The 136,164-nt window shown below is 44.9% G+C and overlaps 1 protein-coding gene across 1 annotated transcript; it reads left to right on the top strand.

Moving 5' to 3' along the window:
- The first annotated feature begins 1,032 nt into the window (after nt 1–1,032).
- CRACDL (CRACD like) lies at nt 1,033–91,314 on the top strand. The gene is made up of 12 exons (XM_058534497.1): nt 1,033–1,110; nt 38,275–38,334; nt 39,892–39,971; nt 48,679–48,847; nt 55,456–55,591; nt 55,946–56,114; nt 56,160–56,175; nt 61,992–62,166; nt 64,984–66,628; nt 88,272–88,459; nt 89,483–89,627; nt 90,470–91,314. The coding sequence occupies exons 3-12, from the start codon at nt 39,902–39,904 to the stop codon at nt 90,607–90,609; spliced, it is 2,853 nt and encodes a 950-aa protein (XP_058390480.1). The 5' UTR covers nt 1,033–1,110; nt 38,275–38,334; nt 39,892–39,901; the 3' UTR covers nt 90,610–91,314.
- Nucleotides 91,315–136,164: the final 44,850 nt, after the last annotated feature.

Here is a 136,164-nt window from a genome sequence, read left to right on the forward strand (position 1 = left end):
GAGTTAAAAATGACCAGAAAAATTATGACAGACAAAACCTTCAGGGCTTTAGTGTTTTACTAATCTATTTCAGCAAAAGTCACTGATTTTCTGTTTAGTCCATATTATGAGTTTGGTTTGCTGCTCTCAGGGCACCTGAGACAGAGACAGTTTCTTTGGGACCCATGAGAGAGAAAACATAGGTGATGAGAGGAGCAAAGCAAATATACCTTTGCAACGCTGTCAGTGCTTTTGTGTTTAATACCAGAAGGGTAAGAGGAACAAACTATTGACACACACAAAAGCTTGGATGAATCTCAAAAGCATCATGCTTAGTGGAAGAAGCCAGTCTCAAAATGTTATGTACTGTTCAGTTCCATTTTTGTGACATTCTCGAAAAGACAGGACACAGTGATGGAGAACAGATCAGCGGTTGCCAGGGGTTGGAGGAGGGGGCTGTGTGACTCTAAGGGAGCAGCACGGGGGAGGTGTTTTGAGGGTGATGGAACTGCTCTGTATCCTGGCTGTGGTGGTGGTGCAGGAATCTGTACATGTGTCAGAACTCATGGAACTTTGCACCAAAAACAAGTCAGATTTACTGTATAATAATTTAAAAATAAAATAATCCCAGAAGGGTAAGCAGTGTCTCAATTGTCTAGTCATTGACAACGGGTTCAGGTACCTCTCCTCTCCCGGAAGTAACTGCCTCTGTGCTGAGAGGTTTAGAAAGATCCCAACCCGGGGCTCACTTCCATGTCATGAGTGTCACACGGCTGACAGTTGTCAGGATGTTTCAGGTTTATGATCTGGTTTTTTCTGTTGTATAAAAGATTGTGGAGTTTGCACCCCTGCTCCAGGCTTGCTTCTTAGGATGTGTGTAGGGTGCAGGTTTCGGTGAATTTTTTTGACCACTCAGGATTTATTTATTTTTTCTATGAGGAAGATTGTCCCTGAGCTAACATCTGTGCCAGTCCTACTCTATTTTGTATGTGGGATGCCTCCACAGCATGGCTTGATGAGCGGTGTGTGGGTCCGCGACTGGGATCTGAACCCACGAACCCTGGGCTGCTGAAGCAGAGTGGGCGAACTTCACCACTACAGTACGGGGCCGGCCCTTCAGGATTTGTTTTTGTAAGTATTTACATGAATGTTTATATGAATGTAAGTGTTTATATGAAATTGATAAATTTAGAACAATTATTCCTTTTCAGCTGTTAATTTATGCCTCTGAAATATTTTCTTCTCTAAAAAGGTGCGTGTCCAGAACTGTGAATGCATCTTCATTTCTCTCCCCAGCAAAGCCAAGTCCCCTGACTTGGGGAGTGACTCCACCATCCACCTGCTTGCCTGCATTTGAACCCCAGTGTCGATCCTTGTGTCTCTTCCCAGCCCTCCTTTAGGCACCATGTCCTCTACATTCTGTCTCCTAAAAAGCCCTCAAATTGGTCCCTTCCTCTTATCCCATGCCACCACTCCAGCCCTCTCCCACCCCCGGCTCTGCCCTTTCAACCAAGGGGATCTTTCTGACACTCAGATTTGATCATCTCATCCTCCTGCTGAAGACCTTGTCACTCTCTCATTACCTTTAGAATAGAGTCCAGACACCTTAACATGGCCTAGTATTCCTAATATTCCTAGCTTTCCTCTGCTCACTTCTCTAGCTTAGAAGTTATCCACCCCTAATCCAACACTTACACTTCTTGAACAGTTTCTGTTCATTCCTGTCTCAGGCCTTTGCAGAATGCTGTTCCCCCTTCCTGGAATCATGCTCCCCACCCCCGACCACGCACAGTATTTGTCTGGCAGATTTTCTGTTCATCTCTGCATCCTCAGCCTAGACCTCACATCTTCTGGGCTGAGCATCCCTCCTTCCTGGCCTCTGAGTCGCCTGCCCTTCTATCCTGGCACCTGCCACACTGTGTCATAATTGCCCCCAGATCTTTGTGGGCAGAGTCCTCCCTGTGGTGTCATTATTGTGTCCTGGGCACTTAGCACAGTGCCTAGAGCTAGAAGATGCTGAGGACAGATTTTATGATGAATGGACAGACTCATCTGTGAAATCCTGAGCCAGTGACCGACAGGAATTTACTGACCTCAAGGCACTGGCACCTGCCTTCTGAATTGCTTACGGTCTGGTCGGAGAAGTAATAACTGCTGAAATACTTGAATAATAATTGTGTTAAACCACGTGATGTGGACTCCAGATGCCACTGAGGGAGAGCACAGGAGCTGAAGGAATTGAGGCTGTTGAGAAGGTTTCACGGAACTCCTTTCCCCAAATCATTTCTCTGCCTATTTTCTCATATTATGTAGATTTACCTCCCTTCTCATGCTATACAGATTGCTGCCCACTCACCAAAGCTGAGCAAGAGGGCCCGCCCCACTCCCCTCTGTGGGTGGCTTCAGGTAGCCCCAAGGTTTTTCTGTCACATTTCAGGGGAAGTCACATATGCTGCTGCTTTATGTGGCCACTCTGCCCAGCGTCTCTCTCTCCTTCATGCGACTTGCATGTGGTGCGGTTGTGTTATTGCTTCTCTGCTCTAATTAACGTTGAAACGCTGCCCAATTTGGCCTCTCATGAGCTGTCCCTCTCCTGCAGAGTGCAGCCAGATCATTTATAGAGATTGGCGGGGACGGGTGAGGGGGTGATTCTCTCCCACTCTCTTTACTCCCTCTACACCTAAAAAGATGGCTTTCCACTTGGAGAACACAGTGTCTTGAATCAAAGTTTGAGCAGAATATTACTGATTGGAACCTATGATGAAAGAAGCCCCTGTCTCGTGGTTTGTCCAGAGCTGTTGCTGGAAGTGCCTGTGTCCAGCTCCGTTTCTTGGGGATTTGTGCTGTGGGGTCGGGTCTCCAGCTTATGTGCTCAGGCCCGAGACCCAGGTGGTTGCGGGGAGCTAGGCTGGGTGAGTGCCCTGTTCAGACAGGTCCCTGCTGGAGCCCTGGGCAGAGGAGGGGTGTGCCTCGTGCACAGGGCTGGACTCGGCCATCCCTGAGGTTGTGTCCAGTGCTAAGCTGAGCCAGCCCAGCTGCCTGGTCTTAGGGTGGCTTCAGGGAAGTTTGGCCTTGCATCTCACAGCCGCCAAGATTGCCACCCCCACCCTGGGGGAAGTGCTAAAACGTGGACGAGCTCTGCTGGCTTCACAGTCCTGGCAGGGCCAAGGGCGCCTACCTATTCTTGTTTGAAGCCTTGTCAGATTTCCTGATTAAAAATAAACTCCAGGCTCTGGAAAGTCTGATGGTCTTGGCTTATGGGCACTGCTGGTGGGGCAGGGCCCTTGATCTGTCCTGGCTTCCCAGTGACCAGCCAAGATGGCACATGTACAAGTCACTGACTTTTCTTGGTCTCCATTTCCTCATCTGTCAAATGAGAGGTTTGGATGAGGTGATCACTGTGATTCTCTCCAGAAGTTTGGTTTGATCAAGTTATTGTCCTGGGAGTTAGAGTTCGTGGTGGTGTACTAGGCACACTTTCCTCCCTCTCGGGGTCCCCAGGAAATGATAAACAATGAGGTAAAAAGAAGTGAAGTCATAACACCCTCAGCGGCCCAGAAATGCAGAGGAATCCCTAGAAGGTAAAAACAATTTGGGTTGACAAGGAGACCAGAGCAGAGGACACTACTGTCCAAGACCCTAGAGAGACCCGTGAGTCTTTCGTGAGAGCCCTGGGGGAGCTCCGAGCTCCATGTGGTTAAACACAAAGAATTCGAAGCTTCCCCCACAGGCACATACTGCACATACACATTGCCTCTGGAATAAAATCCCGAGAGCATTCCCTGAGGAGAGTGGGCAGTCTGCCTGGGCAGGCTCCTTGTGGTGGTGTTGGGGTCTGAGAGAGGATCATGGTACAGCCTGAGGTAACTTCAGACCTCTGAACAGATGCAGAGGAGAGCAAAAGAAGGTGAGGCTGTCCAGGAGTAAAAGACGTCACGTGCTTTGCTTGCAGAATAAAGCTGTCTTATTTTGGGCAGTCGTGAGAGAGTCCCAGGCTGCCAGCCTGTCAGCGTGTCCCACCTACCCAGCCAGAGCCACGGCCAGCCTCCCATTCAAAGGAGAGGCCTGGGGGAAATACATCGTAGCAAAACTTCAGAATTGTAAGGGTAAGGAAAATAGTGTTAAAACTTCTAGAGAGAAGAAGCAGGTTGCCGAAAAGAAACAGAATCCAAGTGGCAGCAGACTTCTCATCGGCACCACTTGAAGCTATGGTGGTTCGACGTGTGCTGAGTTCTGGCGGTGGTTTCTGAGCGAGAGTGCTATTTCCTGCTAGATTGTTAATCAAGCATGAGGACAAGTAAAGATATTTTCAAGCCCAGAGGGGCTCAGAAATCACCTTTACATCCTATATCGGGAGCGGGGGAACAGAAATCACTCAAAGAGACCCTCCAGATAAAGCAAAAAACCAAGGATTCTATGGTGTATAAGAAACAGTGGCAGCTGATGATCCTGCAGAAGAAAGCTGGAGAAAAATGGAAATGCTTTAGTAGACCCTGACTCTTGAGAGGTTCTCAGGTCCAGTTGAAAGGGTTTCCTTGCCAGTGGGCTGGCCGCACTGTTTGGTGTCCAGTGAATGATACTGCAGCGTAATGTCAGCCCTCCCACTCCTGGCCGTGGCCTCCCATGTCATCCTCTCCTCCCCTAATGCTGCTGCTTCTAGCTTTGCAGTGTCTTTCCAGGTCTACTGGGTGAGGAGGGGGGTGGTGTTGACACAAGTAGGGGAGTTGAGGGTGGGCGTGGGGGTAGCTGGGAGTGGTTTGGGCACTGTTGAAAGGAGCAAGCCCATTGCTGCTTAACCCTGGCTGCACATAGGGGTCACCTGGGGAGTTTCAACACAGCCTGATGCCCAAGCCCCTTCCCAGCTCATTACATCCGAGTCTTGAGATGGCGCCCACCTGACTGTTCTGTGTGGCCCGTGGGAGTTCAGGTGCAGTCAGGTGGACGTGAAGATTCATCCTTGCCTAGGCTCCTGCTGAAGGGTCGTCTTCCTCAGTAAAAGACAATCTGTTCAGGTCAGTCTGACCAAGAAGGTCAGAAAGAGACTCAGAAGACTTTTTTCTTTTTAATTATCTTTTAATTACATGAGTAATTGAAAAAAAAAATCAAATCCTACAGAAGCATGTAGAGTAAAAGCTATAATCCCTTCCCCAGAGATAAGCCATTGTGTATCCTTCCAGATCTTTTCTATACTTTTACACAACAGGATGTGAAAATAGAACTCCTTTTGCAGTCTTGACTGAGGACAGTTTTGAGGTGCTGCACGGCCCGTTTCTACAGTGTGGTGAAGGCAGGGGGCACATTGGTGCCAGCCACCTCCAGCCTGCCGAGGAGCTGGAATCTTAGGTGGAGAGAATTTCTTTGGCGACGTTATCAGCGAGCCCATTTCCTTCCCTGCAGCCCTCACTAATGGGGGGAAGGTGCCTCCCCGACTCCGCATGCCTGGAGGTTGTGGGAAGGGCCTCTCTGGACCGATGGCACTGCTGCCAGGGGTGTGGCCAGGGCGAGGGCTCCCCAGGAGGGACCTGGCCAAAGGGGTTCCTAGAGAGTTAGTGAGCTGGCCTTGGGGAGGTGGGCCCAGGTCAAGGGTGATGCGGCTACGGGGAGGCAAGAGTAGGGTGGAGAGAGGGAGCTCAGACTGCCGGGAGGGCCCTCTCCCCATTGGACTGGGCCTGTCTTTGAGGGCCCTTTGTCCAGGTCCAAGCCAGGTGGGGAGCCGGCCAGGGAGATGTCCACACAGCTTCCCCCGTGGACCTCCGGGCCTCTGTCAGCCAGGGAGTGGAGACACTTTCTTGTGGAAAGGGCTCTGCCAGTGCCCTGGACTGGACTGGGCTACTCATCTTCTATTTCAGAGAGCCCGGGAAGCTGTGGCTGAGATGCGTGGGGTGGCAGGAACAGGTCCAGAGTCACTTTAGTAAGAGCATGAAGAGGGATGCCGTTGCTTTCTGCTTCCCTCTAAGGAATCCAGCTTGGTCTATAACTGGTAACATTTACACACACACACACACACACACACACACACACACACACAGGCACACATGCATTTCGGAGTTTACATTCTTTGCAAAAATTAAATCATACTATGTTTGCATATTTTTCTGTAGATCTTTATTTAAACTTCATAATATATTTTATACTTCCGTGTCAGTAAATAGATCTACCTCATTTCTTTTAACTACTTTTTAGTATTCTAAATAATTTAGTTAACCATTCCCATGCCAAGGAGTATTTATGATATGTTTAAATGTTTAGTACCAATCTGGCTGCAGGGAATTTATTTTCTCATCTATCTGTATGTGCTCCTGAGTATTTCTATGGAATAAATTCCCAGAAGTGGAATTGCTGTGTCATAAATTCCCAGAAGTGGAATTGCTGTGTCATAGGATGAGTGCCTTTAAGATTTTGATAGAAACTGTCAAATGGCTGTCCAAAAAAGGTGTATCATTTTTTAACTCCCACCAGCAACATCTGGGAGTGCCTAGTTCTCACACTCGGCCAATGATGAATAGTATCTACCTTTTAAATTTTCCAGCAGTCTGATTGTTGCATTTGGTTATTATTGGGGTTGACCATTTCTTATGTGCTTACTGGCTATTCCCTTTCACGTGAGTTATTTTTACATATTTTTGCCCACTTTTCAATTGAATTATTTGCATTTTTCATGTTGCTGTATAAGAGCTTTTTATAAATCAAGGATATATATTTCCTTTCTTGTATGTATTGTATACATTTCCTTCTAATGTCTTTCAACTTTATTGACAGCTTTCACAGTGTAGAAAAGATGAAATAGAAAGTCACCTACTTTTAGGATGTAAAAAAAAAAAAAAGGAAAGGGCTTATGATTCACATACAACCTTTCAGATAATGTTCAACTTTACCAAATAAGAAAAAAAAAATCTAGGTATTACGTTGTTATAACTGTACTAGATTGCTTTTGTTTTTCTCTCTACTTTTTAAATAATTGAGATATAATTTACATATCCCAAAACGAGTTTGTGAACCATCACCACAATCTAATTCCAGAACGTTTTCATCACTCCAAAAAGAAACTACATATCCTCCATTAGTGGTCTTCTTTAAACATTTGGTAGAAGTCACCAGTGAAGCCATCTGGGCTTGGGCTTTTCTTTGTGGAAGGTTTCAAAATTCCTAATTCAATCTCTTTAGTTGTAGTAGGTCAATTCATAATTTCTTCTGGAGTTACTTTTGGTAGTTTATGTCTTTCTAGGAATATGTCCATTTAATCTAGGTTATCTAGTTTGTTGACATACAGTTGTTCATAGTTTTCCCTTATAACTGTTTTTATTTCTGTAAGGTCATTAGTGATGGCCCCTCTTTCATTCTTGATTTTAGTACTTTGAGTCTTTTCTTGGTGAGTCTAGCTAAAGGTTTGTCGATTTTGTTGATCTTTTCAAAGAACCAACTTTTAGTTTAGTTGATTTTCTCTATTGTTTTTCTATTCTCAATTTCACCTCTAATCTTTATTATTTTTTTTCTTTCTGCTTGCTTTCAGTTTAGTTTGCTCTTTTTCTGATTTCTTAAGGTGGACTGTTAGGCTACTGATTTGAGATCTGTCTTCTTTCTTAATGTAAGCATTTACAGCTATAAATTTCTTATAAGCTCTGCCTTACCTGCATTCCATAAGTTTTTTTAATTAATCTCCAGGTATTTTCTAATGTCTCTTGTGATTTCTTCTTTGACCCATTGGTTACTTAGGAGTATGTTATTTAATTTCCACGTATTGGAGCCAGCCCCGTGGCTTAGCGGTTAAGTGCGTGCGCTCCGCTGCTGGCGGCCCAGGTTCAGATCCTGGGGGCGCACCGACACACCGCTTCTCTGGCCATGCTGAGGCCGCGTCCCACATACAGCAACTGGAAGGATGTGCAACTGTGACATACAACTATCTACTGGGGCTTTGGGGGAAAAATAAATAAATAAAATTAAAAAAAAATTTTTTTCCACGTATTTGTGAATTCCCCAAATTTCCTTCTGTTATTGTTTTCTAATTCAATTCTGTTGTGGTTGGAGAACATACTTTCTATTATTTTAATTTTTTTTAATGTATTGAGACTTGTTTTATGGCCTAACAAATGGTCTATCCTGGAGAATGTTCCATGTGCCCTTGAGAAGAATGTGTATTCTACTGGTATTGGATGAGTGTTCTGTAGATGTATGTTAAGTCTAGTTGATTTATCACATTGTTCAAGTCTTCTCTTTCCTTGTTGATCTTGTGTCTAGTTGTTATATAATTATTGAAATGAGGCATTGAAGGCTACAACTATTACTGCCTAATTGTCTGTTTGTTTCTTCAGTTCTGTCAGTTTTGCTTCATATAATTTGGGTTCTGTTATTAGGTGCATATATGTGTATAATTGTTAAATCTTGATTGATTGACCCTATTATCATTATGTAATTTCCCACTTTAGTCATTTTGTCTTGAACTGTATTTTGTCTGATGTTAGGATAGCCCCTCCAGCTCTGTTTTGGTTACTGTTTGCAAGGTATATCATTTTTCCATTTTTTACTTTCAACCTATTTGTGTATTTGAATTTAAAGTGTGTCTCTTGTAGACAGCATATAGTTGGATCATTTTTTTTGCATTCTGTCAGTCTCTGTCTTTTACTTGGAGTGTTTAATCCACTTTCATTTAATGTAGTTACTAATAAGGTAGGATTTACATCCACCATTTTGCTCTTCGGTTTCTCTACGTCTTATGCCTTTTTGGGTCCTCTGTTCCTCCATTGCTGCCTCCTTTTGTGTTAAATAGATATTTTCTAGTGTGCCATTTTAATTTCCTTGTCATTTCTTTACCTTTTTTTTTTGAGTTATTTTCTTAGTAGTTGCCCTTAGGGGTTACAACTTACATCTTAATTTATAACAATATAGTTTGGATTAATGTCAACTTAATTTCAATAGTATATAAAAATTTTGCTCTTATATAACTCTATTCCCTTTCCCCTTTTCTATGCTGTTATTGTCATACAAATTATATCTTCATACACTGTGTACTCTTTAACACAGATTTGTAGTTATTGCTTTGTGCAACTGTTTTTTAAATTAGATAGAAGGAAAAAAGAGTTACAAACAATAATACATTTCTACTGTCTTTTATATTTACCTATGTAATTACCTTTACTGGTACTCTATTTTCTCATGTGGATTTGAGTTACTGTGTAGTTTCCATTAGTATTTCTTGTAGGGCAGGTTTGCTAGTGACAGTTTCTCTCAGTTTTTGTTTATCTGGGAGTATCTTAATTTGTCTTATTTTTTCCTTAATTTTTAAAACTTAAGGTGAAATTTATATAACATAAAATTAGCCGTTTTAAAGTGAACAATTCAGTGGCATTTAGTACATTCATGATGTTGTGCAACCACCACCTCTAACTAGTTCCAAGACATTATTTTCACCCCAAAAGGAAACTCAGTACCTGTTAAGCAGTGGTTCCCCATTCTTTCATGGTTGAAGGATGCTGGATCTAGTGTTCTTAGTAACAGTCTTTTCCTTTCAGCACTTTGAATGTCTCTATGGTTTCCAATGAGAAATCAGCTGTTAATCTTATTGAAGATCACTTGTAGGTGATACGTTGCTTCCCTCTTGCTACTTTCAAGATTTTTTCTTTGTCTTTGTCTTTGACAGTTTGATTATGATGTGTCTAGGTGTGGATCTCTGAGTTTTTCCTACTTGGAGTTCATTGAGCTTCTTGGATGTATAGATTAATGTTTTCCTCAAATTTTGGAAGTATTCAGCTGTTAGTTCTTTGAATATTTCTTCTGCACCATTCTCTTCTCTTCTTTTGAGACTCTAAATATGCATATGTATGCTAAGTGGTGTCCCACAGGTCTTAGAGGTTCTGTTCTTTTTCCTTGATTGTATTTCTTTCTGTTTCTCAGACTGGTTAATCTCTTTTTTTCTTTTTCTTTCTTTCTTTTTTTTTGGTGAGGAAGATTGGCCCTGAGCTAACATCTGTTGCCAGTCTTCATCTATTTTTTGTATGTAGGACACCACCACAGCATGGCCTGACAAGCGGTGTGTAAGTCTGCACCCGGGATCTGAACCCGTGAACCCCGGGCCACCAAAGCGGAGCACACAAACTTAACCACTACACCACTGGGCCAGCCCCTCAGGCTGGTTAATCTCAATTGACATGTCTTCAAGTTCATCAAATCTTTCTTCTGTCAGTTCAGATCTGCTATTGGGCCCCTCTAGTGATTTTTCTTTTTTATTTTTGGTTATTGTACTTTTTAACCAGAATTTCTATTTGGTTCTCTTTTATAACTCCTGTCTCTTTATTCATATTCTGTATTTGGTGAGACATCATTCTCATAGTTTCATTTATACATGGTTTCTTGGTTCTTTGAACATATTTAAAATAGCTATTTAAGTTCTTTGTCTAGCTGCTCCTCTTTTTTTCTTTGTCTAGTAAGTTCAACGTCTGGGCTTCCTGTGTATGGATCATACTTTTTGTTTCTTTATATGTCTTGTAATTTTTTGTTGAACATTTAAAAAATATAATGTGGCAACTTAGGATATCAGATCCTCCCCTACTTCCCAGTGTTTGTTGTTGTTGTTGTTTGTTTATTGACTTTCCTGAACTAATTCTATGAAGTCTGTATTTTTGTCATGTGTGGCCACTGATGTCTCTGCTTGGTTAGCTTAGTAAGCAGCTAATGATTGGACAGAGACTTTCTTAAACACTGATGGCCAGTAATCCTCTCAGTTTTTGCTGAGAGACTCTGTGTTGGGGGCACTCCTTTAACACTCAGCCAGGCAGTTGACAAACCCTCACTTCTTACTTGCACAGAGCCTCAAGGTCAGCCAGAGGTGAGAGTTTAGGGACTTCTCAGGTCTTTCCTGAGTATGTGCACAGCCCTGCATTTCCAAAGCCCTACCTGGGCTTTGCCTTTTAAGCATTTTAGTTAGTCTGTTGTTGGCCCCAACTGTTATCCACTGCCTCAGTGAAGTTAGGTATTTGCCTTTCATTGTTTTCAACAAGCACTTCAGTGGGAGGAAAGGGCTTTTCACACTGGGTGAGCTCTGACTCAGGTCAGAGTAGGGTTTTTCCCTTTGCAATTGGGGTTTTCCAGGGAACCACCAGACGGGTCAAATAATGACAGTTCTCTGGGAATGGAGCTTTGAAGAAGTTCCAGCCCAGTTCTTTCCTCTCTTGTGGCTGCCAGGCTGCTGATTTACACAGTAATTGTGAAGCTGTTGGTTTTTCAAGGCTGCTATGGAGCTGGAGAGCAGGGGATTGGAATAAGGCAAGTTAAAATGCCACAAAGCTCACCGTTCTTACTGAGATTCAGCCATTTGTCTTGAATAAATCTCCATGTAGTGCTGCAAGTCTTTGCTTAATTTCCAGAGTTCTGACAAAGTTGATTCTTTTTTTTTTTTTTTGCCAGTTGTCTCGTTGCTTTTATGGAGGAGAGATTTTGGGGGGGGTCCTTATTCCACAATTTTTGCTGATGTCACTTGCTTTTGGTTTTATTATTAAAAGCGTTTTGAATCACATTGTGTGTTCGGCGTCATCATATTTGGTTAGCTAAGAGAGCTCAGTTTTGCCACTAATTCACTGTGTCCCAGGGCAACTTACAGAACCTGTCAGCCTCAGTTCTGTTGCTTGAAAAATGGTTGCTTTCCAAGTGAGAGCTCCAGTGTTTACCAGCTCTGAAATTCTGAGCTTCTAAAGGCCATGTTTTCATCTGCATTTTCCATTCTTCCTTATGCAGTTTTACTGAGTTAATTTGTAAAAAATTCTTACCACACCCTATCAATCGTATTTCTGTGATAATTATTTCATTCTGAATTGTAAACATTCTTCCAATAGCATCACTGTGTCTCTTGGCTGTTATTTATTCCTGCTGAGAAACTTTAAAAATACAGTTGCTATGTATTTTACCATAATAAAAAAAATGGGGTTGCTCTTCCCACAGATGTCCCCCTGTTGTTTTAGCAGCTCGTTAGCATGAAGTTGAAGGAGAGGGCTTTAAAGTGGCCCTAGTACAGGTAATGGTCTCCAAGGCTGGAGGTGAAATGCCATGTTACCCGAGCCACACGTCTCATGCCCTGTTTTACAGGTGCTGAAGAATTGACCCCAGCCGCAGATTTCAGTCACTGTCATGACTGTGTCATCTCTGTAAACTGCAGCCCCTGTACTTGGGCTTCAGCATCCTTCTGATCATCCTGTAGGACAGACGCCTAATTGCCATGGACACGTATACCCTCCCCCACACGCCTGTGCCTTTCCGTGCCAGGCCTCCTCTCACTACCCTCCTTGGGGGGTCACTTGTTTCTAGGGTTTGAGAAAGGGGCACAGAGTCTGGCAACACTCTCTGGAAGGCCTAGGTTCATCCTCCCATTTTTCAGGTGACTGCAGGTGGGGATCAGATCATAATCCTGGCTTTCCTCCTTCCATTGAAGTGGGGCTGGGTGGCAGGGATGGCAGGGAGGTGCTGGGGGCGAGACCAGGCAGGCTGGCTTTCAGTCACTGTGGGAGAGGGTGTCCAGCCTCGCCATCCTAACCCCTTTGTCACCTGCGTCCAGCCCCGCATGTTTCTTCTCTGAAGGCCTGTGAATGAGGTTGTGATCAGTCACTGGCTGCATCTGGCCAAGGCCGTGCCCTGTCCCTCTGTGCTGAGCCCTCCCTTCTGGCTCTGTGACCCATGCAGGCCTCTGAGTCCTTCGGCTGGTGCAGGGAATTTGCTGCTGATCCAGGCTCTCTCTCAGACTCGGTGCTGCTCATCCCTGGCAGGAAGGGGCAGGTGTCTGCCATGTGCTTCCAGGGCCTCCTTAGCGCCAGGTTCTAAGCCACGGTTCCCCTCACGCCCTCTGCTGGCCTGTGTCAGGTGGATCGAGCACTTAGGGTCTGCTGCCCCTACCTCCCAGCACAGGCTGCTCCCAGGCACAGATCTTCTCCTGTGGGCGGCACTATTTCCACATCCCAGTGAGTTAGAGATGGGACAGCCAGAGCAGGCCTTGTGTGGAGGTGGTGTGGGTGCGTGCCCATGTGCTGCATTCTGAGAGATGCCAAAAATAACGGTGAGCAATGATCCCTCCCATCAGCTCCATATTTCCTTTATGTATTACATCATCTCATTCGGTCCTTCACAGCAGCCTGTACGACAGGTCTTGTGATAGGTAAGAAACTGAGCCCTGGCTGGTAAGTGACAACCAGGACTCGAGTGCAGACAGGATTAGGAGATCTTCCTGTTGTACTCAGGTCCAGGTTTGTCTCTCTATTTGGATGTAGAATTTCATCACTTCTGGTTCATCGTGCAGGTTGCACTTTGTGTTAGCATTGTGCAAACACGCTTTTCCCAAGGTGGTACGGGGCCAGCGGGGCAGCGTGCTGCTGCCTTTCATTGAGCGCCTGCTGTGAGCCGAGCCCCAGGCTGGGCTCCCCGGGTTCAGGTCTCAGGCCATCAGTGTAGGTGCCTGAGAAGCAGCTTGGTTTTCCTACAACTCAGCTTCATTTCTGCTTTGAGCCCCCAGTGATGCATGGTCACCAGTCTTAATCTCAGCCAGTGTGGTGTTTCTTCCAGCCCTCAGCACCCAGTGGGGAGCCCCTAGGTTCTGGGAGGTAGACTGTGGTGCTTGGTGTCTGCATGGGAGAAATGCTGCCAGCCCTTGGTGCCATCTCTGTGGTCTATCAAGACCTCCATCCTCCCACCTCTGCACCAGGCCCTCTGAGTTGGCCTTGAGTATGCTCTCGTGGTCCCTTTCAGTTTGCTGAACTGGGGCACCCCAGGCCACCCCGAAAGCATAGGAGTCATTCTGCTGCTCCACTCCTATTGGGGCTCAGGACACCACGTGAGACGTCTGAGGCTGGCTTTCCTAAACACCCCTCACAGCTCTTTCCACCCGAGGATCTTGCTGCCACTCCCTGGCTCCACCTGGGTCTGTCTCACTCTAAGCGCTTTGCCCTTCGTTCTTTGCCAGATTGTTTCCCATCTAATGCAGGAAGCAAGGCCATCAGTACACTCTGGGCACAGGAAGGGAATGGTCAGAGGTTGGAGTTTGCTTATTCTACTGGTTACTGAGCTGTTCAGAGGTGACTCGGATACAAAGAGATCATTCCTCTGCCCTGTGCAAATCTACAATGAACAGACTCTTCCTTTTCTGATACCTGCCTTATTTGCCACCTGTTCTGGATGCAGCTGTCCTGAAAGTGTACCCAACCCCTTTGTCCTATAGGTTTAAAAACAGAACCAAAGAAAGCTTGTCTGGGCGGCTCCAGAGGGTTCAAATGGTTTGACATCACTCATCCAGCCCATTTGCTCAGGGAATTAGTTGGGACTCTTTCTTTTGCAAATAAGGCTTGCAGAGGCTTGTTTGGCTTTTTTAAAAAAAGCAGAGAGACAGACTTTGTGGCTCAGATAACTGGAAAGTGACAGATAGCTGACTTCAGGAACAGCTGGATCCAGGACTCTAAACAGAGTCCCCAGGTGCATATGCTTTTTTCTCTTCGTCTCTTGGCGCTTCTTTCCTCTCTAGACTCGCATCGTTCCGGGCCCAACAGAAAAGAGATGTTCTCTTTCAACAATTCCATAAAAGCCCTGACCCCCAAGGAGATTTCTTGGGTCTCCTTGGTCTGAAATGAGTCACGTGCCTGTCCTGAAACAACCAGGCTGGAAGGGGCTGGAACTGTATTGAGCAGCTTAGGCCTGGGCCATGTCTGTAGCTCCTGTCTTGGGCCATAGCATGTGTTAAGAGTCAGGCCTTAACAGGTTCTTAGGAGTCTGTGGGGGTCTGGGCCTGGGTGAACACAGTTTCCATCCCTGCTGGAAGGGTGGCCCCCTCTGCTCAGTAGTGCCCGGGAATGGAGTTGCTGCCTCTGCCGCGAATTCCAAGTGGCATGGAGCCTAAATGGTCTTGCACCTGTCCCTGCTGGATGGGTTCCCCTCCCTGGGAGGCTGCAGGCCCTCAGTTCTTCCTTGTTTGACTTTCAGTGACTCAAAGGAAAGCCTTTTGTTTTGGAGACTGTAGCATATGCTCCCCACCCCACCCCCATTTTGTGCTTTAGATCCATCCACCCCTTCTCTTCCCAGACGCCCCGTGGGGGCTGGAAAGCGTCCCACCCCTTCCCCGGGAAAGCTTTTCTGAGTGCGCCTCGCCATGATTAGAGGGTGGAGCTTTCTGGGCTACCCTGAGCCTGTATTGTAGGAGGGACCTCTCAGAAGGGGACTGGATCAATGTGAAGAGCCCCCTCTCCCCAGCCATCGATGCTGTGTGCCAGCTCCCACCACCAGGTCACGGACCAGGCCGCGGCAGAGGCCGTGAACGCTTCCATTGCCTGGACGGTGCAGGCACCAAGCTCACGGCAGCTCCTTGCCTTGTGGGTGAGCATCGTGTGCTCACACGTGGAGAGTGTTCCTGCAGGTGCCCCAGCTGACGGCTCACCTAATGGTGTGAGGGCCACGCTCAGAGGTCTTGACGCACCTCCGAAACGGTGATTCCTACCCTGGCTGCAGTCTGAAATCACCTGCGGGCTTTAAGAATACTAACACCTGGGTCCCGCTGCCAGCAGTTGGGCTGTGGCATGACCTGAGTTACCAGGAGTTTTAAGAGCTCCCCAGGTGATCCTGATGTGCAGCCAGGGTTGAGAACAACCGATCTGAAGTGATGGTTCTCAGCTTGAACATGCAGAGAAATCACCTGGGGACCTTGTTCCCCTGCACATTCTGAGTCCGTAGGTGTGAGTGGAGCCTGCGAGTCTGCACCTCTAACCGGCTCAGGGGTTGGTGCCGAGGCTGCGGTCCCCTGGCTGCACTCTGAGTGGCAGGGGAACTGGCGTTCTGTCCATGAGGCCTCTGAACGTCCCCCGGCAGGTGGGCACGTCACACTGGGCTGATGCTGGCCATCATGGACTCCATTCCTCTGGGCTGCCTCCGGTAGAGAGCAGAGCGGCAGCCTCCTGACACACTGCCACGAAGCCGTTAGGATCCCCGAAACAGCACTGACAGCCAGCCTGAGGGTGGGCTTGCGGGGAGGTGAGACCCATCTTCTCCAGGCTGGTCTCCCTCTGAGCGCCTCAAGCTATCAAACAGAGCACGCTGCATGGTTTCCTCTCCCAGGGGCAGGCAGCACTGTAGGCAGTTTCCTCCCTCGCCCCGCGGTGGTTGTGTCAGACTTGGCCACTCGGTTAGGTGGCACAGCTGCCAGAGAGACCTCGGGCTGGCCCTCCAGCACCTCTGTCTGCCCCCAGAGCCCAGCGCGAGTGTCTGTCACACACAGTGTCTGTCATGCCCTCGGGGCTGCCCTGCTGGGTCACCGCTCGCTGCCGCGCGCTTGCCCTCGGAGGGAAATTCAACCAGAGGGAGATGGAAGAGAGCCGCCTGGCTATGGGCCCCCCGACCTCGCTGCCAGAGAACTGGAGATCCTGTTACCTCAGGAGCAGGCAGCCAGCAGACACGCTCAGAAACGGGAGTCACGGTCCCCGGGCTCACGGCTGCCAGGAGACCTCAGGGCTCCACCCTCCACCCCACGCCGGTGCTGGAGCTTCGTGCTGGTGCCAGCTGCCACCTGGTGACTTCCTTTAATCAACCACTCAGAGTTGCCTGGCTTGGATGGTATGCTCGTAATATTCAATTCAGCTAACATTTAAAGAGTAAATGTATATGAAATATTTACAGCAGGCCCTGGCACGTGGTAAGCTGCCGTCATCACCGTGCTTTGGCTTACTAGAAGGTGACGTCTGAGAAATCCCCCGTGTCCTCACTTGTTCAGGGATCTTGCCTGATTGACACAGCCTGCCTTCCTCTGCTCCCTTTCCTGTGCATCAGTCGCTTACGGAATTCGTGTGATGCTCCCTTAACGACTCCAGTGCCGTGCCCTGCGCTGCGTCTGCAAATGACCCTGGCCAATAGGAGGAGGACCTGGTTTATATCTTGCACTGTATTAATCGCTGTGCGTTCATTAAGCACCTACTGCACACTGGACACTTTGGGATGTACAGAAATAATCACATTTATTGGTATTGTTCTCAAAGAGATTGCAGTCTAGTTGAGGAGATCAGCTGTGATCCGTGAGACAATGCAAAAGTTATTAAATGCTAAATGGTGTGGGGCGTCTATATACTACACCCACCCCCGTGGAAATATTTAAGAAAATGGGGACTTTGCTGCCTTTTTAAGGCTTTAAAATACAGAGAGGCTGGCATAATTTGGAATATTAGATGTCTTCACATACCCAGCCAAATGTATGTTCATATTGCTCCATGTCCTTACGCTCCAAATGTGATGTCTCCGAATCACGAAATAGGAAGATATTTATGTCCAACCCAGCCAGCCCCCGCATCTGAATCACACAGGAGCACTTTGTCAGAGAATCTTACCAAATGGCTCAAATAAAATCAACTATTTCAGAATATTTTTTTTTTGGATGTTCTGAAGAAAGTTAATAAAGTGAAAGACTTTCTTAAAGTGATTATGGGTTTGTGATCTAATGAATGCTGCCCTTGGATTTTATCGGCATAAATGATGAGGCTCAGTCATTCATAAAATATTTACCAGGCACCTACTGTGTGTAGGTATTAGGGCTACAAAGATGAAAAGAACTTGTGTCTGCCCTCAAGAAGCTCCAAGTCCAGGAGGAGAGATGTGTAAGAAATAATGTGGTGAGTGGGCAGGGGCTCAGAGGAAGGGTGCAGGGTGCCCAGAAGGTGCAAAGATTTCTCAGGGCCCGGGCGGTGGTAGACGTTGCTGATGTGTGTGGAAGAGGCGATGAGCAGGACTTCCCTGCAGGTGTGCAGAGCGTCAGGTGTGGCTGCGTGTGGGCCGGGGGGTGGGGGGGGTGGCGGGAGGTAGTGGGGTGGGGCCAGACCGCAGGGGCTTCCTGTGTATCAGCACTGCCGCTTCATTTTTGTGCATCACAAACAAGGAGTACGTTGAGAACTAGATTTTGAAAATGTATGTTCAATATATGTTGTTTTCAGCTCAGACATGTTTCATGTGTTGGCTGACTAAAACGTCTTCACAGAAAAAGAATTTTGTGCCAGTTTTACAGAGCTTTATTCTTCAGAAGTAATCTAATAGACTATTAGATATCAGTCCAAACCACTCATATCACAATTGAGACTGAGGCCCAGAGAGGGAAATGGTTTGTCCCAAGTCCCTCAGCTGGTTAGTAGCTAGTTAGTGGTAGAACTGGCTAGAATCCAGTTCTCTAGATTTATTGCTCTTTCTGCCAATGGTGTTGACAGGCTTCTGGGCAAGTGCTGCTCCAAGCAACCGGCAGTAGCTGCCAGGACTACTGCCTGGTGAGCAATTCTGAGAATCATGCTGTGGTTGATTATTGATGTCTGCCAAGGGCCAGTGATGGGAGAGTGGAACGAGTGTGCCCGGTGTTGCCGTTCTGCCTTATCTTTCCTCGTGGTGATAAAAATGAAGCATCAGAAAAAGCAGAAACTGTGGTTAGTGATAACTTTGAAAATTGGATTTCCAATACATTTATTGAATTCAGTAACCATTTATTGGGGTCTAACAGGTGCCCTCCGTGCTGTGAACACAAAGCCTGGCCCTTACTACGCTCACTGTCTCAGGGCAAAAGCCATGTTCAGTAAGGAATGTCAGCAGCTTGTAACAGAATGGGGAAAATGTGAAAAGTAATTTAACAGTAGATTTAGGCTCTGTGGTGCATTTGTTCTATTGTCTAAATAAACTATTTTTAAGTTAACTTAAAGCAAAAACTAAGTTAATACCTTTTTAGTTGCTAAACGAGCAAGGTGATTTTAGACCTAGAAAGGCATTAAAATAATATTACCTATATTTTTACTCAATTAAAAAAAAGGAAGGCAAACAAGTTCAGACAGAATTTGTTTTCAATAATTTTACAATTTCCTCAGATCTTCACATGTAACTCCAGACCTGAATATTCTCCTGGGTCGGGGAGATCGCTAGAGAACGCTGGCTTTTGCTCCTAAGTACAGGAAGCCAGGGCTCGAGACTTAACCCGGGGTCAGGCTGGCTCATGGAAAACCTGGGAGTGGACCAGAGGCAAGGGAACAGGCAGGCAGCCACATTTACGTGGTGACAGGCGGTGTTGTGTGTGCCCACGAGGGCAAACTCTTGGCAGCCACTATGTAATCAGATCTCCACAGTGCCAGCCTACCAGGGGTGAATGTGTGATTTCCTTAGCTGCCTGGTTCCTGTCATGTTTATTTTTTTTAATAAATGCAGATACTTGCTGTGTGGGGCACCTCTCTATTTCTGTCCACAGTGCCAAAGCCCATTTCTTGAGTCTCTTGCAGTGTGTGATTTCCCAGTGATTCTTGATGCTCTGCATTGAATCATTTGTGTCTGTGTCTCACTCCTTAGGCTGCGTGGTCCTTGAGTGCAGTTCTGCCCAGTGCCTGCCAGCTGGTAGCATGAACAGTGGGATAAGAGCTCACTCTCCCGGGCCTGCTCCGTTCTCTCTGCTGTCTGCCTGTTAGCTGGGACCTTCCCCTCTTCCGTCTGTCAGAGAGAGCAGGGCCCTGCGTCAACACACCTGTAGTAGTAGTTGACAGACATCACTGTGTCATCTGAGGAGCGTGGTGTCTGAGGTGGTAAAGCCAGGAGTGGTTAATTTGCTGGGCTGCATAGAGGGACCGTGTCTTGTGTGAAGAAGACCAGAGAACCAGGAGTTTGGAGGCCAAGCGTCTAGTTGTGCCTTTGCCACTAACTGACCATGAACCTGAGTGAGCAGCCGAGTCTGTCTCTGACTGTGTGTCTGCATTGCTGAGTGCAGGACTGGACCACACTCTCTGCTGAGACTTGTGTTGTAAGTGGCCTGGGGGCCATGCCCGCCCCTGACACCCTGACAGTGAGGTGCTTCACTTAGGCAGCTGTGTAGAGCGGAAGGCACTTTGGGAAATGATGTTGCTCGCATTCCTGCATAAGGTGCTTATCATGCAAACTGTGTTTGCCTTATAGCACACGGGCCCCAGGTGGGAGTGAAATGAAGAACAAAGTGTCTAGCCATGCCTGGGGGGTCAGAGTGGAGCTGTTTGGGGGAAGATGCCTTGCCATCCTCTGAGGTAGTCTAAGGGACAGTTGCCTTAATGAGCAGAGGGTCTGAGTCAGTGACCCCAGTTGGAAGCAGCACTGAAGAGTAGAGAGGATGAGCCTTTCTTTGTGGAAAACACCTGCATCTCTGCCACCTCTAAGGGCAGGGTGATGGGGTGACCCCAGCCCAGAAAAGAAGGCACCACCGCTGAGTCAGCCCTTGCCCAGGGATCTTCCAGGGAGCCTGGCACTCATTCATTTCCACAGTGTGCGTCTCCGGAGGGCCTTGGAGGAGGCAGAACGCTGGTCCCATCTTTAAGAACAAGTTCTCAATTGATTTTCTTTGCATCCCTGGGAGTTGGGCAGGTGGGCCAGGTGAGGGTGACCAGCCCCGTGTGGCCTGAGGTGGAGTGACTTCTGCCCAGCAGTGTGTGCAGAGCTGCCCTGACTCCCAGCTAGGGTGCTGCCCCCGGTGTCACTGTAGTGCTCAACTGGAAGGAACTGGGAAAAACTGTCAGTGTGGCGCCGTGACCTATGGCTGCTCTTTCTGTTCCTTTAGTTTGGGTTAAATATCCCTGTAATTCATGATGGCCTTTGGGTTCTTTATGATGTCCCTTTGGGATATTAAGCAAGAAAAGGACACATACATGGCAGGTACCGCTTGCAAGCCTTAACTCTGAACAACACACAGCAAAGGGAAGATTTTGAAGTTATCTAACTCATTTCTGACCCTTGTAAATGGCCACTCCAAGTAATTTAGGGGCTCACTTGGGCTTGGGGGCCATAATTGTTGGGTTTGACTGCCTTTGCAGCCGAAAAGAATTTATCGATAGTGAACCCATCTCTTCTATTGGTGTTCAAAATATTACATAAGAAAAGCACATTGAGATGTTTTTAAAATCCCAGGAGTGAAGGAGGGTTACTCTTCGATGATTGCTGGCAGGCCCACAGAGACCCCAGTTCTGCATCCCTGTCCTAGGCCAGTTCAGCTCAGGGACCGTTCCCACCCAGGGCCAGAGCACAGCCGCTGTGGTCCCTGTGTGTGGAGTGTGTGAGAGGGACATTAGAGGTAGTGGAGCCCCGAGAGGAAGCTGCATCCTAGGAACAGAAGCTCCCTGTAGGCTTCTGACAGCCTTGCAACCCTGGGCAAGTGGTTGCCGTCCTCACGATTCAATGCTCTTTAAGCTCTACAGTGATAGTTTCTCCTCCAGCTGTCACAGAAATGTGACAAATGTGAAACTACCTTGGACATATGACAGAAACTACTTCTCAGACACGAGCTCTTTGTTTCCAGCGGTGGAGGGGGCAGGCCTGACATGGGTGAGATCTGCTGTATGCCAGGCACCGGGTGGAAACTTGCACACAGGATCTGCTCTGGTTCTTGCAACCACCCCTCAGGTTTTCCAAGTTAGGAAAGAGACTCAGAGAGGAAAGGTAGCTTAACTCCAAATCCCATGTCCAAAGTCCCAGTTTATTTACAGCACACTGCCTTGTCTTTAAAAGAAACTACTGGAGCTTCTCCTATAGTTATGAGTGAAGTACATGTTCAATCAGAAAAACTGCAAAATCTAGAAAAGCACAAAGAGAAAGTTTAAAATACGCATAATTTCATGACCCAGAAATAATTTGGTTTACATCTTTTTGTGGTCTTTCCTGTATTCCTTTTATGCATAAAGAGACTTTTTGAAAGATAAAAGTGGTTTTACTGCACACACTATTTTATAGCACGATGCTCGTCATGGGAGGGTCCATGGGCAGCATCGTTGGTATCACCCACGAACTTGTTAGAAATACGAGAATCTCGGGCCCCACCCCAGACTCACTGAAGCAGAATGTGTGTTTAGCAAGCTCTTCAGATGATGAGTGTGGATATTCACTTTTAGGAGCAATATTGTAGCTTGCTTTCTTTCCCCTTGCAGTTGTTGTGGGCACTCCCCCGTCAATCAATATTTTAGTGACTGCATAACATTCCCTCATGTGGCAGTGTCCCAGCACCAAACCAGTCTCCTGTTCATGGCTCCTACTGATGAGTTTTAGGATGTTTCCAGGGTGCTGTTATAAGGGGGTGCTTGATGGTCTCCTGAAGACAGATTCCCAGAAGTGCAGTTACTGGATCAGCAGCTCTGCGGGTTTTGAAGGCTTTTGATACATGCTGCTAGATTGCCAGCCCAGAGAGGATGTAACTTGACCGGTCACTTGAACCCTTGGCCCAGGCTTCTTAGGAGGCAGCTGCCATCATGTGTGTCACCAAGTGTGGGTGAGGCACAGACCTTGATTTGAGCGTCAGATTTTCCACTTGCTGGCTCAGTGATCCTGGACCGGTTGCTTAACTTCTCTGATCCTCTGTTTTCTCACCTGCAGAGAGGAGATGTGCCATTGAATGCACAGGTGGTTGTGAGCATTAAATGAGGGAGAATACAAACCATCTGGGACCTGGGGACCTGCATCATTCTCTTCTCTCTGAATAAAACGGGGCCCACGGGCCTGAGGAGATCCTGTCAGAAAGCCCTTTGATTTTCTTGCATTAAAGATTTTCTGTTGCAGTTTATAAATTGCATTATAATGGGAATGCACCATGGGTGCTATGGGCCTTTTGGTTTAGTTCTTCCATGTCCTAACGATGTATGGCTTGGAGTGCAAAGAAGGACAAAGAGAGTATCACAGAAGGGGAATTCCTCAACATTTTTCTTAAAACTGAGCACAGATTTAAGATGTGCACACTGTGCCGTGGAGCGCACACCCGAAGGTGGTGGAGGGGAGAAGGCGCGCATGCGTGAGCGGGCTGTGTCAAGGCCTGGAGCGCGGCTTCCTCTCCCCGCTCCTCAGTGCACCTCCCGGCCCCTGGGGCGCTCAGCACTGTGACCCCAAGATGCGACTCCACATCCCCTTGTGGTGTTTGTGTCCACGCGAAGTGGTGTCCAACTGGGGCTCTGGGCCCCCCAGTGCTGGGTGCCGTCCTGGGTGCTGGGCCACCAGTGGACGCTGACCAGGCTCCTGAGAGGGCTGGTTACAGCCCAGAACAGAGCAGGCCGTAGCAAGGGGCAGGGCGGCTCCAGGCTCAGTGCGGGTGACTGAGGCCAGCCTCCCGCAGGGGCGAGTGGCTGCTGTGGGTCTCGTTGGGTTTGGCCTGCTCGTGCCTCTGGGAGAGAGTGCTGCCAGCTGGGACCACTCCTTAGCAACATCAGCCCTGAGACCCCTCTCTGACCCTTCGATAGTCCACTCTGCCACGTGGGCCCCTGAACCACCTCGTAGGAGGCAGGGGGCTCCCCGCCAGCCTGTTGTCCCTCTCCCGGGACAAGGCTGGATTGTTGACAGCTGTTTGCTCCTGCCAGCATAGAGGCAGCGGCTCTTCAGACTCTAAAGCATACGACGCCGAGTGTATATAAACTGCCTTCAGAGCACTCAGTGATCATTTTCCAAGTTCTCGAAACTCACTGCTTTCCTTGGTCACCATCAAATACATTTGTTATGCCTTATTATTTAAATTATAAACCATTTGACTAGAACTTTATGTAGATGCATTTTGGAAAACAGAAAAGCAAACTAGGACTCTTTTAGAACCACCTTCAGAGGTCACCCTTGCTGCCTGCCTGTTCCTCAGTTTTAGTAATACAGAATCACACCTGTCTTCCAGGGCCTTCTGTCAACCCTCCAGATGTTGCCTGGAAACTGCCAGCTGTCTCAGTTAGCCACCTTTAGACTTTGGACAAACTCGAGTCAAGTGGAGTTGTAATGCTGGGTTGCGCAAGTCTATTATTTTGAAGTGGCAGTCAGAGGTAGTCAGAGAAGATGTCACTGTCACGGGGGAGGGTAGCCCCTGTCAGGCAGCTTGGTGCTCTGGGGAGGCAGGGGAGCCCCGCCAGGCAGCCTGCAGGTGGTGACCTCTCTCTGGGTGGGCGTGGCCTGTGCACCTGCCAGGTGTGGTCTCCAGCAGGGAGGGCTGGAAATCCTGTCACTGCCACAGTGGGTGGGGTGAGCAGGTGCCCGTCTAAAAGGAGCATTTGGAAGGTCCCAGGAAAGCAGTTCACAAAACATATCTAGGACCGGAGGTAACATGTTGGGCCTTTAAGAACTAATAAGAAAGCTAAAGCTTGAGAGTGAATGTGCAGGGGCAGAGACGGACACGTCCCCCACGAGGCCGCTTGCTCTGCAGGTGGCAAGTGCAGATCAAGGAGGGCAGGATGTGCCCTGTGTTCTTGGTGCTGGAATAAGAGAGGGGGGCGACGTGGGATTTGGGTGTGTTCGGCTCAGAATCTGTTTGGGATTTCTCAGCATTTGATCTTACTTCTTCCTGGGATCACCCCTCACTCAGATGGGGGTGCAGCCTCACCCCATCATTGCTCTTGGTCTGCTTCTGTGCCAAGTGCCGTAAAACAAAGCCCAGGTTTGTTATTTTTCATCCTCAGCCGTTCGGTAACGACTCCCTTCAGAGGGAGCCGGGTGACGGCTCCACACCAACTTCCTGCAGCGTCAGGCCACCCCCACCCAGGCTCTCCAGACTTGGAGTGAAAGCAGGAAGTGCCCCTCTCTTAGACAGCTTTTACTGCTGTGTGCTGCACACCTGCCCAGGGAGCTCGTGGGGCTCAGGCGTGGCTGGGTTAGCAGAAGCCCTACTTCTTCATGGCCCATGGGTGCTGCCAGACCCAGTGGAGCTGCTCGGGGAGACGGGGATGAGGGCTCCTGATCAGCACGCAGTGGTGTCCCAAGCACCCTAGGCCACTTTAGGGAGGACAGGGCAGGCCCTCTCTTCTCCCTACTGCTAGTTCCCAGAAGGATGAAAGCCCTGGAGGCTCCCTCCATGTTCAGGAAGATGGCTGCCTTTGACCAGTGCATCAGGCCTGACCCCAGGTGGGCCTTCTGAGCCAGACAGGTGGTGGGGGAGCAAGGCGAGGAGGCTGTGAGGGAGAGGAGGCCATGCCACACGCACCGTCCCCTGGGGCGTTAAGAGTAGACTTTCAGCATCTGTTGTCATGTGTTCTAGTATGTTTATCACCTCCTTCCTTACAGACATTATTTTATCTTGAATTGTGTGAATTCTGAAACAAAATAGTGATTTTCTTTGTGACACACATATATTGAGAGAGAGAGAGAGAAAGACAGGAGAGGGGAGAGAGGAGCAGAGAGTGGAGGTGGGGATGAAAGGAAGGGAGAAGGAGAGGGGAAGAGGATTGGGAAAACAGAGCATTTACTCTTAATATGCCACGCCTGTACTTGGATCAGCATGGCACCGTCTGTGTACTTTGGGTGGAGGGAAGGCGGCAGAGGTCAAAAAGACCATTAGAATTATTCCTATATCTAAACACCAGCATCAACGGGCTTGTTCTCAACTGACAGACTTGGCTGTGGGAGATACCCCGCCCGAGCTCCTGTAGAGCAGAGGCCAGGGGTCCTGCACAGAACCACCTCACCCTGCTGCAGGTGACCTCATCCTTGAAGGTGTTTGGCTCTCAGTGTTGTTGATTCCATGCACAATAGTAGAGCTGTGACATGATTTAAATTCATTTGCTCAGTATGAAAAAAAAATGCAGGTCTCATATATGAAATGGAACATTCCCAGGATGGCAGCCTTTGTCAATCCAGGTGATTGTAACATCTGCTCGTCACTTGGACTGGGTGGACAGTCTTGGGAAATTGATGTTGTGTCTTCAGCAGGATGCATCCTGGCAGTGTGGGGGATGCTCGGGGACTTGGGGCAGACAATCCACACCCCAAGCCTCACTCCTTTTTTTTCTGACGTAGGTGTAGTAACCCCGAAACTTAAGGATTCCTTGTGAACACAGGTGTACTGTGTAAAGCCTTGTGCATAGAAGTCATCAGCATTGTTATGGTTGCATAAAAATCATTTTACTGATAATTATTCAGCCTCAGTGACTGATTCTGCCTGTTTTGAATGGGCCAGAATAGAGTGGTGGTGTTATGTCTCTTTATTAATAGGCTTTGGAGCATGACTTCCTCCTAAAAAAAGTCTCAGCTCTGCGTCTGCCGTGCTGCATAAATGCCGATCACATATGTAACATCCTAGATAAATTAAGCCTTAATCTGAACTTTCTTCAGGTCATTATTTTTGGTATCCATACATTAAAAAAAAAGGAGTTTATTACCTCAATAAACTCATAAAACTAAAATTAAAGCAACCCTTGTCAAGCCGTTCCCTGTGCCCCAGGCTCTGGTGTCCTGTTCGTCTCATGTGTGTGCAGCCATCAGCACAAGGTACAGCTCTCACTCTGAGGTTGAGTTGCCCGGGTAGATGGCATCTTGGCAAGATACCCCAGCATTAGAGTGAATTTATATTGTATTTCCCCAAGAATTATGCAACTGCGATTTCTAAATTAAGGTTATGAAGTTCGCAGCTCTTATACTTACCTATGTTTGAAATAATGGTTTTGTAAAAGTCTTTAACAGATTTTTTATTCTAACAAGCTGAAAACGTCTAAACTAATGTTTTTCAAATCTCATGTGAAAACATTCACCTCTGGATGTGTGAAAACAGGTTACTCCTGTGAGGGTGTCATGCATGGCAGTCTGAGCCATGGGTTTTATTGAGGTGTGGTTGTGTAGGTTAGGCTGCACCTGTGAACACAGGTTCACGTGTGCGCGTATACATACATACACTGCACTGGGCAGCTGTATGCATTCCCAGCCAAGTAACTGATCGTTTGCTCATTCGCAAGGACTCTGAATACCACCAAATCAGCTGTTGTAGAAGTTTCAGAAAATGGTGTAGTTTATCTTCCATAAGATACTATTTCTATACCTATAAACTGTGCTGTTTATCTTGTGGGTGGCTAAGTTTGTTTGAATGAAGTTCTGTTGTTTCTTTGCAAAGAAACAGCCAGTGAGTTGTGGCCCACTGCCTCATTCTCTCTGGGTGCCCTCCCTGGCCCTGCCCAGCTCACGGCCGAAGGGAAGCCTGAGGACAGGAACAAGGCGTCTGGAGCAGGGACCCCTTGTGCACCCATAGAACTTTAGCTCTGCATGGTTATAGGGTGGGTGATGTCTTAAGAAGGACGATGGACAAGAAGAGCTCAGACGAAAGAAACGTGGTGTAGTCTAGCTACATCGCAGATTTGGAAGTCTGTCTGTCCTCAGGATGCTGGAGTGCTTGGTGGCCTTGGGAACTGTGCTTGGGTGGTTGATGCTGTCTCATGTTTGTCAGGAGGTGATTCTTTTGTCTAGCAAGTGTTATCAGAGCATCTGGTTCATTCATTCATTCAACAGTCTTTGTTGAGCACCTACTGTCTGGCAGGACCACGCTGGTGCATGTTCCCTATCCTCAAGGAGTTTGTCTTCAAGTTTTATATATTTAGTTTATACTTCATTTATATATACTTAGCAAGATATGAGATAACTCACTTCTCTAGGCCAAGACTAATTTTAGTTTTTTACAAGATAAACATTAGTTACAGGACACTAGGAAACTTCAAAACTGACCACCCAGTGAGTTCCTTGACTGTTGCCTCTTGCTGCACTCAGAGCCCTGTAACTCAGTGTCTGAGTTCCCCAGTTTCAGCCCTTTGCTTGTGAGCTTTCTTTTCTCCCACGCATCTAAGTAGACCTACCCCCTCTGCTCCCCGTCCTTTCTGACTGGTGAACAGAGGAGCTTTTGCACATGCGCATCTAGGTGTCTGATTCAAAGAGCAGGATGTCCTCTGGCTCCTTCAGGGAGAAGTGGTTGGCTGTGGTGAGGTCTGGTCTCGACGCCCCTGCCTCGTTGGGGTGGGCGCAGTGGTCAAGTCCTCTGCTCCCGAGGATAATAATATCTGTCAGGAAGCAGTAAGCTGGCACAGTTTTTGAACAGAGATTTCTCACAGGCACTTTGCAAGCATGACACATTCCATTTGCCTCAGTAATGTGAAACTTATTTTTCTAAAAAAGGTGCAGGCAGATCCCGGTGTGACTCACTAGAGAACAATAGTTGTCACAGTTTATTTTCGTCTTTTTCCCAAAGAAAACGAAAAATTGATTAAGTCTATAGAGAATGTAAACAGGCTTAAATCTATAAAGTGGGACTGGATCAAAGAATCATGCAAACAGAGATAGGATTGAAACTGGTAAGTGCTGTGCACACAAGGGACAGGGGTTCTCACGTGCATTGTGGAAGGTCCTGGCTCATCCTGAAGGGGCGTATCAGTCTTCTGGGGGAAGTGGAATTGAAGCTGATACCTGAAGGATGAGTAGGAGTTAATAAGAAGAAAGTGGAGATGAGGGCAGGGAAGGGCATCTTCAAGCAGAGGGAACAACATCTGCAAAGGGCCTGGGCTGGAAGGAAATGGAGCATTGTGGGGGAAGGGGGAGCAGGGCCAAGGTACACATCTATGTCAGTTCCACACAGCGCTTCTGATGGAAATCCAGACTGCCTAGTCTTGTCCACATTTAGATTTACCCGCCTATGTACTGCTCTCCATTCCTACCCACATCTCCAAGCTTCCCTTTGAGATCATATCCTTCTTCCTTTAATATTTGTTTTAGTGTGGGTTTGCTGGAGACAAATTGTATCAAGTCTTCTCTGAAAATGTCTTTACCTTTTTTTTTTTTTGTCTTGTAACATTTTTTTTCCAGCAGCTTTATTGACACAGAATTCATGTACCGTAAAGTTCACCTGTTTAAAGTGTACAGTCAGTGGGTTTTAGTCTATTAACTGAGTTGTGCAACTATGAACATAATCTAATTTTAGAACATATTCATCTCCCCAAAAATAAACCTTGTGCCAAATAGCAGTCACTCCCTATTCCACCTCCCTTCCCCCAGCACCTCACTCCCCAGTCTTAGGCAAACACTAATCTTCTTTCAGTCTCTATGGATTTGCCTATTCTGGATATTTCATATAAATGGAATCATACAGTATGTGGCCTTTTGTATCTAGCTTCTTTCACCTAGCATAACATGTTCAAAGTTCATCCATATTATAGCATATGTCAGTACTTGATTCCTTTTTATGGCTGAATAATATTCCATTATGTGTATATATCACATATTTTTCCTGTTCATCAATTGATGAATACTTAGGTTATTTCCAGTTTTTGGTTATTATAAATAATGCTGCTATGAACATTGGTGTATAAGTTTTTCTGTGTACTTTTTTTTTCATTATTTTACTGTGGTAAAATACACATAAAATTTACTGTCTTAACCATTTTTAAGTGTAAAGTTTAGTGGTATTAAGTACATTCCTGTTGTCACGCAACCATCACCACCATCTCCAGAACTCTTTTCATCTTGTAACATGGAAACTCTGTACCCATGAAACAATTACTCCCCATTCCATCTTAGCCCAGCACCTGGAAACCAGCATTCTGTTGTCTGTCTCTATGATTTTGACTACTCTAAGTAGTGGAATCATACAGCATTTGTCTGTTTGTGACTGGCCTATTTCATTTAGCATAATGTCCTCAAGGTTGATGCGTGTTGTAGCATGTGTCAGAATTTCCTTCCTGATAAGGCTACCTGATAAGGAGGAACTTGCTTCTGTCATTTTGCTATTTGTTTTCTCTATGCCTTATAGCTTTTTGTCCCTCATTTCCTGCATTGTTTTCTTCTTTTGTGTTCAGTTGATTGTTTTTGTAGTGAAATGTTTAAGTTCCCTTCTCATTTCCTGTGTATATGTTCTGTAGCTATTTTCTTTGTAGTTACCATGGGGATTACGTTTAGCATCCCTGAGCTCAGTGCCAGTGGAGACTTTATAAAAAGAGGGCAGAAGGTAGGGGTTTATTTGCATAACAACTGTGTTCTTTTAAGGAGCATGCATAGCATGTATACATGTTATTACATACATTGCGTGATCTAAAAATGGCTGTTCAGACCCCCCCAGAGGAGGGGAATTTAAGATGCTAATGAGTTAAGGTAACTTTAGGACATCTGATGCTGGAACATTTTGCGGGGGTCTTTCTGCAAACGTGTGATTTCTCTGCAAAACAGCGACATCTGCAAAACAGGGACAGCAACTTCTGAAAAACAGAACGCACAGTTTCTTTTTGTCTGAAAAATACTTGACAGATTATGTTAGTTATTAACCAGATCCTCAGTAACCCTTTCTTTGCCTGGTTCCCTGGTCACAAAACTGATAGCTTTAAAAAATACATTAGTTCTTAAATTATGTAGAAAACAAAATGTTGAGTTACAAACCAAAGTTACAATAATACTGACTTTTATAATTGCCCATGTGTTTACCTTTACTGAGATCTTTATTTCTTCATATGGCTTCAAGTTACTGTCCAATGTCCTTTCATTGCAACCTGCAGGACTCCCTTGAGCATTTCTTGCAGGGCAGGTCTAGTGGTAATGAACTCCCTCAGCTTTTATCTGAAAACGTCTTAATTTCTCCTTTAGTTTTGAAGGAATTTTGCTACATACAGGATTCTTGGTTGACATTTTTCCCTCATAGCACTTTGAATATATCAGCCCACTGCCTTCTGCCCTCCAAAGTTTCTGATGAGAAATCTGCTGATAATCTTACTGAGAATTCCTGGTATGTGATGATTTGCTTCTCTCTTGCTGCTCTCAATATTCTCACTTTGGCTTTGGCTTTCAACCAGTTTGATTATAATTTGTCTCAGTTCTCTTTGAGTTCATCCTACTTGGAATGCATTGAGCTTCTTAGATGTTTATATTCATGTCTTTCATCAAATTTGAGAAGTTTTTGGCCATAATTTTTTCAAATATTGTGTCTGCTCCATTCTCTTTCTTCTTCTCCTTCTGGGACTCCCACAGTGTGTGAGTTGGTCCACTTAGTGGTGTTCTTCAGGTCCCTTATGCTCTAGTCACTTTACTTCAATTTTTAAAATTTTTTGTTCCTTAGACTTGATAATTTCCATGGTCCTATCTTCAAGTTTGCTGAGCCTGTGTTGTATTTTTCAGCTCCAGAATTTATTTCTGTTTTTTTCTTGGGTTTTATGTCTCTTTATTGATATTTCTATTTTGTTTATACATATTTTGTTGACTTTCTCCATATCTTTCTTCAGTTCTTTGAGCATCTTTAAGACAGTTGTTTTAAAGTCTTTGTCTAGTAAATCCATCATCAGATCTTTTTCAGAGATAGTTTCCATTGGTTTAATTTTTTGTTTGTTTGTTTGAATGGGTCATACTTCCCTGTTTCTTTGTGTGTCTTGCAATTTTTTGTTGAAAACCAGACATTTCAATGTAATAATGTGATAACTCTGGAAATTAGATTCTCCTCCTTCCCCAGTGTTTGTTGTTTCCTGTTTCTATTTTTACTTTTTGAATTGTTGTAGGCTGTCTCTGTACTGAGGATCAGCCTTAGGTGTAATCTTAATGTCTTCTTGGGTCTTTTCTGATCCTGCACCTTTCCCTGGGCATATGTGGTGACTTTCTAATTTCTCCTGTATATGCAGTTGCTTTTGAATGTCCTCCTGCTTAATGTCTGGCTCCCAAAAGGGGAAAAGAGAAAAATGAAGGGGAGAAAAATGGGGGCAGTGGTCCTTTAAATCTCCTGGCAGTCATTTTAGCTGGAAGGAGAGGGGCAACAATGGGAAGAAGTGCAACAACAGTGGTCACCCACCTTGTTGTCTACAACTCTGTTGTCATAAGCAGCAGTCATGGCACAAATACCCAATATTTGGAGAACAGGGTCCTTTTTCCCCACCCTGGCTTCTTCACGCTGCATGCAAGCTGCTCCTGGAACAAGTGCATGCCTATCAGAGGGCTGGGAGGTGGGGGATGAGTAGATGCTACTGTGCTAAGAGCTGAAGTTGGCTGAAATTACTGCACTTTACATCAGAGCCTTCCTGTGGAAGTTGCAAGCCTTCGATGGACTCCAGTGTTCCAAGATAGTTACATCAAACAGATTCTGCCATTGCAATTGTTGTCTAGGTGGGGTTACAGGTTCCTGGTTCTTCCTACTCTGCTGCCTTCCCAGAATCTTCCATGGACATATGTTTTTATTTCCCTTGAGTAAATACCTAGGAATGGAATTGCTGGACCATATGGTATCTTTATGCTTAACATTCTGAGGAACTGTTTTCCAAAGTGGCTGCAACATCCTGCATTTCCGTCAGCAATGAATGAGGGTTCCAATTTCTTCACATTCTTGAAAACACTTTTCTGGAGGTGTGCCCCGTTGTTGTGTATAGCCAGAAAAGCCAGATATTATGACACTCGTCTTGGTTGTGCTGGGTCCAAAAAATGCCTATAGTAGGAACGCTCCCTGGCTCAGGTCCCCCACTCCTCCAGGGAAGGCTGCATACCTTTGGATTGCTCCTGGGCAGCCGTGAAGCGTTGTGGCTTGTGAAGGTGGCGTTTTTTTCTCTCCAGAAGGGAATTTCTGCCTCTTCCACCTCAATTAGGACTGTCGTTTGTGGCAGGGGTTCCTCTTATCCAGTTTTCAGTTCTTTCTAGGAATTTGTGCATTTAATCTAAGTTATCTTATCCCATTATAGTCCTTTTTATTTCTGTAAGGTCAGTAGTGTGCTTTCATTCCTCATTTTAGTAATTTGAGTCTTTTCTCTTTTTGTCTTGTTCAGTTAAGCTAAAGGCCTGTCAAATTTGTCGATCTTTTTAGAGAACCAACTTTTGTTTCAATGATTTTCAAAATATTTTCCTATTCTATATTTTATTAATTTTTGCTCCAGTATTTATTGTGTCCTTTCTTCTGCTTCATTTCAGTTTAGTTTGTTCTTTTGTTAGTTTCATATGGTGGAAAGTTATGATATTGGTTTCAGATATTTCTTCTTAAGGTGTTTATAGGTATAAATTTTCCTCTAAACAGTGTTTTGTTGAATTTCTACCTGTTTGTTCTATCCATTATTGAAAGTGAGGTCCCCAATTATTGAAGTCCCAACTATTATTCTTGAATTATCTCTCTTCATTTTATCAGTTTTGCTTCATGTATATTGAAGCTTTGTTTTTAGGTGCATACATGTTAATAATTTATGTTTTTATCATTATAAAATAACCCTATTTATCTCTGGTAACAGTTTTCTCTTAAAATCTATTTTTATGACATTAATATAGCCATTTCATTGGTTATTTAGGAGTATGTTATTTAATTTCCACATACTTGTGACTTTCCAAATTACCTTCTCTTATTTCTAATTTCATCCCATTGTTGTCAGAAAACATACTTTCTGTGATTTCAGCCCTTTTAAATCCACCTAGGCTTGTTTTGTGGCCTAGCAATGGTCTATCTTGGAGAATCTCTGATGTGCACTCAATAAGGCTATGTATTCTGTTATTGGGTGGACTGTAGTTCTATCAATTATTGAAAGTAGGTTATTGAAATCTCCAACTATTATTGTTGAATTTTCTGCTTCCTTAATTTCTATCAGTTTTGCATCATGTGGTTTAGTGCTCTATTGTTAGGTACATATATGTTTATAATTATTATATTTTTCTGATGTATTAACAGCTTCCTCTGAGAGGATAGTATCATCGTTGTCACTGACCTGAAAGTTGGTGAGTACAGAGACCCTGGAGAAGATGATGCAGGATAGATGCAGGACCCTGCCAGGGCAGAAGACAGAGCGAGCAGTGTTGGAAAGGGAATTGGAAGGAATCAAATGAAAGATTTTTTACCTAGTCTTCCTTAAGGCTGACCTTATATTCATTAGGTCACCTCCTCAAGTTTGATAGGGGAAAGGTAAACTAAAAGTGACTATTTCTTGGTCTTTCTGCAGCCTTCTGAAGTTAGATGAGTTGGTATTCAAAAATATCAAAGTCAGGCTACTAATACACATTGACCTTGGTTATTACAAATTTAATAATTATTTCAATCAGCATGTATATTTGAATATTCTGCTTTATAAAGCCACTTTCTTGTAATATTATGTATCTGGCATATTCTCCTTTTATATATTGATGTTTATATCTATATTTCTCTGTGACGTGGCATCCCCATGTTTGGAGGGCTTTTTCGGTTTATGCTATAGCCCACTGAGGCCTCTGCCCTCCTCTCCTGAGTTGAATGTGCTCTGCAACATCTTTTCCCTGCCATGGCCTCTCCTTCTACCTTTTATTTTGTATTCTGGTAAATAGTGTTGCCCCAGGAGCTTAATAACAGACCTTCTATAAAGACAGAAAGATAGACTACTGGGCTGGATGTTAAAATTCAAGTAACCTTCAAGGATGTAGCTTGGAGACACAAACATTGATTAGCAGGCAACTTGGGACTGGTGGAAATCTGCACGTTCTGAAGGCCATCATAAACATATCCTGGAGCTGTGCATGGAGGTGCATCCTGGAGTTGCATCCTGGAGATGGAACCAGTTGTGTGAACAGTAGATAAAAAGCTGGCTAGAAGCAAGTTTTACCTTTAGGGGATTTGAAGAGAACAAAAAAGCAGTTGCCAATGTGTGAGTAGTAATAGCCTTCCCCACCTATCCACTCAAGTAGACACACCAGCATGCATACTCAAACACAGGCGTTAAGTGGGGTCTGAATGCTTATAAAGTTAGATACTCTTAATCAAAGAATGGTCATTGAGCTCATCATCACTTTTTAAGTCTAAGAATAACAAGTGTGTTAGGTGGCATACCTGTTTGTTCATTCTTTCTGCAGACATCTACTAGGCACCTTTTGTGGCCAGACACTGAGCCAGATGCAAAGATGAATAACGTAGAGCCCTTGCCCCGAAGGAGTGCTCCCTCTGGGAAGAAGAGCTAGCTCTAAAACGCTGAAGTCTCTCTCAGTGTTATCTCGATTTTAGGAACATTGAAAAGTAAAAGACTCCAGTGATTCGACGTTAGTTTCAAGACGGGTATTTGGAATTGGTTCTAGGATCTTCAGCTGATTTGACACATGAACATTGGTATTCGGATTTATTTTAGTTTGCTTTTAAACAAAATAAACTGCATGTATGGATCTGTGATCATTGGCTATTAATTTTCTTAAAAGTTACTTAATTTTAATTTTCACCATTCACCGTCAGAATCGCGAGTACAGCCACACAGGATAAGGTGGAATCAGCTTTCTCAAGGACATGGTGACTGCATATCAAGCAGCCATAGGGAGCGGAAAAAGCATAAGAGAAGCACACACCAGTTTGGCCTCACCAAAATGCCCTCATTTTGGTGCACATTTACCTCAGTATTTATTTTTTTTAAAGTCATGTTGCTCTGTGAAGAAAATATAGTTTCTTTCAATTCTCACGTAGATTGAGAAGGATCGTGATAAGGGTTATTTACTTTTTACAAAGTCAGTTGTCAGTAATGTCCTGGAGGATTTCCTCAGTCTTAAATTGATCCGTTTCTGGAACCCGGTGACTTTGCTGCTTTTCATTCTGTTCATTCTGATGTATTGAGCGTCTCTGGAAGCCCCTCTAGTTCTGTCAATTATCTTGTTGGTGTGTGGTGTTCAGTTGCCTGCTCCAGGTACTGTCTCAGGCACTGGAAAGAGAGCAGTGGGTGTGATAGGCACAGAGCTCACCCCACTTAGCTCACAGTCTTAGACAGGAGGTGACTGTTAGGCAGACACCATGCAAACAAGTCACTGTTGACAACACTGGTGAGCGTTGTGAAGATAGGTGTAGGAGCTAAGAATGCCACAGGGGTCCAAACATGGCCTGGAGGGTGGTGTGGAATTAGTGGGCCTGTAACAATGAGCACTAAGGCTTTCGACATAATTACACGCTCAGAGGTATGTAACCAGGTTACAGATATTTTCCTTTGCATTGTGTCAATATATATAAAGGATTGGAACCTTTAAAATATCATATTAGAATCTATTCTCATTCTTCACATGAATAAACTTTTGTAGAGTTTTTCAATATAACCTGAAACTAATGATGGAATTCTGCCGTAAGCTGGGAAGGAGCTTGTGGTTACAGTTAGGGTTCAGAGAGAGAGTGGGGCAGCCCCCACAGGGAGCCTTCATTGGATGCAGGACTCCCCTAGATTCTGCAGGCGCCCAGATACACACTGATGAGTGTTGTGAACTGCAGCGGGGGCTGGAGTCTCAGCACCCTTTTGAGTTAATTAGAACCCTTGAAGAGGCCCCTTAGGTCCGGATGTAAAGAATAAGTTTTCCTTGATTTGGACTTGAGCTGTCAGAGCAACAGGGGCGGGAGGGTAGAGGGCAGAAGCTGGCTGAGGGGATGGTGGGGCAGCCTGACTTGAACTTTGAGTTCCAGTGAGAAGCAAAGGGGTGCTGGGAGATATTGGGCATTGGCCGCATTGCCTGTCTAACTGTGGTTTTCCTTCTGGCTTTCTGTTGAATTTTACTGGGGGTGGGGGAACATGCGTTCAGAAAGGCAAGTTATTGGGCCCAACAGAGAAGACATTCCATTTTAACAGCTGTGGAGTGTTTCCACCTGGCGTGTTTGGGTGAGGGGGACCATCTTCCCTCTGTGCACTCTGCAGTGGGCCTGGAATTTGTTTTTATCAGTTACCTGGCAGCGGTTGGATTCACTCACGGGGTCCATCAGGCTGCAGGGGACTGGGAAACTCAGAGGTCAGCTGGGAATCCAGGTGTCTTAATCTTTGACTGGTAATGGTGGCTCTAAAGTGAGCTATTTGCACAGGGAGACTGTGTCTTCATGAGACAGAATCAACACTCGCCTGCTGCCAGGACATGCTAGTTGTGTGTGTTCCTGTCTGTATTTATGCAGAGACGTGAGCACGAGGTGAGGAACAAGCTATGGTGAGCGACAGCTATTCTCAGCGAGTGCTTGTGTGTGTGGTGTTCCTGGTCCCATTTAAAGTCTCATTGTCCCCGTTTTGTATCTGAGGAAGCTGAGGTCCAGTGCTGATAAGGGGTGGGGTGAGGATTCAATCCCAGGACTGCCTGACTTCCAACTCTGTGCTCTTTTCCTCTGCGCCATATTACACTCATTAGTATGAAGATGTTTGGAACATTAACCATGAGCAATTTTAAAACCTCCCATGTGAGATGAGCCTTATTTGTCATCCCTTCATCTGTGGGGTGACTTTTGCCCCCATGGGTGAGTCCATTACAGCGTTGGCATCTGGTAGTGCTCTCTGCGTCGGGCCCAGGATGTACCTGACGGCAAGGTGAGGGCTGGGCCGTCCTCTCAGGCCTCCCATCCACTCCTGAACCCTCTGCCCCATGTGGCTTTATCACAGCCACATCATTCAACCCCAGGAGAAGCAAGTCTGAGCTTCTGGATCTACTCCAGGCCCAGTGGGACAGGGCACCCATCACAGCCTCCTCTAGGGCTTGTGCATACACTCCCATGCACACACCTGCACGCTCTCAGCACTTCCCGGCAAGGAATGTTTTATTAAAATGTACAGAGGTGACTGGATATTTTAAAGGTAACATCGTGGTTTCTCCAGACTGTTAGCTGATGTATCATGGCAGCCTCCAACTCCTTCCCTCAGATAGAGATACTCTGTCAGACCCAATGGATGGTCTCCTGGGTCTCTGCCAACCTCTGGGCCCTGGCCTGACCCTGGACAGGGGCTGCTTGGCAGGCAGAGCCATTTCAGTGGCAGGCTCTGTCCTTTGGATTCCTCAGTTTCTCCCCTTGAGCCCCTCTGGGGACAGCTCAAGACTGTCCCCTTCACTGGGTCGGCACCTGCAAGAGGCAGGGCCATGTCAGTCTCGTCATCACCCTCAGCCCTCAAAAGTGCCTGCCATGCTGGTGTACAGTCAACATGAGTATATAGGTTGGTCTCTGCTCTGCTACTTTGGACCAGTTAATAAACAATATAATATAGGTTCTCAGTTCCAAAATGGGAATACTAAAAGTTCTTGGGGATTAAATGAGATAATTCAGATGATATGCTACATGCTTGATAAGTAATTGTAGTTGTTGTGGTTAACTCCAAAATCAAGCAATAGAAAGCTCTCGCACTTGTACTTTCTAGCTCAGTGGCAGCCTTAGGGGATGGTACCCAGGGCAATAGTTGGTTAGTTAACCAATCCTCACCATTTTCACTCTCCTTGCTCCTTATATTTTCCTACTTTTCTTTCTCTCCTGCCTCTTCCTTCAGATGCCCTGGTGGCTGCCCTTTCCCCCGATAGTATCATCGAGCAGCAGGATACTATGGGATCAGAGATTTTGATAGGGATGGCATTGAATCTGTAGATTGCTTCGGGTAGTATGGACTTTATAACAAAAAGCCTTTCAATCTATGAACATGAGAAATCTTTCCATTTCTTTGCATCTTCTTTACTTTCTTTCAGCAACATTTCCTAGTTTTCAGTGTACAAGTCTTTTGTCTCCTTGGTTAAGTTTATTCGTAAGTATTTTATTCCTTTTGATGCTATTGTAAATGGAATTGTTTTCTTAATTTCCTTTTTGGATTGTTCATTGTTAGTGTATAGAAACAAAACTGATTTTTGTGTGTTCATTTATTTATGAAAATTTATTAAAATTAAGATAAATTTATTTATTTGTTCTAATAGTTTCGTGGGGGCGATCTTTAAGATTTTCTACATATAAGATTGTGTCATCTGCAAACACAGGTAATTTTCCTTCTTTTTCAATTTGGATGCCTTTTATTTCTTCTTCTTGCCTAATTGCTCTGCCAGAACTCTCAATACTATGTTGAATAGGGGTGAGAGTGGACATCCTTGTTTTGTTCCTGATCTTAAAGGAAAAGCTTTCGGTTTTTCACCATTGAGCATGTTGCTACCTGTGGGTTTTTCATATATGGTCTTTATCATGTTGAGGTAGTTTCCTTCTATTCCTAGTTTTTTGAGTGTTTTTATCGTGAAAGGTTGTTGGATTTTGTCAAATGCTCTTTCTGCATCAATTGAGATGATTATGTGGATTTTTTCCTTCATTCTGTTGACCAGACAATTTTATGAAGCCAAATTATATGAAAATTGAGAAGCGAATCTGGTGAAGTTTCATTCACCTTTTAAGGAATTGGCTGGTAGGGCGTTGGACATTTTGGCATTCAGATGAGAGGAGACCTAAATATTAGACCCAACTCTGGCGCAGACCTGCGACTCCTTTCCTCTGTTAAATATTTTCTTTGTATTTTTCCCATCGTTTCCCATTATGTGCTGTGTACAAGTGGTAAATAGTAATGGGTTGATTAATTATTTGAGCCCACTTTTTAAGTGTGAAGATTCATAGTAACTGCCAGTAAAAAATAGCTTTCTAAATAAATGGTGAGTTAATATGTGTGGGGTAGAGTGTGCTGTATAAAAGTCAGCTATGGAAGGCAGGGACACAATTAGCTCAGTATCCTGTAGCAGAATATTAGCCAGTAATCAGTTATTTGATTTCCATGCTTGAGAGTCAGAGATTTTTTTATTTAGGAAGAAGCCAAACCTTTGGATGAAATGATAATAGTATCTGGGATGATTTACTTTGAAATAACCTAGTGGGAGGGGGAGTAGGGGTAAAGATGAAACAAGAGTGGCCATATGTTAAGTTCATTATATACTCTCATTATTTTTGTATCTGTTTGAAATTTTTCATAATAAAAAGTTCGAAAAAGAAACTCACTGAAAATAAATGATGGTGCAGCTTTATATTGAAATATTATATAGCCATTACAATAACTCTTATGAAGAATTTTAATGATGTGATATAAGTAAGAAAATCAGGAGGTTAGTCTTCCTAATATGGTGTGTGTGTGCATGTACACATAAATATTTGCATAGAAAAATGTTGCAAGGAAATACATTAAAACATTAACTGTGGTTATCCTTGGTTGGTGGGGTTATGGGTGATTTTCATTCTCTATATCTTCTAAACTTTCTACAGTGAGCAAGAGAAAAACATAATTTATGAAAAACTTTTTTGAAAGAAAGGAACCAAATCTGCATTGTGTAGGTTGGGGAAGCATTTGTTCCAGTTATCTGTTTTCCATTAAGTCGCCGTGGTCAGTGATTATATAAATGCCTGTATGGTTACTAATTTTGAGGTGTGGCTGTGTTTTTGGCCTGAACTCTGTCTGGTCTTTGCTGGGTGAGGTCGTGACCAAAAAGCAGTCACCACCACCATTTCACTCATTGTTAACTTCTGTTAAACGTGTTCCTTTAACGCGAATTTCCATCTGATTTTAGTGAGCTGGACATGATTTCCACGAGGGTGATGGACATCAAGGTTCGGGAGGCTGCAGAAGGCCTTGGGGAGGACAGCACAGGTAAGGCCCTCGCTTCCCCTGCTCTGGGAAGAGCCCTTGTTGGGTTGTGGGGCAGACGGAGCCAGGTCTTCGGGGTTCTCTGTATGGAGAGTTAGGATTCAGTTCACAGTGTGCTCAGACACCCCCAGGCCCCTCACACTGTGGCTGGAGAGCACATCCAGATTATTTAAGACCACTCGGGGGCAGTGCTCCTTTGCTTCTTTGTCAAACATGGGGGGTTTTAAAGTAATTTTCCTCATTCATGGAGATAAACATGTCCCCATGTTTGACTTGAAAGCAAAAGAAGAGAGATGCAGTAGAATCATTTATCATCCAAGAACATCGAAAGGTATTAGTAGGAGCTTGGGCAAAGTATTAGACAGCCTGATCATCCAGAAGAAATAATCTCGAGAGAGCCTTCAAGCCCTCTCTTTTATGGCTTTTATTCTCCTTCAGGAGACCTTTATTATATCCTCTACTGAGCTAAATTCCAGATCTGTGAATCATTATCTCATAACGCATTCCAAGAGTCACCCCATTATGTGATTGGTTTACTCTTATCCATATGTTGCTATTTCTGTCTTGATAGAGTTGTAAAATTGATGTTAACAAAACATTAATCTCCCCAAATGTACCTTTTCCATAGGGTAGCCAGTTCTACTCACCTATTATGGTAACAAAGGTCTCTCTCTCTCTCGTTTGAAGTCAGAGTGCTAGTAGTGATTTTCTTTGATATAGTTCAGGGGGAACAGCTTCCAATAATATTAAATTCTAGCTGCTAACCATTAGCTTCAGATACTGATTTCTTTGAAGACTCTATTTCATATGTTATAGATAGATATTTCTTATTACTCTCTTTTAGAACTTTTCCTTTGTCACATTTCAATAGATTTCACATATTATAAATAGATTTTTCTTAGTATGCCATATTAGAACTGCTTTTCCTCTGTCACATTTCAATGGGTACCAAATAAACCAGATATAAGATAAGGTTTTTAAAATTAATCCTGAGAGAAAATGGAGTTTCAAACTTTCTCATATTATAGAAAACTGAATTATTACTGACTTTAAACAAGAAAGTGCTGTTTGAAGAAATATTTCATTAGCCTGAAACAACCTCAATAAATGCTAGTTTGGGATACTTACAGAGATCACCGTGAAGAATGTTCTAAAAAAGAAAGAGAGTAACTTAGCTTTCTTTTTTAAAAATAATAGTGAGTTAAGTTATTCAGACCAACCTCTTCCCGTTTAAAATTTAAAATTCTCTGTAAGAACATTCTTAAAATTTATTTTAAAAATAAGAAATAGAGAGACCAGAATTGAAAGAAAAATGGTAACCGAGAGAGATAAGTAAGCACAGAAGTTATTTTTACCCTCAAATCATTTAGTAATCTTGGAAATTTTGCGTTTTATTTTTATGTCTTCATGGGGTGGTAGGTGAGGGAGACAGTGAGATATCAAAGTACGGGTCTGTACAAGGTGGGCCATCCCTACAATAGACCCTCCCTACAAAAATCTGGGAGCCCAAGAAGCAATACAATCTGAGCAGGTGTGAACCAGAGGTAAATCAACTCTTGTTTAGATTTGCAGCTTGACTTTGCATCACTTGGGTAATTCAGAGAATCTCAACCCTTGAATTTGGCCAGTAGTAGTCCTAGACTGGATATGACGCCAGGTACCTTGCAGAAGCAAACAATCTTCTCTAAAGGAAGGTGGCTTCTATCTAGACTTCAAATTATTGCAGAAAATAATATTTTCAGTACTATGACAAACATAACCAGGCATGTAAGTCAGTGATAGCCAGGCATATAAGGCAACAGGGCACCATGAATGAGAGCCAAGATGTTATGGGTTGAATTGTGTCCTTCTAAAATTCATGTGTTGAAATGCTAATCCCCAGTACCTTGGAACATGACCTCATTTGGAAATTGGGTCATTGCAGATATAATTAGTTAAGAGAAGGAATAATGAAGTATAATGGGCCTCTAATCTTATGTGACTGATGTCCTTATAAAAAGGGGAAATTTGGACATAGACACGCACACAGGGAGAACACCATATGAAGATGAAGTAGAGATCAGGGTGATGGTATCTACAAGCCAAGGAAAGCCAAAGATTGCCGGCAAACCAGGGAAGAGGGATGGAATAGATTTCTCCGTCACAGCCCTTTGAAGGAACTAACCATACCAACGACACCTTGATCCCAGACTTCTAGCCTCCAGAACTGTGAGACGATACAATTCTGTTGTTCAAGCCACCCAATTTGTGGTACTTTGTTACAGCAACCCTAGCAGACTAATGCACAGCAGAAACAAGACAAACAGACACACAAAGGCATCAAATATCAGAGTTATCAAATACGTGCTATAAAACAACCATGCATACTGTGTTTGAAGATAGTAAAAGAAAAGTTTGAAAATATCTGGAAGGAACAGGAAACTATAAAAGGTGGCATAGCACCCAGCCTGTGCTATAAGCTAAAAGAAAGAAGTAAAAGGGATATAGATGGAAGGAAGAAATAAAACTCTATTTGCAGATGACATGACTATCCAAAATATCAAAAAAGTACCTAGAACTCTTACACTTTAAGAGTTTAGCAAGGTTGCAAGATTCAGGTCAATATACAAAAATCAATTGTATTTTTATATAACTAGCAATGAGCAATTGAAAAATTGAAATTTTAAAGAGTATCATTTACAATAGCAACAATAAAAAGAAATACTTAAGTATATATCTAACAAAACACATGCAGGCTCTATATACTGAAAAATACAAACAATTGTTTAAAGAAATCAACAAAGACCTAAATACGTGGAGTGAAATACTTTGTGTTATGGACTGAATGCTTGTGTCCACCCCCTGCCAAATCCTAAACCATCCCCCATCCCCCCATATGATGGTATTTGGAAGTGGGGTCTTGGGAGGTAATTAGGTCGTGAGGGTAGAGCCCTCATGAATGGAACTAGTGCCCTTGTAAGAAGAGGCCAGAGAGCTGCCTGCTCTCTTTCTGCCATGTAAGGACACAACGAGATGTCACCAATCTGCAACGTGTAAGAGAACCCTCAACAGATGCTGGTACCCTGATCTCAAACTTCCAGCCTCCAGAACAGTGAGAAATAAATTTCTGTTATTTATAAGCCCCCCAGTCTATGGAACTTTGTTAAAGCAGCCCTAATGGACCATGTTTACAGATTGGAAGACCCAGTGTTGCTGTCAGTTCTTCCCAAATTGAGGTGCAGAATGGTGTGTTAGTATGTGTGGGGTAGAGTGCCCTGTTCATAAATCAGCTACGAAAGGCAGGGACACAGTTAGTTCAATATTCTGTAGCAAGAATATTGACCAATTATTGTTTATTTGATTTCCATGGAATGTCAGAAATTTTTTGTTTAGGAAGAAGCCAAATCCATATGGATGAAATGATGATAATATCTGGGACTATTTGCTTTGAAATAATCTTGTGGGAGTGGGAGGGGGAGAAGGGGTAAAGATGAAACAATCAAAATCCCAGCAGAATATTTTTCCAATATTGACAAGTTAATTCTAACCTTTACATGAAAAAGCAAAAGAACTGTAATAGTGAAAACCATTTTGAAAAAGAACAAAGTTCGAGGACTCACATTACGTGATTTCAAGACTTACTGTAAAGCTACAATAATTAAGCCAGTGTGGTATACACAAAGGGATAGATGCGTAGAGATAGATAGAACAGAGTCCAAAAATAGACCCATACAAATACAGTCAATTGATTTTTGACAAAGATGCAATGGTAATTCAGTGGAGAAAGGATTGTCTTTTCAACAAATGGTGCTAGCGCAGTTGGACATTCATATGTAAAAAAAAGAACTTTGCCCTATACCTCACAGATTATACAAAAATTAATTAAAAATATACCATAACATAAATGTAACACTATAAAACCTTTAAAAGAAAACATAGAAAATATTTATGATATAGGATTAGATAAGAGTTCTTACATATGACACCTCAATCCCTAAAAGAAAAAATTGATAAATTGGATGTCATCAAAATTTAAAACTTTTACTCTGTGAAAGACACTGTTAAGAAAATGAAAAGACGAGTCACAGTCTGAGAAAATATTTGCAAATCACGCTTTACAAGGACTTGTATTTAGAACTCTCAAGATTCAACAATAAGAAAACAAAAAACCCTAGCTAAACAAATAGGCAAAAAAATTTTAAAGATGCTTTACCTAAGAAGATAAACAGATGGCAAGTAAGTGCATGAAAAAGTGCTCAACAGCTGTAGTCATTAGTTATTGCAAATTAAAACTGTGAGCTACACCTTTAGAATGGGAAAACAAAACCAAAAACACACCTGACAATAACAAGTGCTGCTGGGGATGCAGAGCAACTGAAACTCTCACATATTGCTGATAGGAATGCAAAATGGTATAGTCACTTTGGAAAATATTTTAACAATTTTTTATAAAATTAAACATATGCTTAGGCTGTGACCCAGCAATTCCACTCCTAGGTGTTTACCTAAAAGAAATGAAAACTTGTTTACATGAAAACCTATAGCAACTTTATTCATAATTTCCAAAAACTGAAAAGAACCCAAATGTCCTCCAGCTGGTCAATGGTTAAACAAAGTGCTATATCCATACTAGCACTCAGCAGTGATAAGGAACAAACTATTGATTGACATCACAATGTAGATGAATCTCTAATGCATTGTGTTGAGTGAAAGAAGCCAGAATCAAAAGGATACGTACCATATGAATCAATCTACATGACGTTTTGGAAAAGGCAAAACTATAGGAACAGAAAAGATATCAGTGGTGGCCATGGGTTAAAGATAGGGGAAGGGTTTCTACAAAAGGGCAGCATGAGGGGTGATGGTGCAGTTCTGTGTCTTGATTTTGGTGGTGATTATGCAACTCTGTGTACACCAAAAAGAGTGAATTGTGCTGTATGTAATTTTTTAAATAATTTTTAATGATATACTAGATTTGAAAAACAATCAAAAATGGATTTTCTAGAAATAAGTAAAACTATTACAATTAAAAATTCAGTGGATGATTTTAACAGCAGATTATATCACTCAATAGATCATAAGAAAGTATACAGAATATAGCATAGAATGATAAAAAGGGGGAAAATACAGAAGAGAGGACAAGAGGCATAGAGGTAAGTGAAAGAATATAATATACATTTGAGCACAGTCTCAGGAGAAGAGAGAGGAGCTGAGAATTTTCTGGAATTTATAAAAAAAAAAAAGATGACCCAATCCACAGATTTAAGAAACACAATCCCAAGAAGGATAAATAAAAGGAAATCCGTACAGAGTGAAAATGTAGAAAACCAAAGACAAAATGAAAAATATTAAAATTAGTCTGAGAAAAAAAGACAGATTACCTCCAAAGGAGCAAAAAAGAGATAACTGACTTCTCGACCACACAATAGAAGCCACAAAACAGTGAAATAATGTCTTCAATATTATTGAAAGAATAACTTAGAAAAAAATAATTGCCAATCTAGAATGTTATACCTAGGAAAAACATGTTTCAGGAATGAAGGAGAAATAAAGGCATTTTCAGACAAACAGAAACTGAGTTTGTCACCAGTAGACCTTCAGATTCTAAAGGACTCTGCCTTCAGAAAGAAAGAAAATGGTTCTAGGTGAGAGGTCTGGAACGCAAGAAGGAATGATGAGCAAACATGATGAGAAGCAAGTGGATACATCTAAGTGAACGTGGAATAATATCTTGTGGGTTTTTTTTTAAGATTAGAGTGAAAACAATAAGGCATAATAGGATTAAAGTATTCTAAGATCCTTGTTTTGTCCCATAAGAGAATCTGTAGTATAATTTCCAGGGTAATCACTGAAAGAACAGAGGTTAAAGGCAAGGCTTACAAACCAAAAGTGGGAAGAAATGGAATAATTTTTAAAAGTCAGTTAATCCCAAAGATGGCAAGAAAGGAGATTAAGAAAGAGCACATAAGATAGGTTGACTAGATTTCATTAACATATTAGTAACTGCAGTAAATGTAAGTAGATGAATTATATTAATTGTTCCAGCTAGAAGTTGAAGATCATCGGACTGGATTTTTAAAACTCTAAATCTCTTAAATGTAAGGATTTGAAAAAGCTGAAGATAAAAAGATAGAAAACACGTACCTTGCAAACACTGGAATAAAGGAAGCTGCAAAGCTGTATTTAGAGCAGTCAAAATAAAATTTAAGGCAGAAATCATTACTAAAAATAAAGTGGGCCCTTTTACAAAGGTTCAGTTCCCCAGAAAGATAATAATTTTACCTTTCTATGCACCAACATAATGTCAAAAGTTATAGAGTAGAAATTGACAGTTAAATAAAGATAAATAAAATCTGCAGAGTAGGTTATTTTTAATACATCTCTATCAGTAATTGATAGAAGAAGTGTATTAAAAAATTAAAGATACAAAGTATTTGGACAACACAATTAAAAGGGAAAAGGCCTTGTCCTATTTGACATATATAGAACATTGAAGAAAATACATTATTTTCAAGCACACTAGGAATGTTTACAAATTTATGGTAAGCCATAAAGCACGTCTTAACAAATTTGAAAGGATTCAAATCATACAGAGGATATTCTCTGACGACAATGCACTTAAGCTAGAAATCAATAGCAGAAAGATAATAAGAAAATCCCCAAGTGCTTGGAAATTAGGACACACTTTCCTAAATAACCTATAGGTCTAAGAAGGTGTTATAATGGAAATTAGAAAATATTTTAAACCAAACGATAACAAAAATACTACATATCAAAACATGTAGACACAGCTAAAACAGATTTAGAAGGAATTATGTTGCCTTAAATGGATATATTATAAAAACAAAAAGCCTAAAATTTAATAAGCTGAGTATTCATCTCAAGAAGTTTAAAAAGATAGCAAAGTAAACCTGAAGAAAGTAGGAGGAAGGAAAGAATAAAAATAAGAACAGAAATTAATACCGTAAAACATAAACATTCAGTAGAGATATTAGCCAGCCAGCCCTGGTGGTCTAGTAGTTGAGATTCAGGACTCTCACTGCCTTGGCCCAGGTTCATTTCCTGGTCAGGGAACCACACCACCCAACTGTCGGTTGTCATACTGTGGTGGCTGCGTGTTGCTGTGATGCTGAAAGCTGTGCCACCGATATTTCAAATACCAGCAGAGTCACCTGTGGTGGACAGGTTTCAGTGGAGCTTACAGACTAAGACAGACTAGGAAGAAGGACCTGGCCACCCACTTCCGAAAAAATTGGCCGTGAAAACCCTGTGAATATCAGCAGAGCATTGTCTGCTAGAGCGCCCGAAGGGGAGAGGATGGTGCAAAAGGTCCGGACAGGGGTCTGCTCTGCTGTACGCAGGGTGTCTTTCCAAATAATAAACTCTCTTTGAGAACCATCAGTTAACAACATAAACATTTTGTGACTATAAAGGTAAGGAAACCTCCACTAGAAGTTAGGAAAACTTGACTGTAGAACTAATTTCCCTTTGGGCAGGGATTTGCTCCACCTAATGTAATGTAGGAATTCCAACTACAGTAATTTTAAGTAATTCTCCATATTAAGGCAAGATCATGTAAACTTCCCAAGGAGGTGTTACTATAAACACAATATAAAGATCTGGATTTGTTTTTTGAAGGAATGCACCTTACAAAATCATTTACTTATAAAACTAATAAATTGTTTTAGCAAATTTTAAGGATATATTAGACAGCATCCTGGTAATCTCTGAGGTTGCATCCTTCGATTGTTAGTTCTCATAAATATTCAGAAGGAAAGGAATGAAGTTTGCTGAGCTGCTAGTGTGAAATCATAGGATCCTGGAAAGAATTTGTGGGTGAGAATGAAAGAGACATCAGAGATCACAGAATGTTTGAAAGCACTGTAAATTCTAACACTCCAGGAAGCATGGCAGAGTCGGGCTCAGCGCTGCCACCGCCATTTGAAGGTGTTCCTCGCCAAAAGTTGTTAGCTCATCATGGCATTTGGCGCTCCCGAGTGCCTCTTGCCCCTGAGACTGGGCCTCCTATGGTTCTCCTTGGTGCTTGTGTCCACGTAAATGAAGCACTTGAGGATTATTTTGAAAAATAATTTGGGTCACACATGGCCTTTACCTCATCAGGACTTTTTGCTTTTGACTAGGTATATTTTAGAGACTAAAACTTGATTTCATTTATACAGTGGAATGTTACTCAGCAATTTAAAAAAAGAAGAGTGCATACTAATACATGCATCATCACAAATGATCTCCAAAGCAGCATATGGAGTGAAGGAAGCCAGACACAAGAGTGTATGTACTGTGTGATTCCATCCATACAGTGTGTGCGGCGTGAATTCAAGAAAAGGCAAAACAAACGTGGTAATAAAAATAAGAAAAGTGGTTGCATCAAAAACAGTAAACTGTTTACGGATAAATTTAACCAAAGGGGTGAAAGACCTGTTAAAAAACAAAAAACAAGCTTGATTTCAAGTGAGAGGAGAGTTTCTTGTGCTTTGCTTCTGTGATCACGCCCCAAAGCTTTCTTGGCTCTTGTATTAAATGTCCAAAATAAACAGAAATCAAGATTTGTTTGCAGGTGTGCAAGAATGGTACACTGTACTTCACACACTTCTGTGTGGTAAAAGGACTTTTGGGGAGCGAATAATTGATGCATGGACAGAAATCTTGCTTTCTCTCCTTCTTGTGCACATGTCACACTTTGTAAGTGCTCACGTACGTTCTTTCTGCATAGGAAAGAAAAAATCCAAATTCAAAACATTTAAGAAGTTCTTTGGGAAGAAAAAGAGAAAGGAATCGCCTTCGTCCACAGGAAGTAGCACCTGGAAACAAAGTCAGGCGAAGAGTGAGGTCATTGCCATTGAGTCAGGGCCAGTGGGCTATGACTCAGAGGATGAGCTCGAGTAAGTGCCTTTTCCATCCTTCAGCCTTGTGTGCCCCAGTAAGCAGGAGGGGGCACAGGAGGACCCAATACTCTGTCCTGTTGTCTTGATAACTCTCTGGATTTCTGAGCCTACTTTCCTCCTAGGTAATTCCATTGGAGGTTCTTCCATAGAAGTTGGGTATTCTGTCTTTTCATACTTAGGGATGGAGAAATTTGGGGGGAAAACTTTATCAGATACCTGCTGTGTATGTATATACGAAAAGTCTGCACTAACTGTGGGAGAGGAGGTAAGATATGCCATTTTATACATGAGCAAACTAAGCTGTAGAGAAATTTTGGAGAACTTGCCCAATGTCCTACAGCTAAAAGTGGCAAGATTAGGATGTAAGCCCTCATTTAATTTGACATAAAACTCTTTTGAGGACCTGGATACTGTACTAGAAAAATACATCTCTCTAAGCCTAAACTTTGAGTAATCGAATAAGAAAATTTTCCATTAGAAAGAGGGGGATGGGCGGAAGGCTGCTCGCTGTTCAGTCTTAGAAAAATCATCCAAAAATATTGTTAGGGAGGGCACACCCAAGAGGTATGAAAATTTTTGGATGTCTAGTGAAGAAATCCTTATTTTTGTAACTTACGCTTCATCAAAATGTAGTTACAATACATATGCTTCGGTTATTCCAGCAGTTAGTTCTCTGAGTGAAAGGGGAAAAAGTCTAATTTGTTGCCATGCCAGCTTTTATATTTTCTTTTAAACAACATCGGCCCCTTAATTTGAGGATAAAACTCTTCAGAAGGCATAATGACCCTCAGGACGGGGGAGCAGACCACTCTGAGAGGGGTCACAGGCTTCAGCATCCCGATGGTGGTGTCCTGTCCACTCGCTCCTCCTCACCAGTCTCCTCGCCTGTTTTCAATGGAGTAGAAATTACACTGGCCACTTGGTGGCACCAAACAACTGGAGAGGAAAGATTCGAGATATTTTTGTTTTTGTTGTCAGATTTGTTTTTTATTTTCTAGTGCTAGCAGGGAGCAGGATGGACCCACACTGCACCTTATGAAGCACGGAAAGGACGGACTGTACGTGCATTTTTTAGGCAATGTGCTTCCGATTCTTGGGGAGCAAGACGTTATCGTGATAATATGGCTAATTATTAAATGTCTTCACTGGGCCAGCCCCAGGAAAACTGTAACACTCACCCTCATCTCTTGACAAGAACACACAGTGGCCCCTCCAACTATAGAATGGGAGCACAGCAGGAAGAGTGAGCTGGGATAGAATGACCTGTCCGCTCATCTGCCTCCTCTCTGTCACCAGAGCCCATGGACAGTGGGGACAGTGTCCTTTTCATCTTCGTATTCCCCGCACCTAGCAGCCCAGTCCTCAGTTACTGGTAAAGGTTGCTGGAGTGATGCTAGGAAAGGAAGCTTAGGTATGCTGAGGCCCCAGAAGTGCAAATAACCTTTTTAGAGAGCAGCACAGAGGATGAAACAAGATCTTTCTTTTTTTTTTTTTCCAACTTTATTGAGATACAATTGACATATAACATTGTGGAAGTTTAAGGTGTACAAGGTGTTGATTTAATACACTTATATATTGCAAAATGATTACCACCATAGCGTTAGCTAACACCTATATCATGTCACCTAATTATTATTTCCTTTTTGTGGTGGTAACATTTAAGATCTAGTCTCTTAGCAATTTTCAAGTATGTAATACAGTATTGTTAACTATAATAACTGTGCTATACCAACTGTGCTGTAGATCCCTAGAACTTATTATTCATCTGATAACTGAAAGTTTGTACCCTTTGACCAACATCTCCCCATTTCTCCCACCCCATAGCCCCTGGCAACCACCACTCTATTTTCTGTTTCCATGAGTTTGGCTTTTTTATATTCCACATATAAGTGAGATCATACAGTATTTTTCTTTCTCTATCTGACTTATCTCAGTTAGCTTAATGCCCTCAGGGTCTATCCATGTTGTCGAAAATAGCAGGATGTCCTTTCTCATGACTAAATAATAGTCCATTGTGTGTATGTGTGTGTGTATATATATATATACACACACACATACATACCACATTTCTTTATCCATTCGTCTGTTCATGGACACTTAGGTTGTTTCTGTATCTTGGCTATTGTGAATAATGCTGCAATGAATGTTGGGGTGCAGACAGCTCTTCGAGATCCTGTTTTCATTTCCTTTGGAAATATACCCAGAAGTGGGATTGCTGGATCATACATAGTTCTATTTTTAATTTTTGAGGAACCTCCATACTATTCTCTATAGTGACTGGACCAACTTACATTCATGTCAAGAGTGTATAAGGGTTCTCTTTTCTCCACATCCTCACCAACACTTGTTATTTCTTGTCTTTTTTGTTTGTTTGTTTGCTGAGGGAGAGTCACCCTGAGCTAACATCTGTTGCCCATCTTCCTCTTTTTTTTTTGCTTGAGGAAGATTGTCCCTGAGCTAATATCTGTGCCGGTCTTCCTCTATTTTGTATGTGGGTTGCTGCCATGGCATGGCTGATGAGTGGTGTAGGTCTGTGCCCTGGATCTGAACCCACGAACCCAGGCTGCTGCAGCAGAGCGTGCGAACTTAACTGCTATGCCACAGGGCCAGCCCCTCTCTTGTCTTGTTGATAATAGTCATTCTAACAAGTGTGAGGTGGTATTTCATTGTGGTTTTGATTTGCATTTCCCTGATGATTAGTGATGCTGAGCTCCTTTCCATATACATTTTGGCTGTCTATGTGTCTTCTTTGGAAAAATATCTATTTCGATCCTCTGCCCAATTTTCAATCAGATTTTTTTTTTTTTTTGCTATTGAGTTGTATGAGTTCTTTATATATTTTGGAGATTAACCCCTTTTCAGATATATGATTTGCAAATATTTTCTCCCTTTTGTAGGTCGCCTTTTCATTTTGTTGATGATTTCCTTTGCTGTGCAGAAGCTTTTTAGTTTGATGTCGTCCCACCTGTTTATTTTTGCTTTGGGGGCCTTTGCTTTTGGTGTCAAATTCAAAAAATCATCACCAAGACCAATGTCAAGGAGCTTACCCTCTATGTTTTCTTCTAGGAGTTTTATGGTTCCAGGTCTTACGTTCAAGTCTTTAATCCGTTTTGATTTTTGTGTATGGTGTGAGTGGTCCAGTTTCATTCTTTTGCATGTGGCTGTCCAGTTTTCCCAGCACCATTTATTAAAGAGACTTTCCTTTCTCCCTTGTATGTTCTTGGCTCCTTTGTCATAAATTAATTGACCATATAAAAGACAAGATCTTAAAAACACTCTTTAGCCTCTTTGAGAGACTGTGTGCCTTCTAGACTCTGCAGCAATTTCTCATCCATCACCAGGGGCAAAAGAATTCCGTTTGCCAAGGTACGTTAATGCTGGCAAACCACATGGGACCCTGTGGGTTTAAAAAGTTGACACCCTTTTATTGTGTCTCTGTGGTTATGCTTCTTAAGTCTCTTAATCTATAACAAGCCACCTCCCCACCCACCGCTTTGTTTCATGTCCTTGATCTGACAGAAGAGCAGAGTCTTTTACTCTGCAGAATATCCCACATTCTGGATTTTCTCTTAGTATGATTGAACTCATTCCTATATTCTCTAAATTTCTTATAAAATGATAGATGGATCTAGATATTAATTAGATTTAGGTTCAAGATGGTGCTGGATACTTACTGTCACATCATGTCACGAGGCACATACTTTCTGGTTGTCCCACTTCTAGTGACACTAAGACGGAGCAGTGGATTCAGGGGGTCTCTCTCAGTGTGATCCCTCCACCAACCTTCACCTAATGGTTTAACACCCACTGATGATCATTGTCTAGATCATTATTTCGTTGTAAAATGTAGTTTTTCTAATTCTGTCATTCATTCTGCATGTGCTAGCTGGGATGCTTCTATGAAGACAAGCTTTCCTTCATCAACTCCTTGGTTGCTCTGAAATACAGTTTGTGTAGCAAAGGCAGGATAAGGCTTGGTTCTCCTTTTATCACTCTACCTTCAGAGTAGTGGCCTGGTACCCTAGCAACTTCCAGTACTGACCAATGAGTTTTGTTTTTTTCTTTTTTATCATTGTGAATGCATGGATTTTTATATATTTGCTTTGCTCTAACCCTTGATAGTCTTTATCCATTTTTATGCTCACACTGTCCCATCTTATGCTGTTGGGAGTCACTTCAGATTAGCTCTTGGGTTCTTCTGACATGACCCCGCTTGTCTTTGGAAACTCCTCGCACAATGAGAAATTGCAGGTTTATTTTGCACATTTCCTGCCCTAGAACTGCGATCAGCTATTTCTTTGCAGGTTTCTGGTTCCTTTTAGTATGAAATGGTTTTTAGAAACCGCAGTCTGGCTGGCAGGGGTGATGATTGCTAGTTGGCACTCATTGCTTCTAGACCATTCCGGTAGATATAGCTAGGAAATGTGTTTTATTTTTTAAGAAAAAAGTAAATCATTAATTCACTGATATTTCCAGTTCAAGTTTAATAGGACAAAGTTTTTACTTCTTTGATTTTTTGTTTGAATTCACTTTTCTCTTATACTGGAAATTTTGGTTCCTAATGATATTAACAAAATTATTTATTTTCTTCATAATACAATATACTTATAATAATTTCATTACCCTCCTTTCCCACAAAAAGGTTACATACTATAAAGATTCTGCACAGTTTTTTAAAATAAATATTGCTACTAATAAGACTACTGAGTGTGACTTGATATCTTTGTGTTTTTTTCTTCTGAGAATTTATCCTCTTATGGATGTAGAATTGAAAGTCGCTTAAATTGAGTTAAAGTCACTTGAAATCATTCTTTTCTCTGTGTGGTTATGCCAACAACCTGATGTACAATTAGTCTTGTTTGTTTCTCTTTGTTTTCTAGTTTTAGAGATTGTTTTATTTCCCTTTTTGTTCGATTTTGCATTTTAACTACGTAAAATGTTTACATAGTTTCAAAGACAAAACTGTAAACATAAATAGGCACATTGGCACCCTGTCTCCCCATCTTGTTCTGTCCTTCCGCCTACAGGAAACCCTTTTTACTCATTTGTTACTGATCCTTCTATTTTTATTTTTAAGAATATAAGCAAAGACACACATCTGTTCACAGATGTTCATATATATCCATACCCCCCTTTCCCACACAGACCTAACACGCCTTAAACACTGTTCTGCCCTCTGTTTTTTATTATTTTTTACTTACTGTAGTGGTGCTGCCTGTATACAGTTTACAGAGCTCCTCCTCACCCATCTGGTCAGATGCAGAGGCTCCATTATATGGTGCCTCCGTGGTTTATTTAGGCACCTACTGAGGACATTCAGGTTGTTCCCAGCCTTTTGCTCCTATACGTGTTCCTGTAGCCAATGGCCTTGTGCATGTGGCGTGGTGTGGTTTTGCCAGTGTATCTTTGCGGAGGGTTTTTCACGCTGTCTCACTTTCTAGTGGACACCCAGAGTGGAAGTGTTTGGGCAGTGGTTATGGTTTCCAAAGGGTGTGGCCATGGGCTGCCCGCTATAGGAAGGAACCCCAGGTGTGGTGTGATCTTTCTGACAAGAGCTGCCATTGGCAGGGAGGGCCTGCCTGGTTCTTTCACTCGGCTTGACTCTCTCCCAAAAATGTGAGGACACACCCTTCTGGGAGCCCTAGCTTCCCCACTTGAAAACTTACTGTTGCGGGCTGGAAGGAAGTTAAAAAGCATCACTAACCGACACAATTTCATCTGCAGTGGAGCAGGGCCACACCTAAGAGTCCCTAATCCTCACAGAGGACAGGATGCCCAGAGCAGGGTGGGGGTGGGAGGGTTGTGGCACACAAGGTGCCCAGTGTCTGCGGGGGGTGGCTTTCCTTCTTTCATCATCAGGTCTCGATCATCTCCTTCCACCTATTGTTTAGACAGCCACCACTGCTAGGAAAATCTGACAGCTAACTCCCACATCCTCTTGGGGCATTTTATGAATGTCCTGTGGGTTCAGTTTCAAAGGGGAGCCTTGAGCTCGGGGCTGGGGACCGTGATGACAGAAGGGCCTCCAGGACCCAGACACAGAGGTTGGATTGCACAGATCATATTAGGTAATAAAAAGAGGGCATGGCTTTGCGGCCTTGCAATTCTCATTTCAAATCCAGCGTGGATGTGTGTTTTGGACCACCTTGGGAGGATGCGTCCATCTGGCAGGCCTCAGCCTGCTGTGCAGACGCAGCCCACTGAGGGGCTGCCTGTTTGCCTGCAAGGAGTGACCTCACCCTCCCGGGCATCCACGACAGTCTTCTACATAACCCTGCCAGCCAGCAGAGGCCTCCTGCTTCCTTTCCGCAGGCCTGTAGTCTTGGACCTCACACCTCGTCAAATCTTGGTCTTTCCATTAATGAAAAGAATTCACACAACCTTCAGAGCTGTTAGGAAAATTCCTATCTCTACAATGCTCCTTAATAGTTAACTGTGGTATTTGGCAGGATGGGGACAAACAGAAGTCAAAAGCAGTTAAAAAATAAATGTAACTGAAGGCTTGTTGCATGATATGTGATTAACTCACATCCCCTTGTTCCTCCTGGGCACCCCGGGGAAGAGATGGAGGTGAGCAGAGTTTCACAGTGCCTCTTTCATCCTAGGGAGTCGAGGGGCACGCTGGGCAGCCGAGCCCTCTCACACGACAGTATTTTCATTCCTGAGTCGGGACAGGACCCCACTCGGCCTGTGCGGGTATTTTCCCAAGAAAACGTGTGCGACCGGATCAAAGCTCTGCAGGTAAACGTTTACTGGGCAGCGCCACTTGGTATGTACATCAAATATGAATGGAGACATTTTTAAATGATTTCTGCCTGGTTTATTTGATATGTTTTAAAGCATAATTGCGTGCGCATCACAACTCCCTCAAGACGCACCAAGTTTGTCACAAGTGGATCTTGACTCATTCTAAGTTATAACCACTCATCTTCAAGATGACAGCAGGACAGCTGGTAGCAGACTTTCTTTCAGTTCAGTCTCTGCACTAGGCAAGGACGTGGAAAATATCTCCTGAATGAATGAATTGGAGCAGGAGGGTTCATTGATAAAAGTCACTGATGAAAACAAGAGCCAATGTTCTGTATTCCAATCTAGGTAAAAATACAGTGCAATGTGAAAATGGGGCCGCCCCCTCCTCCAGGGGGCCTTCCTGCCAAGCGGGGAGATGATGCCGGCATGAGTTCCGAGGACGATGGTCTGCCCAGGAGCCCCCCGGAGATGTCCCTGCTGCATGGCATCGGTCCCGGCACAACCATAAAGGCAAGTGCAGCCTGCGCCTCCCCACTTCTCCGTCTGTGTCCACCAGGAGCTCTGGTGGCCCCGGTGTGTTCCCTAAGGTTACCATGGGTGGGTGTGGACGTGCTTGGTGTGGCCAGGAGGTATTCCAGACCAGGTCACTGGAACCCACAGTCAGTCCTTGGGCTGTATTTATTTTCATTCTTTGAGCAGAAATTCGGGTCTTGTTAGGAGATACGGTCTGGGTAACATTTTTCTTGATGGTTATAGGTCTGATAGAATCAACCCTATACCTCGTTTTTCCTGTCTGAGCAGATGACCAGAGTGGGCATCTCATCCAAAAGAAGGGAAACACCTTTGTGTCTCTTTTCTGTTGTCATGACTTTTGGCCAGAGGGAGAAGAGAGTGGTAAACATACGTGACTTAATCGAGGCTCCCGTATCTGAGTGTGGGACTGTGAAAGCTTGTCAGTTTAGGAGTAGAAATGTGAGGCATGCTGCTGGTCATCAGGGCAGCAGGGTAAGTGTGACTAGCAGGAGAGGAATTTATGACCTCAGCAGGATGGGAGGGCTGATCGCAGATACCACCCTCTCTCATTAGAATCCACGAGGAGGAATTGGGCTTTCTCACGTACAAACAACATGGCTCACTCATGCTGCCGCCATTTTAAGCCCATACGATGTACTTGTACATAAATGATCACTTTTCCGTTGTAGACAAACCTTGCTGTGGGATGGATAGATTTGGAGTTACCTGTGTTACACTGACACTTGACAAACAAATACAAACCAGAGTCCTTTCTTTATAGCCCACACACCTGTCCTGGGCATCCTCGGAGCAGTCACTTGGCCCTGGTCAAGGGCCGTTCAGTGAAGTCTCTCGGGAGTTTTCTTGTGAATCACTGTCTTGCAGACTCTGTGCTGCTCTGAAATATATTCAGTAGTCACTGCAACTTGGACGTCCAGAAGCCCCTCTGCAAAGGCAGGGGAAGGAATATTTACCTAATTTGTGTGTAGGTGGGGTTCCCAGAGCATCACTGACAACAGGCAGGGGAAGGGCGGTGGTGTGATGTAAATAGGCCCCAGGGTGGGGTTCACACAGAGCAGGGGGAGGGGGTGGTAAGTATAAATAGGCCCCAGGGTGGGGTTCACACAGAGCAGGCTGGAGAATTGTCCTCTCCACGATTCTGCTCTAGGTGAACCTGTTGTGCAGTGAGCAGGGTCTTGGGACAGTGGGCTACCCACACCTGCTCTCGCGCCTGGAAGAGGACGAGGAGGACGGTCTAGCCCATTTCCTGGACTCTGAGTCAACCCTGCACGCCTTAACTCTCCTTTTGTTTATTGTATCCGTTGCAGTACTGGGGGGGAGAGTTGAGAGGATCACAGCTGCCTGAGGCGTAATGCCCAGGTGACAGACGCTCTTTGTCTGCACCCTCAAGACACGTAGCCTCAGGACCAGGTGGCTTTGCGTGTTTTGTGGCCATGTGGTGGGGAGATGTCTCTTGTGAGCCGTTGTTGACTGACCCACCCTCATTCCGTCCCACAGTTCTCTGACTCTCACAGCATCGTAGTTCTCTGCCTTTAGCTGGGACAGACAGTACAGAACAACTAGTTTCTAACTCCATTCACGAAGGAGTGAGCCTCTCTCCAAACCCACAAAGCACCGTAATGCACAAATTCCGCAATTAGCTGGGCGGGAGCCACTCCTACTGGGCAGGGCTGACCTCGTCCTTCTCAACATTCCTCCTGTGGTTATTAAGTTATTTAACAAAGAATGTTCTGAGATTTAATCACTTATTGGGTAATATGAACAATTCACTAACTTCATAGGAAACCACAATTTGAGCCTTTAAGACTTAAAAAACAATTAGTCAATCTTTGTCATCATGGTTTTGAAGACACAATGATTGTGTTTTGTGCCCTGAAATTTTTTGGGCACAGAAGGCCAACTGAGAGGGGGAATCAATGCACCGTTTAAAATGTGTTCGAAAAAAAAAAATAAAATAAAATAAAATGTGTTCATATAACACATGGAATTTGATGTAATGGCACCTTAAATCCCAAAAGGACAGGATTGTGGGCTGTTTAATTTTTTCTTGTTGTGACACCTTACATAAGCCCACATGCTTGACAGAAAAACTTAATGAAGAATATTGTGAAAAAAAGGTCTTCAGTGACAAGTATTTGATGACACTGCCAAGGTGATATTTCCTGACAGAATGAGTTTTTCAGGAAATACACAGAATTATTATTTTTTTATTTCATTACCACATGAGGTAACAACTGATGAAACTGTGGTGATTTTTAAGGTAAATTATATCTAACACGTCATATTCTCCATCTCCTGCCATTAAGTAAACACTGGGTAGAGGGTGGCAAACTGGCAGGTCTGTTTTGCTCTGGGAACTGAGGGAAGGTGACAAGTGGAGACAGCACAGCTCTGGCGGCAGAAGGAAGAGATGCACCCAGGGCTGTGGGGCGAGGCCGTGGGCAGGTTCCATCACCTCTAGGAATCCGTGTCCCCAGAGGGTTTGGAGAGGGTTAAATGAGATAGGGCGGGTCAGTGCCTCCCCGTCCCTCACAAGGAAAGGCCGCAGGGGCATAGATCCAGCAGATTCCTCTTCCCTGGCTCGGCCCACCGCCCCTGACTCCTGTCTGCTGGCCGCTCCCTGTGCGCCGCCCTTGGCCCACTTCTCAGGGGCTGAGCCCCTTTTGAGGACAAACATTGTAAAGCAGTTGTCACCCAGGGTCACCCCCCAAAAAGCCTCTGAACCCCAAACCATTTCCTCAGAGCCCTTTGAGCCGCATTCCTCCAGCAAAGAGCCACCTGTTAGACTTTTACATCATCTATCTCCGGAATCATCCAGAAGTACAGATCTCAGGAAAAACTGTGACTGGGAGCATGCAATGCAAATGGAATGCTCCAGATGCTGCCTTCCCGCAGATGAAAATGCAGGTTGGCTTTCCTGCATCGTCCTGCTCCCCTTGGACCCCACCCCACCTCACGTAGTCTCTTCTCTGATCAAAGACAGAACTCGTGATTCTCCTCAGTCATCAAGGTGCTGGTTTTTCCAGGCCCCAGAGCGAGAGCGGAGACCGAGGAGTGCGAGTTTGGTTCCCTCGCAGGAAGATCAGCAGTGACAGCCAGTGCAGGGGTTGTGCAGGGACAGCTCGTTGTGCAGTGTCAGGGAAGTTAAGCTCGGTGCCAAGGGCCCCCAGCCTGGGGACCAGGCCTGAGGCCAGGACCATCTGCTCAGGCAGTACAAGCGCAGGGCGACCCAAGTGGAGGGGAGTCAGGGAACGCCTGTCTTTTGGGTTTATGGAGGGGTGACCAAAGCCTGTATGGTCACAAACGAAGTCATCATTCTCATTCACAAGTCACTGCATTTGCAAAGCTGCTCACCTTGTCTGTTCTCTTGAGTCCTAGACAGTAAGAAGAACAAAGATCAAAATTTCACCAAGTGTTTATATACATTGTTCCTCTAGACGAGGGTGAAGATGAAGGAATCTGTATGGTTTTGAAATGTAGCCATCCTGCTTGTGACCCTTAAGGAGGACCACCAGGGAAAGGTGTCGCCTGTCCAATCTAGGGTGACTTCCTGAGTCCTCAGCTGCAACAGTGGAAGCCAAAGCCACAGGCACAGAGGAAGTCATGGCCAGGGATCCTGCGGTTTATGTTAAAAATAATTTTTCTTGCTTTATTCCTGTAAGAATCCGAGTCGCTAAAACAAGAGAACTAAAAGAGATTATGTCCACTTATAACCATTTTCCCCTCATTTTAGTAATTATCTTCTCCCAGTTGACAGGCATAAACTTTATACTCACATTAGAAAATGTAAGGGACCTTAATGTGAACAGAGAAAATACATTCCTCTCGGAGGCGGTTCCCTTGCAGGGGGCAGTTCCTGCCTTAGAGCCCGTCCATCTAACAGAGTCTTCCTTCTGGCTTTCTCTCTAGTTTAGCGAAGGCCACTGGGCACCTGCTCCCTGTGGAGCTCTAGGGCTGTGGAAAAGAAACTGAGCTAGACACACCCATGCCCCTTGCTGCCTTTATCTTTTTCACTGCCTCTTTCCTAAGGAGACTATTTTCATGAGGGCTTAGTAAATCACTGTGAGGTGCGTAAAATTATGGTCTTAAATTAAAATGTAAACTTGACACCACCTGCACCCATTAGAATGGCTACTATTAAAAAACCAGAAAATAACAAGTATTGGTGAGGATGTGGAGAAAAGGGAACCCTTATGCACTGTTGGTAGGAATGTAAAATGGTGCAGCCACTACGGAAAACAGTATGACAGTGCCTCAAAAAGTTAAAAATAGAACTACCATATGATCCAGCAATTCCACTTCTGGGTATTACCCAAAAGAATTGAAAGCAAGTTCTTGAAGAGGTATTTGAATACCCATGTTCATAGCAGCATTATTCACAATAGCTAAAACATGGAAGCAACCCAAGTGTCCATTAACAGATGAATGGATAAACAAAATGTGGTATATACATAGATGGAATATTATTCAGCCTCAAGAAGGAAGGAAGGTCTGGCAAATGCTATAACATGGATGAACCTTAAGGACATTATGTTAAATGTAATAAGCCCGAGAAAAAAAGACAAATACTGTATGATTCCACTTAATATGAAATATCTAGAGTAATCAAATTCATAGAGACAAAGTAGAATGGGGATTGCTGGGGGATGGGTAATGGGGAGCTATTGTTTAATGGGTACAGAATTTTAGTTTTACAAGAGGAAAAGTTCTGGAGGTGGATGTGGTAATGGTTGCACAGCAATATGAATGTATTTAATACCAGTGTATCATACAGTTAAAAGTGGTTAAGTTGGTAAATTTTGTTATCTGTATTTTACTACGATAAGAAATTTGGAAAATAAAAAACTTGGGGAAAAAATGTAAACTTGACATTAACATTGAGCACCATGCTGGAATAGAAAGTTTGTTTGGTTTGTAGGTGGCGGGGTTGTAACGAACGCCCAGCACCTCCCAAATTCTCTCTCTGCACGTCGCTCCTCATCTGGGCTGAATCTGCTCACGGGTGCGCAGTGGGCATCCCCCCACCCCAGTACTTTATGCTGATAAATGTCTTTGCAGGAGAACCCACATAGACCTCACCCTGTGGAGGAGCTTGCCATGTTCGGTGGGCGGGTATCTTAAGGTGTTGTCCTCATTCTTCCACCTGACTACCCAAATCTCCTTCCTTCCTGGCAACACTTTTGCCCTTGGCTGACTGTCAGTTACTCCCTGCTGAGCTATAAACTAGCAAAATATTTGAGACTTAACAGGTGGTAACTTAAAGCCAGTTTTCTCTAAGAGGACGTATGAAGATACAGAGACCTTCTAGAATGAACCGATGCAGCTGCAGTGATGGAATGCTGGGTGGGGGGCTCGGCACGTGCTCTGCCCCAGCCTGTAAAACACACCTCTGGACCACCCTCTCAGCTTCAGAGACAGGACCAAGCCTGACTCTGCCCTTGGAGAAATTGGCCTGGTCTCTTTCCTCAGAGAAAGTAGCTCTTGTCTGAAGCACCTGTGCCAGCTGCTGTGGGAGGTGAGGCAGAGTTATCCTGCTAAGGGTGCCTGAGACAGGGGTTCTCTGTGTGGCCTTGGAAATGGGTGAGAGGTCTCCAGGGATTGGCTCAACACTTAAAACTCCCAGCCATTTACCTTTCTAAAGGAGTGTCATAGAACTCTCCCTGTTGAGAATCACGTTTAAAATATGTCCTCTCATGTAAAGCCCAGAGACAGCATGGGCACAGCAATGGAGAGAGCTGACGTGTCGGTTGTTCCCATTCATATGGAGAAGTTAATGCAGTGTGTTTGCTCCTTGTCCCGTGAAGGTCTCTTTAGTTTCCTCATCCCGGCCGGTGTCTCCAGACCAGCTCTTCTCCAGGCAGGCGAGCGATGCCACTGTCTCCCCACGGACCTCAGACAGCAGCTTGGCACCCGTGGCTGATTTCGATTATCCCCCAGAATTCTCCTCCTGCCTGGACAATTCTGCAGCTAAGCACAAGCTTCTGGTTAAGCCCCGCAACCAGCGGTCAAGCAAAATGAGGCGGCTGTCATCGGTAATCGGGCTTCTTTCTACACGCGGAGGTGGGACGGGCAGGCTTGGCAGTCCCCACTCCCACCCACCCCCGCCTCGCCCCCCTCAGGGTCACAGGCGCCCTTTGAGAAACCCTCACGGGTAGTGGGACCATGCTGCAGGAACTGGGGTTGCTCGTCTTTTTCAGCGTTAATCAGATACATCTCTCCCCTGCATAAACGCTCCCTTCATTCGTTCATTCATTGGTTCCAAGTCCTTTCCTCCATTTGGGCAGAGGGGCTGTCCAGGCCTGGTCGGGCATTCTCTGGTTCTGTGATCAGTAGGGTCAACTTCCTGCTCCATGTCATCTAGGCTCTGAATCTTTTGGAGCTCTAGAAAAAAAAAAGGGGGGGGGTGCTTTTCTTACCTTAAAAATCCCATCTTGCACAGTAAAAAGAAAAAAAACCTTGGCTGTCAAGACTGTGATATTTATTATGAGTTTGAAAAACACATTGGAGAGTGCATTTGGCTGAATCTCTCTGCCCCACCAAAGCAGGGGTTGGAAAAGAAAAACACGCCAAAGACAAATGCTGGTTGTTATCTCAGCGTTTACCCTGCTGCACAGAGCTGGCCCCTGTGTGTGGCTCCAACGCAGGAGAAGCGGAACGCCCATAATGTTTACACTAACATCTCACCACACCAGTTGGTCCTCGTCCCAACCCAGGCAGTGCCAGGAGCTGGGAATACTATTAACTCTATTTTATCAGGAGCAGCATGATTAGATGACTCGCCCAAGGTTATATGGTTGGCAGAGCTGCCAGCTACAAGTCCCGGGTCTCAGACAGAGACTGACGCCTCCTCTCCGCCCTGGCACTGCTCATCGGCAGTGTCCTCTGCCCAGAGATGACGTGGACGCTGCCCAAAGACATTTCCTTTCTGGCAGGAGGTAGATGATCAGGCAGCCGTGACAGTCTCCATCTTGGTGCAGGCTGAGCAATGGGTCCCCCACTTCCGTGTCTTCGGGAGGCTTCCAGGGTCTAAAGCCGCAGTGAGGGCCCAGAGGAGGAGGTGAGGGGGAGGTGGTGGAGATGGAGTGGGCCTACGCATCCTCTCTGCTGTACCCAGCCGGAGAGCATGGGCTGAGTCAGAAGCCGCTTTGTTCCCTGCAAAGCCTCTGCTCCGTGTCCGAGCCCACCCGCTGGAGTCCACACTCCACACCAGCCTTCCTCTCGCCTGGCGCCTCCACTGTAACCTCCTCGTAGCTGCCGCTGGCTCAAGTTGGGATGTGCCCAAGCTGGGTCTGCTCCTCAGCTTTCTGCTTAGTGTGGGTTCCGATAGGTTTAGTGTGACCCACATCCTAAAGAGGTTTCAACATTAGTGATTTTCCTGTAGTCGCAAAAGGCCGGTAGTACCTTTTGGACCTGCAGCCTTTGCAAATTCTTCTGTACATTTCTTTGAACATCTTCCTCTTTTTAAATCCAGAGGAGTAGGATTGTGTGTCTTGGCAAGAGTTTGCTTGGGTATTGTCACATACATCCCAGTTATCCTGTGTTCTGGTAGCAAGCAGATGCCAGCTGGAAAATGTTAAAATAACAGCAATAAACAACCACCACCACCGCCATTGCAAACACTCCCCTGAGTGTTGCCTAACAAAAGGGGAAGGAGAGAGCTGCACTGTGCAACAGCTTGGGTCCCTCTTGAGGTCGAATGTCATGAACTTTTTAACAAGGTCAACCTCAACACCCTCAACCTTTTGGTCACTCTCACATACGGCTTTTGAATGACTCATGATTACCGTGCTCTCCTTTCCTTCCTGAGAGAGCAGGAACTGACTTTGTGTGCAGTGAGGAGGAAGTTGGACGAAATCTAAATTCCAGAGCCTTTCCAGAAGACACATACCACAAGGCAATGTATTGTTGTCAGGCCAGTAGGGCTTCAGGAGAGAAGGGAGAGCCATAAACTACAGGCAAGGCTTCCTGTAGGATTGGCAGCAGAGACCGTTCTCAGGGGTGCCCGTAGAGCACCCTGGAGGTGTGAGGGACAGGAGCTGGCTAGTCACTCGGGCCCAGAGTCTGTTACGTGCAGTACGGGGGGCTTGGCTTGACTTGAGCAGGGAGTGGGAGAAACAAGTTAAGACTGGAGAATGTAGGACTTTAAAATTAGCTGAGAAGTTTGGGCTTTATCCTATAAGCTATGGTTTTGACCTTTATCCTATAAGCTATAGTTTGCTTTTGATAGTGTTTGACATGATATGAATCATCTTTTAGGCAAACCAGCCTGCCTTCACTATGAGCCCACATCCCTGGGGGGAGAGAGCATTGAGGTGGGAGACTGGCTCTGAGGCAGCACAGGGTCACAGAGCACCAGCTCTTCAGCTGAGCTGATAAGCTCAGCCTTGACCAGGGTATAGACCTCTCTGAGCTCTTGGTTCTCCAAGTGCAAAGAGGAAATAACAGTCCTTCCCTCACTGGGACTAATCAAGGAGTAAATAAAATGACAAGTGTAGAGCACAAAGCATGGCAGACACCGGCTGATGTTGGTCTCCTTCCCTTTGCTTCACTCCGTTGAGCAGTGTCCACTGGCTTTGTGGCTCGGCCACAGAGCCTCAGGCAATATTTATTTTTAGGGCATAGCTGCCACTGTGCTGCTGAAAGCTGAACCTGGGAGGCAACACTCCAAATAGACCAGTAAGGGAGGGATTAAGAAGAGACACCTGTGTGTGAATGTCTGCTTGAGTGCCAGCTCTAGAGACGTACTGCTTCCTTTAAGCCGTATTAAGCCTCGAACAAGATGGGACGGTCATAGGCTTCCTAAGATTCAACGTAACGATGCTGTCTGTTGTCCTCTTTATTTCTCATAGCGAGCACAGTCTGAATCCCTGAGCGATCTGACATGTACCCCAGAGGAGGAGGAATATGATGAGAAGCCATTACCCAAAGTCAGCACGGAAGAGAACCCCAGTCCCAGACAGCAGGATGTGGTGCTGGACAGGGGCCCTGAGCCTGGGGCACCGGCCACCGTGCTGCAACCCGGGGGGCCCCGTGCGAGACGGGCGCGCCTGCAGCACTGCCCGGCGCTCAGTGCCAGCGCTGAGGAGGAGAGCCCCCCTGAGGATAACCCCTCCAGCCACCCGGCCACCCCAGAGGTCACTGAGCCCGTGTTAGGCCAAGCCCCCTGCTCGGAGTCCCCATCTCTGCCAGAAGGCTCCCTGCACCCTAATCCTGACAATGAAAACCAGAGGGAGGAGCTGCCCCTTGCAAACACATGTACCCGAGCCGAGGACACAGCTGATGGGGTGGTTTGTGCTTCTGGAGACATCGAGAGTCAGTTATCGTCTTACATCCCTGAGGGGGACATGACACCTTCTGAGACTGGCCCTGCCACCACCTTGGAGACTCCCTCTGGTCCAAATGGGCCAGACCAAAATGTCCAGAAGGAGGTGGAGCTGATGCTGGAAGTGCCCAGTACCCAGAGAGCAGGGAAAGAATCTTCTGAGGCCCTGGCCTCAAGCCCCCTGGCCCCCAAGAGCTGCTTGAAGCACAAGGCCCCGGCAGTGACTGTGAGCCTCATTGCGTCTCCCACCCCGCCCACCTCAGAGTCGCCTCCAGAGGAGCCCACTCCCTGTTCCCTGGACAAAGAGGCTGCCCCCCCGGAGCCCTCCAAGGCTGAGCAGGTGGAGTGCCCACAGGGGGGACCCGAGCGGGTGACGCCGGAGCGGAAAATCGAGAGAGCAGGCAGCGGGGTGCGCGGCGTGCAGAAGTTCTCTGTGTCGTCGGGCAGGGGGTGGCCACACAAGGGCAGTGCCCGGCGGCTCGAGCGCCCCGGCCCCGTGGGCCCCGCGGCCGTGCGCCTGCCCCTTCTGAGGAGCAGCCTGGCCTGGAAGAGCGAGGCCGCGCTCGATGACCTCCGGGCGCTCCCTGAGCCCCAGGACGGAAAACTGGACCCTCAGAAGCCACCCTCGCCGGCTGAGTGCGGCTCTGGGGACTCAGGGGACAGGGGGACCAGCCAGGCTGGGCCAGGCAGCAGCCCCCGGGATGCGGCGACCACACCAGCCACAAGAGACCCCTGCACAGCTGCTCCGGAGCCACCCCTGAGTGAGGACAGAAACCCCTTTCCTGTCAAGCTCCGGTCCACTTCTCTCTCTTTCAAACACAGGGATGTGTCCTCTCCGGAAGTAAAAGGCGTAAAGAGATACAGTGCCGAGATCCGGCTAGAAAAAGGAGGACTGACTGTGCTCTCGAAAGATGAGAATTGTCAGACGGGGACGGCCCCCACCACTCGAGGTGCCAGGTCTCCAAACGACCAAGGAAAGGGGAAGGCCCGGTCATCGGAGCAGCTCAGCTCCAAACCGCCCCTGCCCCGAAAGCCGCTGCTGCAGACCCTCACCCTCCCACACCCTCCTGCTCCCTCTGATGCGGGCCCCGGGGAGCTGGAGAAGGTTGAGCCCCAGGACCCCAGAAAGGAGAATCGGACGGGGGAGAAGAGGTCACCGCACAGGGGAGCTGGTAAGAGCTCCAGCCGGAGCAGCCTGGCATGATGGTGTTTGGGAAGGGGGAGGACGGTGGGGAAATCGTATTAGTTGGCCTGTCTTGCTGGACGTCCACAAAGTATGCAGATACTTTGGGTAAAAACTTTGTTCCAGGGGAATTGGAAGAAAAAGTCAAAATTCCTCTTGGTACCACTAACATGTTTGATCAAGAGTTAGGAATGGAGAGTAGAGAAGGGGAAGCAAATATCAGGATTTTGTGTAAGTTTAGAGGAGTCAGGAAAATGTAAAAACTCACTTTGCAGCATATTTCCTGAGAGAAGATGGGCCCCTCAGTGGATCACTCAAAGGCTTCTTCCATTTTTTTTTCTGAAGCTCAGCGAGACCCAGAATTCTAGGATATATGTACTCTGACTGATGGAGATTCTCCCGGGGCCTAAGCTACTTGGTTATAAATGAAGCATCTGGTTCCTCCATGGCTTAGAGTCCTTCTGACCTTTCCCCCCAGGAAGAATTTCCTCCTGTTTAGTAATTAGGCTCTCGTGGCCCAGCCTCACACAGGAAGCATCCCATGTATTAGAGTCACAAGCCTTTGTAACGTGTGAGCTCCTCGACCGGTGGGCGTTAACTCCCTGTTTCGAAAGGGAGATGGTGTTCAGATTGGGGCAGAACGTGGGAATCTTCTAAAGCAACTGTCCGAAAATGAGCGGAGACAAAATAGATGACCTTTCCATGTCTTTGACATTTGTTACCTTTTATAGTGTTTCAGAAGAAATGAGAAATCTGTTGGAAATGGGTGTTTGCAGTGGAGCTAAACAATCTTTCATTGATGGTTTCTTTTTTTTTTAATGGAAATCAGTGTTCCAGAAAACAAAACTACACAAATGAGTTGTGTGTGCGTGTGCGTGTGCGTGTGTGTGTGTGTGTGTGTGATGAGGGCCCTGGGGAGAAATTTTCCATGGCAAATTTTATTTAAAAAAAAACGAAACAAAACATTCAGGATATTTTAAGTGGCTATTATAAGTCCAGGACTACACTTAAGCACTGCATTGTGGGACAGAAAGGAAATAGAACCCAGTTGTTCTCCCAGGGACCCCACACCCTAAAAGAAAGATGAATGACACACAGAGGAAGAATTAGCTCACAAGGAAACATAAAGACAAGTTCAAAGAAATTCTCATCTTATCTGTCTCTCTCCTAGAAAGTTAGTAAAAGTGCAGTGTATTAGTGCTTAAGGTTCCTAAGGTGACCCCCAAAGATGCAGGCGGTTCCAGGGAAAACGCCCCCAAAGAGCCCACACACGTGGCCTGTCTGCTCTGGGCCCCTTGGCTCAGGTGTGGTTTTTCGCTGCGTGGCTACATTAGAATAATCAGTGAGGGAGCTTGGCGGAGGCTCGACTGTAGCTGATGATCCACTTTGCAAATTTCCACCGAGGTTACTGAAGCTATTGTAGGGTGATTCAAAAAGCCGTTGAAACAGCAAGGGAGGAGGGGGTTTGCTCTGTGCAGATAAATCCCTGACATCAGCACCATCCACCTTCATGGCCTGGAATTGAAAATGTCTCTCAAGGGCTTGCTGAATAAATGGAACTTAGACAGATACTCAGGTTCATGGTCAGAACTGAAAAAGAAGCTTCAGAGAGTAATGCTTGACGCATTGATAGTTTATAACTTCCTCAGCCTAAGCTGTGCGAGTTATGCTTTGTTCATTGTCAAATGCCTGGAATGGTCTGTAGTTAAAGACCTTATGGTTTTTTTCCCTTTGATTCATAAAATACAATATGGTATTTATTTATTGACGGCTTTGCTTAGATAGTAAAAGAATTGTCTTGTCCATCTATGTTTATTAATATTCTCTAAGCCACAGAAATAACCGATTTAGATGAATTCTGGAGTGAAAGAATCTAGGTTATTTTACGGGGCACAAATAGTGATTTTCATTTCAGTGCAAAGAGAGGAGAGGAAGAATTCCTGCATCTGCTAGGAACTGACCCTCCCCAGGGTGGTGGTGTTAGAGAGACAAGTGCCAGGAAAGGCTGGGGCTGCTGCCTGGTCCCACCCGGGACCCTGGAGTCTGGGGGCTGCCTCATGCAGACCAGAGCGGAGTCTCAAGGTCTGTGCTGTCGGACCCCATCAGTGAAGCAGCCTCTACACCTTCCCCAGATGCTGGATCTGCTTGTGGTTTAATTCATTATTATTACTTCTGCTGTCATCCTCATTGCTGCCAAATTATAGCAGCTGAAGGCAATTAAAGTCATATAAAACATACGGATAATAAAAGTTTTAATAACCGTATTACTCAGTTTTCCAGAAAGGCCTAATTGTTGCCGTTTATTATCTTATGGTGGCAGGTACTTTACCCAGAGCTCTCAGATGAGCTGCCATCTCCCCTGTCCCCCCTCCAGGGGTATGAATCATAAAGTTAGGTTATTGAAGTGTCCCAGATGGGTGCACAGTTCTGCGTCAGGGACTCAAGCTGTTTTGTCCCCAGCACTCTTGGTATTCCTCCTCCTCTCCTCCACACCGTGTCTCCCTTCTCTGAAGACATGGAGAAACCCTTCAGCGGGGAAGGCCGGGAGGATTCTATCGTTGTTGCAGTAAACAGAGGAGCCCAGCTTGCTGAGTGGGCTGGGCCTCAGAGGGCCACCTTGGGGTGGTTACTGAAGCCCAGTACCGTGTTTGTGCTCCTCAACGCCAAGGAGACCTGTTCATCTGCTAATATGCCATAGGAGGCGAATGGCCCAGAGTCCTCAGCCTTGTTCATTTGTACAGGATGTTACCCATCCAGTCCAGCCCCGAGTCTCCATTACAGGTCAGGAAGCAGGTTCCTGCCCACAGGATTAGAATTAGAAAAAAGGAATTCAAGAGTCGCATGTGGAAAAGTGGTAAAATATAGAAAGTATATAGAAAAAAAGCAATCACTTATGAGTCCACTTTCTTGGTGTTATCCCTGTTGGCCTTTCCTTCTAGTCTTTCTTCTTTGTGTGTGTATGTGTAATTTATTTGCTACGTAGTTGTGGTCACATGCTAGATGTTTTGGAGAGTAGCCGGACAAAGTGCCATTCTCACCAGGGGGCCTCATCTGATAACCAGCCTCAGCCTCCAAACCACGCTCATTCTCACCAACTGGGCTGGTGACAGTGACACACCAGGTCCCTGACCCTTTTTCTAGACTCTAGTACTTACTCATTCATGCAGTCATTCTTCAGCACATGTTTCATGTACCTCTGCCACAGGCACAGCACTGTGCTGGCCCCAAAAGGCAGGAAAAGCACAAGGGCCTTGCCCTCAAATAGCTTACCGGCCAGAGGAGCCAGTGGCAGCTGGATGCCACAGGGGAGTGTAGGTGGATGCCCATCTTGTCTTTTGATGACAGGGACATTTTCTGGAGAGAATGAACTCAAAGAGACTGTCACCTTCCCTGTGACACAGTTATTTCAGCGTATTCAAGTTCATTTGAGTAGAATACAAGGGTATTTTTTGGTATCATGCTAGGATATGTATTTATATATCTTGAATTCTTAAAGAAAACCAACTTTGTTCAGACCTACCTTTCTTTATACTTGATCCTTCCCTTCTAGTTCCTTCCTGAGCGAGTGTGGTCAACACTCTGGGCCTCAGTTTCGCCGCGTTTCCTGTGTCCCTCACACCGTGTTTGTCTTGTCATCCTTGCTTGCCTCCCAGTGCAGCAACCTCTCCTCGGCTCTCCCGCACAGGACAGGACATGTCACAGATTCCCACCTGTTGCCTGAAGTTCTCTCTTCCCCGACTCCCTCGGCCACAGCAACTAGCCCCTCACCACCTGTGGGCAGCCCTGACTTGACATCCCAACATGTGTAATTCAGTTGATCGACACCTGTCCTACCCCAGATCATTTTCTTCTCAGTACCCCATCTATCCAGAGACCTCAGAGTCATTAAAAGTATTTTAATATGGAAAGGCCTAAAAATTATAGGAAAAATCACCTTGTAATCCTACTGCTTAAATAATTACAGACAAAGGAACTAGCATTTCTGACCAAGATGGAGTAAACACACCCCACCCTATCTCTCCCACTGATACAATTTAAAACCCCAGACAAAATGCATAAAGTGAATGTCAGAGGACTCCGGAAGGTGAGGTAAGAGCAGTGGGCGGGGTAGGAGATCAGGACCCTCAAGATGACCCAGCAGCATGTGCAAACAAGGAAGCAGCACCTCCCTGCCTGCCACCGTGGTCCCAACAACCCCGAGCTCTGCTGCTCCCTGCTGCCAGCACCAGCCCTGCAGGACACAGCTTGTGGGACAGTCGTGGCCCTATTCCAGGTGCGCCCCAGCAACCAAGCAGCAACCCCCCGATATGGGGCAGCAGTTGCTGCGGGATGGAGCTCTTTTGACTCCCTCTTGCCTGGTGGCAGTGGCAACGGTGTCCCTTTTGTAGCAGAGGACTTTTAACCCTTCCAACCCTACTCCAGGTGAGCGCCAGCAAGGAGGCAGCCGCCTCCGCGCACAGCAGCACCTGTGGGCTGGAGCCCTTGGACTCTCCGGACACCACCCAGCAGAGAGCTAGCAGTGAGCTGCACCCCTCACCAGCAGCGGCCGTAGCGGCAGGGGTAGTGGTGCTGGTCCTGCAGGTTCCCTTCTCTTGCCTCTCTGCCCCGAGGTGGTCCCAGTCACAAGAGTGCACAGAGCACAGAGGCTAGACCCTGGCTTTCTAGCCAGAGAACCCCGGGGGCTGGAAATCACAGAAAGGAGACACCTGAGGAGGGGTCCTTTACACATGTGTGTGAAATCCTGGGCTTGCCCCCGAGTTGCACCTGCATGAATCTGATAATATCAGCACAGAAAGACGTTTGAGAATTTTAACAGGGCTGAGTCTCAGTGTAATACTCAAAATGTCCAGGATACAAACGAAAATTATTCAACGTACAAAAATCCAGGAAAACCTAAAAAATTCTCGAAAAGGCAATCAACAAACACCAACCCTGAGATGATCCCAATTTTGGAATTATTAGACGATATTTAAAGCATCTATTATACCATGGTTCCCAGAACTAAGAGTAAGCACTTTGAAATGAATGGAAAGATTCTCTCCAAAGAAATAGAAGCTATTTAAGAAAACCAAATAGAAATTTTAGAACAGGAAAATATGCTAACAGGAATAAAAAATTCATTGGAAGAGCTCATTAGTAGAATGGAGGTGACAGAGGAAAGAGTGAACTTAAAGATAGATCAATAGAAATAGAAAATATCTAGTCTGAACACAAAGAGAAAAAAAACAAAAGGCTCAGGGGCCAGCACAACAATATTAAAAAGTATAACATCCATGTCAGAGGAGTCTTAGAGGAAAAGGGAAAGAGATTTGAGTAGAAAAAACATCTGAAGAAATAATGACTGAAAACTTTGTAAATTTTTGAAAAACATAAATTTACAGATCCAGGGAGCTCAGGTGAATTACTTTTGCACCTTTGTAAAAAAAAAAAAATGGCCATATTTGTTTGGGTTTATTTCACCTTTTCAACAAATGGTTCTGGAGCATATGACCATCCATAGGCGAAAATATGAACGTTGACCTAAGTCTTACATGGTATGCAAAAATTACCTCAAAAGGGGTCACCGACTTAAATGTAAAATGAAGCTATAAAACTTTTAGGAACATAGGAGAAAATCTTTGGGACACAGGACTAGACAAAGAGTTCTTAGACTTGACATCAAAGCATGATCCACAAGAGGAAAAATTGATAAATTGGACTTCATCAGAATTAATAACTTTTGCTCTGCCACTAATAGGGTGAAAAGACAAGCTAAGGACTGTGAGAAAATATCTGCAAACCACATATCCAATAAAGACTAGTATCTAAAATATATAAAGTATTCTCAAAACTCAACAATATGAAACCAAAAAAATGCAATCAGAAAATGGGCAAAAGATATGAACAGATATCTCACCAGAGATAATCTAGAGAGAATATTCAATAGAATGTCCAAAGAGAATATATTCACCAGAGAGAATATGCAAATAAGCACATAAAAGATGTTCAACATCATTAGCCATTAGAGAAACACCAATTAAAACTGTAATGAGATACCATTACACACATATTAGAATGGCTAGAATAAAAAATGCTGGTAACACCACATGTTGGGGAGGACGCAGAGCAACTGGAACTCTGATCCATTGCTAGTGGAAATGCAAAATGGTACAGTCACTTTGGAAAATAATTTGGGAGCTTCTTACAAAATTAAAAATACACTTACCTTATGACTCAGCAACCCCGCTTCTAAGTATTTATCCTAGATAAGTGAAAGCTTAGGTTCACACAAAAAGCTGTACGTGGATGTTTATAGAAACAGTATTCATGTCACCAAAAACTGGAAACACCCCAAATATCCTTCAGCTGGTCAGCAGGTAAACAAACTGTGATACACAATGGAATATTACTTAGCAATAAAAAAGGAATGAGCTATTGATACACACAGTAACATGGATGAAGCTTAAATGCATGTGCTAAATGAAGGGAGCCAGTCTCAAAAGTTTATAAACTGTATTATTCCATTTATATGACATCTAGAAGAGGCAAAAACACAGCAGTTGTCAGGGGTTGGGAGTAGATGTGGGGTCTGACTACAAAGGGGTAGCACGAGAGAATTCTTTGGGGTATTGACATTGTTCTGCATCCCGTTTGTGATGGTTGTTAGAAGAATCTAAGCGTGTGTTAAAACTCATAGAACTGTGTAACAAAAAGGTGAATTTTACTATATGTAAAATTTAAAATAATCTTTTAAATGACACAGAAAAGTGATTGTGGCCTCCTCCTCATCCCTCTCTGAACCTCTCTGATCCCACCCTACAGAAGGAACCACCACTAACAAATTCATCCCAACTCTTCCCCATGCCTGTTACAGTCATAGCTACATCAATATTATCATACAGATATAGGCACGTGAATCCCTTTTCTTTTTAATCACAGAAACGCTATATGTGTTGGCTTGCAATTTCCCCTCCACAATACAGCATGGGCATCTTTTCTGATCGGAATGAGTCACTTGCCTTCACTCTTTGTAAGGGCTGCATCGTATGGGTACCATATTTTATTTAACCACTTCCCTACTGAAGGGCATTCCGATTGTTTTGAGGTTTTCCTTTTGCTAACAGTGTTGCAGTAAGCATTCTTGTCCATAATATCTCTGTGTACTCAAACTACTGTTTCTCTAGGATAGATTCTTAAAACTGGATTTTCCCGACCACAGAGCATGTGAAATTTTAATTTAATAGACAACTTCAGATTACCTCCAGAAAGGTTGTACCAGTTTACACTTCTAAGAGCAGGAGAGAGACCATTTCTCTACCCTCTCATCAGCACTGGGTGTTGTCAATATATTTTTAATTTTTTATCCAATCTGATGGATGAAAAATGTAAGTCGTGTTTTACACCTTGGTCAGCAAGTCCCTGTCATCCTAGTGTGAAGTGTCTTTATCCTCCCCGACCTGCCCCACATCAGCCCGCATCATCTTTAACCTGACACCTGCAGCACCTCCTCCCCCAGCTCTCTCTTCTTACTCTCTTCCAAGTTGTGGGTCTAACCATGGAGCTTTCCTCTGTAAAGACTCTCAATGCCTTCCCATTATATTTAGAATAAAATTCAAACTCTTGGGTAAAGCATTTAAGGCTTTTTACATTCTGGCCAAAGTCGACATTTCTGCCTTCCTAAGTTCGTCTGCCACTCCTTTGCTCCCTCTGACATCTCCTCCAGCCCCTCCCCTGCCACCAGCTCCCCTCAGCACTCTGCACACACCCCTGCTCGTTCTGAGCTCAGTCTCCCTCCCTCCTGAACTGGACCCTGAGCTCCCTGAGAACGTCCAGGGTTTGTTTTTTTAAATTATTTTATTGAGGTCCTATTAGCTTATAACATTGTGTACATTTCAGGTGTACATTATTATGTTTCAGTTTCTGTGTAGACTGCATTGTGTTCACCACCAGTGGTCTAGTTTTTATCTGTCACCATACATATGTGCCCCTTTACCCCTTTCGCCCTCCTCCCGACTTCCTTCCCCTCTGGTAACCACTAATCTGTTCTCCTTATCCATGTGTTTATCTTCCACACATGAGTGAAATCATATGGTATTTGTCTTTCTCTGTCTGACTTATTTCATTTAGCATAATACCCTCAGGGTCCATCCATGTTGTCGCAAACGGCACGATTTCGTCTTTTTATGGCTGAGTAGTAGTCCGTTGTATATATATACCACATCTTCTTTATCCATTCATCCCTTGATGGGCACTTGGGTTGCTTCCACGTCTTTGCTGTTGTGAATAATCCAGGGTTTCTTTTTCTCTCTAGAGTATCCGTGCCTGGGAGCATGTTTTCCTGACCAGGTGCAGGGACAGGGGAGAGAAGCAAGCAAGCAGGGGGCTAGTGGTGAGACTGAAGACTTGGGTTTGGAGGTGTGAGTTTCTGAGCAAGTGAGTTTCTTAACCTCTGAGTCTTAATTTCCTCCTGTGTGAAATGAGGTTATTAGTGATACATAGGGCAGCAAAAGCAGTTTAACTGCAAAATGTGCTGCAGTTTCATATGCTGCAGTCATACTTTCCTAAGGATATACCAAAATATCCTCATCTGGGCTGCATAGGACAGTATGTGGGAATGGGATTCTCCCTGCCCCGGTTTTGATGAAGGCACCAACACGTGGCTCTAAGACCCCAGAGAGAACGTGTGTACAGACTATTGCGGGGAGTCATGAACTACCTCCCACCACTCTGAGAATGTGCAGGGGTCCTGAGGGGGGAGAGGAAGAAGGGGAATTTGCAAAACACTTTGTTCAGGGACCACAGCTGCATTTCTGTGAGCCCCCAGCTCAACGGGGTGGGACCAGGAGGAGCCTCCCTCATCCAGAGTCTACGAGGGGGCCTTCCACGGGCCTTCTCGGAGAGCTGGACAGGTGTGCCCTGCAGCTGGGAGACTGGTGCTGGACTCAGGCCACCAGGGGCCACAGAACTCACCTGTGCTCCCACAGCCCTGCCTCATGGAGAGGGCGCAGGGACGCCAGGGAGCAGGGGCTGAGGGGAAGCTGAGTCCCAGCCAGGGAGGCGCAGCGGCGATGGGAGTCCCTCGGAGTCAGTTTCGAGCTCTGCCAGGCCCAGATAGGACAAAGTGTACTGAGACAGTGGCAGGTGCCCGCCCACGGAGAGCCCTGCCTGTCCTCCCCACCTCTGCTCCTTCCCAGACCCTCAGCCCTTGGGAAAGGAGTCCCCACCCCAGCTCAGACACCCTACATTCAGGGGGACAGGAAACTTAATGCTGGCTAGCCCAGAGGCTACACCACCTTCAGAAGTGACCACAGTGACTGCTAGGACCTGAGGATGACCAGGACGGTTCTGGGAATCTTCCAGTTCCCATCTGGGGTAGAGGGTACTGTGGGAGATCAGGGTCACACTGTGCTTTGCTCTGCCTGGAACCTGCCAGCCCAGCATTCAGGTTCCTGCAAGGGTGCAGCCCACCTCTTAGGGTGTGGATGGGCGGTGCCACCCACCATCTGTCCCCCACACTGGTGCCCTTCAGAGGGCCCTTCAGCACTTTTAGGGCAGCCGTGAACCTCATGCAGGACTGAAGCCCCCATGCACTTACCCTAGGGCTCAGTGCAGAGGAGAAAAGTGGGTTTGAAGAGGGAAGGCAGTGTCTTCATGACAGAAGTGGATGAGCATCCCATGCAGAGGGCCCCTCAGAGGAGGGCTGAGGACAGAGGGTGCCAGAAAGCCCTAGAGGTGACGCCAGATATGGGGGCTGTGTGGGCACCAGCGTGGGCAGCCCTGGGAGTGGACGTCCAAATACAAGGTGGGGGTCACCAGCTGATTTCAAGGAGAGTTCACCAGAGCCTGGAGAGGGGGTCAGCTCAGTTCTCAGGAACTGGACCATCTGGTCAGCTGGGCACTTTGTATCAGGCAGAAAGGGCCATCGTGGGCTCTCTCTTCAAGGCTTCCTCAAGCCGGAAGCCGGGAGCCGCATTGAGATCAGTAGTTCCAGTGCTGGTAGCACATGGGGGTCGTCACCCCCACAGACTCTGGTTGGTGGGTCCAGGGTGAGCCCTGGACAATGGGAGTATTAAAGATCCCCCAGGTGATTCTAATGTGTGGCTGGCGTTGAGAACACCTGTTCTAGGGCAGTGCTTCTCAAACTTACAGTTGCTTGTGAATTTTGTTAAAATTAAGATTCTGATTCTGATGAGGACAATACTGCTAGTCCACGGACCATAACTTGAGTAGCAAGGATCCAGATCTGCGCTGTCCAACCTGGAACCGTGAGCTGCATGTGGCCGTTTAAATAGCAAACTTAAATGAGTTAGTATTAGATTTAAAAATTCAGTTTCTCAGTCACGCTGGCCACATCCCAAGGGCTCAGTAGCCACATCTGACTAGCTGACAGCACAGAGAATATTTCCATCGCTGCAGAGAGTTCTCTTGGATGGCACTGATCTGGATAATGCTCTGTTTCATTAGCAAGTAGCATCTTTCTGAGACTCTGTAAGTGTTGTGCTCTTCCCAAAAACGTGCCTGGTGTCAAAGCACCATAATATTTTCACCTGTTTGTCTGTGTGTCTGTCTCCCTCACTACATCAGCTTCTCAAAGTCAGAGTCTGCAGTGCATTTACTCACCACTTATACACACTCAGGAAATGGGTAAATAATGACAATAGCTAATGTATGTTAAGCACTTGCTAAGTGTCAAGCATCATATTAAATGTGTTACATTTTGGTTTCCAGCAATAATCCTATTTTATAAATGGGAAAGCTGAAGTTTAGGCCCAAAAACTTGCCGAAAGGCACGTAGCAGGTAAACCGTGGAGGGAGTTTGGGGCTGTGTAGATTACCTCTGCAGCCAGTGCTCTCACTGTTATGCTATACTGCAGTGCTTCTCAATTGGGGGCGATTTTGTCCCCCAGCAGACATTTGGCAGTATCTGGAGACATAGTTGGTTGTCACATTGGCAGTGGGAGGGAGGGAGCAGGTAGAGGTTACACATACCACCGTGCACAGGACAGCCCTCTACAGCAGAGAATTATCCAGCCCTAAATCTCAGTAGTGCCAAGGTTCAGTAACTATTGTTTGCCCCTCAACAATACATTGTAACAGGGAGGGAATGGTGTATAGGAAAGTGGTGATGAGATGGTATGTGATGTAGTGAATGAAGATTAGAGATCAAAAAGCCTGTGTTCCAATGCCCACTTTGTCATGCATTGGCTGTGTGACCCTGGCAAGTCTTTTACTCTGTGAGACTCTTGTGTTCCCGTATCTGAAATAGGGATTGAAAATATCCTTACATTACAAAGAGGGTTGGGAGGATCATTACGAATATGATACTGCTCTGAAAATCCAGACCAAATAAACCTTAGCTGTGGACATTTCTTTGGTAGGGAGAAATTTCCCTACGCATCTAAAGTGGGTGCGGGAGGGTTAGGGTATAATAGAGGAAGGGAAATCCAAGCTCTGAGGACAAGGGCCATCCTCAAACTGATCACTTGTTCTCCCGTGGCCGCTTGAGACAGCTCTTGTAGAATTCCAGCTGTTCCTGGAGATCCACAAGGAGTCCAAGGTGGGGCGTTTGGGTACATTTCTAATTGTAAGAGGGTGCTATGTAATGTAATAGTTCAAAATTATTTGCAGATAACAATGCCTTTTCATCCCCATATCTGTGTAAGTTCCCTGTTATATCACCTGGCAGGTAATGGACACCAGCTGTCTCTGTGCTCAGAGATGGACTTTGGTCATTGCCTTCTGCTTAGAGGCTGTTTTAATTGCACAGACAGTGGCAGCTGAGCAAATGGACTTTCAGTCCAAGCTCCTCCATCACAACTCCGTGCCCTTGAGTCTGGCCCTGGCCCCGGGTCTCCACCGTGAGACGTGGGAATTGGGCTGCACAGCTCTGGGATGTCTGCCAGCCTTGACTTGCTGAGTGCTGGGTGGCTGCACCTGAACTCAAGCAAAGAGCCTGGCAAAGCTTCTGACCCTGGGGCACCCCCAGCAAATGTGCCTGCACGTGACCAGATTCCCGCCCCACACATCCAAATCCAGATGTTGATTTTTCTTTCTAAATGTTTTTACACAAATCTTACCTACAAGCAACAGAGCCCTAAAACAGTTATAGTTGGTGCTGTAACAACAAACAAACAAAGCAGACCTCAGGGCCCATTTGGGAAAAGACTCGCATAAATTTTCTTCATGGAGGCCTGCACAAAGACGGACCACTCCCCCTGATGCATTATCAGAGCCTCGTAAATGCTGATATTGGGAAACCTTCTGACTCCATCAACCCTTTCACCAGTACTGGATTAGTTATAAAACCATGATGTGCTGATAGTTATCAGCGTCGTTTAAGTGAGCGTGCCCTATGTGGGTGAACGGTGTGAGATGCTTCATAAAATGTCCAGGAGAAAGGGCAATGTTGGCACTCACTTGCCCTCACCTCTTATGATATGAACACACTACAAGGACCATGTAAAGCAACAGTGACTTTTTTCCCCTGCTATGTGGGTTTGACGATTATGAGAGAGGAGATAGGTCAGGGGAAGGTGGGTTTCAGAGGAGCTGGGGTGAGGAGGAGACCCTGGCGGTGCCTGCCGACCTTGGGGTAGGAAAAGGAGTGAGGACAGTTTGGTTCTGGTGGCCTCATGCTGGTGGCCGAGAAAGAGGCTCTCAGACACACTGGCTGTCCTCCCTGAGAGCTCCCTGAGTCTGTGCTTAGAGAGGCAAGTTCTCTGCCCTTGCTGATTTGTGGAGTCTTATTTAAGAGAGGAAATGGAAGCAAGAGCAGGGACTTGGGATAAGCCTTCAGAGAATGGAGGGAGGAGAGAGAGTGGGTGGGCAAGAGGGGGCAGCAATAGAAAAGGCAAGTGGGCCCAGGATCCCAGGGTGCGTTTGAGGGCCGAGGAGAAGAGGCAGGGAAGGGTCTGCTAACAGGAGAGGATGTCCTGGGGGGAGCACTCACCCCCTCTGTCAGCAGCCTTGCCCAATTGCAGTATGGAAACAGCTCTTTGGTACAAACTTGCCTCATTTCTCTATGTGGACGGGGAGCTAGGTACTTCTCCTCATCACTCTCCAAGCACTGAAGAAGGCCTGATTATCTTAGAGTATTTTTTTTTCCTTGTTGTGGAAGAATGATATCCATGCAGGGAAGGGCACAGATCATGTGTGTGCAGCTCGAATGAATTTTCACACACTGAACACACCAGACCAGGAAGCAGAGTGAGACCAGTACCCCAGAGGCCCCTCTCCTGCCGCCTTCCAGCAGGCCCTGGAACTCCTTCCTGGACTGTGGCCCCTGGCGTAGCTGTCGAAGGATCTGTCTGTTCTTCACTGCTCTTATAGCAGAGCCTGTGTGCAGTACACTGGAAAGGTGTGTTGCATTGGAAACATCCTTCGTCTGTGCAGACTTAGCATCTACCACGGAGCCGGTGCATAGTGGACACTCACCAGGTACAGTTGATTCTCGTTATTCACGGTAATTATGCTCTGTAAAGTCACTGCAGACACTGACTTAGTGAATCCTGAACCATTGCTCCTAGGGGAAATATAGGGTTAGGTTCCTACGAGCCTCTGATCGCAACATTTTTGTCAACTGATTAATACATAACCTTCTTTATGTGTGCTTCTGTTTGGAGACACCTTATTTATTATGTATTGTTGATCTGTTGACATCCAGCTCACAGCCAACAGCACTGTAACTCATGCCTGAACGAAGCTTGTCTAACAACGTATTTTCTCCGTAAGGCACATCACAGCCTCCTTATGCTAATTAGGAACATCAGATAACACTTCAGCACTAGACATGGGGGCTATGTTAGAGAGTAAAATCACCAACAAAAACCACAAAAATGCAAAAAATGTAGCACTAAGTATACCACAGGAAGGACACTTGTTCACAGTATGAGAGCGGAAACAAAAAAGAAATAGAGCATCCCTTGTTTGACATCAGCTGGGAACATGCTCATCGGGGGGGACTCAAATTTTTCACTGCTCTGTGCATGCCTGCAAATGACAATGAAGAGTCACCAGTATTGATTTGGAGTTACAAATACATTTTAGTGAGTAGGCGAATTTTCAAATATAGAATTTGTGAATGATGAGGACTGACTGTATTTGTTGGATGAGGAAAGGAAGGAATGGTGGTAGGTTTAATTTGGAGGTGGAACCAGGACACAGTCCCATCATACATCATTAAAATTGGGAGCTTGCTCTCTGAAAAGCCTTTGCTCATTCTCAAAATGCTCAGCACGGTTTTGAGATAAATGCTCGCAGGAGCGTTAAAAACCCACGTTCTGTGGTAGAATCACACAGCCTGGCTCCTGGACAGAACCAATGAAGAGCAGCTTCAGACTGTGCCAGCATGTATTGATCAGGAGCTGTCTGTGTAAGCTGAGACTGACAATAGATCAATAAATGCTTAAAACAGAAAACACCCTCGACTTTCGTACAGGAAGTCTGACATAAACCCTCAGCATTGGGGAGGCTCCCTCAACCCCAGCGATCCCCTTAGCATCTGTCTACGCACATTGTTGGCTCCATGTCAACCAGGGCGGCAGCAGAGGACCTGGAAGGAAGACAGAAAGGGAGCCCGGCTGCTCTGGTGATAAAGCGCCCAGGCGCTGTTCTGGCTCTTGGGAGTTGTGGCAAATGGTAATGATGCCTCTGTTTTAGATCAGAAATCTTAGAGAGCAAACTCAGGCCTCTCCTTCGACAGAAAATGGTTTGAAGAGCTGGGAACAAGCTGTTGATATGTATTTTTAAGATGACAGCATAATGGGGAAAGATTCGAAGGAGTGTGCCAAAGTTTTAACACAGCTCTCTTGGGTTGTTGATTTATAGAAAACTTTTTCTCCTTCTTATCTGCTTTCTGAATTTGTACAAGATGCATGGGTACTTTTATAAACAAGAAAGATATTTGATGAAAGGAAAAAGATTCTTTAAAATTGCTGCTTCAAAAAGGACAGCATAGGGGGCCGGCCCTGTTCATGCTTTCTGCTTCGGGGACCCAGGGTTCTCCAGTTCGGATGCTGGGCGCAGACCTACTCACTGCTCCTCAAGCCATGCTGAGGCAGCATCCCACATAGAAGAGCTACAACTCTGTAACTATGATACACAGCTACGTACTGGGGCTTTGGGGAGAAAAAAGAAAAAGAGGAAGATTGGCAACAGATGTTAGCTCAGGGCCAATCTTCCTAAAAAAAAAAAATGACAGCGTATACCAAATTTTTAGGAGGCATGAGAATCCTGCTGTGTGTTAGCTTAGGGCAGAGTATCTGCTTTATTTTGTCAGCCAAAGGGCAAGAAACCGTGGTAGTTTACATTGTACAGCTCATTGCCTCTCACTCAGAAGATGGTGTTCTTGACAACTCCCAGCTTCCAGATTCCCAGCTGTGTCCTGCCTGTCATGAGTATAGACCAGCAGTAGAGTCCCACCCTCATCCCCTCAGCGGGTCATTCTAGAAGTCTTTTTGAATGAAAGAAACAGTGCCTCCAGGCTGAATTTTATTAGGTACCAAAAATAAATAAATAAATAACCCTCACCAGTCAGTAAGTCAAAAGGAAGTGATAAGAGGCATCTGTCTCACAGAGGAGTGGTTGAATATCTCTAGAAATGATTTAAAAATGAGGATTTTTCTGAATGGTTAATTTTAGGTCTTCCTGAATACAAATAGCTTGGTTAGAATGCCAGAGACCAGGGTTTTCTTCCCCATTATATTTAGAGTTCCATGTGAGGGGGTATTTTGAGACTGATGTGTGGGGTAGACTCCTGGGAAGATGGGTAAAAATTGGGCCACCATCTTGGGCCTTGTGTCCCCGCATCAGAGCCTGCCTGCCAGCCAGGTTCTCCATAACTCACAGCGTCAACACAGAGGAGCAGAGCACTGTTCTAGAGAGTGGGACGTCAGGGTGCACTAGGTGACTTGGGCCAGGCTCCTCCATGACGTGGGCAAGGTGGCCTTATCGAGACCCTGCTGGTCCTCACACCCTGCCAAGCCCATGCTGGGCACAGCGGATGCAGAGGTGACCTTATGGACTCACAGGGAGCCAAGTGCACACACAGATGCAGTCTGTGCAGAATCAGTCTGCAGGAACCCTTATGGACCACGTTCTGGCGAGTCATCCTGGCTACCTGGCCCAGTAAGAGGCTTGGAGTGCAACCCAGCACCTGCTGTGGCTTTCTTATCACAGCAGAGGACAAGGGCTCGTTCATGGCGAAGGTCTTACTCATTTCCATCGTGTCTTGGGTTGGATTTGACCAAAGTCTTCGTCTCTCCTCAAGTGGGAGCAAGAATAACACCAGCAGCAGCAGCAACAAAGTGACAGCAGCAGTGATTGGGGGAGCAGCTAACACTTGAGCGCACACGGTGCCTGCTGCTGTGCTGTGTGCTTTGCGTGGATTGTCTCATTGAATCTCCACAATCACATTAGGAGATGTAGCTACTGCTGTTTTCCTCATTTTACGCTGAAATTGAGTCACAAAGACGTTCTGCAATTTGCCCAAGAGCACGTTGCTAGCCCGAGGCCTTAGTCTGAGAGCTGGAGCCCCAGGGCCACTTCATGAGCCGCTCTGTTGCCTGGCCCCAGGGAGGAAGTAGTCCCCGTTACCACAGCCGGTTGACCCAGCCCAGAGAACAAGAGCTCTTGGAAATTAATGCTTGAGCAATAAATATACTTCTCAAACTAAATCCTTGAGGTCGGGGAGCACATTAAGAAGAAGGAAGGAGTGTGGAGAAAAGCAAGTTTATAAACTGCTCCTCAGAGTCTCCCCATTTGAAGGTATCATGTCTTTACAATAACAAAAAAATTGTTTTCTCTCATCAAAAGTTGTCTTCCTATGAAATTAAATTATTTAGGGCAAGCTCTGTGGCTGTTACAGCTTCCTGCAGCTAAAGCATTCTGCCTTCCGGAAGTTTCAGTCTACATATGCTGTACAACAGACCAAATTTGCTGCCTTTCTTTCCAGGGCAGTTGTGTTCAGAGGCGTCAGTCTCCTGCAGACTCTCAGTAAAGGGGTTACGCAGATACAGACATGAATTGCTGGTTTCCTGTGCATGAGAAGTGCTCCTGGGCTGTTCCTTGCAAACCCGGGCACACTTGATGGCTCACACCTGTTGTCATTTTGGGAGGAGAAATCGATTGGTCAGAGCCCTTGAGCTAAATCCCCAGGAGATTAAGGTCGCCTGTGCATTGAGGCAGAAAGGTGAAAGAAGAATTATTTTTAAGTCCTTTAATTTGCTCTGATGCCACACCAACATATCCTGGGATTAATGACATTTTGGACACGTTTAATCTCAGAAGCTGTTTTATGGGGGAACCTTGACCCTGAATGTTCCTGCTGTAGAGCTGTCACACTGTAGGATCTTTGGCCCTTGAAACCTGCCTTATCTCACATACTACCTGTCTTCGTTCCCTTCTCTTACCCTCCCCTGTGGAGTATGGCACACACCCCACAACTCTTGACCCCGCTGTGGGCACCAAGTGCAGGGGATAGGGTTGCAGATCAGAGTGACCATGTAGGCCTTCTGTCACAGTGCAGAATGGCTTGTCACCAGCGCTCTGCCTGTGCTCACCTGGGACAGGGACTTACTTGTAAGTTACACGAGGCTCCAGGTGGCATCTCAGGCCTCTCTGAACCATGGGAGGAAGCTGCTGTAGTGGCTTTTGTCCCTTCCTTGTGGTATCTGGAACCCTATCCACCACTCCTGTGCCCTCCACCCATGAGGCTGGCTCTGGACCGTCCCCGTGAAAGAGTCTGGAGGTGTCAGAGACCCTCTGGCCCGCTTGCTTTCCTGACAAGGAACAAAGTGGTGAAGGAGGGAGTACAGACTGCAACGAAAGACCGCCACTCAGGGAAAAGAAGTAGGAACCAAAAAAGAGAGAAACGGTTGGTGAAAGATCTTGGCCGTATGCCTGGCCCAGTGCTTGGTGACACTGCACTGTGGATTGCTTTATCCCATGCTGGCACAGCCTGGCCCCGGTGTGGCGCGCGCTCACTCCTCTGGATCTGCCCGTGAGCACAGACACACGCACACACACTCACACCTACACAAAGTAAAGCCGGAAACGTTGCTGCCCCACAGACGGGCAACGCGATGAGTGACCCTTCTGTGCTGGGGGTGAAATCTCGATGTAAGGAAAGAAAAATTCACCTCCTGCCAGGCTGAACCTAGTTGCATTGTTTTCAAGACTGCCGTTCCCCTGAGCAAACGAGAAGGAAGAATAGGGTTTGCCTCAGTCCCCTGAGATGTCGGCCTTGAGCCTAGTCCCCAGGAGTCCCCAGCCTCGCTCTAGGGCCACCTCTCACTGTGGTACCTAGGAACGCCACATGTTCCCTGTTCTGTATAACCGTCTCCAGTGATTTTTAGAATACTTTTTTTGGCTCTAATAGGGTAATCGAGTGCATGGCATAGGAATTCACCGGAGTTAATGTCTTGTGCTTCGTGGTAGCAGTGACATGAGCGTCAGGTGCCCTACACTGAGCTACAAGGGAGCTGAGAGCCAGCGAGAGCCCTCAGAGATGGCCAGGGCTGCCTTGGCATTTCACAGCTACCGTTCTGCCTCTAGTTTAAAACCCGGGATGGAAATTTTCTCTCCATGTACACTTAGTCTTGACAGAATTACTCAGACCGTTTTGTTGACTGAGGTAATGAGTTTAAACCCAGAGTAAAATCCCTCTCTCCAACCACCTGTGGTGTGGCCAGGGCGCCTGACCAGTACACACTGGGTGGAGCTGAGAGGACGGCACAGCCGGGCATCGCGAGCCAGGAGAGTGACAACTGGTCACTGAGTGTGAAGAAAAGACCAGAGAAGAAGTGAAAAGAACCTTGTAAGAAAAGTCCAGAAAAACAGAGACTGTGAGGACCCTATGGATGAAGGATTGAGAACAAGGGATGAGAAATGCAGACTTTCTATAAAATACACAACCACCCACTCCTTCCGTGTGCCAGGCAATCACTGGGTTCTTTGGACAAGAAATAAACTGTAAAATTATGTTGTAAATGAACTAATATTAGAACAGTACCTAGTATGTAGTCCATGGCTTGTGTTTGTTAAGTAAATAAGTTCTAATGACCAAAAGCGTGTGTCAGTGGGGTAAATGGTGAGCTAGCAAATATGTCTAGTACCAAACAGTGGGGTAAATTTCTCAAGAGGGTCACAAAAGAATTAGGAGAGGAAGAGCATGTCCAGCTAGGCTGACCAGAACAGGCTTCATGGAGGAGGCGGCATCCAGCAGGGCCTTGGTGGGCAAGCAGGGATGATTCTGGAACAGAGTGTCCAATCTGTCATCACCTCTCCTGGACTGTGGCCACAGCCTCCCTCCTTACCTCCCAGCCTCCCATCCCTCCCCAGTCAGACTTTCCCTCCACAGGGCCCATGGTTTAAGCCCCTGTGGCTCCCATTATGGACAGGAAAAAGGCCCGGAAGACCCTTCCCAGTGGGCCCCGCCTGCCCTTCAGCCCCTGGGGGCTGGGCTGCCCACGGCTCTGCCTTCTGCCCCTTTGAGGCCTTTCCTTGCCCCTCTGCTCAGCCTGGAAGGAAAGTTTGTTCTCCTTCTCCAGGTCCCAACTCAACGTCACCCTCGCCTCCTATCTGCCAGTGTTAGGCCCTGTGTCCACACAGCACTTTGTACATGTAGCGTTTTCCAGTTTCCACCATGGTTACTTGTTTGTATAGAGCTTCTCCCACTAGACTTTGAGCTTTTTGAAGGAACAATTTGTTGTTTATTTTTCCACCTAGTATTTAACACAGTCCTTGACCACAGCAAACACTGAATGAATCGAATGAATGAATGAATGAAAGGAAGGAAAGAGACAGAGAGGGAGGGAGAGAGAGAGAGAAAGGGAAGAAAGGAAGGAAGAAAAAGAAATGTGGAGCAGGGGAGTAGAAATGTTGGACTCGGGCTAAGAATAGAAAGTAGGGCTGATGGTACATTTGGAAGTAATCTGAGCAAATCTGAGTGTTGAAATCAGGAGTGGAACACAGAGAACATTTTGGGAAGAAGAGATGGAGGTCAGGGGTCAGAAACAAGGAGGAATTCCCAGGTTTAGGAGCAGGTCCTCTGGCGCGGACCTGGAGAGGGAACGCCCAAGGAGGACAGGCTTCCCGAGAGAGGTTATGTGGCCGCAGCAGAGCTGCAGGGGGAGCGCAGGGTGAGAATGGGGCAGGACCTCAGGATTGGTGGTTCGGCGGTTGGGCGAATGGAGAGAGCAGTGTCGATGTGGTGGCTGGGTCAGCAGTTAGCTGAAGAGACACAGGCAGAGGACGTTTGAGCTGAGGGTAGAGGAGAATGGAGAAATGGAGCTTCGAGGAGATGGTGAGCCTCAGCGGAGACGTTTTTCTTTGAGCTGTGGAGACCCAAGTGTTTTGCAAAGCAACAGAGAAGAAGTCAGCGGCCAGGGAGAGCCTGAAGAGGCAGGAAGGGACAGGGATGACGGGTTCCCAGGGGACTAGTGGGGTGGAGGCCTCGGGGAGCAGCCAGGAGAAAAGCAGAGCCATTCCCAGCTGCCAGGCCAAGGAGAGGTGAGTGTGTGTGAAACCAAAGGCCCTTCTCAATTCTGACGGGAGACCAAAGCTGCAAGGCAGTGGCTCCTGTCCATTGCCCCTCCTTGGTGACCAGGGGACTGAGAGACAAGGACTCCAAGTTGAACTGGAGGCAGAAACAAAAACACATAGTGCAATATCCTATACACACCAGAGCAAGCAGTGGCATAGGTCAGGCCACAAAGAACGATGGCACTAACTTGTCCTGGACATCTGCACATCTTGCTGTGGACCAGGCACCGCCTTCCCCTGGCCGACCCAGGTGCACCGTGTAGAAGGGAAACAGGCAAGGGCCTGGGGTCAGGGGTGTGCAGGTACGCTCCTGTCTGCTCTGTGTGGTGGCAGGCACACGCACACGTCCAGAGAGGCAGACTCCTGGGGGACCTTTGGGTTTGGTGTACTTCTGATGTGCCTGTGAGAAGCCACTTACTTAATCCATAGGTTTCCTTGAAAAAAATAAGCTCACTTCTTTTTTCTGTTGATGAAAGTAATAAATTCTCATCATAGAAAATACAGCAGAGTTGAAAAGTAAGGTGGAGAATGATCCACAGTTTTACTACTTGGAGATAAGCACGGTGAATATGGAAGAAAATCCAACAGAACATTATGGTTTTAAAGGCACTATTTCTCTTCTCTCTGGAACGTTAAGGAGAACAACTCTAGCTAGTCTTGGTGGCACCCCTACAAAGAGAAGGTGATGCTTACAATTTTTAAAAGAAAAGAGAATAATAGCGTGTCTACAACTTCTGAGCAAATCAGGAATCAGGTGGTAGGTACTGGTCCAAAATGGCAGGCTTGTTTTCAAGAAATTTTATGTATTTGTGTACTTTTGTCTCATTCCAGAAAGTATCCTGTAGGAGGAAGGTGGCTTTAAAATGTGCGCATAGGAGCTGTTGCATTTAACTTTTTGTGGCTCAGACTAGAGGAGCATAATCTCTTCGATGCGTCTTTAAATGAGAAAACCAAGTCCCCTGAAGAAAAGTAGTCGTCTCATCAGAGAGGCTCCCAGACCTCCTCCCCCCTCCCCCCACCCCCGGAGCCCCTGCACAGTGCTCTCTGTGTGGCAGAAACCAAAGGTGAGACTGAAGAGGGACTAGGACATAACCTTGTGTCTTTACCTGCAGAGAAGGGCCTGCCTCCCACCGCAGCGGGGACTGGAGCCGAGAGCCAGCCCGCGCCACCCTGGATCACCATCGCTCGGCAGAAGCGGCGAGGGGCCCCGGACCAGCTACCCAACCAGGAAGACAAGCCTGGGGCCCGGACCCTGAAGTCTGAAATAGGAAAGCAAGCCAAGGCACCCGAGAGAGCCCAGGTGCTTAGAGCAAACCCTGTCTGTCTCTGTAGGTGCAGGAGAGAGCAGCTGGCTGGGCTGGGGGCCACGACCCCGCGGGGCCCAGATGTCCCGCATGGTCATTACAGAGACCACGGCCTGTGATGACTGCTGATGTCTGCTGTCTGCATGCGCAGGCTGTTGGGGAGGCAGAGAAGTGGGTGGATCACTTAGGCAGTGGAGACAGCTCTCTGCTCCCTGCCTCCTAGGCAGCGCAGCTCAGCATCTGAAGAAATGGCACAGGGTTAAAGTAACTTCCTGGTCAGACAGTTAGATGCACTGTGACCATGTCAACAGCCCCATCCCGGCTCATTGCGCAGTGATGGATGAGCCCTGCTTCTGCTGCTACGCTGGCTGCCTGCTGGGGCTCCTAATTCCTCACTTAGGGCTGCAGGGCTGGAACCCAGGGTTCCATTTACAGTCTGGACTGAACACAGCCTTCTCAACCCCAAACAACTACACTTAGAAGCAGGCTGAGGCTCGCAGCTAATGCCCACCACGGTAAACCCATAAGCGTGTTTCAGCCGCACGGGGAAATGAGCCCGAGCCTGCAGTAGGACCTGCTTCCCTTCATTTTAACCAAAACCTCGATTGTACCCACGCTTGAAAACCCTCCTGCAGACTTAAGAGAATTTATGAGACAGATATTAACCAGCGATCCCGGTTTGTGGCATCCGTGGTCATACCAAGTATCATAAAAATCTCCAAATTATTTCCAAACACAATTCATTTTGACTTTCAAATGGAATCCCTGCCATCCGACATCTGGGGCTGAGCCAGGTGTGGACAGAGAGCAGAAGCCGTGAGGGCTGTGTCTGCCCAGGAGAGGCCCCCGCTAGTCTGAGCTCCAGCATGCTGAAGGCTCGCCGTCACAGAGCGCACAAATGAGAGCTCCCGGAGAAAGTGCCAGTGGCAGGATTCGTGTTGGCTCACAGCCTTTCGTTACGTTTGCCCCCATCTGAGTCTCAGGTGACCAGACAACGTGTCCTTCTTGTGTCCTAATAGGAGCCCATGAAGCAAGGCGACTTTGTCCGCAGCAAATCTTTCCTGATGGCGCCTGCTAAGCCCTCTGTGGACCAGACGGAGGGGACAAGGCGCCGCCTCCAGGAGGGGCTGCAAAGAGGGATCTCATTGTCCCATCAGAACTTGGGTATGAAACCTGCAGATATTACCGAGCACTTTGAAATATGTTTCCAGGATTAGTCCTGCTTTTTTTTGTTTTATTTTGTTTTTCTGAATTACTTAGCACATTGGTTTTTAAACAGCTTTTATTGAGATATCATTCACATGGCATAAAGCTCACCCATTTTAAGTGTACACTTCAGTGAGTAAATATTGGCAATGAGTATGTATTTGTAAGTTGTACAACCATCACAATCCAATTTTAGAATCTTTCCCTCACCGTCAAAAGCAACCTCATGCCCATTTACAGTCATTCACCATCATTCACCATTGCTACCTCCAGCTCTGGACAACCACTAATCTGCTTTCTGTCTCTATATATTACCTTTTTTGGATATTTCCTGTAAATGGAATCATAAAATATGTGTTCTTTTGTATCTGGCTTCTTTCACTGAACATGATGTTTTTAGATTCATCTCTATTGGTGCACGTGTCAGTATTTTTTATTTATTTTTAATTGTGGTAAAATACACATAACAAAGTTTACTGTCTTAACCATTTTTAAGTGTACAGGTCAGCAGTGTTAAGAATATTCTCACTGTTGTGCAGTCAGCCTCCAGAGTTCCTGCAGTTTTGTTCTGAGAGTTTCTCTCACCTCACTGCATTGCTGGAACTGAGCTGTTCTTAAGTCTTTTTATCACATAAATTATTCTATACCTAAATCTTCTTTGCATGTTTACACGTTAACGGATTTTACGTTTGAGGCCACAGTTCATACCTTGATGTATATTTTAAAGAGAAGCAAGAGGGTTAAGTGAAAATCCAAACTCACTGCTCGTGTTTCTGTTTGTTTTGTCTTCTTTCCAGCAGCTCAGTCTGCAATGATGATGGAAAAAGAATTGCATCAGCTGAAGAGAGCCAGTTACACCAGTACAGATCAGCCATCCTGGATGGAACTTGCCAGAAAGAAATCTCAAGCTTGGAGTGACATGCCCCAAATTATAAAATAGGTTGACAGTGTGCTGATAAAGAATGTCCACTACTTTGACGGGTCACTTAGTTAAAAACTGCCACTAAATCAAGGCAAACAAACCGTGAAACTTAACAGTGATTTTATCATCAAGTTATGGGCGAGCTCGGGGAAGAGGAAGGAACCAGGCAAACAAGGAGAACAGACACACAGCCACAGGCCTGGGCCAGAGGTGCCCGAGAACAAGAACACCATTGAAAAGGGCCAGGAACAAGGTCCTATGCCCAAAGGTATGAATGTGAGTCTTTCAGAATTCCCTTGATAAAGGGAGCCCAGACAAGGAAGAAAATAGAAACGAAATGCGGATGCATGACCGGGACACGCCTGCAAGGCCAGAAGAGAGAGCATTCCAGGAGAACGTGTCTCTGTGCTTCCACTTGAGATCCACTTGTGTCTCTGGTCGTTGTCTTGCCTGTGGATCCCGTCTTCTCCTTTCATGTTTACTATTAGGCATGACATTTATGGTAAAACAGGGATGCCATTTTCAAGAGCAGCTATAAAACCATCAGTTTTCATGAAGGTAGCCACTCTAAGAAGGAACATAGCAGAGTTCATCAATTCATAGACTGTTTCCAAAAGTGATTTTTAAATTTTTCCACTAGGCATCTGTGTCCTTAACCATTGCACAATACATTGCCTGTTCAATAAAAGGTTTCAAACATGCTTCTGTCATATGTGTAAATGTTATTTCTACACACATTTAGAGAACGTCCTCCAGCACTGAGTTAAATGCAGTGTATGGAGTTTCACTTAATATATATCTTATTTAAAATCTCAGTTGGAGTTTGGGTTTTAAGATGTTTTTTTCTAATAAAATTTTGGTGTTCGTTTTTGGAAATCAGAAGATAATGTAGATTTTTTTTCTCTTTACATCTATTTGGTACAACGTATTAAAAATGTAAAATCTCCTTAAAAGTTGCAATTCTTTAGAATCTAATTGATCTAACCTGCACATTTCTTTTCTTTTCTTTATTGAGGTAACATAGGTTTATAGCATTATATAAATTTCAGGTATATAACATTATATTTCAATTTCTATGTAGACTGCATTATGTTCACCACCCAAAGACTAATTACCATCCATCCATACACATAATCTGCACATTTCTATTGAAAACTGGGTTATAAATGCATTAGCCAGGATGACTCATGAATGTAGAATGTGGAGAAGCCAGCAGAGGAAGAGCATATATTTGAGATCGCAGAATTGTGTCTCAGTTACATAATACCTCTATTTTTAAAAACATTTCCAATTTGTTCCTTTGAACAAGCTAATCTCTCTGGGAATATGTATATAGCTGGGACATTTAGCCATCAGAATCAGTAAGACCTCATATGTGTTATAATTTGATTTTATATACCCTAAGTTCTGCTACTTTTATTGTATTTTCCATCTTCATGAATAATTATTTTTCTATCTGTTAGAACTACACAACTTGACCAGGTCTACTTTTATTGAAAAGGTCCTGGGATAGTTTTTTTCTTTCCCTACTCAAACTGCTATATTAATTCCATTCTCTTAGAGAACATCAATACTGAATTCCATGGTGAATGTGCTCTAAATAAGAACTCCATCCATCTAGCCTGGCTCCAAAAACTTAGACATGAATAGTTGTAACTAGGAAAAAATTATGTTGGCTATTATTACCCCAAACCATCATTTCTCCTATTAGCAGAACATTTTGGATGAACAATTTTGAGGCAGTAGATTTCCCTATAAGATCAACGGCATTTGGTTTGGTTTTGTTCAAATAGAAGTTGATATTCTCTGTGTTTCAGGATTTGGTTTAATTCTCTCTGGCACCTGGTAAGTTAGGAGGCGGCAGATTTTTAGGACATTGGGAGAATTCACAGAGGGGTTGTCCTGCAGCTGCCACACCCCTGCATGGAGGTTGTGACCCCCTGCCCTAACAAGAGGAGCTGAGACAGTGGCCAAAATGTGGAGATGATATGGTAAGGCTAGAGTGGCAGCGGAGATAGTAAAAGTCTGCAAGGAATTGCTAGCCTTGGTTTTCCTAAAAAGAAAGAGAGTGGGCAGTTACTGAGTGCCAGGCATTGCTCTGAGTGCTTCTTATGTATGATTTGTAAACCTCTCCACAGTCCTTGGGGGATAAGTACTTATCTCCACTTTGCAGATGAGGAAGCAGAGGCACATTGAGATTAAGGTCACCTGTCCAAGGTCTCACAACAGGTGAGCACCTGGTAAGTGACTCCAGGCCATATGCTTTTAAACACCACCCTGGAGTGATGTCCTCATTTTTAAAAAGCATTAGTGTGGAGGTCAATCTCTGTTCTCAAAGAGGCGACACAGACAAGGGAGCACTGAACTTGACCTCGAGAGCTCCTGTGTGGCTGTAGACTGAATGTTTGTGTCTCCCCTAAATTCATATGTTAAATCCTACCCACCAAGTTCATGGTATTAGGAGGTGGGGCCTTTGGGAGGTGATTAGGTCATGAGTGTGGGTCTCTCATGAATGGGATTAGTGCCCTATGAGAGAGACCCCAGAGAGCTCCTTTGCCCCTTCCACCATGTGAGGATACAGTGAGGAAATGGCTGTCTATAAACCAGGCAGAGGGCTTTCACCCAAGCCTGAATCTGCCAGTGCGTTGATCTTGTCCTTCCCAGCCTCAAGAACTGTGAGAAATCAATTTCTGTTGTTGGTCAGCCCCCGCATCTATGATAGAATTCTGTTACGGCAGCCCAAGTGGACTAAGACATAGGTCCTGGAGACAAGCATGTACCTCATGATGCTTCCTTGGGTGATCACCTTCACCCTCATCCTTCAATTCCTTAGAAGGAGGAGAAAGTGTGAGGGTTTTTTTGTTTTGTAGTTTTTAATCATGAGTACCTACACAGACTACGGGGTGTTTCCATTCATTCCCTCGCTTCATGCGTGGACACTCTACCAGGGCCTGGGGGCACGCAGATGAGCAAATGGGTAACCTGCATTCTACTAGTGGATGGGGGGGGGACACAATAAATATACATGAAACATGAGAAAAACATGGGAAAATAGCATTAAGTTCAATGGTGAGCCTGAGACAGAGGGACTTGGTTGTGGTAGAAAGGCTACTTGAGACTGGTTGGATAGGAAAGGATTTACTGAAGAGATGACCTAATTATAAAATGAACCAGCCATGCAGAGATCAGGGGGAGAACACTCTGGGCAGAGGTAACAGCTCTATAAAGTCCCAGGCCCTTGCAATTGGCATGTTGAAGTAGTGGTGTAGCTGGCACGTGCAGGACAAAAGGAAGACGCAGGCACAGACATCAGGCTGCAGGCCAGGCCAGTTGTGGGAGGCCTGGCAGGACACGTGGGGAGATGGATTTTGTTCTGAGTGCTTTGGGAAGTCAATGAAAGGGAGTGATGGGAGGTGATGTGGTTTGCATTTTAAGAAGATGGCTGTAGCTGATGGGTGAGAATGGATTACATGGGGACACAGGTGGAAGCAGGAATCTAGACGTCTGTTGCCATAGTCCATGTGGGATCGTGGTGGTCTGGTCTAGGGTCATGATGGAGGTGGAGGGTAGATGAATTCAAAACCTTTTAAAGGTAGCGTAAAATCCAGCATAGTGGTGGATTTGATTTGGTGTGAGAAGGAAAGGGTGGAAGTAGAGATGACACCTAGATTTTTGGTTTGGGGCTCCTAGATGAGTAGTGGTATCATTTACAGAAATGGGCTGTGGAGAGGACATGCCACAAAAAGGAGTTCAATTTTGGACATCCTAAGTTTGAGATTCCCATTAAACATCTAAGTGGAAACGTAAAATAAAGTTATACATTTGGAAGTCATCAGCATGTAGATAGGATATGAATTCAGGGGTCTCGAAGAGGAAGAGAAGGGTCTCAGGATTGATCCTAGGACATGCCAACACTTATTGATCTAGAGAAAGAGGGGCCAGCAAAGGAGACAGGAAGAGTCTGGGAAGTAGGCAGAAAAGCAGGCAAGAGAACAAAGTGCTGGAAGGAAGCAGGAGGAATCAGCTGTGTAGGCTGGGATCTGCTGAGAGGCCCAGCCAGATGGGAACGAGAGTGACCACTGGCTCTGCGAACATGAAAGTCACAGATGACCTTGACGAGAGCAATTTCTGTGGAATACTGAGGACAGAAGCACAAGTAGAGTGGGTCAAGGCCAGCCAGGCTGTGGAGACATCAGCTATACTCCAACTTTCAAGAACTTTTACTGTGAATGGGAGCCAAAGAAATGGTAGTTGCTAGAGGAGGGAGAGACGGGTTTGTTGTTTGTTTGTTTGTTCGAAGGGACATACAAGAACGTGTTTGTGTATGGATGGGAGGAAACTTGTAGGAGAGAAGGGAAATTGCTGAGGCAGTTCTCTCTGAAGCACACCTCACCTTCCAGAGCTTCCGACAAGGATGAAATGCCTGCACTTGTGGGCTCCTCTTGTTCCTAGAAACAGGAGCCCCAGGTTTGAGCCAGCTGCCAGTGGACCCCACTGTGATGGCAATGTCCTGGTCGTGTCCTTCCCCTGCTTGCCCTGGGTCTTCCATTCCCACAGCCCCCTTCACACTTGGGACTCATGCATTTTTGCTGGTTGTTGCTATCTTTCCCCAGAACTTGGCCCCCTCAGCAGAAGAAATCCATGTACACCTGGCATTCTTTGACTTGGTCAAGCCTGTTAAATATGTGGGGATGGGGTCACATGGAAGAGAAAGATCCCAGAGGACATAGCCCTCTCTAGCTGCCTAGTCCCATAGCCCCACTCCCACCAGCAGGACAAATTTCTCTTGGTCGTCTCAAGCACATCAGGACTGCCTTGGTCTCTCACGTTCAGTCACCACTGCAAACAGCTTAACAGAATTTCTTCAAAACAAATGGAGTCATCTTGCTGAGGGGAATCTTGATGAATAAAATCTCCTCCACTTCATTCAAGACTACCCTTTGATTAATGTTTAAAACCATCAGCAGCAGGATCTGTGGCTCTCAGGAGGTTCTTATGACTCCATCCATCCTGTGTTGTCACACTTCTCTCCTCAAAGCAGCCATTTTATAGAACTAAGTGTAAAGCCCTGAAGATATTCTCCCTCCCTACTTCACACAGGGTTGACTAAGTCTCTCCCTAAGACTACAGTTACTGTCTCTAGGTCAAGCAAGGCCACCAATTTGAGGATAACCACGGTCTCCTCATCCACACCGAGAAGAGGATACTCATCTATTTCATGAGAGAGAAGTGATCAAGAAGAAAAAACACTGAGCAAATATAAGTGCCCCTGAAATTTTAAGAATGCAATCAGTGAGATGGGTTCTGGATTTGCAACAGTTTTACATGCAAGACTGAGGACTAAAGTCAGTCTTTCCATTTAAAACTGTTGCAAAGTTTTAAAAGACAGAAATATTTATATTGAATGCAGTGGTTTTAAAATACATCCACAAATTCTTTGACAATCCTCTCTTCAAAAACTGGAGCCTAATTCCTCTTCCCTCAAGTGTGAGACAGACTTAGTGCTCACTTCTAACTCTAGAATGTAGCAGAAGTGACCACGTGTGACTTCTGAAGCGAGGTAGTGAAAGACTTTGTTGCCATTACCTTGCACCCTTTTGGACAGTTCTCTCTGAGAGAAGTCAGTCACCATGTCTTGAGGACATTCAAGCAGCCGGTGGAGAGGCCCGTGTGGAAAAAGCTGAGACTTCCTGTTATGGGCTGAATTGTGTCCCCACAAAATTTATGTGTTTAAGTCCTAATACCCAGCACCTCAGAAAGTGATTATAGACAGGACCTTTAAAGAGGTAATTAAGTTAAATGAGGTCATGAGAGTAAGCCCTAATCCAATATGGTTGGTGATCTTATAAAAAGAAGAAATTTGGGCACAGATACACACAAAAGGAAGACCATGTGACCACACAGGGAGAACATGGGCTTCCACAAGCCAAGGAGAGAGGTTCAGAATAAATCAACCCTGCCAACACCTTGATCTCAGACTTCTAGCCTCTAGAACTGTGAGAAAAATACTTTTCTGTTGTTTAAGCCATCCAGTCTACTGTACTTTGTTATGGCAGTCCTAGCAAACTTAATACACCTCCTTTCAATCACCAGCACAACTTGCCAGCCATGTGAATGAGCCACCTTAGAATTGGCTCCTCCAGCCCCGGTCAAGTCTTCAGCCTCGTAAGAGATCGCAGGCCCGACTGTCCAGCGAGGCTGCTCCCAAATCCTGACCCACTAAAACTGTTATGTACTAAATGTTTGTTATTGTCTTAAGCCACTAAGTTTTAGAGGAATTTGTTACATAGCAACAAGTACCTACTACAGCAGTTTCATATTCTTTTTCTGGGTCCTAAAGGGAAAAATCTCTACTTGCTTTAAAGTTAACATTTTACTTGGAGTTAAGAACATAACCATAAGCACCAATGAGAGAATTTTATTTAACACCTCCCAAACTGCAGTCTGTCTTAGCTTGTGTGGCAGAGATAGCTGGGAGGGTACACCAAAGACGTGACCGCTTTCATGGTGTGAAGTTGTTTCTGGAAGCAGATGTCCAGCCAGAGACGACATCTCCAGCCGCATGCCCTCCCACCCAACACATACACCGCTCAATCCTTGGACCCTGTCATTGAGTTCTGGCTAATGCACTGTGAGCAGAAGTGTTGTGCATCCCACATAAAAGCCCTGACTTTCTAGCGGGGTCCCGGGGAGAACAACCAAGATGGCAAGGAAGTGTCCTGTGGAAGAGAGTTCAGAAAAAGGAGATGTTTCGCTCAGAGAGACCAAGGGGAGGCGGGAGAGGTATCTTCAGATGTTTGAAGAAAGAAGAGAGAATTGACTTATTCTGTGTAACTCCACAGGGAACAAACCAGCATCAGGAATGAAAGTTCAAGAGAAGGACAAAGGAAGAAATGTGTTAACTATTAGAGCTGTCCAGCATGGGACAGGATGCCCGGTCCGGAGTGAGTTCCCTGACACTCAGAGTGAGCAAGCTGAGGGAGGATGGCCATCCCTCTGGCATGCTGTACAGATCTTCGCCCTGGAAAGGAGTTTGGACAGAGCGGTCTCCCCAGCCTGGAGCTACTCTGTATTTGCAACGGGTGGCAGTCTGAGGCAAGGCCTTTTACGTTAGTTTTGTAATGTAATGTAATTACATTGCTCTTAGTACTAATTATTACCAAGAAGCAGTCACCCAGAAAATAATCCAAATGGGCTTTTATGCAAAACGTAGTTGCCCAGAGTGCTTTGAAAGATTTTTCTCACCAGGAGAAGGAAGCCGTGCAGACCAGCCAGTCAGAAGATGGGCCTTTCCAGTCCCTCTTGACAGATGTACAGGATGGGGTGAGGGATGCAGCGCTGCTTCCCCAACTCTACCCCTGCGGAATCTTCTGGTCAGTTCTATTTAACTCCCATGTGGAGGGAAATATTTATTTATTCCTTGGTAGATGAAAATAATCTCTATCGAGTAGGCTTTTTAGGACCAAATAGTAGAAATAATGCGGGCTGAATGCATGCGTCCTGGATAATAGTGTAGGTGTTCAGGCGGTGGTTGACATTTGCTTTCGGTGCATTGTCTAGCTTCCTTCCTGCCTTCTCCATAGGGAAATCATGCTCATTAGCGTGGAAATACAGGAGAGATGTGTTTGTGATGCCCAGAAGATTATTAAAAATAATAACAGTCAGGCTGGTTGTTGGGGTGGGCTCCAGGACTTTGCTTATTAACCTCTAAGAGCTCCCTCAAGTATTTACAGAAACACCAGAGGCCTCCAAACTCACACACCTTGAGCACGAGCAGCCCTCCCTGCAAGCCCCTCGTTTGACAGTTGCTATTACATTGGCAGAAAAACAAATTCAACATTTAGCCCGCTATCCGATAAAGAACAAGTTGCCCCTGAGAGATTCCCCACAAGGATAAGAATTCTGGTATCACACTTAGGAAAAGGCAAAATTGCTGCTGAGACAAGGGAAACCAGAGGTAAATCACTAGGGAGTCCTTTAGACAAAATAAACCCAATCTTGCAGAAGCTGAAGCCTTTAAACTTAGATGCTCCTTCTCCCAAAGGACGGGGAGGAGGGAAATGATCAGACTGTTTTCATTATTGCCCACCCCCGCCCCCTCCTCTACCATCTCATCTGTAAGGATTGGGCACTTCCACCAGGTGGGCTGCCCAGGCTCCCACCAGGCCAGAGCAGACGGCAGAGTGGCGAGCAGCCCTCAGATTGCCCTGTCCTCTCGGAGCTCCAGGCACACAACGAGTTTACAGAGGATGTGGGGCTAGGCACTAAACTCGAAGTGGCCAGATTGGGAGCCAGCTTTCCCTGCAGGGGCTGGAGCCAGACATGTGCTGGGTCACCTGGGGACCCTGGCAATCCCAGCAGCTCCTGCCCTTACAGGCTGCAGTTCTGTGCATCCACTGGACACCTCTGCACTGGCCATAGCAGGTTTCCAGAGCTCTCTTCTATTTATAAGAGAAGAACCAGGGGCCGGCTCCGTGGCTTAGCAGTTAAGTGCGTGCGCTCCGCTACTGGCGGCCCGGGTTCGGATCCCGGGCACGCACGGACGCACCGCTTCTCCGGCCATGCTGAGGCCACGTCCCACACACAGCAACTAGAAGGATGCGTAACTATGACATACAACTATCTACTGGGGCTTTGGGGGGGCAAAAAAAAAAGGAGGAGGATTGGCAATAGATGTTAGCTCAGAGCTGGTCTTCCTCAGCAAAAAGAGGAGGATTAGCACGGATGTTAGCTCAGGTCTGATCTTCCTCACGAAAAAAAAAAAAAAAAAGAGAGAAGAACTGGGCTTCCAAGCTGATATAGGCTTAATTGTGACCCCCAAATTCATATGTTGAAGTCCTTACCCACAGTACCTCAGAATGTGACTGTACTTGGAGATAAGGCCTTTAAAGAGGTAATTAAGTTAAATGAGGTCACTCGAGTGGGCCCTAATTCAATATGACTAGTGTTCTAAGAAGAAAGGATTAGGGCACAGACACACAGAGGGAAGACCATGTGATGACAAGGGAGAAGATAGCCATCTGCAAGCCAAGGAGAGAGACCTTAGGAGAAACCAATCCTGCTGACACCTTAATCTTGGACTTCTATCCTCCAGAATTATGAGAAAATGAATTCCTGTTGTTTAAGCCACCCGGCCTGTGGTGCTTTGTTATGGCAGCCTGAGCAAGATAATACACAAGTCTAGTGTGGTCTATATTTAGGGTTGGGTTGCCTCTCTGGATCTGGGCTGGGAGAGGTGACCCCTTGAGCCTCACCATCTGTGAGCCTTTGTGGTAAGCCACAAACAAGGTCAGTTTATTTTCTTCAGCAAAAGCTTTTTTTTTTTTTTTATAATTTTTATGTATTTTTTTTTTCCCCAAAGCCCCAGTAGATAGTTGTATGTCATAGTTGCACATCCTTCTAGTTGCTGTATGTGGGACGCGGCCTCAGCATGGCCGGAGAAGTGGTGCGTCGGTGCACACCCGGGATCTGAACCCGGGCCGCCAGCAGCGGAGCGCGTGCGCTTAACTGCTAAGCCACGGAGCTGGCCCAGCAAAAGCTTTAATACTTCTGGCAGGTGATTGCTTATTAAGAAAAAGAGAATAATCCTCAGTTTTTAATTCTTTCTCCCTAATTTCTAATAGCTTCGGTCTCTGTACCCCTCACTCATTCTCAGGACGTTCCTTTGGTTCAGTCTGCAGAAGGCTGCAAGCTCCATTTGCAAGGCACCCGTTGGCCTTGGCAGTGTCATCTTTTACTGGTGCCTGTGTGCCCTCATCAGTAGTCAGCATGGTGGTGTACCTGTACAGAGTAGATGCTCGGGTAATGTCTGCTGAATGGATGAATAAACAAGTGTTTAGCCACTTGGACGTTTCCATGCAGGGTAAGTCTAAGAAAACAGCATTCCAGTCACACGCACCTCACCCTCATTCATTCCCTGCTTGTCAGAGTCCAGCCCAAAGGTTCTGAGTTGGAGTGGAAGGGCTGAGGGAGATGGAGATGGAAAGGAAGAGGTAGGAAAAAGAATCACAAATACCTGAGGAGTTTTTTGCAAACTACCCATACCTGCTCTTCTCTGGTGCTTGTCAGACCAAAACTACCTGGCATGTGGAATATAGCCTTTATATTGGCATTTTGTGGCCCTACATATGGTGAGTGTTCATGGTCGATGTTGCATGTGCACTTGGGAAGTGCTGCTGTTGGCAGGAATGTTCTATAAATGTCAATTAAATCAAGTTGCTTGGTAGTGTTGTTTGGGTCATTTATATACTTACAACCTTCTGCATACTTGTTCTATCATTTGCTGAAAGAGGGGTGTTGGACTCTCCAGCTCTAATTGTGAGGTTGTCTGTCTCCTTTCAAATCTATTAATTTTTGTCTTGTGTATGTTGAAGCTCTGTTAGGTGCAAACATGTAGAATTGTTATGTCTTCTTGGAGACTTGACACCTTTATCACTACGTAATGTCTCTCCTTATCTCTGATAATCTTACTTTTTCTGAAGTTTACTTTAAAATTAATATATCTACTCCAGCTTTCTTTTGGTTAGTGTTTGTGTGGTATATCTTTCTCCATCCTTTTACCTTTAACCCATGTATGTCTTTATATTTAAAGTGGGTTTATTGTAGATAGTATATAGGTGAGGCATACTTTTTTGTTCAATATCAGTCTTTTAACTGGTATGTTTAGACTATTCATATTTTAAATGATTATTGATATGGTTAAATTAAAATTTACCACTTTACTAGCTGTTCTCTATTTGTTCCATTTGTTTTTTATTCTTTTTCCCTCTGTTATAGCCTTCTCTGAGTTTGAGTTCTTTTAATGATTCAATTTTTTTTTTTGGTGAGGAAGATTGCCCCTGAGCTAATATCTCTTGCCAATCTTCCTCTTTTTGCTTGAGGAAGAGTGGCCCTGCGCTAACATCTGTGCCCATCTTCCTCTATTTTGTATGTGGGTTGCTACCACAGCCTGGCTTGGTAAGTGGTGCATGTCCACACCAGGGAACTGAACCTGTGAACCCTGGGCTGCCAAAGTGGAGCATGCCAAACTTAACCACTATGCCACTGGGCCAGCCCTTTAATAATTCAATTTTATCTCCTCTATTGACTTATTATTTTTACCTCTTTAAAAAAAAACATTTTTAATGGTGCCCTAGAGTTTATAACATACATTTTTAAATAATTTGAGTCTTTCTTCAAAAAATATACTGTTTCACAGGTATTGTGAGGACTTTATAACAGTATATTCTCAATTCTTCCCTCCTGTCTCTTGTGCCATTGTTGTCATACAGTTCACTTTTATATGTGCTATGAACACATATTGCAAGCTACTATATTTGCTTTTAACGGTTGGCTATCTTTGAGAACAAATAAAAATAGGGAAAAAGTTTTTACTTTACCCTGATTCATTTCATTTATGAGGCTTTTCTGACCTTTATCATATCCTTTCCGCCTAAAGAACTTCCTTTAACATTTATGGCAGAGAGGGTTTGCTGGCAATGAATTCCGTCAATTTTTCTGTCTGAGAAAGTTTTGACTTCTCAAATCTTTCACTTTTTAAGGCATTTTAACTAGGTATAGAATTTTGGATTGTCAGCTGTTTTCCCCAGCACTTTAAAGATGTTAATTCATTGTCTTCTGGCTTCTATGGTTTCTGACAAGAAGTCTGTTGTAATTCCTATCCTTGTTCCTCTGTAGACAATACATTCGTGCATAATGATGTTTCGGTCAACAATGGACCACATATACGACGGTGATGCCATAAGATTAATACTGTATAGCCTAGGTGTGTAGTAGGCTACACCATCTATGTTCGTGTAAGTTCACTCTGCGATGATCACACAATAACAAAATCGCCTAATGACACATTTCTCAGAACATTTCCCCATTGTTAAGCAATGCATGACTGCATGTCTGTTCTATTGACTGCCTTCAGGATTTTCACTTTGTCTGTGGTTTGTAGCGGTTTGTATGTGACATGTCTAGATATGTTTATTTGTTTTTCTTTGGTATTTATCCTGTTGTTATTCTCTGATATTCTTGGATCTATGATTTTGTATCTGTCACTAATTTTGGAAAATTCTCAGCCATTATTTTTTTTTTTCTTTTTTCTTTTTTTTTTTGCGAGGAAGATCGGCCCTTAGCTAACATCTGCCAATCCTCCTCTTTTTGCTGAGGAAGACTGGCCCTGGGCTAACATCCATGCCCATCTTCCTCCACTTTATATGGGATGCTGCCACAGCATGGCTTGACAAGTGTTGCATTGGTGCGTGCCTGGGATCCAAACCGTCAGCCATTATTTTTTTCAAATATTTCTTCTGCCCATTTTCTCTTTCTTCTTCTTCTGGGATTCTAATTATGCTTATGTTAGACTGTCTGATATTGTCCCATGCTTTTGAATGACTTGTTCTTTTTTTCCTACTCTTTTTCTCTTTACATTTCAGTTTGGGTAATTTCTATTGACCTATTTTCAAGTTCATTCTTTACATAACTCTATCAGTTCTACTGATGAGCCCATCAAAATCACTTTTCATCTGTTACTGTAGGTTTGTTTTCTTTTTTTTTTTTAATTTCTAACATTTCCATTTGGTTCTTCTCATTTTCATTTCTCTACTGAAATTACCTATCGAGTCTTCCAGGCTATCTACTTTTTCTTTTAGATCCTTTAACATATTAATCATAATCACAGTTAATAGCTGATAGCTCCAACATCTGTGTGATATGTGAGTCTGGTTCTGATGTTTGCTTCATCACTCCAGACTGCGTTTTTCTTCCCTTTTTGTATGCACATTTTTTTAAATTAAAAGTTGGAAATATTGAAATGGACAATAGATATTAAGGTAATTTTTTTTTATCATTGGAGATGAACCTGCCTTTCCTAGCCTAGGCCTTTAATGTGGTGACTTATATTAATCTAGTCAGGAATTAGGCTGATTTGAAGTTTCTTGTTAGTATAGTTACCTTAAGTGCACCAGAGGCTTCAAGTCCCTCAAGTCATCTGTATTCATGGTGTGGGCTAATTTGCCAGCGGGTTTTGCTGAATATGTGCTCTTCATTTGGCTTTGGGTCTTCCCCTTGTACCTCTCCCTGTTGTATTCCACTATTATTGGTGGGTCATTCTCTAATGCTCTGATTAAGCCTCAGTCTTAGGCAACACTGTGAACCTGAATCTCAGAGGTGTGAACTTCACAAGTATTCTTGCCCTTTTCCCAGAGGTAGAGCTTTTTTTTTTCTGTTCTTCTTCCCTAGGTTTCCACCAGTGACCTCAGGCTACTGTTTTTGTTACCCTTCCCTCTGCAGATTAAGGCTTTTGTTCTACCAGAAGATCGGGGATATGGGTCTGGCCAATGTTGGCAGTGGCTACTGTTCTGCTCTCGCAGCCAATACCATAGGAAAGTTTTCTCAGAATTCTTTTCCAATCTTGTGTGTGACCACCTGGTGGAATTGCTGGGGGAAAATCCTGCAAGAGAAGACTGTCTTGTTAACCCTCTTTCAGCCTTTAGCAATTTGTTAAAAATTTCTAGCTGAATCATCTTATTGACCTATACAGCGTTCAGTGGCCTCCGTTCTAGGTAAGCAAATACTTGCATCCTGTTTGTCCCCGCAAGCATCTGTCTCTCTCCAGACTGCGGGTAAATTGTTTGTCTTGCAACCTCGGTTCTCTAATGGGCCCAAGATAAGTCATTAATTTATAGTTTGCCTTGCTATTTTCTTATTGTAAGTGTGGGAACAACTCTCTTTCATCCTCTGTACATCTCCGAGCTGAAATTGGAAGTCTGCATTGGCATTTTAGTTAACACAATGCCCTAGGAATAAAACAAATCCGGGTCAGATTTCTGGTTTTTCTGCTGCATGTATCAAAACTCAGAAACTACAAAAATGTTTTAGTCAGAGAAAAGGTACCTCCACATAGAGTTAATGCCCCCAAGACTGTAATTTTTACCTTTATGTCTTCATTATGACTTCAGATCCTGGTGCAGTGAGTTGTTTTCTCAGAGCAAACAAGTGTCAGTCAGTAAGTTGTTCACATTGTGGGCTCCATTCAGCCACACTTGGAAACTTTCCTGCTCGTAATTACCTCCTTAATCTACTGTGTTCTAACATTCTTTACTCTTTGATTGTTAGGCAGTAGCATCTTATTTATAATTCCTATTTTCTTTGGTTTCTCTCACTTTTACTTCCTTTGATTTAAAAAGAATTTTTACAAGATTGTCATGGGGAATAAAACAAAAACTGATTTTCTAAAGACCTTCTGGAAAATTGGGCTTTTTGTAGGGGGAAAAATTAAACAAACACCAAACCAAATTTTTGATGCTCTCTGTTTCAGCATCTTCTCATGGCTTCCATGGTACATAATCCATTTCCAGAATCAAACGCATTGTGATTAGAGACAATTTAAGAATAAAAAGAGGATGTGAGGGCAATCTGGCTGTGACATCTGTCATCCATTGATTGTCAGGGTTGATTTGGCTGATCTGGCTGGCTAGGCAGGTGTCCCCTTCCTCCCTCACCGCTCCATGTGCCTCCCTCCTGAAGCTGCACACTCCAGCAAAGAGGACAACCTTCCCCGATAGTGGAGGACGGTTCTTCATTCAAGGGTATACGAGCAGCTGAGCTCCCCTGCTAGAACATCTGAACAAGTTCTCAAGGTCCACCTGTAGGAGAACAAAGGGTAGTCAAGCTTCCGAGACTCCAGACACATCCAAATGAGGTGCTGCGTGGGGCAGTCTACCTTTCAAAAAAATAAAAAAAGAATAAAAGGAAGTTATGTGAAGATTTTTGTAACCTAGAGTTTAAGTTTACCATGGTTTGGAAATAGGTATTGAAAAGTAGGAAATTTACTTTTCTTCTGCTTTAATTTTTCTTTTTAAAAATCAAGATAATGCATGCACACAGTTTTAAAAAATAGCAGTCTATAGCAGAGATCAGCAAACTTTTTCTGCACAAGGCCAAATAGTAAATATTTTAGGCTTGCAGGCCGTATGATCTCTGTCACAATTATTCGACTCTGTTATGGTTAACACAAAATCAGCCATAGGTAATACAAATGAGTGTGCCTGTATTCCAATAAAATTTTATTTATAAAAACAGGTAGCCAGACTATGGGCCAAATTTTGCTGACTCCTGAGCTACACAATAATATGAAACGGAAAATCAAAGCCTTGCATTCCCAGAGGCAGCCCCACTCTCCCGAGTAAGGACATTTAACCATTTTCTGTATTCTTTGGGTGATTACACCCACAATTATAGATAATACACTTATTACTCTATTTATTGATTCATTAATTTTACATGGCATCCACTGAGTCACCCCTATGAAATCTGAGAAAATTGCCAGACTCACATTACCTCTTCCCTCCACTACTCCCCAAGACTTGTCTTCTATAAACATATATTTGTAGGGTTTTTTTTTACCTTTATAACTTTGCTGTTTCTTTTTCCACTAACAGGAAAACATTCCTTTTGCTCTTACCCTCCATGATGTGAAGGTCTTGTTATTCCTTCATCATCCTACACTCCTACCCATCTTTACCCGACTGCTGTCAGTTCCACTGTTACTTTTACAATACCCATGTTATAATGTTTGCATTCCATTTTGTAAATTAATTAGGTCTTTGGTGCTCTGCCAGAAGTTGCTTCTGAAATTGCAAACTAAGAAACTGCATTTATAATATGTTAATTATGGAAATATTAATCACTACAAAACCAAGTAGTGTGATTGGAGAAATAAATATAATCCTCTGGTACTAAATCCATCTCTCCACAGAGAACGTTCCAAGCTTCAAAGCCATATACACTGGATCTTCTTACACTCCAGCAAATACTCAAAATCATATCACATATAAAAATCATATGATTTTAGTTTGCAGTCTTATCCTGGAAATCCTATCATTAATTCTCAAGAACTCTTATTTTCTGCTCCTTTTTCAGATTAACCTATTCTTGTTTCGTGGAAGCAATGCCTTCACACAGGGCTCTGAGACTTCCATTTCTTGAATTCTCTTTCTTTCCCCTGGGAACCACCCTTGGGTTTCTTGTCTTGGTTTTTCTCTTTGAAGCTGCTGGTTTTCTTCAAGGCTATCTTGATTGTCTATTGCATTTATGGATGAAAGCCAGACTGGTTGATCTGGGGAGAGTTTTGTGGGTTCCTCTTCACTTGTGTAGCCCTTTTCTCCCAAAACGCCCCTTCCAGAATAGGAAGACCAAGTTCACGGATAGGGAAGGTCAACTAGTAGGCTCAATGTGACCAGGCACAAAACTGCAAATTCTGAGCCTAGAGGGTTTTGGGAGCCAAAACAAAGGCTCTGTTTCCAGGCAGTTTTCTCTTTTGCATCTTCTGATCTGTGCCTTAATCTGCTATAGGTAATTCAGCAATGTCATCACATCCACTTTCCACCTTCCAGAACTATATCAAAATCTCATCTGCTGCTGGTACCCTTGCCTACTCTCAGCTCTCTTGTGGAATTACTCCATTTTACAGTATTCTCGGTTGAATTGTGGGAAGGAGACAAAGTAAATGTGTGTGTCCATCTTCTATCTTATCCTCCTCTTGTTTTTTAAACCATCAGCTGGCAACCGAGAAAACTTGAAGCTGTAGTGTACATTTGCCTACTGGTTGAAATACACAAGGTAGATTTACCTTTGGCAAAAACTTTTTTTTTTTTTTGTGAGGACATCAGCCCTGAGCTAACATCCATGCCAATCCTCCTCTTTTGTGCTGAGGAAGACTGGCCCTGGGCTAACATCTGTGCCCATCTTCCTCCACTCTATATGAGACGCCGCCACAGCATGGCCTGACAAGTGGTGCGTCGGTACGTGCCTGGGATCCGAACCGGCAAACCCCGGGCCACCACAGCGGAGCGCGTGCACTTAACCACTTGCGCCACCGGGCCGGCCCCACATTTGGCAAAAACTTATACCAAATAATTCATACAAATATATAATATGGATAATCTTAGTTTCACATAAAACAACAATTGCTTATATTTTTCCATTGTTTGAATATAAGGAATAGTACTTCTAAAAAAGAGATTTGCTAGTGTGTAAAGTTCTCCAAGACAGAATTTTAGCCTGGATTACCCCTTCTCCAAAGAGTAAGTTATTGGCCACACTTCTTCATATTCTAGGGGTATTTGAAAGAACATTATTAGTCCATTAGGCAGAACTATTTTCTCCTTCCTCCCTGTGTGTTGATATTATTGATCATGGATCAGCCTGGAAAGTTAAAACTGAGGTCAGTGGCCTAAGCTGCACTAAGTAAAGAGGGAGCTGAATCACTCCTGTAGGGGCTTTGAGCTCACACACTGGCTCCCGTGATCCCGGGCTTGGTGTTCCCAGCAAAGGCTCTGGAAACTCTCATTAGGCCTCAGTCAGCACTATGTGATCAGGTGGGTATGTTCCAAGCCAGGTCTGTCAGCTTGAAGGATTCTTCCTTGGGAGAAAATCCCTTTTAGCACCTCAATCCAGGAGATGAGTCCCCTTTAAGGTGCTGAAGAGGTTAATCCCTTGACTTTTTTGTGTGTGTGTGAGGAAGATCAGCCCTGAGCTAACATCCATGCCAATCCTCCTCTTTTTGCTGAGGAAGACCGGCCCTGGGCTAACATCGTGCCTATCTTCCTCGACTTTATATGGGACGCCGCCACAGCATGGCCTGACAAGCGGTGCATCAGTGCGCGCCCGGGATCCGAACCCAGGCCACCAGCAGCGGAGCGCGCACACTTAACCACTATGCCACGGGGCCAGCCCCATCCCTTGACCTTCTGAGATGGAGAAAGCTAAGTTCGAGGGGCTGAGCACGATGCACAGAAATATGTGAGTCATTGGTTCCAGGAACTTAACCTTCTCGATGAAGAACCATCCAGAGCAGCCAATACTAATGAAAGCATCTTTAAATTAATTGCATCCCTTTATAAATCCAAAGGATAAATTAAATAAATGAATTGTCTGAGGCCAGTTGATTTGTAGTTCACATTTCTGCTGGAAAGACTTGACTACAGATTTATTATTGCATTTCTGAAGCCACAAGATTTAGTGCTGACGCTTTTTGGGGCTTTTGATAACCGTCATGACTAGTGAGGCCTTGGAATGTATACAAATGTGTGTGCCGTAATATTGACTCATGTCCTCTGTAGAAAAAGCATAAATATGTTGCCGAGAATGTTACTGAAAATAGGAAAGAAAAAAGAGCATTTTATTCTTTTTTTATTCTGTAATGCACCACTCAAATATCATCTGCCAATTGTAAGCGCTCACTTACACTTCCCCCGACGGTGTTGGCCCTGTGAAAGGTAAAGCTGCTCCTGGTACTGACAGAGGGACACATCAGGCTGGGAACCTTCTTTTGAAAATGCCAAAACGTGCAGGTGTTCACTAGTTTGCATTTTGTAATAGCGTAAAATGGACACTGTTTAATCTTTATTTCAGCCACTCTCGGGGGAAAGAACCACCACGACCACCTGTAATAGCTGATTTTGTGTGTCAACTGTGTGTGACTGAACTGCGGGATGCCCAGAGATCTGGTTAAACATTATTTCTGGGTGTCTCTGTGAAGGTGTTTCAGGAAGAGATGAACATTTGAATTGGTGGACTGAGTAAAACAGATGGCCCTCCCCAATGTGGGCATCCTCGTTATCTGTTGAGGGCCTGAATAGAACAAAAAGGCAGAGGAAGGGTTGGATTCGCCCTCTCTCTGCCTGACTGTTGAGCTGGAACGTTGGTCTTCTCCTGTCCTCGGCTCTCCTGGTTCTCAGGCCTTCAGACTTGGGCTGGAATCCACACCATCACTCTCCAGCTCTCAGGCCTTAGAACTACACCACCAGCCTTCCTGGGTCTCCAGCTTGTGGATAGCAGATTGTGGGACTTTCAGCCTCCATAACTGCGTGAGCCAACACCTTGTAATAAATCTCTTTAGATACACATCCATTATTTTTTTAAATGTTTTATTAGCAACTTGTACTTCTCATCTTTATTTTTTTTTTATATAATTTTTATTTTTTTTTTTCCCCCAAAGCCCCAGTAGATAGTTGTATGTCATAGTTGCACATTCTTCTAGTTGCTGTATGTGGGACGCAGCCTCAGCATGGCCGGAGAAGCAGTGCGTCGGTGCGTGCCCGGGATCCAAACCCGGGCCGCCAGCATCGGAGTACACGCACTTAACCGCTAAGCCACGGGGCTGGCCCTAGATACATATCCTATTGGTTCTCTTTCTCTGGAGAATCCTAACTAATATGCCACCTAACAGTGATTTCTAATATTGTATTTCAAGAACAGTAACTATCTTGTCTGTCCTCACACATTTTATTCTGGAATGACACTGGGAAGAGGTTGTCCAGACTGATAATTTACTAGCTATAATTTTCCCCCACTTCAGGAACAGGTTGGTGAAACAGTGGACAAGAAAGTGTGTTCACCTGGGGGGTGAAGTCACCCACTGTTCAGACTTGGAGGTGGGGCTGTGGGGGCAGGAGAGATTCGGGGAGAATGTTATGATGACTTCTACTTTAAAACCAGAGGCAGGAACAAAGCTAAGTGTTTAATTTGACCTGGAACTTGCCTCTGGTTCTCAGCCAGCTCTGAGAAGTGTAAGCACACACCTGTGCCTGTACGAGGTTGGCCTCCAGCTCAGAAGGAGGGCTTGGGAGGAGGGGGGATCAGGACTGCCCTCCACCCCCACCCTCCACACAGCTGACTATATTCTCTGAGATTGTATCTCAAGGCCTTTGAAGTGACCCAAGTCTGTAAAACACAGGTGGTCATGAGCCTTCCCATGGCAAGCTTTTGGATTCTTATGCCTTCATTACAACTAACCACAGCCCTGCGGGGTTGCTCCGAGAGCCAGCCTCTCAGGGAAGTCGAGTCCATGATTGCTTTTTCTCTTGCCAGAGAGCCGCCTGCGGGTGACTGCCCAGTGTGGGCCTGGGGTGGGCAGGAGGGGTACCTGGACCTCCCCTGGCCTCTCAAGGCCATTCTGATCCCAGGGTACTCCACAGGTACCTGGACGTGGAGAGAGGAATCCACCTTAATAAAGAAAGGTAAAATAAAACAAGGAAATGAATAAATAAGTAATAAAAGAACAAGCCAGATCTTATTAAGGTAAAGACATTTCCTATTTGATTTGAATAGCTGACACCTGGTTCCAGGAACCTGACGAGTTGTTCTGCTCAGCACCTGGCACAGCCCCAGGTAGAGGCAGACAGTCAACGTGGAATGAAGGGACTTGCTCTCCTGTCACCACTATTGTAACTCCCCCGGGAATCCTTGAGTTACCCCAGGAGGCCTCCATGCCAAGAGTTAAATCCCAAGGTTGCTGTTTCGCCTTCTCCCCAGAGCAGTTCATAATCCGAGAGCTATGACACGTCCCTGAAGAGGCAGCTCGGCACCTTGTTGTATGTGACCAGCCATAATGGATGCACGATATAAAAGTAATAATAAATTAGACCTTGTAATCCAGAGAAAATACGTGTGAGAGCAGGAGTGAGAGGCGGGCAGTGGCAGCTGTGTATTTACCCAAGGCGGGTCTGGGGAAAGTTTCGCAGAGTGGTCAGGCTTTCAAGACCGGTTTGAAATGTGGCCGGAAAAGGAAAGCTGACACTGAGGGAACAAATAGGCACGTGTTCCTGGCATCCCTGGGAGCCTGGCATCTGAGAGTCCTCATGCCTTCCTGATTACACCGTTCACAGCAGCCGGGAGAGACTGGCCGGACGCCAGTGACCAGATGCTTCCAACACCAACACCACTGGGCTTTGCATTCTTTGGTGCTGGCTCACAAACCTCAGAAACTCATTTCATAACGTCTTCTTTTGACCAATATTTACTGACCATCCACTATGAGCCAGGTACAGGATATGCACTGGGGGTTACACAGGGAGGTCCCATGGCAGGGACAGTGTGGCCCTCCTGTGCAGTGACACAGTGTAGCAACCGCCGTGAGAGACAGGTCCTGCAGGGGCAGGCAGGAGGGGATCCCCACCCTGACTCAGGGGAGGATGGAGGAAGCGATGACATGCCTGTGATGCCTGCACTGAGACCCAAACTTCAGTAGGAGAGATCTCGGGGCGGGGCGGGGGGCGGGGACACTGCAGAAGAGAATGGTCGGGAGTTTAGAGTTTATTCTAAAAATCCACAAAAAATCACTGGAAAGTTTTTGTTTTGATCTATGCGACATTACTATGGTCCATATACTAACAACTCCCAGCTTTCTATCTCTATTCCAGACCTCTGCTCTGAACTCCATCTGCCTTCCCAGCATCTCCAGAAGTCCAGTGGGCACCTGTAGATCCACACACCTTCCCGATGCACAAATCTGCTTTTCCTGTCATAGTCCCTGTGATACTAGATATAAGAAATATATATTCAGTCTTCGTCCTGGTTCCTGGCACGAGAGCTCCTAAAACTCTTGTAATTTCCTGATAGGGGTGAGAGGAGCATCTTTTGTTATTCATAGTAAGCCCCTTTCAACCATACCTGAGTCCATGCTAATAAAGTGACTCTTGGAGGAGGGGGGCTGGTTACCGGAGGAATGAAGTTTGAGATTAGGGATTGGAACTTTCAGCCCCACCCCCGAACCTCCAGGGAGGAGAGAGGGGTAGGAGATTGAGTTCAGTCACCAATGGCAATGATTTAATCAATCATGCCTACGTAATGGAACTTCCATAACAACCCTAAACGATGAGTTTTGGAGAGCTTCTGGGTTGGTGAACACATCAAGGTGCTGGGGGGGCGGTGTGCCTGGAAAAGGCATGGAGACTCTGTGCACTTCTTCCCCCATGGCTTACCCTGTGCAATTCTTCCATTTGGCTGTTTCTGAGTTGTATCCTTTATGATAAACTGGCGAATAGAAGTAAACTGTCTTCCTGAGTTCCGTGAGCCATTCTAGCAAACTATGAACCTGAGGAGGAAGTGGTGGGAACCCCTAGTTTATAGCCAGTTGGTCAGAAGTATAGGAGGCCTGAGACTTGCAATTGACATCTGAAGTGGAGGCGGTCTTGTGGCACTGAGCCCTTAACTTGAGGGATCTGACGCTAACTCCAAGTAAATAGCATCAGAATTGAATTGAATTGTAGGACACCCAGCTGGTGTCTGGAAAGTTGGAGGATTGATTGGTGTAAGGAAAAACTCATACATTTGGTGTCAGAAGTGTTGTGAATAGAAACCATTCAGAGTCTCCATTTCAATTAATAGCACCTCTCCACCTAAATGCCTCTGCTAGACACCTGTGAATCATCCCTGCCCCCTCCACTTCGCCCACCTTCCACATCTGACAAATGCCCCCAGTCTGTAGACACCACCTCTACTCAATTGCGAAGGCCTTCAGTTTTCTGCCTCTCCACTCGCGCCATCCTGTTCTGAGCCTGGTCTCACTGCACCACTTCAGAAGCCTCCCTGAAGGGTGCCAAGCAGTGTTTAAAACTTGCATTTTAGGGAGATGGGTTTCTAGATAGATGTGGAGGATGGACTGGAGGCCAGTGAGAATGGAGACAGGGATTGTTTCAGTGGTCCATTCCTTCACTTGTTCATTAACACCACGAATACAGAGTGAGCTCCTGCTGTGGGCAGAGGTCCAGGAGAGAACCGGGCTGCAGATAGGGAACAGGGTCATCCACACATAGAAGGTGATAACGGAGGTTGTGAGAGCGCCACTGGATGGCCCAGACAGGGCACAGGGAGAAGAGGCTGAGGCCAGAGGCCCTGAGGGCCGCACGGAGGAGAGGAACTGGGGAGGGAGATTGAGCAGGTGCAGATAGCCAGTGGGGAGGAGGAAGTCCAGGCCCTGCAGGGCTGTGAAGGCTGGAGGAGTCAGGGGTGACAAGAATCCATGCCCCTGGGGATCCAGGAAGGTAAGATGGGAGTCAGCAAGGAGGTGAGATGCGCCATTTCCATTTGGCTGTTCCTACGTGGTTCCTTTATAACACACTGGTAAATATAAGTAGCAGAGCCAGACTGTGGTGGTTGGAGAACTGAATGGGAGGTGCAAAGGTGGGCAGTGAGGGTGACTGGCAGCAAGAAAGCTGATTGTTAAATTTTCAAGAATTTGTGATCCAGTTGTCAAATATAGCCAGTATTACAAATTAAATTACATAAACTCACACTTATATTAAAAACAAAAGTAATAAATACACAAAAAACTCATTCCTTCCTAACTGTTTTGCTACATTTTACTAATAGCTGTTCTCTTGAGGTTGGTTACATCTATCGTATCTATCTGGTGAGATACTATACATGGTGATGCACTTCTCTGCATGCCTTCCAACTCTGCGTTTAGTGACATCACATTGGTAGCTTGAAATTGGCCATGAAGGGAGTATTCACACCACAGAAATCAGCGAACTCTACAAATCAGAGCTTTATACATTCCCAGAAAGACAGTTGTTCAACATCTACCAGCACACCACTGGAGGACTCAGATCAGAGCTCTTACAGAGAGAGAGTAATTTTGTTATTTTAGCAAACAGGAAGGAGACAAAGATAGCAGTAAACACAGATAGGTTTGCGGGATTCGTGGTGGGGAAGTGATGATATTTTTTTCTGGTGACTTCTGTTTTTCTCTCATAACTGGGGGTGAAGTCAGCTGCTGCGTGTGAGGGAGCCAAAGAAGAAAGAAGCACAGAACCACAGATCCAAACCAGAAAGGCTAGAAGACAAAGTGCTCGTAGACAGAGCAGAGCAGGCAGGGGACCCAAGGCCCCCAGGAGGTATGAAATAGGGGTGGCGGGAGAAAGTGAGGAAGCAAACTGCACAGGAGAGACGGAAGGGGCAGGGAGAAGTATTTGAATGTGAGATTTCAGAGCAGCCCGTTCTGAAAGTATTTGCGAGTTGACCGTGTACAGGCACTGAAGACAGTGGACCCACAGTGGTGACTGAGACAGACACAGTCCTCATCTTCCAGCAATCTGGGAAGGAAGACAAGCAATAAGAAACAACAATTACAGAATTGTGGCAAGCACTGTGAAGGAAATAAAGGGACACTGTGACACCAAGTAATGGGGGGTTACTTTTCATAGGGTGATGGCCAGAAACAGAACTGAAGATTGGAAAGGAGAAATCCATTTAAATGGCCTTTTTGTTTGTTTGAAGGTGAATAAGAGCATATAAATAAAAAGTAACTCTCCCTCCTATCCCTGATACCAGACTCCAGTTTCTCTCTCCAAAAGCAGCTATGGTTTATTGCATCCATTTCTAAAGATATTCTAGCCGTGTGAAGAGCCAGGGTCAAGATCAGTATGTGCAAAGGCCCTGAGGTGAAAAGAGTTTGATGTATTCTAATTTATAGCAGTGTTTCTCAAACTTTAATTTGCATACAAATCGCCCAGGGATCTTGTAGAAATCCTGATTCTGTTTCAGTACGTCTGAGATTTCTGGTAAGCTCCAGGTACTGCTGAGGCTTCTGATCCAGAGATTTCACTTATAGTAGTAAAGTCCTAGGGGACCATTAAAGGCCAGTCTGAGAATGTCTTGAGAGAGGGGAGAATGGTTCAAGACGGGGCTGGAGAGGTGGGCAGGGCATGGGGTACAATAAGAAGCTTGGATATTGTTCTAAATGCAGCAGGAACCCACTGAAGGATTTTATGCAGACTAGGGGTGGACGTGGCATGACATGATCTAATTTTTGTTTCTAAATCACTCTAGCTGCTTGTTGGGTAGGCAAAGTGACAGTGGGGAGACCCATCAGGAGGCTATTGTACCAATGTCATCCAGAGATGAAGGTGACTGGACCAGTGTGGGGACCAAGAAGATGGACAGAAGGAGGCAGACTCCAGATGTATTTTGAAGGTAGAACTGAACGAACCCCCCCCCAAAGAACTGGATATGGGCAGTGAGGGAAAGAGAGGAATCGAGGATGCCTCTTGAGCTTTTGTCTCAAGCAAGTGAGTGGCTGTGTCACCATTTACTGAGATGGAAGGAGGAACATTGAAGGGAGGGGATGAGCTTGAGAAGCCTGACCTTCATGAAGCGGAGCTGTTGATACGGAACCTCTTAATCTCTAGTACGTGTGCCCAACGCCCAGCAAGCCAAACACTGAGACATGGGTGCTTAGAGATGGAGAAAGATTTATTCGAATTGACCAAAAGGAGCAGGTGGGAGCCTGGGGTCGCTCAAATCCGCCTCCCCAGGGACTGAAACCAGGGGTGTTTATAGAGCTAAGGGCCTTGGCAGGAGGAGCTTCGGGGAAAGGGGTCACTTCCGATAAGCCCCTGGGCAATCTGACTTCTGGGCATCAACAGCTGCTGGAGACCGCCATCCAGTGATCACAACCTTCCCGGAGGCATTCTCTTTCTCCTGCCAAACAAGCTCACAAGTCCTCTGGAAAACACGCTCACAAATCCTTGAGACCCAAGTCACCCCTCAAGTTAAACGGGAAAAACAGCAGATTGGTTTAATATCTACAGTAACCCGCAGGTACCGGCTTCAATGTCGAGGAGATAGAGCTGAGACTGGAGCTCAGAGGAGGGTCTTGGCTTGAGATATAAGTTGGGAGTTGTCAGCATCGACATTTCTTAAGGCTATGAGAATGGAGGACCCCAGCTAGGAAAAGGGGTATGGATACAGAAGAGCAGAAGCCCTACGACGAACCCTGAAGGACACCAGTTGTTTAGAGACTGGGTCGAAAGAATGAGCAGCCAGCGGCAAGAGCCAGGAGACTGCAGGCATCCACGTCATCAGAGGTTTGAAATAGGAAAGGCTCTGCAGGCCTAAGGACGAAAAGCATTGTATTTTACCTCTTTGTCTTCTGGCATTCACGGAATCGCTTTAAAAGAGGAAAGAAGGGCAGGAGGGTGAGAGAGGACCACCAGTAGAACACATCTCCCCGGTTTCGGTGAGATTAGTCCAGCATCTGTCAAGTCACAGCTGCGCAGTGGATACCCTGAGAGGATAAAGCCCGAACATGAAAGTCACATATCAACATGAGTGCCAGAGTGGGCATAAATGCTGGCCTCTCCCCTTCCTGTCCTGGTCACAGTCTTCGTGTTGACCTATTACTCTAATGATTTATTCATTGTGTTCCAAATGATCATTTTCTTAGAATTTGTTTATTACTATTTCTTGATTTACATGATCACATTAGATTTTTACACATGGGATCCTACGGGGGACTTTTTTGTTTATTAGTTTATAACTTAAAATGAATATTTTGTATAGAGAAACATTTAACACAGAGGCAGAAAAAGTCTTAACTCAGTTTTATCTTAATGCTAAAATTTTATCATCACCAATTCTCGAGCCTCCGAGAACTGTGCAAGTAATCCTTGAGGAATGGGTGTTATCAATTATTAATAACTATTAAATGAGCCTGGAGTTTGATTCTCCCCTAAGCATGTTTCATAACTGTGGAGGAGGGAAGGGGCCTCTGCTCCTCCTGGGCCTCCTGCTCAGACAAAGCGGAAGCCAGTCCAGGCGCCTGGGCCTCCCGGGGCAGGCCAGCCACTGAGCCCACAGCTACTGCCCTCACTCTGCAGGGCACCCCAGGATGGGGCACCCCAGCCCTAGTACATCCTGTTGGCTGGAAAGATGAGCCCATCTCCCAGGGAATTCCTGGCAGGGACATGTGAACCCGATGTTCTACACACTGTCCAACAGATGTCCTCCTCACAACCTATTATCAACTGAATTGTGTCCCCCTAAAATTCATATGTTGAAGTCCTAACCCTCAATACCTCAGAATGTCACTGTATTTGGAGACGGGGCCTTTAGAGATGTAATTAAGTTAAAGTGGAGTCGATAGGGTGGGCCCTAATCCAACACGACTGATGTCCTTGTAAGAGGAGATTAGGAAATAGATGTCACAGAGGGAGGACCATCTGCACACCAAGAAGAAGGGCCTCAGAAGAAAGCACACCTGCTGACATCTTGATCTTGGACTTCCAGCCTCCAGAACTGTGAGAAGATAAATGTCTGTTGTTTAAGCCCCCAGCCTGTGGTATTTGTTATGGTGGTCCCAGCCATATGACTAATACAGCATCTGTGCTCCGTTCCTTCTCCCATGTTTGGTGTCATCATAAGTGTCCCTCTGCCCAACTCTGCTTCCAAAAGGACCCCACCAGGCTTGCCCTTGTGTAGATCTCTCTCCTTTCTCCCTTTTAAAACAAAATCTGGGCAGCTGTGCTTCGGAAATGCTTAAAGTGTAAGAAACTGTGAATAGCTTAGTATATTATCCCCATCGTGGCAGTGACCCAGCCCAGGGGATGAGAACCCAAGTCAAGAGGTACTTTGAACCTCATCAGCTGCCTTTGAGCAGAGGGTAGATTGAGGGGAGCAGAGGAGCCCTTCCCTCCTGTCCCCACCCATCTACCTAAGGCCATGCCTTGCACCCTGCCCTGTTCTCAGGGCGTGTTTACAACAGCCCGTCCCCAACCCCAGGTGGACACCGGTCGTCTCTGGAAGCCCTTTGAATTTTGGCCCTATGATTAAGAAGTCAAATATTAAATGCTGCCACGTGCCCCCTCAGGCCACCCCAGCTGCTTCCTGAGTCTAGAACACCCTATTCTAATTAAAGGGATTGGGGTCTCTTCTTGCAATGGTGGACCTAGAGATGCCTTTGGTGGAGGGGGGAGAGAGGCTTAGGGGAACCACTCCCCCCAAACCTCCCTGCCCCGCCACACTGGGCTAGCATTGGCTGGGGTACTCTCTTCTCATGCATAAGTATCAAGATTTTTAAAAAACATTACACATTTTGTGGCTGGAAAGAACACAAGAAAAGAAGCTCTAACAGTCATTTGTCTTGTAGGAATTTCTTCCTCTAGTCAGGGTCACTGAACCCAACAAAATAATCCCCAGTCTGGAGAAAACACATTTCAGGAAAGTTTCTGAATATTATAGTTGTATTCATCTAGTTATATCAGCCATGAAAAAGCATTTTTAAACATACTCCACCAAATCCACCCCTCCGCTCAAAAGTAAAATCAACGACATGCAGTTATCATTAGGCTCCAGATGGCCTTATCAAATGGGCCTGTCCCAGGAGCAGGGAGGGGGGAGAGGGGTGCATCCAGATGGTTTAAGGAGCAGGAGGAAGGTACCAACCTATTGCCCGGATTGTTGGCTCTGTGAAGACTGTGAACAGCTAGCCACTATCCTTTTTATCACAGTATGTCCACAAGTAAGAAAACGTCCCTGATCCAGATGCTGGAAATTGCCAGCACTGAATTAACCAAACAGAGTAGAGGCAGCAGATGAAGGACTGTTGCTTTCCCCATTCAGAGCAGCCTTGGAGAATAGGAGACATATGGATCTAGCCAAAGACAGTCCTGACCTTCCATGTACTCTACACACAAACCTTTAAGACTAACCTGGGCTTTCAGTGCAGAATGGGGAGGTAGGTGAGGCCTGTAATTCTCAGAGTTCACCTGCAGGGGCCTTTGAGATCTTCCTCTCTTCTCTGCTATCAAAACCATGAGAGGAAAAAAAAAAAACCATGCCAGCAAAAGATAAGAAATTCAGCCACCCAGTACCTTGCAATGGCTAACAGCTGTTAAGAGCCATTTTGACAAACTCAAAACCACAAATAGCCTTCAGCTAAAAAAATGGTACTCTAAGTATGTATTCTCAGGTAGGAATGTTTAGAAGAGCCTGATGAAGCCTTCTCAGTGCCCCTCAAGTCACCCCAAAAGTGCCAACTCCCTGATTGAAGCCTAGGACTGTCCTTTTAATTTTTCCAGCATCTTATACACTGCACCTTTTGCAGCATGTCTCCTATTAAATATGGAGACCACTAGGACCCTCTGCTGTGTTCTTAGTAGACATCATGGACATGGAAGAGACATGGGCTTTGTATCCCAGATCTGCAATTTAATATATGTGAACCTGGGCAAGTTAATTATTCTTTCTGTGCCTCAGTTTCCTCATATGTAAAATGGAATAATAGTGCTAACTACTTCTTTTGGTGTTCTGAGACCAATTTCAATGTGGAGGGGGAGTATGGAGGGTTTCCTTCACACCAACAACTAGCAATGCTCTGACACCAGCTGGGTGTCCTACAGTTCAGCTCAATTCTGACACTATCTCCCCAGAGATAGCATCAGGTTCCACAGGTTAAGCGTTCAGTCCCACAAGACAGCCACCCCACTTCAGACACCAGTCTAAAGCCCAGAGTGTTACCTGTGCATCTGATGAACTGGCTACAGATTGTGTTACCTCACACAAACACAGGTTCTCTACCTGCCACACAAGAGGGGCCAAATAAAACTGGAATGCCAGGCTTATGGCAAGGGAAGTGTTTTTATTTCGGGCGACATCAGCCAGGAGACTAGAGCGAGCCCTCAAAGTCATCTCGTCTCCCTGAAAGGTGGGACGTAAGGGGTTTTAAAGGTTGTGAGGAATGCGGCTGCTTGCAGGGAGGGGAGCCTGTGGCCTTGCTGGTTGGCGTTTTCCCCCCAGCCTGCATTTGGCCTTGTGAGGCTGCTGGCAGGGAGGAGGATGGCGAGATAAGGGAATCCACAGGTGGGTGTCTTGGTTGTCTGCCTTGGTGGTGGAGGGTGGATTCTGGTGCCAAGAAGCCAAGGAGTTGGGGTCTGGGAGGCTTCAGCATCTTGATCTTCTCTGGACGTCAGTTTCCCCGTAATAAAACTTCGAAAGACCCATAACTAGCCCAAACTTCAGCGTAAGCCCAGTGTGAGGCCACTTGGGCTTTTAACAATTTGTCACTTCTATTTGTCTTGTGAAGTTCAGGGATACCAAGGTTTAAAAAACTGATATTTACATATGAATGTAACTTAGAGAAGCAGGGAAAGGGGATGAGTGCTTTTGGTTTTAACCCCATGTATGTTGGGTTTAATGTAGGGGAACTGATATCAGCACAAATGCAGGTTTCCATGACCCCCTCCTTGGGTTCGGGTAATTTGCTAGAGCAGTTCACAGAACTCAGCTAAACACTTCACTTACTAGATTAACAGTTTGTTATCAAAGGATACAACTCAGGAACAGCCAGATGGAAGTGATGCGTAGGGCAAGGTATGGAGAAAGGGTGCAGAGCTCCCGAGCCCTTTCCAGGTGTGCCACTCTCCCCGAATCTCCACATGCTCACCAACCAGGAAGCTCTCTGAACCCGTCCTTTTGATAGAGTCAGGCTCCAACCCTTCTCTCCTGAGGTCAAGGAGGTGGCAGTGCAAGTTGCAACCCTCTAATCACAGCGCTGGTTCTCCTGGCAACTAGTCCCATCCTTAGGTGCTTGCAAAAGCCACCTCATTGACGTAACAAAAGACACCGTTACCATTCTCAGCACTTAGGAAATTCCAAGGGTTTTGGGAGCTCTGGGCCAGAAATGGGGACAAAGACCAAATATATATTTGTTATAAATCACAGTATCACACTCCCTCACAGGGTTAGTGAGGATTAAATTCCGTAGTACATGACCTTAGCACATTGGGAGTGTTTAGCAGCACTGTCATCAGGATTAGCTGTATGAGCCTCGGTGTCCTCATCTGTGGCATGGAGCTATTATTATAAAGATTAAACGAGATACTGAATGCCAAGCACCTGGCACACAGTGGATGCTCGACTAATGTTTACTCTTTTCCTCCTTTGACTGTTTTAGGAGAAGCTGGTAGTTCAGTAACACTTCATCTGGCAGGAACATCCACTGACACCGACGTCCTTACCAATCTAAACACGGCCAAGAAGCCAAAAGGAGTGTGACTGAGGTCAGCTCAGAACTCTGACTTTATTCATAGTGACACTTTCACTCAGAGCCTGCCTCTCCACTGCCCAGACACTAAGTTCTTTTGAACACTCACTGTGAGTCAGGTGCAAAGCGGGCCCCATTCCGAGCCTTATATCATTTAATCCTCATACCAACACTGTGAGGTAGATATTATCATCGCTTACAGATGAGGAAACTGGGGCTTACGGGGGTGAAGAACTTGCTCAAGATCACAGTGTCATAGCCCCATCACTAAACCCAGATCTCTTGGACTCCTGAACCTGGCCTTGAACCTCTGTGCCTTCCAGAACCAGAGCCAACCGGAAGCAGCTGATACCGTAGAACCTGTCACAGGCAGGCACAGGACAGGAGGGAGAGGAGATTGCCCAGTAGTCCCTGGGAGGTTTGCAAGGGGCAAAGAATCCTTCAGAGGCTTAGCATGACCAGCTCCTCCCCAGCCCCGCTGCACCATCCCGTCCTCCCCATCCTTGTTCAGATGTCTGTGCCTGTTCTCCAAACGTTGCCAACCTGGTTTTATAAAATACGGCTTTATCAAGATGCACAACACATATCACACAATTTACCCATTTCGAGTGTTGAATGCAATGGCTTTCAATATTTTCAGAGTTGTGAATCCATTACCGCAATCATTAGAACAATATCATTGCCTCAAAAAGAAACCCGCACCCCTTAGCCATCATGTCCCAATCCTCCCACTCACCCTCTCCCAGCCCTAGGCAGCCACCACTCTACTTTCTGTCTTTACAGATTTGCCTGTTCTGGACATTTCATATAAATGGAATTATACAATATGTGGTCCTTTGTAACTGGCTTCTTTCATTGGACATAATGTTTTCAAGACCTGGTTTTAAAGTAAATAAAAAATGGTTAAGGGTCAATGTACAGTACTTGGCATAAAGTAGAGATGCTCAATAAATACTTATTGAATCGAAATTGATCATAAATGATTGCCCTGAATCATCAAGAAAAGTCCACATTATACTCATCGCATTCTTTACGAAAGCAGAGAAATGAATGATACCTTTTTGAAAATTTTCCATTGAAAATAGATAAAAACAAAATTAGTGCTTAAAGATGTCTCAACTGCTGGAAACTTGGCTTTCTAGAGCAACTTGTTCTTGGGGACTCCAGATGGTGGCTGTTTTACTATACTATGTGTTATACTGTACCATGCTTCATTTATTGTTTATCATTGCGATACCTGACGCTATCAAACTTCATTCTGTGTGTCTGTGACTACGAGTTCTAAGTTTCTATCTCCTATCTCAGATGCTTAGTTAGTATGTTAGTAGGTTCTAACCCTATGCTGGGTCATCTCTTTTATCCATTTATTCATGCACCATCTTCTATCATCACTGATGAAAATTTGAGATATACTGGCCCAAGACCAGCCCTTGAAACGCTCTCTGTATGTTTTCTAATACCGACATTTTGACCATATTTTTCTGGTTTGTTGAGCGGTTTATGTGGGACCAGTTTAACCCGTTGCTGAAGTTAAGATACATGATGTAAACAACAGCCTTTGATCTACCAAACAGTTAAGTTTTACCAATCTGACAGGATTTGTTATTCCCAAAGCCATATTGAATAGTATTTTGTGTTTATTCCTGGGGAGGGATCCATAATTACTAGGATTAGGTATTTTCCTTTTGACGATTCCGAGAATTATTTTCACCAATTTCTTACCGCTAATCACCTTGCTAATTCTCTTAAAGTTACTAAAATCAATGGCAATTGTTGAGGTACTCTCAATCTCCAGGGCTTGTGGTTTATGCATATCTTTAGCTAAAATAAATGTAAATTAATTCTTTACTTCCATATTATCTTCTCCAAATCCTTAATTCTAATGTTGAATTTTCACAAAACCTAGAGCCCGCTGTTGGCAGTAGCAGCTGCTGGCCCAGGCCAAACTGAGGGTGTGGCTCTGGCCCCTGGGTTCTTCCCACATCGTCCCTGACATCTCCTAACAGTTCCAGAACCCCCAGGAACTGTTCTCATAGATTGCACCTGAGAACCCTTGCCTTTCTGGAAAGCTTGTAGCCAGTCTCCAGCAGGCTGTGGCTACGGCTGCGGCGGGATGTCCAGCTCATCCAGCACAGCAGACCCAGCCCCACCTTCTCGTAGCTTTTCCTGTGTCCTGGCTCCTCCAGCCCCGTTCTATCTCCCACCCCCTACCTTGGTTTACTATATCTCGAGTGCTGCTCTGTTTCTAGCTGCTCACACCTGGGCAGGCAGCCAGAAGCCTCATCCGCCAAGGGCGGAAGTCAAGTCTAGAGCAGGTTCCCCTTTAAGACTTCAGGCTGACTCAACATCTTGCCATTTGTGTGGACCTTCCTCATTCCTCAATCTTAGTACTTTAGTGTGTTCGGCCCCAACCCCCACTCCCCCCAACAGCCCCCTTATACCCCACCCCCGGCCAGGGCTGACGAGTGTTTCTCCTCCTGTGTGAAGTTCTCTTCTCTGGAAACTATCTGGCCCACTCCCAATTTTCTGTAGCCCTGCATCCTAATTTAAAAAACTGGAAAATCATATATAAAGTTCATTGAAAGATAAATAGAACTGCCACATATACCTCCAATCCATCCATTCTCAATCTATTACTTTCAAAATGTAGATGATCTTTTGGTTCTGAGGCCAGATGGTACAAAAATTATTCACTATGGTAGAGTCATCATCAATTGTTACTACGTTTCAGAAGGGTGATTTAGTAATATGTGTCAGGATCGCTTAAAAACCCTTAGAATTACTCATTCCACTCCTAGGAATTTGTCCTAAAGACATCAACTGATGGACACCAAAATTTGTGTGCAAGAATATCATGCAGATTGATATGTTGAGAAAACTTGGAAACAGTCTAACTGTCCAAAAATAAATAAATAAATAAATAAAATATTATATAAAAATAAATAAAATATGGTACATCAATATAGCAAAATATTATCTAATCAAGTTGTGTTTTTGAACAATAGTTTTAAAATAAAAGAAATTTCAAAACTTTTGAAGAATCTTAAAAATGAGTATATAAGTGAAACATGAGATATGACAGTTTATGTAATAAAATTATCCCAATTTTGTAAAAAGAAAAAAAAAATGTTTGCGTGTAGGCATGCCTAGGAGAAACGCAAAAACATTAATAGCATTTATCTCTGGGTAGTAGAATTACTGGTGATTTTAAAAATATTTTTTTCTGTATTTTCCAGATCTACAATGAACGTGCTCTTTTCGTAATCAGAGAAACAATTACTATTATTTGTTAAAGAAATTAGTCCACAAAAAAGGCAAAAACAAACAAAAACACTAAAGGCTTTTGTCTGTTTTTTCCTTAACTCTTTCACTCCATCTTTCTCACTGATACAGAAAAAAGGGGAACAAACATCTATAATGCTAAGAATCTAATTCCCTCCTGTAGCTCTGGAAGGTACACATTTTTGTTATTTTAAAGGTAAAGAAACATATCACAAAGAAAAGTGCAGGAAAACCAAGGTGTGAGCACAGGTCCATTGGTTCTTCTCACTTCTGTGCTGTCCCTACTTGTGATATATATATTTTTTGACATATAATTGACATATAACATTATATTAGTTTCAGGTGTACAATATAAGGATTCAATATTTGTATATATTGCAAAACAATCACCACAATAAGTCTAGTTAACAATCATCACCACACATAGTTAACAAAATTTTTTTTTCTTCTGATGAGAACTTTTAAGATCTACTCTTTTGGCAACTTTCAAATATATACTATAGTGTTATTAACTATAGCACCATGCTATACATTATATCCCATGACACTTATTTTTTAACAGGAAATTTGTACCTTTTACCACCTTCACCTATTTTGCCCACCCCTCCACCCCCGGCCTCTGGCAACCACCAATCTGTTCTCTGTGTCTCTGAGCTCAATTTTGGGTTTTTTTGTCTTTGTTTTTGTTTTAGATTCCACATATAAGTGAGATCATGTGGTATTTGTATTTCACTTAGCATAATGCCCTCAAGGTCCATTCATGTTGTTGCAAACAGCAAAATTTCATTCTTTTTTATGGCTGAATAATACTCCATTATATATATATATACACCACATTTCTTTATCCATTCATCTATTGATGGACACTTAGGTTGTTTCCATATCTTGGCTATTGTGAACAATGCTGAAATGAACATGGGAGTACATATATATTTTTGAGTTAGTGTTTTTGTTTTCTTCCAGATAAATAACCAGAAGTGGAATTGCTGGATCATATGATAGTTCTATTTTTAATTTTTTCTCAATTATTTTATTGAGATCATAATAGTTTATAACTGTGTAATTTCAGGTGTACATTATTTATCAATTTCTGTATGGACTGCATTGTGCTCACCACCAGCAGTCTAATTTTTATCCATCACCATACATATGTGCCTCTTTACCCCTTTCACCCACCCCCCAGTCCCCTTCCCCTCTGTTGATTTTTAATTTTTTCAGGAACCTCCATACTGTTTTCCATAGTGTCTGCACCAATTTACATTCCTACCACCTGTGCACCAGGGTTCTCTTTTCTCCATGTCTTCATCTTGTTATTTCTTGTCTTTTTGATGATAGCCAGCCTAACAGGTGTGAGGTGACATCTCATTGTGGTTGATTTGCATTTCCGTGATGGTTAGTGATGCTGAGCATCTTTCCATGTACCCGTTGGCCATCTGTATATCTTCTTTGGAAAAACATCTGCTCAGATCTTCTACCCATTTTTTCATTGGATTGCTTGTTTTTTCACTATTGAATTGTATGAGTTCTTTATATATTTGGGATTTTAACCTCTTCTCAGATATATGACTTGCAAATATTTCCTCCCATTCAGTAGGTTGCCTTTTCATTTTGTTGATGGTTTCCTTTGCTGTGCAGAAGCTTTTTAGTTTGATGTAGTCCCACTTGTTTATTTTTGCTTTTGTTGCCTTTGCTTTTAGTGTCAAATCCAAAAAATCATCACCAAGAACGACGTCAAGGAGCTTACTTTTTTATGTTTCTTCTAGAAGTTTTATGGTTTCAGGTCTTACATTCAAGTCTAATCCATTTGGAGTTAATTTTTGTGTGTGGTGTAAGATAATGGTTCATTTTCATTCTTTTGCATGTGGCTGTCCAGTTTTCCCAACACCATTTATTGAAGAGACTGTCCTTTCCCCATTGTATATTCTTGCCTCCTTTGTCATAAATTGATCGACCGTATATGTGTGGGATTTTTTCTGGGCTCTCTCTTCTGTTCCATTGATCCATGTGTCTGTTTTTATGCCAAAACCATGCTGTTTCGATTACTATAGCTTTGTAATACAGTTTGAAATCATAGAGCATGAGGACTTCAGCTTTGTTCTTCTTTCTCAAGATTGCTTTGGCTGTTCAGGGTCTTCTGTGGTTCCACACCCACTTGTGATATTTTTAGGTTATATCTTATTCTGTACCTGAGCTTTCTAATTTTATCAGAATAAACTTTCTTTTGGTAACAAAGATATTCCACTTTCTATAAAATTCTCATTCTAGCTAACTTCTTTTCCTAAGAGTTTGCCTAAAGAGTGTCAATTCTTTGAATAATTATACTAAAAGGACAGCCTACGTGGTCTGAATAAAATTGAACAACTAAATGTTCAAACAAGCTGGACACTGCATTTCTGTATGTGTCTTGTTATTTTGGTACAGTAATAATTTTAAACAATTGTTCAACACAAATCTTAGAGAAATTATAGTTTTTGTGATAAGGTTGAAGAAGTTGTTATCGCCTCAGTTCTTCATGAAAGATGCTCATGGCTGGTGGCATTAGAATTCTGCCTGTCCACATGAAGGCCTGACAGGTTGCAGGAAGCCCCAGGTGGGGGCTGACCAGGCCTCGAATACTCCTACGTGTCACCGCAAAGTTCATATGGTTGTGAAAACTGCCATTAACAACCCATGTCACTTGGATTTAAGATACAACTTGTAATTATGTCACTTGTGTCATTTTGCCATTTGTCTGGACCTGCACTTACCCTGTCACCATGTAACAATGACCACCGTGTCTTGCTAATCTGTTGTCGTGAGACCTAGAAGGAATTGAGCAGACGTGCTTGAGTTGGGCAAAGCCCAACTACTGTTCTTCATGTTTTATGGTAAAGAAATGGGAGACTAGAGAAGTTAAGTGATTTGCCCAAGGTCATGCAAGTTTGAGTGCCATCAATCTCTCAGAGCTGTACTGTTCCATGGGTGCATTGCTGTCCCATGCAACTGCTGAGCACTTGAAATGTGGCTAGTCCAAACTGAGATGTGCTGTGAGCGTAAACTCTACCTTGAACATCAAAGACTTTGTCTGAAGAAAGAATGTAAAATATCTCATTTGTAACTTTTTATGTTGATTAAATATTTAAATGATTATTTGGGATATATTGAGTTAAATAAGATATATTATTAAAACTCATTTCACCCTTTTATTTTTACCTTTTTAACATGTGGTTACTAAAAAATCTTAAATTAGAAATGTGGTTTATGTTACATTTCTCTTGGACAGTGTTGTCACAGAACCTGTTTCTTCATCTGTAAAATGAAGTTAACAATGAGAACACATGTCAAGTGCTCGAGTCAGTGACTGTCCCACAAATGTTTGCATTCCTCCCCCACCACTTTTCCCAACAGAACACCGAAGTCTCCTGACTTTCACATGCATGAATGTCCAGAGACTTTGAAAGAACCATTGTTCGCCTGTTTCCATCCAGATTTCTCTTTAGTAGGGGCATTTTTTTAGTCATGTGTTTTTTGAAATCTTGTGATGTGCAGTTTGTAAATAGCAAGTCAGACATTGGAAACTTGAGCCGAGATCCTGAAACTGCCTTGCCTAAAGGAGAGGTATAAGAGAATGCACCCTTTCACAAACTCGCCACAGACGCCAGGGAAAAGATAGACTGACATGGAGGCAGAAAGTGCACACAAGGTGATTCATTGCCATTGAAGCTCACTGAGCAGCAATCTGGTTGTGATATGAATTATTCATGGATTCCCCTATGGCACCCTTATGTTGAAGGTTGATGTTAGGGCAGGACCCGTACTCCCCTCTCGGACCTCCGTGCTGAGCAACTGTGTACAGGGTCAACACCCCATCCTAGAATCCGCTCTCCTCCGAGCAAGCCCAGACACTGGGACGTCAGCCACTACAATTAAGCTTCCTTGTTCAGCTGCCAGAAGACGGATGAATTCATCCAGCAGCCAGCCCAGTACTCCTGAGCGAAGAACTCAAGATAATTTAGGAATTGATTTATGCTGCTCCTCTTTCCACAGGAACTCATGGTGGCTGTATAATATAAATGGCCTTTTGTTGAATTTACAAAATCATCTCCTAATTTCATGTTTCAGATGTTCCGGTTGGGCAAGACAAATTCATGTGCTATAAGGCCCAAGCGGTTACAATGATGAGGAGTAAAGCAAGAAGGAGTGGTGGGAACTCTTCTGAAGTGAAGAATGCCTCCCCGTCTGTAGGCGCAGCCCTTGGCAGACCCAAGCAGGTTTTACCTTGTGAGGATGCACATCTGGGGTTGTTACATCGTCTGATTTTTCACAAAAAGCCAGATTTCCAGATTTTAATGTGCAAATCTCCTGATTTTTTAATTTTGGGGCTGAAGGTACCCTTCTGTTGGTCCAGTCCAACCAGGCTGTCTATAATCTCTGATCTTTTTTGTTTACCTATAGAAATGGTAGGTTTTCATGGGAAGGGACTCTAACTTCTATTTCTCCCATATTCTTTTTTGTTATCCCTCAACACTCCTTGCATAGTGCACAGCATTTATATCAGTTATGATTTTCAAAAGCAGACACCAATTTACCACCGTAATAGTCGCTCTAGGTTCATCTTCTTAGTTTTTCATTTTTGTGTCCTTCTCCTGTTTCTCGAAGTTCTCCAGACACCAAGAGAGGAGAGCAAGCATGAACAGGAGTTGTAATGGCTCTTTTCTGACCACATGCCTTCATCTGTAAGACAATGTGGGTAAAGCCCCCTTTCTATGTTTTATCTTTTGCATTGCCAGGACTTGGCCAAGGTGGCAGGGGCTTACGAGAGAAGAGGGGAAGAATTCCAGGTTGGGATCTAAAAGTCCTCTCCTTTGATTTAAGGCAGTGCTAGAGCAGTTAAAGGCACACCCAACCTGTCTCCATACATCCTTCACCCTGCCCTGCTCCCAGCTCTCCTGGTGCCTACCATCTTTGGGAACACTCTCCCTTTTCTAGGGCTTGTTCTGTGATGAGGGCCCACTGCCTCCTAGTGCTCTACTCCATTCAACCGGATACTTCATCTTTGATGACATGCCTTGAGGTACCGAAGAAACCCGATGTGTTTCTGCACAAGTAACCAAATCCTTTAAATGGAATTCAGTTAGTTTACTGGCTATTTTGAGCCTAACAGGAAGTTTGTTTGGTCTTTTTGTGTGTTTGTTTGTTTGTTTCCCTAGTACTGAGAAAATCTCAAATTGACTTCTGTCCAGAGGAAGCAGATCCAGACCACTTCTCTATTAAGGCTCTGAAGTCAAAATTTTGAGAACTAAAATATAACTATAAAAGACATTAAAGTGCTTTTTAAGGAATTGAAAGAAGACAGCTGTCTTTTCAGGAAACGAAGTGAGACACACTCAGTGAGGCAACATTTGCTTCCACCTGTGCAGAAGCCCAGACACGCAGCAGGAAGGCTGCCATGTCTGCACACTCAGGGGCCGCACCATGAGTAGATATAACGCTGTTGGTGGCAAGGATCAGACTGGGTTCTGCCCCAGTACATCTACTTTACTCTTAAAAGTACAGGAAGAGTAACTTCCTGTAAAATACTCTAACTTGGTAGATGAAACATGACACAAAGTGCAAAGTTTTACTGCTATTCGGAGAGATCCAGCACACGCACAGCATTCATTCTTTAAGAGTTTGTTGACTCAGTCTTGGAGCTTGTGAGATTTCCTTAGATTTCTGCAGCTAATGACACCAACACAGATACTTCATAATTCTTTGTAGGGAACAGGGGAACAGCCTGCTCCCCACCTTTAGGATATGAGGTATTCAGAAACTGTGTTTTGTATTTGAGGGCACACATTTTTGCCTCCATATTTTGTCTTCGTCAGCACACACTGACTTACGTTTGGTGTCTGAGGTCTCCCAAGCTGCCTATCTTCAGAGGATGGGTTCTGTGCTTTGAGCGTGCTGTGCTCTCCTCGTGCTCTAGCAGACTGGGGCATGCTTGTGTTGCCCCACACTTTGCACCTGGGCTTCATCTAGCACCCCTTGAGTTCTACTTTAGGGCACACTACCTGGTCTGCGTTTTCTGATGTGGAGCATGTCTTGATGCTTGAGATTTTGTGTTCTGGGTACACATCGCTTCGCAATCTTGTGATCTGAGGTACAGTTTATAGCTTATGGAGTGTAGCAGTCTGTGTTTTTAGGCATCCCAGGCTCTCTGTGGGTACATCTCCAAGTGGATAGTGATAAGGGGCTGTGGCTGATTTTCTTCCAACTCCTGTCTTCAGAGAGGCTGCATTGGAGAAAGGGTCATACAGAAAAACACAATCACATAACTTGATGTTTGATAGTAAAATCTGAATTTCCCTAAAGTGAGTGTGCTGTCTCCATCATCTGGTGCTCAGTGTTTCTTGGCCTTGCTTCCCCTAATGCCCACCCCATCTTCATGATAACGCAGGAGGAGGCATTTTGAAAATCTGCCTCCTGCTGGACATTCACAGTGACTTTTCCCAGCCCTACCCCCAGGCCACAGTGCAATCCAGGGGTGGTGTCTTGACCCACGTAGAGCTAATCTCTCTCCTTCCCTGGAATTTTAAAACTGGAAATGAGAAAGAATGAGTGTCTTCCCAGTGGATGAAATTGTAACATAGGACTGTGTAGACAAAGGCAGGTGTGCAGTTAGCCAGAACAGTGAAGCCACATACGGGGAGATGCAGAGCTGTGGGGGCGAGGGCATCCCAGGGGTGTTTGGGTCCAGCTGTTGCTGAGGCTCATCTTCATCCCTACTCTCCCACAGCTTCTAACCTAGCAATCTTCCATAGAATCCTCCTTTTTGCTAAATTTTGTTCTAAATGAGTTCTACCCCCTGCAACCAAAGTTGCCTAATTATTACAAGGAAGATAGATCATGTGCTGCCAATATAAACAAGTACACAGCAATTGCATTTTATTTGTATTTTAATGTCAGGGGTGTGTCCTAAAGACCTTTTATAATTTACACTGGATGATATTTCTGTTCCTAGCCCGGATGGCGTGGCCGTGTACCATTACTACAAACACTATGTGCAATTTACTTGGTCTTCCAGCTTTGATTTGCGTCAAAAGTTGCAGAGTTGTTTTTTTTTTTTTTTCTTTTTTTTTTTTGGTATTTAGAATTTGGGGGTGGAAAAGGAGATTTTTGGTGGTTCTAAAAGATGCCCCAAAATTCTCCCACATTCCTCCCTTCAAAAGATTTAAGATTTAGCTATTGTAGATCCTGTAAAGTTTTCCAAAGTGGTTGTGTTAATTACACTCCCACCAGCAGGGTAGGAGATTTCCGTTTACTCCATATTTTCAGCCACACTTGGCATTGCCAGTCTTCTTCACTTCACTCATTTCACACCATTATACTGTGGGTGTGTATGTAGTGATATCATACAAATTATAATTTTAATTTGCATTTTCCTGATGACCAAGGAGATTGCGCACCTTGTCACATTTATGGCCGTTCGGAGATTTCATGAACTGCCTGTTCACGTCTTTAGTCCATTTTCCAATTGGGTTGACTGCCTCTTACATGTTGATTGATTGAGGTTCATTATGTGTTCTGGATATACGTCCTAAGTTGGATATATGTAGTGCAAATATCTTCTCCCACACATGGCTTCCTTTTCATTCTCTTATCAGTATCTTTTGGTGAACAGAAGTTTTTTATTTTAATGAAAATGAAAAGAAAAACCCTTCAAATTTTTTCTTTTATGGTTAGTACCTTTTGTGTTTGGTTTAAGAAATCTTTGCCCTAAGGTCATGAAGTTATTCTCCTATGTTTGCTTTTAAAGTTTTATGTTTTATTGGCCCTGATTAGGTCATACATCCACCCCTTGGTCCAATTCTATATAGTATCGTGTGTGCCCCACATCTACAGCTCCCAGTTATCATTCTAACTAGAAATATACAGGGTGGCTGAAAGGAGGCAATTCCCCAGTGTAAGAAGGTTGTATCTGTGAGCCATTGTATCTGGCTGCAATGCAAGCTGGGAAAGCAGTGGCTTAAAAAAGGTAGAGCAGTGGTTCTCAACTTTTGCTGTACACTAGAATCATCTGGAAACTTTAAAAAACTGCATGCCCCAGCTGCACCCCATGTCAATTACGTCAGAATCTTCTGAGATGAGATCCAGGCAACAATAATTTTTAAAGCTCCGCTGGTGAGTCTAATGGGCAGCTCAAGCTGGGAGCCACTGATTAGGGGTTTTATTTTTCTTTTACATGACAGGAAATCTGAAGTTAGGCAATTCAAGGCTTGTGTGGCATCTTCACAAAGCATTAGAGACCCGGGCTCCTCCTAGCCCTCAGCTCTACTATCCCTGGCAGGGTGGCCTTTGTCCTCATAATTGTAAAATAACTGCTACAGCCCCAGCCATTACATCCACATTCCACACAACAGGAAGGATGAAGAGGCAGGGTAAAAGCCTCACGTAACAATGTCTGCTTAACTATCAATAGCAGGGACTTCATCATGTTGTCCCCCATATCTGTAAGGGAGACTGGGATATGTATTTATTTAGTTGGGCACATTGCCATTCCCAACAAGATCAGGGTTCTGTGAGCAAAGAAAGGTGGAGAATTGATAATGGATAGGCAACTGTCTGTTTCTGCCACGGGGGTGCTCGTGGAGATGCCCGTTGGAGAGAGTCCCCTTCATATCCCTGGGATCCCTTCAATATTCAGTGGAAAAAACATCTATGTCATACAAACTAATTATAAATAAAATAAAAATGTGTTTTCTAAAAAGATCAAGACATATTGTCTCATTTTTACATATGTCTTATTGAAAAAGAAGTCTTCAGCTTAAAGCGACATATTTCTTTTCTCAGACATTTTTATTGCACAAGGCCCCTTATGATTCAAAATCATATTTTTCTGAATAGTATGAGGAAAGAGAGGCAGGCACGTTCATGGTGTTTTTGAGGAAAACTATGCATGAGGTAATGTTGGTGAGGCAGGAAACTGCACATGCATGGTGGGATTGGAGTGCCAGGCTAAGGAGTCTGGGGCTAATCCTTTACAGCAGATGGAGTGGTCCCCCACCCCCTAGCTCCCAATCCTTCTCTCTGATAAAGACTAACTTCTTGTTGCTGGATGCGTCCAGTTTTTGGTTCTAGTTCTTGGTTTCAATCCCTCACGAAGCCCAGCTGTATCCCATTTTTATCTTTAAGCTAGACGGCAGAGGTTTCTGTGACACTTCGCCCGAAGGCTGAGGTCATGAGGGCTTGTCCTGCTGAGGAGACAGGAGAGTTGAGATAAAATGCCTATACGGTTTTTGAAAGGCAGACAGATAGGGGTTGGCAGCTGACTCCAAGTGCGGAGAGAGAAAGGGAGAGGAACAAAGGCTGAGCCTGAGATTTCAGCCTCGGTTGCTGTGAGCAAGAGGATAGCATCCCTCAGATGGGGACGCGGGGAGATGTATTTTGGAGAAAGGTGATGAGTTTGGTTTGAGAAGGGAAAGGGGAACGGAATTGGTCCCTCACATTTACTGAGAGAGAGCCCAGTCTGGGCCTGTTCCCTGTTGCACAGTCTGCAGCAGTGGGACAACCAGATAAAGACGCAGCCAGTGGCTCTGATTCGGAATGCTGGCTTACCACGAGGTCTGCTGGGGGCATAAGTGGGATCGGAGGACCGTGCTGGTAGAAGGGGTAACAGCACTCAGGAAGAAAGAGGTTGGAGGGGCCTTGGGCTGAGGACCAGACCTCAGGTCCGCTTACTCAAAACTAGGAAGGGCACAGAGCAGTGAAGTGCTGTGCACAGCATGAGCACAAGAGTTGCAGAAAGTGCCCAGCAGAGCTGAATGCTGCTGAGAGGGGCAGGAAATTCAGATTGAGAAGAACTGTCAGATTTGGGAGTTCATGGGTCTTGGGGAAAACTGTCCATTTGGCAAGCATAGAGAAAAAACTGGAACTCTCCCATCAACCTCCCTACCACTCACACTGTGGTGTACTCCACACAGGATGGTTTCCATACTTGCATCCATATACCACAGCGTCTGGACAGGTCTGGGCTAGGGCAGACCTTAGGGACACTAAGCGGGGCTGCACGTACCCCAAGGCTGCAAAGCATGGCGGGAGGAGCCAGCCTCAGAGCTGACTGGGACCACTTCCTGCGCTGGGGTGTGGCTTCCGCAGCCCCTCCCTGCCACAGGCACCCTTTCTCTTCATCATTTATCCAATCTTGAAAGGTGAACACTCCTGGAGAGGACATTGCGTTACACCCAAGTTCACAGAGGCTCAGCCAGTCGGGAAAAGATGAGAGCTGAAGATGAGAAACTGTGTCCAGTCTTCAGCATTCCGTGTGTGGCTGCTCCCAACTTTCCCATGTCCACCAGTCCCCTGAGCCCCTTCCCATCAGCCTTCCTCTGGCTCCAAGGACAAGCTTTTTCACAAAATAGCAAACCTAGGAGGCCCCAGGTGTCAGGTTGCTCCTCCAGGACATTCAATCAGAATGGAAAGAATGTATGCAATAAACCCTCACAACCTCCTGCAAGGTGGCCAATGTCATATTTATTTTACAGGTGCGGAAACTGCGCTTCTAAGTGTTATGTATAACTAGACCACGCCTAATTACTTAATACATTAATATAAATGTATAATATAATACATAACATATATACTAATATGCAACCCATACATTATTAAAATGTATACCACATATTCATATTCACATATATTGAATGGAAATCCTGGGATTCAAAGTAAGTCTAAGAATCAGATCCGTTGGTTGACATTAAGACAGTGGTAACTGAGAAGGTTTCACAGAGGTTGGAAGCCAAGGTCCACAAGCCAGATATGGCTAGAAAATGTGTTTTGTTTGGTCCTCTTGCTCTTTTAAAACAGGGATAATTAACATTAGAATTTCAGTATCTTCTTTTTTTTTTTTTTTTTTTTTTGTGAGGAGATCAGCCCTGTGCTAACATCTGCTAATCCTCCTCTTTTTTTTGCTGAAGAAGACCGGCCCTGGGCTAACATCCATGCCCATCTTCCTCTACTTTATATGGGACGCCACCATAGCATGGTTTGCCAAGCAGTGCGTTGGTGCACGCCTGGGATCCAAACCGGCGAACTCCGGGCTGCTGCAGCAAAGCGAGCGCACTTAACCGCTTGCACCACCGGGTGGACCCCTCGGTATCTTCTGAAAAAGCAGGTCTGGCTACTCTGGGCCTCCATCCCCAACAGGCAACAATTGGCCGGAGCTATGTAGTGGCTGCCCCTTCACACCAGCTGGGTGCTCTCCTGTTCGCCCAGCCCTCTCCACTCCCTAGTGCCTCCCTTCTCCGGGACAGAGCTCAGCTGTCATTTAAAACTGTGATTGAGCTGGAAATGTTCTTACCCCTGGCTCTCGTCACTCTTTTGATGACCTGTCTGGGCCCATAGGCCTGTGTCAGCCTTGGTGTAACACAGTCTCCTTTCCAGGAGCATTCACTCTTTTTTTTTTTTTTTTTAACTTTATTGAGGAATAATTGACAAATATAATTGTTTATATTTAAAGTGAACAACATGATTTGCTATACATACACACCGTAGAACCATCACCGAGATCAAGATAATTAACAAAGGAAAAATCCTTAAACTGAAGTGGTAAGCTGTAACGGAGTGCTAGTGTTCAGGCAACAGAGAATCACCAAGAAAAGTATTTTGTGTCTGGAGTCACCCCAGTCTCCCTAAAATCAAACCCACATAAATAACTGCCTATTCTGCATACTCTCGAG

The sequence above is a fragment of the Diceros bicornis genome, chromosome 40 (assembly GCF_020826845.1).
Source record: "Diceros bicornis minor isolate mBicDic1 chromosome 40, mDicBic1.mat.cur, whole genome shotgun sequence".
Taxonomy (NCBI): domain Eukaryota; kingdom Metazoa; phylum Chordata; class Mammalia; order Perissodactyla; family Rhinocerotidae; genus Diceros; species Diceros bicornis.

Excerpts from the sequence above, each read along its gene's own strand:
- CRACDL (XM_058534497.1), top strand. The coding sequence starts at position 39,902 with ATGATTTCCACGAGGGTGATGGACATCAAGGTTCGGGAGGCTGCAGAA. Across the intron at positions 62,167-64,983 it reads AAATGAGGCGGCTGTCATCG|CGAGCACAGTCTGAATCCCT; the intron begins GTAATCGGGCTT and ends TATTTCTCATAG. Across the intron at positions 89,628-90,469 it reads ATTGTCCCATCAGAACTTGG|CTCAGTCTGCAATGATGATG; the intron begins GTATGAAACCTG and ends TCTTTCCAGCAG.